Consider the following 141,783-nt stretch of genomic DNA (forward strand, 5'->3'; position numbering starts at 1 on the left):
CTTGCTGACTTCGACTTTGATATCCTCCCTATGCTAATTCCCTCAGAGATCCCACATTCCTGAATGCTACAGGGATGTTCCTTGTCTGTGTATCCAGCATATTGGGTGTTAACAGTTTAGATGCAAGATTGTAAAACATCAGAAGCAGGATTGGGGATTTAGCTTAGTGGTAGAATGCTTGCCTAGCAAGTGCAAGACCCGGGGTTCCATCTTCAGCTCAAAACAAAAGAAACAAACAAAAACATCAGAAGCAAACTTCTGCCCTCCAGGGGTTCTTCCATTGTGCTGTAAACCTGTATTTAAGACCTCCCTCTTTCAATAAAGGGCATTCAAGAAGAAGAAGAAGAAGAAGAAGAAGAAGAAGAAGAAGAAGAAGAAGAAGAAGAAGAAGAAGAAGAAGAAGAAGAAGAAGAAGAAGAAGAAGAAGAAGAATGCCTTGCTCAGCCTTGATACAATGGGGAGGGGCTAGGCTCTCCTTCAACTTGGTATGCCAGCCTTTGTTGACTACCATGGGAGGCCTTACCCACTCTGAGGAGTGGAGGGAGGTGAGGTGGGAGAAGGGGAGAGAGGGGGAACTGGGGTTGGTATGTAAAATGAAAAAAAATTATAAAACCAGGGGCTTGGGGATTTAGCTCAGTGGCAGAGCGCTTTCCTAGCAAGCGCAAGGACCTGGGTTCGATCCTCAGCTCAAAACAAAAAACAAATCCAGTTGTGTACTGATTATCCACCAACCCTAAGTTAGGGAAGGAAGACCCTTCAAAGACTCAAAAAACGTGAGCCCTGAGGAGAGACTTGATTTTCCAGCATTCTCTCTCTCTCTCTCTCTCTCTCTCTCTCTCTCTCTCTCTCTATTTCATTGGTTTTTCTTAGTGTGAAAGTCTGAGAAAAGTACAGATGGATGGGGCGGTAGCCTAGTAGGTAAGCTGGATTTCTCAAACTCACGTAAAGAGCCAGAAGTGATAAGAAATGAGGGAGACTCAGTTCATGCCGACTCATCCTTTTGCCGTCCCTGCCGTTGGTGATAGGGGTTCCCCTCTGCCTTCTTGGAAGAAAGCCAGGATCACAATGACACTTGGCGCTGCTTCTAATTAGGTGAAGAACGCCCAGGCTGTTGACTCTCATCTGCCTCTTGCTCAAAACTTCCACTGGACTAATTTGGCACACTTAGGAGTAGCATGTCCATGTCACTTATCTTTATCACTTCCATTTAAGTTGCGGGCATCAGGGCCAGGAGGATGGCTCAGTGGGTAAAAGCACTTCCTTCCCCCCCAAGTCCTTGCGTGTGCATGTGTGTGCGCACGTGCGCTCACACGCACAGACACACAGATAAAATAAAAATGAACTGTGGGCATTGGTATTTAGTAATTGTGTGAGAGGGTGTTCATGTGGGTAGGTGCATGTGTGTGTTCAGGTGTACATACACATATGTGTTCTCTATGTGGAGGCCAGGGATCAACCTCTGGTGATTTTTCTCAGGTGTCTTCCACCTTGGACACTGTGTGTGTGTGTGTGTGTGTGTGTGTGTGTGTGTGTATGCGTTTGATAAGTTATATGTGAGTGTGTTGTTCTGTGTGTGGGTACAGACAGGTGCAATCACAGAGCACATGTGAAATCAGAGGGCATCCTGCTGATATCAGTCCTCACTTTTCTGCCTCCGTTTAGACAGAGCCTCTTCACTATTTCATATAGCCTGCTACTTGGCCTGGGATTAATTAATTAATTTATTGGGTTTTTTTTTTAAAAACAGGGTTTCTCTGGGTAGCTTTGCACCTTTCCTGGAACTCATTCTGTAGACCAGGCTGGCCTCGAACTCACAGAGATCCACCTGGCTCTGCCTCCAGAGTGCTGGGATTAAAGGCAAGTGCCACCACGCCCCGGCCTTATTTATTTATATATTTATTTTAAATGTTGAATGCGGTTTATTGAAGGAGGAGGTCTTAAACACAGGCTTACAACATAATGGGAGAACCCCAGAGGGCAGAAGTTCACTTCTGATGTTTTACAATCTTGCAGCTAAGCTGTTAAAGCCCAATATGCAGGATATACAGACAAGGAACCTCCCTTAAGCATTCAAGAGGGTGGAAATCTCACAGGGAATTAGCATAGGGAGGATATCAAGGTCAGGGTCAGCAAGCAAGGCTGAACAGTTACCCAAAATGGGGGGGGGCAGGGCCCCACAGGTCCCCCTTTTACTTAAAAATGAGCTTCTGACTTAGGTTGCGTGGGACGTCAGCAGGTTACCTTCCCTGTCTGGAGATGCCTGCCCTAAAACTGTTACTTTTTTTTTTTTGTTTTCTTTTTTGTTTTTTGTTTTTCTGAGACAGGGTTTCTCTATGTAGCTTTGTGACTTTTCTGGAACTCGCTTTGTAGACCAGGCTGGCCTCAAACTCACAGAAATCCACCTGCCTCTGCAATTGAGTGCTGGGATTAAAGGGGTGCACCACCACTGTCCGGCTTGACCTGGGATTCCTGAACTCTTCTGTCTCAGACTTTCCTAATCAGTGTGCTCGAAGAGGCTTTTAAGTGGATTCTGGGATCCAAACTCAGGTTTCAGGTTTGCATGGCAAGTGGTTTGCACAGACTGAACCATCTACCCAGACTACCTCGTTCTGGCCTGGATCTTGCTGACTGGACTAGGCTCCTGTTCATCAAGCCCCTAGGGTGGTTGTGCCAATTTCCCTGGTGCTGAGAATACAAGCAGGCACCCCACCCTCTGCTCCTTTATGCTGGTTCTGAGAATCAAACTGAGGCCCTCTTGCTTGCTCGGTAAGCACTTTACCAATGGAGTCATCAGCTTAGCCCTGGGCATTGGTTTTATACAATCTTCTACACACACACACACACACACACACACACACACACACACACACAGAGTTTGATATTTATTCCTTCTGTGTGTTATATGCCAGCCCAGTCCAGAAGATTGGAATCTATTTTGGCTCAGCCAGCGGCAGGATTTTTTCTGCCTTTATTCTACCTATCCCCATGGAGACCAAGGCGGCAGCAAGGGGCAACGAGTATGAGACAGGAAGGCCCAGCACATCCCAGCCCACCCCTGTCAACTGGTTGCTGTGGTGCTTGTCAGGACCCCTTTCCTCCCAACCTTCTGTTTCTCCACCTGTACAACAGGAAAAGTGGCTCCTTCTGACCTCAGTTTATTCTGAGTTTTGACGTCCAGAGACAGTGGTCCAGGCTCAGCTCCCAAGACCCTTCAGCTGATGACGACATCCGTGATGATGACATCAGGCAGATGTGATGCTTAGGAGTTGTTTATAAAACAGATGGGGTAAAAGAGAAGACAACAGACTGGGGGGCTCCCGTCTGTCTCCCAGGCAGCTCACAGCAAAGCTCATCTTAAAGTCAGAGTCTTGTCTTTTGTCTGTTTTGTTTTTGTTTTTTGAGACAGGATTTCATATTTCAGGAACTCCTTCTGTAGACCAGGCTGGCCTTGAACTCACAGAGATCCACCTGCCTCTGCCTCCTGACTGCTGGGATTAAAGGCTTGTGTCTCTATGACCAGCTAAGTCAGTGTCTCTTTAAGGGCTGTTTATAACTTCTGGGCCTGCTTATCTGGAGCCGACTACCTAGCAGGCTGCTGCACCTGTGATATCATCCTTTCCGAAAGGCAGCCTGGCTCCCCATCTTTGTCTCACACTGGTTTTATGCCAAAAACCCACTTAGCTGGATGTGTTTTGTGTGTTACAAATGCTATTTACTTATTTAATGCTGTTGATGTTTTGTTTTTTGAGACAGAGCCTCTGGTAACACAGGCTAGCCTTGAACTTGCTATGTAGCTTAGGTGGCCCTGGTCTCCTGATCTTCCTGCCTCCTCCTGAGCTCAATCTCTGACTCCAACTCTAGTCCCACTTCAAACTACTTCAAGGACAGCTCTTGGGTCCGGAGTCAGTCAAGAAGATTCCTCAAGCATGGGCTGTGGTGGGCGGGGCAGCAATCTGCCTAACACACAGACTGGACATTCTGCTCACCACCTCAGCCCCACACCCTCGCCAGCCAGGTCATAGTCCCACCTCTCAAACTATTAGTTCTCAATATTCAGTTCAACATCTACGCCAGTATGTAATCTCACCACTTGGAAAGGGAAGGCACAGGGATCAGGAGTTCAAGGTCAGTTCAGCTACACAGCAAGTTTGAGGCCAGCCTGGGCTACATGAGATTCTGTCTCAAAAGAACAAAGAACACACACACACACACACACACACACACACACACACACACACACACACGGAAGACCCTGCCAGGTGGTAGCACCCACCTTTAATCCCATCACTTGGGAGGCAGAGGCAGGTAGATCTCTGTGAGTTCAGGACCAGCCTGGTCTACAGAGCTAATTTCAGGACAGCCTGGGCTACACAGAGAAGTCTTAACCTCTACCCCCAGGCACAGAAAAAGGCTCATGTTTTGGGGGATGACTGGTTGTGCCCTGGCCTAGCATGGGTGAGGTTCCGCCAAAGGGACAAAATTGAAATGGGGCATGGTGATTTGCACCCGTAATCCCAGCACTTGAGAGGCTGAGGTGGACTTGACTTTAGTTCAGCCTGGACTAGGAAGTGAGGCCTTGTTTCCAAACAACGATAAAAAAGTTGATTATCTCAGGTTATTTTATGTACTCTATTACCTCATTGAAAACCTGACTAGCACAGAACTCTACTGTATTTATTTATATCACAAATGCAGCATTGAAACTAGTGTCTCTACTACCAGACTGACCTTAACTCACAGAGACCAATTGGCCTCTACTTCCCAAGTGCTGGGATTAAAGGTATGATCTGCTTTGTCCCACTCAAATTGGCCAATTTAATTTTTTTTTTTTCAAGACAGGGTTTCTCTGTATAGCCTGGAACATACTCTGTAGACCAGGCTAGCCTGGAACTCATAGAGATCCTCCTGCTTCTGCCTCTGGCGTGCAAGGATTAAAGGCTTGTACCACCACAGCCCAGCTTAAATTGGCAAATTAAAAAAAAAAGATTGGGCCAGTCAGTGGTGGCACACGCCTTTAATCCCAGCACTCGGGAGGCAGAGGCAGGCGGATCTCTGTAAATTCGAGGCCAGCCTCGGCTACCAAGTGAGTTCCAGGAAAGGCACAAAGCTACACAGAGAAACCCTGTCTCGAAAAACAAACAACAACAACAAAAAACTTAAATAGATCTCAAAAAGCAGAAAGAAAACAGAAAAGGGCAACAAAGATGAGAGCATGGGAATCTGGAGGTCATGTGACCTACATGTGGCCTTTACAGATACTGAACCTCAGATACCAGTTGGCTAGAGACTGGGAGGCAGGTGCCAAGTTGTCTGATAAATAGCTGGTCAGAACGTGTTGATTTCTTTCAGGGTTGATATATTCAGAAGAGTTTGGGTGTTGAAACCTTGCATGGGACCTGGGAATATCCCAGTTAGAAGGAATGCCCAGGGTCTGCAGGACCAAGTCCAAGCAGCTGCTGGCTGCAGCTTGCTCCTGCTGGCAGAGGGCTTTCTGCTCTGCAGGGCTGTCTCTAGTTCTCTCCCACACTCTCCTGGGTCCCACATCGTCTATTCACCTGCTGTCTTGGCAAGGGCCCACGCCGCCACCTCCAGCTTTTTTAAAAGTCAGTTTGTAATTGTGTCTGTGCTGACATCCTCACTCCCCACCAGTCCAGGTTCATGTTGTTCTGTGAACCCCCACAGCACCCAGTGGCTGTCTCTCAAACTGCCAGTCCCCAGCTCTAATGCTTTGCTTGCAGATACGGCTCCCCTATCAGGCTTTTAGCTTCTCAGTCAGCAGACTGGTTCATTCTTTGGAAGAAATCAATACATGAAGATGATTTCGTCATCTCTGCACTCCATATCTGTTCATTTGCTCACTGAACACACATTGGGTGAAGACCACATGAAGTACTGGACACTGTCCTAGTCTGCATTCAGTGCATGCCTTGGACAGCATCATCCTTATAGTCATACATACATGTTCTGTCTATCTTTCTACACATAGACAATGTGCAGATACTAAATAGAACTAGACTGGGGGCAGTGGATAGATGGCTCATGGGTTAAGAGCAATCGCTCTTCTTGGAGAGGACCTGGGTTCACTTCCTAGCACCCACATGGTGTCTTACAGCCATTTGTAAATCCATTCCCAGGATCTGATGCCCTCTTCTGACTTCAACAAATGCAGAAACCACCACCACTACCCAAACCTTAAACAGCCAGACAGGAAAAAGTTTACGAAAAAATAATGGGTGTTGTGGCACATGCCTATCACCCCAGCCCTTGAGAGGCTAAGGAGCCCATGCTTTCTTAATACTTACAGAAATACTTCCAGTGCACATTCAAGCCTGTACTTCCAACAAGACTGGCAGTTTGAGCAGACATTGGGCTAGAGTCAGAACCCTGGCCAAAAAAATGGCTCCAGAAGGTGCTTTATGAACTTACTTTGCAAACTTCAGACTTCTAGGGAAGGCAAAGGGTTGTGGGATTGAAAAAAAATGAAACAAGGCAACCGTGTTGCCATGGGTGGAGGACAGGAAGTGGGGAAATCCCAGCAAAAGGTACAAAGTTACTCTTGTTAGGTAGGACAAAGAAGTTTAGACATCTAACCTACTAAATGAGGTGTTTAACAAATATCATAGTATGTATTAGAAGTTTTCTAAAAGATTAGAGTTAAGCTTCTTACCATACACAAAAACACTTGTAAGATGATGGATTGATTAGTAATAATGACCCCTTTATAAAATAATTGAATCATAGTGTACGCTTTAAATGGATACACTTTTTAAAAAAAAGAACACATACAGAATTTAAAAAGAGAAAGGAGATAGCTTCCTGTCTGTCCACGTCTGCTCCTTTGGAGCCCACTACTGTCAAGTATCAGCATGCAGCATCTTACCCCCATTGGCATCCATGTGGATTCCTTGGGGCCCTTTCCTAGCAAAGCAGCATGGGCTTGGGTAGGGGAGATTACAGTCAGACAGAAGAAAATGTCAGCTGCAGAACCAGGAGCACAGGCTGCACCACCTCTGCTGGGATTGGAGGATGTGATGATTCTACACAAAAGATTCCCCAGAGTCCATCACTTCTGTATTTATGTTGTACTTTTGGGAAAAGTACACTTGTTTCTATATTCAGCTACATCCATCTGTCATCTAAGAAGGAAAAAAATACATCTCCTAGACCTAAAGTAGAGTGATTTTCTATTCAACTGTATTATTTTATTAGGAACTTAACAAGAATTGACTTTGAGATATCTTTTTTCCCCCTGTGTCTAATAAACTTTTGAATTGATTAAAAAATAAAATAAGGGGTTGGTGATTCAGCTCAGCGTAGAGCACTTGCCTAGTAAGCACAAGACCCTGGGTTTGATCCTCAGCTTCCAAAATAAATAAATAAATAAAATAAATAAATAAATAAATAAATAAATAAATAAATAAATAAAATACAAGGGGGTTCCTGTATTCAAAAGTGATTGTGGGCTTCCCATGCCCTGGTCATTGGAACTTTCTCGTGTTTGGAAGGTCCATTCCTGTTCTTGCCAAACTTTGATGCTTTGGAATACATCTTCCTTCTCATAGTGGTCTCCTGACTGCTAACATCAGGTTCACTGAGTGCCTTCTATCAGCACTGGGCAGTGTCCTCAGAGACTGATGGTAGGGAGTAGAAGCAGGGCTCTGCCTTGAGGGTTTTATGCTGGCCTAGTTTTGTAAATATCCCATGAACCCCAGTCTCCTTCTCCTATGAAACAGCCTTTCCTGCCTCCTGCGGCTGCCGCAAAAGAGAGGCCTCCAGAAGCCTGTGTGCCCACTCAGAGTATCATGAAACAGCTTTTGATGATGCTTGGTAATGGCTCATGTGTGGGAGATTCCAGCATACAAAGTCTTGACACCAACACCTCAGAGGGCAATGTCCTGTCCCTGTGTCCATCTGCTAGTGCCTGGAATGACCACAATGACAAGAGCTTTTCCATTGAATTTATTGCTAACTTTTCTGCTACCTCTCCAACAACTGTGCAACAAACTTTATAGATTAAAAAAATGGGGGAAGGGGACAGTGGAGAAGGCTTTTAATCTCAGTATTCAGTATTTGGGAGGCAGATTTCTGTTCAAGTCCAGCCTGGTTGAGAGAGAGGGGCTTTGGATAGGAAATGCTCCTCAAAAAAGTTCATGTAGTGTATAGTATTGGTCTCCTTGCTCAGTGCTGTCATGACAGTTCTGGAGAAATCATTGGATCATGACAGTACTGACTTGATCAGTGCATTAATCTATTGGTGAATTCATAACTCGATGGGCTTGTGGAGAGCGGTGGAAACTGGGAGAATGGGTTTAGTTGCAGGGAACCAGTTTTTGGGAACATGCCCTTGAAGGCTATATGCTTATTGACAGATCCTTGCAGGGTAGCCCAAGTTGGCCTCAAACCTGTGATCCTTTTCCTTTAGCTTCTCAAACACTGGTATTACAAACATAGGATACACCACATAAATCATTATTTACTTAATTACGTCATTACTATTATTATCTTGACAGGGTCTTTGTAGCCTAGGTTGGCCTCGAACTAGCAGCGATTTTGCTGCCGAAGCCTTCAGAGTGCGGGAATTACAGATGTCTGCCACCATGCCTGCCTGGCACTTCCAAAAACATGGATTCGGACAGTCTCCGTGAGATAAGGGCTGCTGTCCTCCCGAGAGAGAAGAAAACAGATTCCAGCACAATAGGTATCCAGTTCATACTAGGGAAAGAGCAGACACACAGCCAGGCCTCCCCCGCACCTTCTTCTTCATCAGCCATTGCTTTGAGGTCGGCTCTTGTTTGCGGTCCTTGGATGGCTAGGATCCGGAGCATCCCAGCACACCTGTCTAGAGCGTGCGGCCCCGCCCCTTAAGGGCGGAGCCCGAGGGCTCACCAATCAGCATCGCCGGGGGGCGGGCCGCGGGCGCCCGGCGGAGCCCGCAGTTCCCCAGGCCAGAGCGCCCGCAGACGCGGAGACGCGGCGCGGGGACCGAGAGGAGCTCGGGCTCCACAGCCTCCCTCCCCTCCCCTCCCTTCGCTGTCTTCTCCTTCTCAGCCGGACCGGAACTATGTGATCCCGGAAGTTCCGGGGCCATTGCTGTGTGGGATAAACAGTAATGGCGGAGGCTGCGGCTCCCGGAACAACAGCCACAACATCAGGAGCAGGAGCGGCAGCGGCGGCGGTGGCAGCGGCCTCCCTCACCCCTATCCCCACAGTCGCTGCCCTGTCCCCGGGGGTGGGCGGAGGGGGCGGCGGCAGCGACGGCAGCGGCGGCGGCTGGACGAAACAGGTCACCTGCAGGTAGGACGTTGCGTGGCGCGGCGGAGGGCGGGGGCTGCGGGGCTGAGCAGGAGGCGGAGGCGGGCGTCGCGGGGTCCCTGCAGCGGCGGCCCGCAGAGCATCGCGACGTCAACCCCCGCCGAGGTCGTCGGCGGGATCGCTGCGGGTTGTGGGCTGCGAGCTCGGACAGCGGGGCAGTGCCGCCACCTCCCCTCACCCAGCGGCGCTCCGGTGCGTGCGGTGAGGACCGGCGTCCCCTCCCCGGCCTCCATCGCCACAGGTTCGGGGATGCGGCGCGAGCTCGCCGCTGCGAGTCGGGCTCCAACGACCCTCCGGGCGCCCTGAGACCCTCCGAGGGTCCCGGCGAGCTCAGCCGGCCCCGGGGCCTCCGCGCCCGGCCATCCGTTTGTAACGTCTTTTCTGCTCTCGGCGCCGCGCACCCCCGCCCCGCCGGGAGCAGCCGCTTTTGTATTCCTTTGTATGTAGTCGGTGGCTGGCGGTTCCGAGCTTTGTCTCCGAACCGAGCGTTCCGAGCCGGCGTTAGCCTCCTCCACCCTCGATTTTATGAACTGCCATTACTATTACTGTCCCTTTGAGCGGCGTTCCTCTTTGCGAGAAAGGAGATCCTAGGAGAGAGGTTTGGTTCTGGTTTGGTAAGCGAGACGGAATTATTCGAAAAATGAACTGATCGGGTGGCGGTTATACAGTACGCATGTAAAAAAAATTTTTCCAGCTATAAATGATGGAGGGTATTTGTTGTATTAGCGATTGGGACGAGGATGTTTTATTGAGACAGCCTTGCTGTGTAGCCCGGTTGACCTATATATAGTCCCGACTGCCTTAGAATTTTCGGCAATCCTTGTGCTTCAGCCTCTCCCTAGTGCGGGGATTGCAGGCGTGTGATGATACCACACCCGACTATATTGATTTAGCCATCAGGAGAGATTGCATGTAAGCTTTCCTATTAGGTTAAAAAAAAAATCCAAAGGGGGGAAAAAAACAAAAAACTCTTCACCCGACAAGGACAGTTTATACGCAAATGCAAAAGGCTATTCCTGCTGAAGAACTTGCTGTTGGTATTAACAACGAAACTGAAGAATTCCTATTCTTCGGTCTTAATTTGAGGCAAGTTTCAGCTTTACAGCCCCGGTTGTACTAGAAATGTAATGTCATCATGCAGGCCTTGAACTTCCGTCTTCCAGCCTCTGGCCTCCCAGTGCTGAGATAACAAGTTACCACCACCAGGGCTGATAGGAAAATTTAAATACCTTGATTTTTTTTTTTTCTTTCATCTGCCATCTTCATCTAGTATAGTTCTGAATACCCATTATCATCTTTATCATCCTGTCAAATACCTGCAATAGACCCAACTTTACATTCCTATGCAAAGTTTCAACATTTTCCTTTTTCTTATAATCATCAGTGTGTGTGTGTGTGTGTGATGTCTGTGGGAGGCTGTCCCCAAGGCCACAGAGCACCTGTGGAGGTCAGAGGGGACACAGAGTGTCTTTCATTTTCATGTGGGTTTCAGGAATCAAACTCAGCCATCACTTTTATCAACACGGGTGGCCCACCACCATCCTTCCTTAACCTTTTGAGGGGTGTGTGGGGTGTGTGGTGCAGAAGCTAATGTAGCTTAGAATGGCTTGGGACTCTGTGAACTTCGGCTTCTATCTCCAGGGTTGAGATTGATTGCAAGCTTGGTTCCCTGCTTCCCTTTTACTTTTATGTGTTTCCTCTTTTCTAGTTCCGCTCCAGACTGTCTCTTATATCTACATTTAGGGTCTTGTTAAAATTTAAATTTTTTAGTCTTTTTAAAATTAAAAAAAAAAAAAAAAAAAACAAAAAAACAGGGTGGTGGTGGCGGCGGCGCACGCCTTTAATCCCAGCACTGGGAGGCAGAGCCAGGCATATCTCTGAGTTCGAGGCCAGCCTGGACTACAAAGTGAGTTCTAGGGAAGGTGCAAAACTACACAGAGAAACCCTGTCTCAAAAAACAAACAAACAACAACAACAAAAAACACACACACACGAAAAACACAAAAAAATTTATTTTTTTGAGACAAGGGTTTCTCTGTGTAACTCTGGCTGTACTGGAATGTTCTAACTGCTTCTGTTTCCCTAGTGTTGAGATTAAAGGCCTGGGCCACCATGTCCAATTTAGGGTCTTTAAAAACAAAGTGAGTCTTGCTCAGCACATGGTGACCTTGAACTCCCTGTTGGGACAGGGATGACCTTGATTTTTGTTTTTGAGACAGGGCTTCTCTGTCTATCCCTGGCTGACCTGCAACTAGGCAGGCCTCATATTCAGATCTGCTTGACTCTACCTCTGGAGTGCTGGGATTAAGGGCATGTGCCACCAGCACCAGGCAATGACCTTGATTTTAAGTGCTGGATTACAAGCATGGGCCAAGCCCAGCTCCCTAAGACTCACTGAGTTAGTAGAGTTTTCTATGAGCTCCTGGAGCAGTTGTTTATGTCTAATGAGATAGTTTCTTTGGAGGTTGGAGAGATGGCTCAGAGAGTAAAGACCTTCCTGCTCAGGCATGAGGTTCTGCGTTTTGATCCTCACCACCCTCGTGAAAGCCCTGGCCGTGAACTCTGGGTTCAGTGAAAGACACTTGAAAAGGCTCTTCGCCAACTCAGTAATCCAAATCAGACTGGATGAAGAAAAAGCCCAAGTTTAAGGGGTAAAATGCTCCCGCATGATTCTCCTGCCCCCAGAGAGGGAAGAGACCCCCCCTCCCAAAAAAAAACCATGTGTCTTCTAGGGGGCAGTAGTACCCTGTGGGAGTGGTCTTGAACATCTCTGGGGGAGGAGCTGTGTTTGGCGGGCTTTGTGAGATGAGGCAGTTTGGAGAGAGAGAGAGAGGGAGGGAGATGGGGGAGGAGAGTTGAGGTAAAGCTTCCACAAGAACACCTATCTCAAAAACAATAAGGTTGAAAACATCTGGATTCTTCCCCTAGCCTTGCGCACAAACGACACAATTTTCTTGAAGTATCCTGGCTTTGGGAGGCTAAGACAGAAGAATAATGAATTCTAGACTAGCCTGGCAAATGGGACAATTTATACACGTGGGGAGGTTCAGTCTCAGAAAATAGTATAGATGAAGTTTTCATTTTTCCAAGATGGTTTCTCTGTATCTTTGGAATTACTTCTGTAGACCAGACTGGCCCCAGACTCACAGAGATCTGCCTGCCTGTGCTACCACTGCCCAACTGAGATAAACTTTTTTTTTTTTTTTTTTTGAGCTGAGGATCGAACCCAGGGCCTTGTGCTTGCTAGGCAAGTGCTCTACCACTGAGCTAAATCCCCAACCCTAAGATAAACTTTTTGAGAAAACAATGTGAAAAGCTTAAAAAGGATACAGGCTTAGGATCAGCAAGATGGCTTATCTTGGGTAGCAAGAACCCATAAAATGGAAGAAAAACTTGTCTTCCAACCTCTACACATGCACTGCGTCTCACCTGCAGTGAGACACACATACAATAAATTAAAAACAAAACAAGATACCAGCTTAAGGTTTTACAGGATGGCCCACGCCTGTAATAGTGTTTGGGAGGTGAAGGTAAAGCATCAGGAATTCAGGATCTCACTTATATAACTAAGAATTTTCTGCCTTTATTTAAAAAAAAAAAAAAAAAAAGTACACAGAGAGATGTCTAAGTGGTTAGAGCACTTCCTTGCTCCTCTTAAAGAGAGAATCCAGGTCTGCTTTTTAGCACCCACAGGGTGGCTAACAACTGATGATGGCTCAGTTCCAGAGGATCCGATGCCCTCTTCTGGCCCCTATGGGTACTGCTGGCATACGATGCAGATATAGCATGCAGGTAAAATACCCACACATATAAAATAAAAATGAATAAAATCTTAAATGTAGAAGTTGTTTACCTACAAACATTTCTGCATCCACTCTGATTTTTTTTGTTTGTTTGTTTTTGTTTTTTGAGACAGGGTTTCTCTGTGTAGCTTTGTGCCTTTCCTGGAACTCACTTGGTAGCCCAGGCTGGCCTTCCAATTAAAGTACACTTGAAGTTGCTAAAGGGAAAGGACCGATTAGAACATGCTTATCTTTCTGGGACTACCTTATTCAAACTTTCAGCAAATAAACTGAGTGTGCATTGTGAGTTCACTGCAGAGATGTACCTTACTGTAAATATTTCAGTGTGCTTGATAGCGACACCTGTTTTCTGAGAGAATGTGCAGCATGTGTGGGTGTCTGCATATGATGAGTACTAGTGCCCTTGATGGTATCAGGTTCCTCCTTGAACTGGAGTTTCTGAGGCTGTTGTAGACTGCCTCAGGTTAGTGCTGGGACCAAACTCTAACAGCCCTTTGTGCCATCTCTGCACCCCCAGGGAGGGTGTTTTCTATACCTAGGGTGTATTCCTCTTTAGAGTGACTTGCTTAGATAAGAATGTCAGTTTTGTTTTTTAAGATTTATTTATGTACTTCATGTATATGGGTGTTTTGTCTGCACGTACAGCTGCATGCCAGAAAAGGGCCTTGGATCCCATTGGACTTCAGTTATAGACAGATTGTGATCCACCATGTGAGTGCTAAGAATTGAACTTGGGGCCACTGGAAAAGCAGCTAGTGCTTTTAATTAATGGATGAGCCATTTCTCCAGCTGCTATTTTTTAATTTTTGAAAAGATTATTTTAATGTATGAGTGTTTCCTGAATGTATGTCTCTGTACCGTGTGTATGCCTGGTGACCACTGAGGCCAGCAGAGGGCTTAAGATCCACTGGGACTGGAGTTACAGATGGTTGTGAGCCACCATGGGAGCTGGCAGTCTAACCTGAGTCCTTTGCAAAAGCGGCCAGTGCTCTGAACTACTGAGCCAACTCTCTAGCCCAGTGATGTTCTCTTTGTTTTGTGACAGGGACCTTAACTGTAGCTCCGGCTGGCCTAGAACTCTTCCCTCTATTTAGTCCAGGCTTGCCTCTAGTTCACAGGTCCTCCTGCCTCCGACTCCCAGTCAGTGTTAGAATTTAAGGCGTAGACCTCCTTGCCCAGCTCAGGGTTCTTTTTTTCTTTCAAGAGAGGTTTTTTTCTCTGTGTAGTTTTACGCCTTTCCCAGAAACTCTGTAGTCCAGGCTGGCCTCAAACTCGCAGAGATCCACCTTCCTGTTTTTTGTTTTTTTGAGACAGGGTTTCTCTGTGTAGTTTTGGTGCCTGTCCTGGATCTCACTCTGCAGACCAGGCTGGTCTCGAACTCACAGAGATCACCTGCCTCTGCCTCTGAGTGCTGGGATTAAAGGCGTGCACCACCACTGCCGCAAGTTTTCTTTTCTTTTCTTTTTTTTTTTTTAAAACAGTCTCATGCAGCCTAGCTTTACTCTATACTCTATAGGTGCCCAAGGATGACTTTGAACTTTGGCCTCCACTTACCCTGGTATTGGAATTGCATGGCGTACACTAACCTGCCCAGTTTTAGGTTGTGTGGAAATCTTTCTAGGCCTTGAACCCAGAACTTGGAGCATGCTAGATAAACCCTCTGCTGGCTGGGATACATACATCCACAGACTTTGTGTGTGGGGGTGGGGGGGGGAGGTGTCAGAGGGCAATTTACAAGAGTCGTGTTCCCCATGTCCATCCCGGGTATCAGACTGATGCCATCAATCTTGGCACCATGTTATCTCTCTCTCTCTCTCTCTCTCTCTCTCTCTCTCTCTCTCTCACACACACACACACACACACACACACACACACACACACACCACCCCCCATTCTGGGTTTGAGAAAGCATCTCCTCATATACCCAGGCCATCCGTGAATGCCTGTGTCCATGTCCTGGGACTGTAGGCTTGTACCACCACACTGGCGAAAGTACTTCTTCCATCTTTGGTTTTGGGGGGAAGTTTGAGTTTTGGCTGATCTGAAACTCACTAATATAAACCAGGCTGGCCTCAAATTCACAGAGACACATCTAGCTGTCTCTGCTGGGGTTAAAGACATGCACCCTCACCTGGCTCTATAATTCTGGTTATGGTTAGTATTACAGAGGATGCTAGTGTCAGTCAGAAAAGGCATTTAATTACATTAGACTAAACACTCAGGTGAGTGAGACTCAGCAGTTTTCCTGCTTCAGCCTCATGGGATTACAAATATGAGCCAACACGTCTAGCCTTGTTTCTAACATCATTATAAATGCTTTTAATAAACAGTTTTTTTAAAAGGGGTTCTACAGAGTTCAGGCCCTTTAAAGCTTGCAGAAAATAGCACTGTAGTTGACTAATTACACCTGAGTTAGGTCAAGTTAGACTTGACAGTTGAAATGAAGCTAGTTATGTGCATAATTTCACTTCCTACTGAGTTCTCATTTGCTCGGTTTGTTTGTTTGTTTTTTGAGACAGGGTTTCTCGGTCCCTGGCTGTCCTGGAACTCTGAGATCTACCTACCTCTGACTCCCAAGTACTGGGATTAAAGACATATACCACCGTGCCTGGCCCTACTGAGTTCTTAGGCTTTATTATAGCCTGCAATTCTAGGGTGTAGGATCTTGGTAATTGAAACAGTTTCCAACAAGATGTGGATGCTTTTTCTGTAATCTGTAGACTCAGACACATTTGAATCCTAGGCAGTTTTCTTCGTTTTATTTTGTTGTGGGGCTCACAAGCCTTATACATATACACTGAGCTGCATTCAGCTCTTCTGTGTACCATATAACATTCAATTCATGGGATTTGGAAAGTATTGAACTGTATCAACTGCTGTTCTCTCCACACTCTCCGAAGAGCATAGCTGTGGCCACGGGTATAGCAGAGTCCTGTGAGGCCAACCACATTTATACCCAAGGAAGTCACTGTCTTCCTCTGGCATGCCAAAAAGTCACCCTCTTTGTCCTGCTCAGAGATCAAGGGAAGAGGAAAATGGACTGTGGCAGAAGCAGTGTACAGATGGAAGGTGGGCCCTACAAATAACCTTTCCACACCCCCACCTACAGTGCAGGACTAGGTAGGGCTGGTAGGCTCTTAGTTCAGATGTCTTGCAAATGCTCAGGTGATGGTGCTGCTGTTTGTTGGTATCTGGAAATTACTAATCATGCCTGCTTGTCATCCCTTAAAGTTGCTGGCCTAATTTTGCTTGTTTTCATGTTTTAAAGAATTCAAATTGTTTCCTTGACAAAGTCAAATAATAAACGGTAGCCCGACACTTTCTAGTCTATGTGGTTTCTTTATCTTTGATGTGCTTTGCAGATAATCATGGTTAGGAGCTGAAGTTAGTGGAAAATACGAAGCTAACCCTCTAGGACTGTAAACCGAGGACAGTGGTCAGAGTTGACCTTCAGTGGACAAGATAAATGTTTAAAATCTGCAAGTTGGGAGCTGGGGAGACAGATCAGTCAGTGATAGAGTGTATGTGTGTATGAGGCCCTAATTCATCCCCTACCCCCACCCCCAAAAAAAGGAATCCTGCATATAAGCATACATCTTTCTTTTGGGGCAGGCATCTTGATCCCTATGCTGTCTCCTGCAGACCCAAATGGGTCTTCCTGGCTACCCGGCCTAGACTGATTTATTTGCTTGTTTGATAGTTGTGAACATACAAGGAGAATGTGGTGGTAATGAATTCTTTGAGAGTTCTTTGTCTTTTAATCTAATCTCGTTTTTTGGTTCTTTGTCTTACAGATATTTTATGCATGGGGTTTGTAAAGAAGGAGATAACTGTCGATACTCTCATGACCTCTCTGACAGTCCATATGGTGTAGCGTGCAAGTATTTTCAAAGAGGGTACTGTGTTTATGGAGACCGCTGCAGGTAAGGATTTGTTTATAAATTGGTTTTTGTTCAAGGGTGGGCTGAGGAAAAATGACAATATATAATTCTAGTAGCTTTGTATATATAGTTCTAGTAGCATTATACATAGTACTCTAAAAATACTTATGCTTGGAAAAGAACTGTGGCCAGGGCCTATAAACCCCACTAGTGGAGACTGAAGTTGGAGGAAAGCAAGTTTGAGGCTGCCTTAGTGGTAATATACTTGCCTAGAATGTCACAGTTCTGGGGTCAGTCCCAGGTACTGTTGAAGAAGAGAAACGATAGTCCCTAGGAATGTTAATACAATGACAGAAATCAATCGAAGTGTGGTGAAAGTGAATTTGTTTATATGTGTTGGTCTGTGCCTATTAATCTCAAGACTTAGGAAGCTAACACACAAAGATTGTCATGGCCAGCTTGGACTCTATTGCAAAAAAACTCACAAACAAACCAAAAATGAAGCCCAAGCCAATGTCTTGTGAGTTTGAGGCCAGCCTGATCTTCATAGTAAGTTTCCAGGCCAACCAGGACTGGATAGCGTGACCCTGTCTCAAACAATGGGAGGAAAACAAGGCAAAGGTTGGTGTAAAGTTTGTACTGGGAGTTAGTTTTATTTAGTTGTCCTCTCCTAGTGTGAGGTATGAATGAGATGAGTCTTAGGCATTTAGAGTGGTGCATTAGTCCTTTCCTGTTAAGTTCTAGGGCTGAAACCCAGCACCTCACTCACACTCACCTGCTTGTCTGAAACTATCTAACAGCCTCTGCTCAGGAAACAACCTAAGCCTAGGGAGGAGTGCTCTAGGGAAAACGCTTCCCGGAACAAATACCTCTAAAATATTTGCACACCAACAGGGATTTGTTACTAAGCAATCTCTGCCGGTAGGCATGGTATTGCTGTCATAATCCTGGCATCTGATCTCTTAGCAGTAGTGGGTTGAATAAAGCAAATCTTCCCAGGTCAGAAGATGTCTACGTGTATTATTTATTGCCTGCTGTTAAATTAATAGCTCAAATGCAGCGGGTTAAGACAGCGAGCATTTATTGCCATCTCTGGAGGCCTCAATCAGAGTGGTTCTAGTTCAGAGAATTTTAGGGGATGGTAGGACTTTGGCCAGGGTGACAGTCATCTACTGGCTTGACAGATGGGGATTCACTTGTGATATGGCTCCTAACAGAGACGTTGGTCTCTTGCCAGTGGACCTTTCCTTAGGGCTGCTGTCATGTCCTTATAGCTTGGCAGACAGCTTTCTCCAGTGCTAGCGTCCGAGGGCTCAGCAAAAGTTACAGTGCCTTTATTTATGACCTAGTCTCAGGAGTCATAAACGGTCAACTTGCACAAATGTCTGGTCAAAAAAATAAGTCAAGCTACATTGAAGGGAAGAGGTATTGTGCTCTACTTTTGGAGGAGAGTCTTGGATATGCTTGAAATCCCCACACTAGGTAAGACTTGTAGCCATGGCCACATACGGACAGATGGATGGATGGATATAGATAGATAGATAGATAGATAGATAGATAGATAGATAGATAGATATAATATTAAGTAAGACTTGTAAGTATCACAGCTACATATAGATGGATGGATAGAGAGATAGAGTGATGGTATCTGTCTGTCCATGTAACACTGTAGTCAGTATCACAGACATAGATGTGTCCAGACAGACACACAAACATAGACACACACACACACACACACACACTCACTGATAGTTAGATATTAGGTTCAAATGCTTACCTTTGTTTGTAAGGATTGGGCAAAAAGTAAGTCCCTCCCCCATAACGAACCATAAGGGTCAGAAATGGATCCCTTGACATCTGAGCCCAATGGTCAGTTGTTTGTTGTTATGGTGCTAAAGGAGGAAGTGTTGTCAGGGTACCATCCTGGGATGAAAGGGCAGTTTCTGTAGATGTCGTAACAAGGCTTCTTGTCGGAAGCTAGTTCTAGTCGATTGAGAGGTATGGCCCATGGTGACTTGGGCAGGGAATGGGGTATTGAAGAGAGCAGAGAGCTGTGGAGAGTAGAGCATGGGACAGAATGAGGGACGGTATGGCTAAGGTGAAGTACTCTACTCACGTGGCGAGCAGAGGACTTTTTAGAAGAATAAACTCCTTCCATCACCTGGGTCCCAGGAATTGAACTCAGGTCATCATGGTTGGTAGCAGGCACCTTTATCCACTGAGCCATCTTGCCAGTCCACATTGAAGGTCTTTATATAGGAAGTTATATTGTATTGATGTAGAATATGAAAGAAAGCTTGATACTCAGTTTTCTCAGCATTATTTTATCACTTAGCACACCATACCAAAAGAATCAGCAATTTTGTGACACCCTATTATAAATTAGTGCCTGTAATAACAGTTTCTTGTCAGTGGCTCTTGATTCTAGTAGATGTAAAAATCTTCATAGGCTGGATTGGCAAACTTTCTCTACCATAGGATGGAGTGTACAGTTTTGGGTGACTCAAAGACATAGGCAAAACCAGCCATAGATAACACATAAACTAATGGATACAGCCGTGTTCCCAGTGCACCTTTATTTTGGGTGACTACAATTTTAATTTTATGCAACTTATATTTTGTTAAGTGATGTGTGTTGAGCTGGGCGAGTGGCACACACCTTCTTTAATCCTAGCACTCTAGAGGTAGAGGCAGGTGAATAGATTTCAAGTTTTGAGGCCAGCCTGGTCTACACAGTGAGTTCCAGGACAGCCAGAACTATATAATGAGTCACCAAAAACAAAACAAAGCCAAAATAAAATATTAAAACCACCAAGCATGGTGGCTCATGCCTTTGATTCCAGTACTCAGGAGGCAGAGCAAGACTCTGTGAGTTTGAGGCTAACCTGGTCTTCGACCCCCCCACCCCCAAAAAAAGTCAAAGCCATTCTTACTTGGATATGGGTAGAGGACTATATATAGTGTGTCAGTCCATGCTCTTTAAAGACCCCTCCCCGACATACACACACATTGCTGTATTCTTTATTATAGTTGAATTTTATTCTGTGTTCACAAGTATGCTTGTCTGAATGTCTTTGCACCGTTTTGTGCCTGGTTCCATGGAACCATCTTGCTGGCCTTGACCTTTCTTTTTTTTGCTTTTTTATTCTTCCTGGTATGTGTTCCGTTTTTACTTCAGAAGCATGTTCTATGTAGATCTATAAGGGAATAATTGTCTCACTAGGTAGATTTGATAATGTAGGTCTTATTTATTATTTTGGAGACAGTCTGGACTGTCTGACACAATTAGCCCTGTAGACCAGGTTGACCTTGAACTCAGATATGCCTGCCTTTGCCCTCCAAGTGCTGGGTTTACCACACTGGGCTCTAAATGCCTCATGTAGCCTCTGTGGACACTCACTCATGCATACTTGTTCAGAGACACACATACAAATAAGACTAAATCTTGGCAAGTTTTCAGGTGTTTCTCAGTCATGTTTGTGTTCACACTGACTTTGAAGAGTTCAGGGACTCTATGTAGCTGAACAGTGACTGCATACTTTTGTGTGTGTATCAGATATGAACACAGCAAGCCACTGAAACAGGAAGAAGTGACTGCTACAGATCTGAGTGCGAAACCGTCCCTTGCCGCTTCCTCAAGTCTCTCTTCGGGAGTTGGATCACTTGCTGAAATGAATCCAGGCGAAGCCGGGTCAAGAAACCCAAACTTTGCAACTGTAGGAGCAGGTTCAGAGGATTGGGTGAATGCCATTGAGTTTGTACCCGGGCAGCCCTACTGTGGCCGTAGTAAGTATTGTGAGGACCCTGTAAAATGCAGTCAAAGGACTAAATGACAGGCCACAGTGACTCAGTTTCAATTCTCCTGTTTCTAGTGTTTGAGTTTAACCGACTGTCAACACTTTAGAGTGGGTTATTTAAGGTTTACAGATGAAGTAAAAGAAATTTTTTGAACTCCAATAAAGTGAATTCATGTTTAAAAACTGAAGTGTCTCCGAATGCTGTCCCCCGCCTGCTCCTGGTGGTGCTGGGATCAAACCCTGGGCTTTGCACATGCTAGACAAATGCTTTACCATTAGACTAACAAACATTCAGCCCACTGGCAGTCCTTTGTCTGGTTTGGTTTTTTGACACAGGGTCTCTGATAGTTCAGATTCCTCAAGTAGTGAAGGATGACCTTGAACTCCTGATTCTCCTGGTTGGTTGTTCTACCCCACTAACCAATACTTACTAATATTACATTTCACTCAAGAAATTCACATGCAGAACTGGGCTTGGTGCCACACACTTGTCATACCAGCTTTGGAGAGGCTGAGGATTGCTGAGTTCAAGGCCAGCCTGGATATTCAGATCTTACCTGGGCGGATGGGGGTGGGGGGAGAAGCTGGAGAGTGGGGGTGCATGCCTGTAATTCCATCACTAGATATTTGGAGGTAGGCAGATAGCAAGTTCTAAGCCAGTCTGGACTGTAAAACCTTGTCTCAAAAAACCAAGGGGAAAAGAAAGTGACTATTTAGGAGCCTGACTTTAGGGTTCATTGAAGTGTTGTTTTGTTTTGTTTTGTTTTTGTTTTTCATTGTTCTCTGTTACCTTAGTTCATATTTGTGCCTTACGTATTTGGACCTTTACTACCATCTTAAACATTTTCAGCTGCCCCTTCCTGCACTGAAGTACCCCTGCAGGGCTCAGTGACCAAGGAAGAGTCAGAGAAGGAGCCAGCTGCGGTGGAGACAAAGAAGCAGCTTTGCCCCTATGCTGCAGTGGGAGAGTGTCGCTATGGGGAAAACTGTGTGTATCTCCACGGAGACTCCTGTGACATGTGTGGCCTGCAGGTCCTGCACCCAATGGATGCTGCCCAGAGGTCACAACACATAAAAGTAAGTGCTCAAAGAAGCCTTTACTGAGTATGAGGAACCAAAAGTGGTGATGTGTTTCTCCCAGGGTTTTGTAGTGTTTGTCAAAGAAGTCCAGCTTCTCACTGAGCATAGTGATGTACCCTTGTCCTCCCGTATTGTGGAGGCCAAGGGAGAGAGGGTCTGAAGAGTGACTTCAGCAATACATACACTTCCTGACGAGAGTTCTGTTTCCAGAAGCTCAGACTATGGGTTTTTAAAAGATGTGGTCTTTTGTTTGTTTTGTTTCTTCGTCCTTTTTTACTTAATTTTTTGGAGATGCATATTTCATTGCTTTTTAGTATATTCATAACATTCTCCGGTCATTCACAATTCTAAGGTCATTTTCATTCCCCAAAGAAACTTTATACCCACTTATAGTCTGCTCTACTTGAGCTCCTGGCAACAGTGGCTCTGCTTTGTTTCTCTGGGTGTTTTGCCAATTTTAGATGATCTATGTGAGTCACTCAGTATAGGTGACTGTCAGTCAGCCCGATTCCCAAGGTTTTCCCTGCTGGCGTGTGTGTCAGTGCTTCGTTTTGTGGTTGCATGCTGGTTGTATGGCCATTACACATTGGTAGGTTTACATGTAGGTACGTTTCCACAGAGGCCAGAGGTTAACATTGGTGTCTTCCTCTGTTCTCTACCTTAAATTTTGAGGCAAGGTCTCCTGCTCGGCCTGGAGTTCACCAATTGGGTCGCCTATCTATCCATCTCCATGTCTCAGTGCTGGAGTTGCAAATGCACATTGCTGTGCCTGGCTTTCACATGCATAGAGTCCAAACAAACCTAGGTGCCTATGCTTGTATGTACACTGAGCAGTTTGCTGATGGAGTAATCCTCCCAACTCCAATACTGTGTTTTTCTATTCATTACTTGATGGACATTTAGGTGGTTTCATCTTTCGGTATGAATAGTTCTTTTTTTTAAACTTTATTTTTTTATAGTAGGTGTGGCTGCTATGGTGCTATGAACATTTCTATTTTGTGAGCATGTGTCTTTATCTTAGATACTCTTTAAAAATTATTTTTACATTAATTTACTCATTGTGGGGAGGGTTACATGTCACAGCGCACATGTGTAGAGGTCAAAGGACAGCTTGGATGATGGTTCTCTTCTTCCACCATGTGGACCCAGGGGTTGAACTCACCTTGTCAAGCCTGGCAGTAGGTGCTCTACTAAGCCCTACATCAGGCTGGCCCTGTGTCAGTTATCCTTTGGGAGTGTAATCACTGGGTCAGCTAATAATTCTGCTTAGCACTTTTGAGTACCTGGCTGGCTTTGTGTAGTGCTGCCCTGTTTACATTGCCGGTGGCGATGCACAGAGATCTATCATTTTGTGTGTGTGTGTGTGTGTGTGTGTGTGTGTGTGTGTGTGTGTGTGTGTGTGTTCGTGTTCACCATATGCATGTAGTGCCAACAGAGGCCAGAAGGTGTCAGATCCCCTGGAACAAGACTATTGAGCTGCCTTGTGGTTTCTGAGAATTGAGCCAGGTCCTTTGAAGGAACACCTGGTACTCTTAAATGCCAAGCCTTCTCTCCCAGACATACACTCAACTTTCTTACTTCATGTGTGCTTGCGCAGGCCACAGCCCTTTGTAGAAAGAAGTCAGAGGACAGTTCTGAGATGCTTTATGTGTGGGTTGCTAGGCTTGTGTGGCCAGTGCCCTTTGATGATAGCATCATTCATACAGTCTCAGAGTGGGGATGGGTAAAGAAAATAGGTGCTAAGAACTCAGACTATTACTCAGCAGTTAAATAAACAGGGAACTTTGAAAACAGGTAAGTCAGTCAAGCTAGTCTCAGAGCCACAGCATTGGCAGACCACAGAATAATGGTTGCCCGCATAGAGTAACTGTTAAGAGTATGGGGTTGTGAAGGATAATGAGCACATTCTGATGACAATGAGTGGAGAGGTGGCTTAGCCTTCTTGAGAGTACCTGAGTTAATTCCTAGTACCCACATCTCGTGACTCACACATGGCCATCTATCTGTAACTGTATCTGTAATGGAGATCCAACTCCTGGCCTCATTGGCGTGTTCTCTCTCTCTCTCTCTCTCTCACACACACACACACACACCTTTCATATTAAATGATAATTGGTGTACTTCTCTGAAAGTACCAGAAATTATTTAATTGTATATAGTAAATGGGTGAGTTGTATGGTGTGTGAATTTTCTCAGTAAAATTGTTTTTAGTGTTTCCCTGTGTGTTTAATTTGAATTCTTTAGGGACAATGTCTTGGTATTGCCCTTGCTGACCTGGATGGAGCTCATTGCATAGACGAGGTTAGCTGTACCTTAGATTTGTGGGGTTCTTCCTGTTTTTGCCTCTTGAATGTTGGGGTTACAAGTATGCGCCACTGAGACCACCCTCCTTTAAAGGAATACGGAAGTAATGTCCCTGCATGATTGTCACCTAGTACATGTTCAGATTTGCTTTAGTACTGTTCATCTTTTTTGTTCTTGTCCTTTGCTTTTTGTTTCTGAGTCAGGGTCCCTCTACATAGCTTTGCATGTCCTGTAACTTGGAATGTAGACCAGGCTGTTCTCGAACTCATATCTGCCTGCCTCTGCCTCACGGGTGAAGGGACTAAAGGTGTGTGCCTCCACACCTGACTACCTTTTATTTTCCTTTGGGGACAAGGTCTCATGTAGCATGGGCTAGCCTATGGAACTCTTGCCTCTTCTGCCTCTGCCTCCATGCGTTCAGTATCTGGACAGACTTGAATGAAGGCTTTCTGTTTTCCATGCAGAAACTGAAACATCAATGACATTGGTAGGGTCTTTGATAGGGAGAACTATAGGTGTAGAGCTCTCCAGGTCTAGGGTAGAGGGGATTGGATAGCCTTTCCAGATCCCAGTGGCTGCCTGGATCTGTGCTTGTTGACAAAGCCTTCTTCCAGGTCAGACTGGAGACAATCTCTCGGTGGGCGACTTTGACCCTGGAGTCTCTCTGGACTGCAGCAGCTGACTGTCCTCTTGTCTCCCCCCCACCCCCAGTCTTGCATTGAGGCCCATGAGAAGGACATGGAGCTCTCGTTCGCTGTGCAGCGCAGCAAGGACATGGTATGTGGGATCTGCATGGAGGTGGTCTATGAGAAAGCCAACCCCAGCGAGCGCCGCTTTGGGATCCTGTCCAACTGCAACCACACCTACTGTCTCAAGTGTATCCGCAAATGGAGAAGTGCTAAGCAATTTGAGAGCAAGATCATAAAGTGAGACTCCTCCCCAATCTTCGCTTGTGCTTTCTATTTTCGGGAAGAAGTTAGTATCTTGTGCCAACTTCCAGCCAGAAGGACCACATTTAAATGCATGTATTTTATCATGAACCTGGGTGTTCTAATGGGGATTTCTCCTTTGTACTTCAGCTAGCTGCTAGGTTAGCATGTCTGTTTGTTTTATTTGAATGAGGAGACCCTGTGTATCAGTTAGTAGACTCTTCGTGCTTTTTGAGGAGATTGTGTTTAATGGATTAGACAGTTTAGGCTTCGTGAACAAACGTATCTAGCTCTGAATGTATGTTTCCTCACGTTTTACATTTTCCACTCTTATTCCATTCATTAAGCTAGCCAATAATAATCCACCATCCTTTAAAAACTGTTCTCATAACTGAACAAAAGCCACGCAATCCAAACAGAGCAAAGTTACAAGAAATAAATTTATTTAAATGAAAGGAGTCTGTGTGAAATGTCTTCTTTTGGTTTTGTTGGTTTTTTGTTTTTTGGTTTTTTTTTTTAACTCTCAAGTTTTGTTTTTGTTTTTTGAACTGGCTAGCCATTGAGTTGATTTATGAAGGAGTTTGTCTTCCCTCCAAAGAAAGAGTCAGTTGTGACTTTGGAACCCCTTTCTGAAAATGCTCCCGTGCTTGTCAGTTGATCTGAGTCTGAGGCGGCACACCAGGGTGTGTCCTTAGTGTGGGCCTGGAGAAGGGAATTCGCATTGCAGCCTGTTCATTGTTTCCCAGGTCCTGCCCTGAATGCCGGATCACATCTAACTTTGTCATTCCAAGTGAGTACTGGGTGGAGGAGAAAGAAGAGAAGCAGAAACTCATTCAGAAATACAAGGAGGCCATGAGGTATGAGCAGCCTGGCTCCCTGGATAGATAACTGAGTGCTGCGCCGTGTACTCCTGCCTCCTTCCTGCCCTCTCTTTACTTCCCAGGATGCCTTCTGCTGTCACCCAGCACTGCTCACCCAGTTTGTTCTTGCTTTGAGCTCTTAACCCAGTCCTTGGGTGTATGATGAGGGACCGATCCAAGGAAGCCTCTACTCTGGCTGGAGCCAGTGGAGGGATTGTAGCTCATTCTAGGTCTTAAGAGCTGCCTGATGAATTCTTGTGTATTGGGATTCCAAAAGGTTTCCACTCAGGGTTAGTGCTGGTCAACCATATACATTTAAGCAGAGATGTTTCTAGTCAGTGTTTAGAGCACATATTTCTAAGAACCTGTCTTTGGGGGGCTGTGCACAGACACCTTGGTTCTGCCCCTGTTTAAAGAAAAGTCAGTACAGGCCTGAAGTCCACTGTGAATAAGGGTTACGATATTTTCCTTTCCAGCAACAAGGCGTGCAGGTATTTTGATGAAGGACGTGGGAGCTGCCCATTTGGAGGGAACTGTTTTTACAAGCATGCGTACCCTGATGGCCGTAGAGAGGAGCCACAGAGACAGAAAGTGGGAACATCAAGCAGATACCGGGTAACTCTCACTGTTTCTTTAAAGGAGGGGAATCTCACACTGTCAGCGGAGCCCTGCACATCCTGGGGCAGGGGAGAATGACACTCAGGTCTGGGAGGGAGGCTAGAGGAAAGGAGTCCTGCCTCAGAGAAGCGGGAGGGTAGGAAAGGAAAGTGCTCAAAGCCCTAGCCCGAGATGTTGGCTGCAAGTCGCCAGAGGGGAGGCGTTGGTAAGGAGGCCTAAGGGAGAAGTCTGGTTCGCCACGCCCTCTGGGCCCTATGAGCAGCAGGATAGAAGACACTGCACGACAGCGCCACCCCTATCATGGCCTTGTTTCTTACAGGCCCAACGGAGGAGCCACTTCTGGGAGCTCATTGAGGAGAGAGAGAACAACCCCTTTGACGACGAAGAGGAGGTTGTCACCTTTGAGCTGGGCGAGATGTTGCTTATGCTTTTGGCTGCAGGTGGGGACGAGGAGCTGACGGACTCTGAGGACGAGTGGGACTTGTTCCATGATGAGCTGGAGGACTTTTATGACTTGGATCTATAGCAGCTTTGCGTGGCGTGCGAGCTGGTCTGCCGAGCCTCACACAGTGGCTGTCCCCGTGCTGGGCGGCAGTGCGTGTGGCTCTCCTAGGCAGGCCTCAAACTCCAGGTGCTGTCGTGATCACTACCCAGGGCCTGCTCCTACCCCTCACCTTCCCCTAAGAGTGTGTTGTTTTCTCTGTTTCAAAAGTTACAAAAATAAATCTTAAAGTTAGTTTTTTTGTAACATGAATTTAACTGTCAGACAGTTAGTGTAGGTTTGTTGCGCCATCTGTTTTCAGCCAGGTTGTGTTTGTGGACTTTGCACACTCGTTTTTGAGACCCCACGTTCAAAGGAAAAAGCACTGAGTGTGCTTTGGGGTCCAAGGATAAGGGGCAGTTGGGAAAAAAGGGACCTAAGTTGGCAAGTCGCTCTCTGCGCTCGATGTAGGGGGGCTGCTTGAGGTTTCTGTGAGATCTGCACCTTTGTGGTTCTATCTCTGACCCCACCCTGTAGTCCCCATCACATGTGCTTGTCCTGTGGTTTGGGCTCTTCTTTAATTGCACGCAAGGAATACTACTGAGTAAACAGAACCCGGTGCAAACGTGTTGAGGAACATCTAAGAACACATGAAGGATGCAGCGGCGTTCTGTCAATGCAGAGTTGGCGGTTAACCCCCAAGGATCGATGGACTTGGTGGGGAGCATGATCGAGCATGTGAGCAGCTTTCCATCTGCATAGGTGCAGTATTCTTAGCCTTAGTGGCAGACATCGATTAGTGGCTTCAGCCACGTGTGGCAGGTAGATGGTAAAGGGCCAAGCAGTGTGTCCGTAGTTGGTAACATAGCAGTGCTAGTAGCTCTGTCTGTCTGTCTGTCTGTCTCTGTATTCAAGAGAAATGGGATCAGCCATAGAGGTTGAAGGACCTGCTTGTCCCCTTATCAGTACAAGCTGGGTCTTGGACACACCATTGTATTGAGTGTTTTATGGTCTAGCCTTTTCAGTTGAGGCACTTTTTGGAAAAACCTTTGTCCTCGTTTGAGGGTTTGTTTTGTGGGTATCTGCCTCATTCCATCCCTGAGCTTTGGACGTAGACAGGTGGATTCCAAACTGAGGTGTTGACTCTACTAAAGGGATCGTTTGTAGTAGTAATAAACCCATCTCCCTAAGGAAAGGGGAGAGGGTGTGGCCACCCACAAGACAAGCAAAAGTTAAGTTGCTAGAGTTCATTGATGGGAATTTCACCTTTGCATTGTGTTGCGCTCTGTTTCCGGAAATAACTGAGATGCTCGGATTTGTCCCTCTGCCTTGCTTCCCGGAACACACCCATTCTTTCACTTAAGAAAAACAAGTCATCGTGGCCGAGGTCTCTGTATTTTGCAGCTGCCCTTTTGTAAGAAGCACTTTTCCCAAATAAAACCATTAAAAAAAAGAAAAGTTGGTTTTCTTGTTTGTCTACTGACCTGTTTTCGAAACCACAGACATGAGAGCTGTCACATCTTTTACTCTCAGTCTTGTAGATTGGCTAGGGAAAGTGGGTCTCTGTTTTTGGTTTTCTGAGACAGGGTTTCTCAGTAGTTTGTCCTGAAACCCGCTCTAGCCCAGGCTGGCCTTGAACTCACAGAGATCCGCCTGGCTCTGTCTCCTGAGTGCTGGGATTAAAGGCGCGTGCCACTACCTCCCGCCCGAAACTGGGTCTCTTTTTCAAGACGCCTCCCTCTGGAGAACCTGAAGGTAGCTGTGTGCTAGCTGCCATCACCCAGCTGTTCTGCTCTTGTGGGCTCTACAAGACTGTCCATACTGCCTTCGTCCCCAAAGTCACCGCCTCTTTCCTAGTACCATGTGCTTGCAGTTAAGCTGCCCCACCCCCTCGGCCTGGCTCTCTGGGCGGTTTGCCTGCGTGGGTATCTGTGCACTACATGTGCACTGCACACCAAGACTAGAAGAGCGTGTTGGATCTTTTGGAACTGGAGTTAACAGTTGGTCCTAGCCTCTGTTCTAGGCAACAGTGTGCTAGGACTTGCCCCCAGATCCTCTGGGAGGGCAGCTAGTAACTAACCGCTGAGCCGTCTCTCTAGCCTCACTGTGTCCCCTTGGCCGGCCTGGAACTCAGAGTTGCTTCTGCCTCCAGAGTGCCACCATGCCCAGCTACTTGTCATAACTTTTGTTTGTCTGTTTTGAGACATTGTCTTATGTATCCCAGGTGGGCTGTGAGCATCCAGTGATGTCAAGGATGGCTTTGAGCTCTGGTCCTCTTCCCTGTACCGCCCAAGTGCCATCCTGCACAGTTTATGTGGGGCTTTGACTGAACTTAGGACTGTGATGCTAGGCACAACTGGACATCCAATTAACTTCTGGGACAAGGCTTCCCTATGGAGCTGAGGCTAGCTGTAAACCAAATGCATGGCGATATTCCTTCCACTCCCCAGTTTCCCAACCAGATTTTCTTATTTTTAGATTTATTTATTGTATGTGTGTGCATGTTTGGCCTGTATGTCTGTACTGTTTACCCGTGGAGGTCAGAAGTGGGGGAGGGCATCGGGTGCCCTGGAAGTGGTATTACAGATGGTTGTCAGACACTGCCGTCTCTGGGACTTGAACCCAGGTTCTCTGCATGAAAATAACAGCCATAGAACACCTTGTATTATTTGTTTGAGAAAAGGTCTCACAGGAGCTCATGTAGGCTGGACTAGCCTTGAACAGAGTTCCACCTGCCTCTGTCTCCCAAGTACTGGGGTTAAAGGTGTATGCCACCATAGCTGGTTGGTTGTTAGTCAAAATACAGATGCTAGGAATCAAACTTGGATATGTTGGAAGAGCAGCCAGTGGTCTTAACCACTGAGTCATCTCTTCAGCTCCATTGTCAATGTCTCTAGCCCACCTTCACGTACCCCAAATCTTTTTTAAAGTTCAGGGCCTGGAGAGATGTCTTTGTGGTTAGGAGCTTGTTGTTGCCCTTGAAGAGGTCCCAAGCTTGGACCCAGCACCCATGTTGGGTAACTGCAGCTCTGGGGCATCCAGGACTCTATGGACATCTGCATTCACTTGTACATTAACCCACATAAGACACACATGCATAAGTAAAATCTTTTTTTTTTGAACTTTTATTTATTATATATACAGTGTACTCCCTGCAAATGTACTTGGATGCTAGAAGAGGGCACCAGATCTCATTACTGATGGTAGTGAGCCACCATGTGGTTGCTGGGAATTGAACTTAGGACCTCTGGAACGGCAGCCAGTGCTCTTAACCTCTGAGCCATCTCTCCAGCCCCTATAAAATATGTTTTATTCAAAAACATTAGAGGGGACACTGGCTGCTCTTCCAGAGGTCCTGAGTTCAATTCCAGCAACCACATGGTGGCTCACAACCATCTATAATGAGATCTGGTGCTCTCTTTTGACCTACAGGCATATATGAGTTTCTTTTGTGTAGCCCTAGCTGTCCTGGAACTCACTTTGTAGACCAAGCTGGCCTGCTTCTGCTTCCCAAGTGCTGGGATTAAAGGCATGTGCCACCACTGCCTGGCTAATAGATTTAAAAAAAAAAAAAAAAAAAAGAAGTCAAGTCCAGTCCCCAGTACCATAAAAGAAAATGCTTAGTGAAAAGGTGAGAAAACAGCCCGGCGGTGGTGGCACATGCCTTTAATCCCAGCATTCAGGAGGCACAGCCAGGCGGATCTCTGTGAGTTCGAGGCCAGCCTGGGCTACAGAATGAGCTCCAGAACAGGCACCAAAACCAGGTTTTGAGAAGAGAGAGAGAGAGAGAGAGAGAGAGAATACTATACCAGAGGTTTTGGGGTTGGGGAGAAGATTGGTTGTGACCGTTGGTGCTTTCCCAGCTTCTCATTCTTCCTGTGGCCTTAGACTAAGGAACTGTTTAAGTCCAGACAGCATGAATGTTGGGGATATCAGGTACACTGAGCCACAGGTTTGCATTTCTGCTGATTAAATACAATTAACCTTGGGTCAGGAGGCAGAGGTAGCAACTAGTGGACAGAAGGTAATCACAGAGCATCGGAGGGCATCTGGAAGACATAGAGGGATTTAGAGTGTCATGGCTTTTTTGTTTGTTTTGGAGAAGACACCAACAAGGAGAGGTTAGCTAGTTGCTCCTCAACCTCCCTGAACTAACAGGTTTTCACCCCAGCCTTTGAGTCTTGAGTCTTATTTAAAGGAGAACAATAGAGATTTAGTTAAAGCTACCTTTAGCGGCAGTGGCTGAGCCTGTGGGAGCAGAATTCCTGCCAGGCCAGCCAGGGCACAGAATGAAACCTTGTCTCAAAATAAAAGTGAAAACAGAGCCTGTAGCAAAAGATAAGAAACAGGATTGGAGAAATGGGTCAGCCATTAAGAGAACTTGTTCTTCCAGATAACCTGGGTTCAATTCCCATCATCTCCATGGTGGCTCTAGACCATCCCTAACTAGTTTCTGGAGATCTAACACTCTTATGACCTGGTGCCCCAGGCACACACAAGGTACACAGACATACAGCAGGCAAAACACTCATACACATGACAAGTTCTGGGTTCTGGACAGATGCTAAACAAACTTGGGTCAAAATCTGTGGTATCCAACCCGCTTTGAGAAGCCAGAATGTCTATTGGGCTTCAAATCTCTAGACCATCTAGGGTTTTATTGTTTTCCTTTGTCTCCTCCTTCACCTCCTCCCTCCCCTCCCCACGCCCCCTGACTGAGATAGTATCTCCCTTTGTAGCTCTGGCTGGACTGGAACTAACAGATCCACCTGCCTCTGCCTCCCAAGTGCTGGGATTGAAGGTGTGCCACCACACCTGGCTACAACCTGGCCTAGCTCAGCTGAAGTGTGGAGCTGTCTTCAGCTTTATGATTGGGTTTCCTGGACCGCAGATGGCTCACTCAGTACATCCTATATTGCAAACCACTAATAATGGGCATTTCTGGGATCAGAGGCAATTTCTCCTTTTATTTTTTATTTTCTATTTTATTTATTTATTTATTTATTTATTCATTCATTTATTTATTGGTTTTGCGAGACAGGGTAGCTTTGTGCCTTTCCTGGAACTCACTTGGTAGCCCAGGCTGGCCTCGAACTCACAGAGATCCACCTAGCTCTGCCTCCCGAGTGCTGGGATTAAAGGCGTGCGCCACCATGGCCCAGCTATTTCTCCTTTTAATAAAGTCTCCACAAGGGCTGGAGAGGTGGCTCATTGGTTGGGAGCACTGGCTGCTCTTCCAGAGGACCTGGGTTCAATTCCCAGCACCCACGTGATAGCTCACAACTGTCTGGAACACCAGTTCCAGGGGATCTAACACCCTTACAGACATACATGCAGGCAAAATAAAACATAGGAAAAGAAGGTTTAAAAAAATAAATCATTTATGAAAAACTCTACAAACTATGAATAAAGGGGAAAATTAGAGCCATGGGAGAGATCTGCTGGAGCCATTACTCCATATAAATGTTGGCTTTTTTTAAAAGACTATATTTGAAATTTTTATTACATCTTTGTGAGTATGTGTGTGGGGATGTATGAGTGTGCTTGGGCAAGGGAGTTTGTTCTTTCCTTCCACCAAGTAGATCCTGGGGACTGAACTGAGATCCTCAGTCGTGGTGGATGAGTTAGTTATCTCATCAGCTCAAATGTTGGCCCTTGAGACTCTTCATTGTCCAGCTCCATGGTGAAGGGCTAGATCAACATTCTCAGGTGTGAGGAACTGCATTTTCTTCACGATTACCCTTACAGACAGATCTTTGTTCACCAGTTCACACAGCCTAGCCTCACTGGCCCGTGGAGCCATGTCAGATGGTATTTTGACAGGCTACTCAGCATCAAAGCCAAGGTTTCTCAAGGCAGGCACTGATGCACACCTCTTACAGGTTCTGCTGGCCACCAGTATTAGCTAGCTGGAAACCCCACTTGCTACACCACAGCATGCATCCTCAGGGACAGTTTATGAACCATGAATAGTAGCAAGTATTCCCTCATGCATTTCACCTCCCTGGACAAATAAATAAAGAAACATTTTATATCTCTATTTTTCCTTTCTTTAAAAAACATTTATTATTTATTATGTATGCAGTGTTCTGCCTGCAGGCCAGAAGAGGGCACCAGATCCCATTATAGATGGTTGTGAGCCACCATGTAGTTGCTGGGAATTGAACTCAAGACCTTTGGAAGAGCAGCCAGGACTCTTAACCACTGAGCCATCTATTTTTCCAAAACATTCTTTGAGGATCTTAATTTTCATGTAACTTCCTGGTTGCCAGCTATACAATATTGGGGATGTGTGAAAAATGGCTGTAATTTCATTCTACCCAGCCTGTCCAGTGCTGAGTCTGTGAGGCCAAGTCCACTGGGGATGGTTTTACAGGGAAGCATTAGAAGCTTTGGGAAAGCCTGCCCTACTCTTGCGTGCAGGCAAGACTTTGGTGCAGATAATCCACAAAATCCCTCCGTTCTATACATCTGAGTCCCTTTCAAGTGTGTGCTTGAGAATTTCAACAGTAGCCCGGCTGGTTAATGAGATGTTGCCGGTATTGAGGTGGATCTTCTTACGTGTGTAACCTGTAAGGAGGACTGTTTCAATCCAGATCACTCCCCAAAGTGTATAATCCTAGAAACTGAGAATTTCAGAGTGCTGGTGGGATTGTAGAGCAAGGAAGAATTAGTGTGCACCAATTGGTGTGGACTTCCTCTCAACGTGCAAATTACTTTGTTTTATGTTTTTTTTTGGGGGGGGGATTGATTGATACAGGGTCTCTTATACCCCAGACGGTCCTTCTGACTTGCTGTGTAGCTGAGGATGATCCTGTACTTCTAATTGTCCTTCTGTTTCCCAATTGCTAGAATGATAGGTATGTACTACCACACTTGGTACTGGTGCTTGAAGCCCAGAGTTTGTGTGTATCAGGCAAGCACTTCATCAAGTAAGCTGTCTCCAGTCCCTGGGGATGCATTATGAGTGTATGTACATACCATTGTGTGTGTGTGTGTGTGTGTATATGCCATTGTTTGTATTTGTTGTATATATATATAAATGCATGTCATTGTGTGTGTGTGTACATGCCATTGTGTGCATGTGGGGGTCAGAGGACAGCTTGCAGGACTTGGTTCTCCATCTCCACTGTGTGAATCTTGTGGATCAAATTCAGGTTGTTGGCCTTGGCAAGCACCTCCAATACTCTGAGCCATCTCTCTGGTCTGTAATTATTTTAAATACATGCTTTAGTTTTCCTCAGATTGCTGAGCGGTCTGAAGTTCTTTGTGAGTTTGTGACTTCTCCTGTATTCCTGTGGGAAATGAGCCTTAAGGCGTGTTTCCCCAACTGAGCAGGCCATTTACCCCCAGCCTTAGGGCCACCTAAGGAGCACTTGGGCTTTTGATATTCAGTTATCTCTTCATTTTTAACCCCCAGAGATTGTCACTATTCTTGTGAATTTGCCTATGAAGTTACAGTTATTTATAAATACATATCCAAACTAGTCACAACGGAATATATCTGAAGTTCCTGCTACTCAGGATGATGAGGCAGGAGGATTCCTTAAATTCAGGGATTTTTGGGTTTTTTTTTTTTTTTTTTGAAACAGGGTCTCTCCATGTAGTTCTGGCTGGCCTGGAACTCACTATGTAGACCAGGCTGGCCTGGAACACAGAGAGATCTATCTGCCTCTGCCTCCCATGTGCTGGAATTAAAGATATGCTATGGCTAGACTTTAGTTTTTTTATTTTATTTTTATTATTTTCTGTGTGTATTTGATTTTTTTTCAAGACAGGGTTTCTCTTTGTAACCCTGGAACTCTATAGACCAGGCTGGCCTGGAACTCACAGATCTGCCTGCCTTCGCCTCCTAAGTGCTGGGACTAAGGACATACACCACCACACCCAGCCTAGATTTTAAATATTTTATATGTGTTTTTATGTGTATATGTTTGTGAGAGAGTATGCCACACGTGTGGGTGTCTATGGAGACCAGAAGAGGTATCAGATCTGGAGCTAGGGTGGTTATGAGCACCTAACATGGGTGTTGGGAAGTGAACTCAGGTCCTCTGGAAAAGCAACATTCTTAATCTCTGAGTCATCAGTCCAGCCCATAAAAAAGACTTTTTTTAGTTAGGCGTGATGGTGTACACCTGTAATTCTAGAACTTGGGAGATGGAAACAGGAGAATCAGTAGTTCAAGGTCCTTTTTGGCTACACAGTGACTCCAAGGCCAACCTAAGATACATGAGAGTGTCTCAAAAAAAGTGTTTATTTACTTATTTAATCATTTATTCATTCATTCATTTGGAATGTTGATACTTAAACCCAGGGCCTACTGTGTGCTAGGCAAGCGCTCTACCGCCAAGCCCTGTTCTCCCATCTAGCTCCCCTAGTTTGTTTTTTTTAATCTGGTGCTTTCAGACACAAATAGTTGACTTTTTACCCACTCTGCATAGCACCACAGCAAAAAGTGACCTGTCATTTAATGAACGAGTTACTTAGCATTGCTTTTCTTTGTAAGTTGGGAGAACAGTAGGTCTCTCAAGTCACAGTTCTGAAAACGAAAAGATGGGTGGTCCTCTGTAGTTCCTTCCCAGAATTCCCAGGAGAGTTGTTATAGCAGAAGAAATGGCTCAGACAGGTCCCGAAAGTGGGTTCTAAAAGCAGTGGGTGAAATATTGGTGTTCACAGACAGCCAAGTTAGCAGCCGGGAGAGAGGTCTCGTGGAAGACAGTGTGCTTTCTGCTGGGGAGATCCTCTAGTCTCCACTTGGAAGTAAGGACACCAAGCATCTCCTACACAGGGACATGCTACCTGACCGCATGTCACAGCAATTGCCTAGTGTCCCCCAGGTCGTGGTCTTGTCCAGGATGCTTGGCACTAACCATCCAGCCCTGACACCTGACCTTTAGCAGACTGTTCCGCTTGCCCATCTACATTGCTGTAATGAAATACTTTGTAACTTACAAGAAAAGTGGTTTATTTAGCTCACAGGTTAAAAGTGCTGGCCCTGGAGAGAGGCCTGTTTGCTGTATAACATCATGGTGCAAGGCATCACAATGCCAGACCTTTGTTGGAGAGGGAGATCACCTGGTGGGTCAGAAAGACAGAGTGAGGGAGAGGGACCAGATTTGCTCTGTTTGTTGGAACTCTTTCTAGAGAGAACTAACCTGAGGCTCATGGTCAAGGATGGAGCCTCAGGATGTTGACAGAAATCAAAAACTGGATCCTTTAGGGACATGCCCAGTGCAAGGAGGCTATGTCATGTGTGGCTTGAAGGAGATCTTGAGATGCTAAGCCCTCCCTTCCATCTTGTTTCCAGCCCCCACCACACAGCCTCCCTCCTGCTGGGATGAACTGTGCCCCACAGGCCCAAACACAGACTGAAATCTCTGAACCTGAGCCCAAATTAAGTTCTCGGGTGCTTTCAAAGCTGATGAGTACCCAGAATCTGAGGGAATGCCCGTAGTAACTTATGTTTTAGGAAGACGTTGTGAGTGGGCACAAAAGACAGCTCAGCGGGTAATGGCTGGACAACCTGAGCTCAATTTCTGGCACCCATGAGCAGGAGGGAACTGACTCCATGAATATACCTTAATACTTGTGTGTGCGTGTGTGCACACACACACACACACACAAATGTAAAACAATACATAAAAACGATTGTAATTTTCTCAAAGGAAGCTTGAGTGAGAAAGCATAGAATGCTTCCTGCTTAAGCAGGCAAGAGCTGGGAGAGACAGGCTCTCTCCATAGTTCTTGTCCTGTCATGGTGGACCCCTTCTGATGGCCTGAAGGACTGGCTTCCCCCACAGGATGGGAGTGCTTTGAAGAGTGCTCCCTCCATCTCCTGCAGGAGCGAGAAAGAGATCAGGGGAAGGGGAGCCAGGCCACAGCAGGGTGAGGGGCTGGAGAGGCCCTGTGTGCTTCAGCGAATGGCGGCTTTCCTTCTGCACTCAGTTGGTAAACTAGGGGCCTGTTGACTCCCCAGGGGTCTCACCCGACTTCTGTCAGTCACAGAGCTGAGTACGAGCTGCCCTCTGGGGCTCAGACTCCTGAAGCTAAGGGATCCCTATGTGCTGCCTGTGACTCTAATGGTACCCTTCCTTGTCTCCTTTACAGTTGAGTAGGTGTTCGGTATGGTTTGGTTTCCAGTATTGGGGATTGAACCCAGAGCCTTGAACATGTTAGGAAAAGCACTCTACCACTCCATATCCTCAGCCCTTCGTTTTGAGTTAGGGTCTTGATAAATTACCCAGGCTAGCCTTGAACTTGTTCTATAGTCAAGGTAGGCCTTGAAGTTTTTAAAGATTTAATTATGTGTGTGTGTGTGGTGGGGATACTGTGTACATGTGAGTGCAGGTTCCTGTGAGTGCAGAGGAGGGCATCAGATCCATTGGAGCTAGAGTTAAAGGCTGCTGTGAACTGCCCAGCACAGGTACCAGGAACCACTCAGATCCTTGCCTCGAGCAGTCCCTGCTAATTACTGAGCCATTGCTTCAGCCCTGGTCTCAAATTTTTGGTCCTCCTGCCTCAGTATCTTGAGTAAATGAGATAACAGGCCTGTACTACCTACCAATTCCTACTCTATCATATAATATAACATAACATAACATGACCTAGGCTGGCCTCATTCAGTAATGCAGCCAGGATGACCTTCAACTTGTGATGTCTGGTCTCTTATCTACTTCCCAGGAGCTGGGATTACAGTCTTACACCGCCATGCCTGGCCCTCCTCTATGTTTGTATCAATTTATTACTGTTTTTCATTTATTTATCATTTATGTTTGCAGTGCTGGGGATCAAAGCTAGGATATTATACATGCTCACCAGGTGCTCTACCCTCTGTAGTTCTGAAAGTGGGGGCTGCTCCACCACACGATGACAACGTCAGCTGTTCTTGGCCACATCTTATGGAAGGCGACAATACTGGTTTCAAATAATCTATAGAACAATTATTATTATTATTACTTTTATTTTTTTTTTGCTTTTTGAGACAGGGTTTCTCTATACAGTCCTGGCTGTCCTGGAACTTGCTGTGTAGACCAGGCTGGCCTTGAACTCATAGAGATCCACCTGTCTCTGCCTCCTGAGTGCTGAGATTAAAGGCGTGCACCACCACTGTCTGGAGACAATTTAATTTCAATGCAGCACTGACTGACTTCTGTTTTAGGAAGTTGAATGTTTTAGGAATTCATGGTCAGCATCTCTTATACACACACACCCCTGTGGTTAAACACATCCACAGGGGTGGAGCCAGTTCCATCTGCTTCCTGGTTCCTGACCATTTGGCAAGACGGCATTTCTGGCCTTGAGCCAACAGCCCTTGCTCCCCAGTATGAAGACTGGGCTGTGACTGTCAGGAAGCAGTCTGGCTTTTCATTATAGGCCTATCCCCACCCCGTTCTGGGCTGTTTCCAAATCTAGAATGTTCCAATATCCTCTCTGCATATTGCTGCTCTCTCCTTCCTTTCACGGCTGTCTGTACAACAGAGAAGCAAACTCCACTATAAAATAGTTGGGGTGCTGGGAGACAGAGACCAGGATGGGAAAAGTCCAACCTAACCATTTTCCCCCAGGGCCTGAGTCCTTATTTCACTAGGAGTCCTTGAGGACAGTGGCGTCCCCTTTCCTCAGAGTCTGTGCCAGGAGGAAGGCTCTGCCTACAATGCTACCTGGAGACGCTGGCCTCCCACACATGTTCAGCAAGTACAGCGGGTGCTCTCGCTGGGGCCCTGGGCCACAAATATTGGGCTGGAATCCTGGGAGAGACCTTGCTGGATGGTCTCCCCGTACAGGTGCAGGCTGTTGCGAGCAATTAACTCCTTTGCCATGAGCACGAAGACTTCATCTATGTTCCTGGACTCCTTGGCAGATGTCTCCAAGACAGCCAGGAGGCCATACTTTTCAGCCAGTGTGCAGGCATCTTCAAACAGGACATGCCGCCTCTGCCACAGGTCCGATTTGTTCCCTGCAGATGAAAGATGTGTAAATGTAACAGTAATATAACCTGTCTTTATCAAACAAACTCTCTCCTACCTCACCTGTCCCTTCTCCTCCCTGTCTTTGTACTTTGTTGTTTTTGTTTGGTTTTCAAGACTTTAGAGCCTGTCCTGGAACTCACTGTTTAGACCAGGCTGGCCTCAAACTCACAGAGATCTGCCTGCCTCTGCCTCCTGAGTGCTGGGATTAAAGGTGTGCGCCACCACCAGCTGGCCTGTCTTTGTACTTTTGGAATTTTTAAAAAATTACATTTATAGCCAGGTGGTGGTGGTGCATGCCTTTAATCCCAGCACTCAGGAGGTAGAGGCAGGATAATTTTTGAGTTCGAGGCCAGCCTGGTCTATAGAGTGAGTTCGAGGTTGGCCAGGGCTACGCAGAGAAACCTTGTCTCAAAAAACGGGGGAGGGGCAAGGGGGAAGACAAAAAGATTATTTATTGTGTTGGGAGTGTGGTGCACTCATATACCACAGCACATACGTGGGGGTCAGAGGACAACTTTCAAGAGTTATTTCTCTTGGGGACTGAACTCAAGTCTTAAGGTTTGGTTGCAAGTGCCTTTATCACTCAGCCATCTTGCCCACCCCCCCTGTGTTCTTTGAGACAGGTTCTCATGTAGCCCAGGCTAGCCTGAACCTGGTTACATAGTTCACAGCCCATAGGTGGTGGCCCAGGCCTTGCAATTGCTCTTACAGAACACCAAACTACCAGAAGCTGACGAATTCTGAATTCTGAAATAGTTGTCCCTCACTACCATGCCCAGTTCTTTGATTGACACCTTAAGAGAAATTCCATGTGCCTAAGAACCTTATAAGGCAGACATCAGCATAACCTACTACAAGAAGCTGCCTCACAAACCCTTCACTTTTTTTTTTCTTGAGATAAGATCTCAGTGAACTTTGACCTCACTGATTCAGATAGACTGGCTGGCCAATGAACTTGATGGATCTCCCTGTTTCTAGGTCCACGTGTGCACCTGACTTTGACCTGGGAGCTGAGGATCTGAACTCATGTCCTCATGCCTTTACAGCAAGCACACCATTGAACTACCTCCCCAGGCCCCTCCTGAACTCTCCAGTTACCTGCCTCATCATCCAGAGACCTGGGATCACATGACCAGTTTCCAGTGAACCTTTTAGTTGGTTTTTCATCTGAGTGGCTCGGAGACAGGGTTTCTCTGTGTAACAGCCCTGGCTGTCCTGGGGCACTGTGTATACCAGGATGGCCTTGAACTCACAGAGATCTGCCTGCCTCTGCCTCCCGAGTGCTGGGATTAAAGGCGTGCACCACCACCGCCCAGCCTGTAATCAGTCCAATATTTATTTAGTTTACTTTATGCTTTATTGTGCACATGGGATTGAGTTAGTTATCACCAGGAAAGTTTTCACCAAATTGTGCTGTGCTTAAGTATGCCTAAAACAAACTTCTGAAGTTTGAACCAACTCCAGCTACTTAGTCCTGTTGAACTCAACTGCCTTTTTGCTTCCCAAGGATCATGATTCCGCTGGCTGTGGTGGCTACACTCTTTTAGGATTTCATAGTCCACTACTGAGGAAAGCAAGCTGAGCATGGGCAGAGGCGGGTCAAGCATTGCTAACTGCTTGGAAAATGCCCTACCGATCAGCATGATGACCAAGTTAGCTGCTCCATATTTTTCGATCTCATGAATCCAGTGAGGGACAGACTCGAATGTGGACCGCCGCGTGAGGTCATAGGCGATGATCGCTGCATGGGCACTTCGGTAGTAGCTTTGGGTGATGGTACGGAAGCGCTCCTGGCCCGCAGTGTCCCACACCTGCATCTGAAGGATGGAAGATATGACAGGGGTTAGAGCAACATGGACATCCCTTCATCTAGGTCATCTCACGAATAGTTTTCTGGTAAGATGGCTTAGTGGGTAAAGGTGCTGCTGCAAAGCCTGATGACCTGAGTTCAATCCCTGGGACCCATATGATGGTGGGAAAGAGCCAACCCTGGCAGGTTGGCCTCCAGCTTTCACACACACACACACACACACACACACACACACACACACACACACACACACACGCAGACCTGCCCACACAGGCACACACAGCAAATATACTTTTTAAAAGAACAAAGCTGGGTAGTAGTGGTGGTGGCAGCAGCAGCAGGGCATGCCTTTAATCCCAGCACTCAGGAAGCAGAGGCAGGTGGATCTCTGTGAGTTTGAGGCCAGCCTGGTCTACAGAGCAAGTTCCAAGAACAAATAAATTCCCACGTCTTACTTCAATGTATTCAGATTCAGTAGGGTCAGGCAGGATCAAAATGTGCTTTCTGGTCTAGGAATCACTGTGTTCTTCCATTGATTGAAAGATTATTTATTCCTGGGTCTTTTCTTTTGACCTCAAACATTCCTTGACCTACGTTTTTGGGTTTATATTTCGAGTTTACCCATTGAGGGGAATCCTGGCAAAAGGGATAGTATAGGCTGAACTGTATTGATTTTAAAGGACCACTCAGACCATTCACATTCAGTAGCATCTTTATCACAATATTCTCTATTGTCCCAAGCATGGATCACATCAGTACCAACTTATACACCTCCCAATAGTGTCTACATTTTAAAAAACATTTTTAAGAGTCATTTTATGTGTTTTTACTTGTGTGTGTGTGTGTATATGCGTGCGTGCATGTGTGCGCGCACGCATGTACACGCATGCACCATGGTACACAAGTATGTGTAGATGTCTGCAGCATCAGTCAGCAGGGAAATGATCCAGGTAAGTGAGGTACAAATGAAACTCGGTTCAGCCTGACTTAGTTAGCCAGTGCTGGGCCAAACTTCCGGAGTCTGACACCAGGTGGTTTATTTTAGATGTTATTGAAGCACAGTACAAGTTGGGAAAAATGTTTTCTGATGACAGTGAACTCAGTCCTTTGTGTACAACAAAGCTTAAGACTTGTTTCCATGAGACTTTTTATGAAGTACAAATGGCTTCTTCGATAAAGATGGGCTCTGTTGACTTGCAAACAGTGCCCAAGATTTAGGGTCTAGGAAGAATGACCAAGGTAAACATAACGCCTGTGGGAGTCAGGATTGGCCTGGCCTAAGATAACCGAGAACTTGCCAGGCAGTGGTGGAGCACACCTTTAATCCCAGCACTCAGGAGGCAGAGACAGGCGAATTTCTGAATTGAAGGCCAGCCTGATCTACAGAGAGAGTTCCAGGACAGACAGCAAAAGCTACAAAGAGGAACACTGTCTCGTGGGGGAAAAAAGTCACTTAGGCTGTTTGTTTAATCAAGTACACGTGGCATCTCTCATAAAGGATGGCTTTAATGGACTTAGAAGCAATGCTCAAGATTTAGGGGGAAAGTCTGGGATAAACAAAATATAAATTCTGGGGGAATCTGGGTGAAGCCTGGTTCTACAGATAACAAAGGATCACCAGTTTGCAAATTACGTTTTTTCCCCAGGAGGAAGAGAGGTAACATCTCTTTGCCTGAAGAGATAAGCCTATGTGTCTGACTTTTCCTAGATTCTCCGGTGCTTATCTGTGTATGCGGGGACCTCTTGCCCTCTACATGTGTGTAGGGCAGGGCAGAGTCCTTCCTACTAAGGCCCAGGGAAGGAAATCAGGTGATCAGACTTGGTGGCAAGCTATCACGCTGGGTCAGACTTTGTTCTTACAAAATTTGTGAAGCAAGTTTTGTCTAGTCTACAGCCACTTTTTAGATTTGGTCATTGGTCTTTTGTCTGTCTGTTTTTGAGACAGGGTCTCACTATATAGCTCTGGCTAGCCTTGATCTCACAAAGATCCAATTGCTTCTGCCTCCTGTGTTCGAGGATTAAAAGCTTGTACTACCTTATTTAACTCTATTTTTGAGGGTTCATGTAGTAGCTCAGCCTGGCTTGGCACTCAATATGTGGCTTAGGTGGCCTCAGTCTGTTTTCTTTTTCTTTTTTTTTTTTTTTTTTTTTTCGAGACAGGGTTTCTCTGTAGCTTTGGAGCCTGTCCTGGACTAGTGCTGTAGACCAGGCTGGCCTCAAATTTACAGAGATCTGCCTGCCTCTGTCTCCCAAGTGCTGGGATTACAGGCGTGCGCCGCCGCCGCCGCCGCCGCCGCTGCCACTCTTGCCTTAATCTTATGCTGGGATTACAAATATGTACCATCACACAGTTGCTGGTGTTTTTCTTAGACATTTATCAAAATTCCTTTTGTATCAAAGAACCTAGTCTTTCTTCATATTGCAGATATTTCCAGTTTGTCATCCCTCTTTTGACTGTCATATTTTTGGTTTGTAGAAATTATGACCTTTAGGTAGATGTAGCAAATATCCTCTTTTATGGCGTCTGTGTTTATACCTTACTTAAAACGGGGGCTCTGGCTCAAACAATGGAGCTACCCCTAATACTCCTCTGACCTTCACTTTCTTGCCGTCTATCTCGAGGGAGCGCACCGTGAAGTCCACCCCAATGGTATTCTGCTGGGACTCGATGTAGACTCCAGATTTGAAATGCTGTACCACACACGTCTTCCCCACATTGGAATCTCCAATGAGGATGACCTTGAACAAGTAGTCTACATTCTCATCTGCTGCTCTGGCTGAGCTGGAGAACTGCATGGCTCTGGCTTCCTAGAACAGACCTAGGGAGGAAAGATGGCATTCAGTTTTTCTCTAGTGCGCACCTACCAGGCTCCTGCACTAGGTTAGTGAAGGATGCCAATGACTGTTGAGGCGTAGAGAGTTGCCCCATAAGCCCCCACCCCAGGTATATGTGGACACAGCTTCAGAAAAGCCCTCACACTGATTGGGCCATTCTTTGATGGGAACAGAGTGTAGTCAACTTTACCGAATTAGAGACCCAAGGAAATCCCATTCCTGAAGATGCGGTGCCCAAAGAGCAGGATGGTGAAGGTAATGCCTACCTGGCATTAGTAACTCCCTGGCCATCAGTCAGGTGGAAAACATGCCCCCAGCCCTAGAAGCCTGGCTACCCAGTCAACTCATGACAACTGACAAGATTTGACTAGGAAGCTAGCTTAAGGAAGAGTACACAAGTGTGCTGTGCCTGAAGAGGCCAGAGGTCTTGGGTGCCCTGAACTGGAGTGACAGGCAGTTGTGAGCTTGAAGTAGATGTTGGAAATTGAACTTAGGTGCTTGGAACCTTGGAACCATCTTGCCAGCACCCACATAGCCTTTTTATTTTGGGTAGCGCTCCATTTTTCTCAAACAGGAAATTAGAATTTTGAGGAGATTTTTAAAACTTTAGTTAGAAAGATATGGCAGGGCCAGGTGTGGTGGCATACAACTTTAATCCCAGCACTCAAGAAGCAGAGGTAGGTAGATCTCTATGAGTTCAAGGCTAGCCTGGTTTACATGGCAAGCTTTAGGATAGCTGCATAGTGAAACTTGGTGGATGGGTGGACAGAGGAGAGCTCTATGGGAAATTCTAGCATGGAAAAGAAAAATAGTTTAAAGTTTGTTTGTTTGTTTTTTGTTTTTTTGAGACAGGGTTTTTCTGTCCTGGAACTCACTCTGGAGACCAGGTTGGCCTCAAACTCACAGAGATCCGCCTGCCTCTGCCTCCAGAGTGCTGGTACTACTGCCTGGCAGCTTAAAGGTTTCTAATGTTGGTATTTGCCAAACTTAATGATTATCAGAATTAGCTGGAGGAGATAATTAAAAATATATATTCTTTTTTTTTTTTTTTTTTTCCAGAGCTGAGGATCGAACCGGGGGCCTTGTGCTTGCTAGGCAAGCACTCTACCACTGAGCTAAATCCCCAACCCCCCAAAATATATATTCTTAGAACCTGCCTAAGACCAATACATCCATCCATCTACATATCTATCTATATATAGTAATTTATATACATATATAGACATTTATATACATATATAGTAATTTATGGGGCTGAAGAGATGACTCAGTAGTAGTTAAGAGCATTGGCTGCTCTTTCAGAGGACCCAGGTTTGGTTCCTAGCACCCACATGATGCCTCACAACATCTGAAACTCCAGTTGCAGGGGTCCACTGCATGCATGCATAGACATATGCACTACATGCATGCAAAGCATAGACATATATGTAAACAAATCATCCATACACATAAGATAAAAAAAAACATTTTTATTTTATGAGTGTTTACATTAAAAAAAAAAAAAGCCAGGCATGGAGCCATGTGCTTGTAGCCCTATCTCTGGGGAGGTAGATACAAAGGATCCCTGGGGCTCACTGGTCAGCCAGCCTAGCGCACTCAGTGAACTCCAGGCAAATGATAGGTCCTGTTTCCAAAACCAAAGTGGATGGCGCTGAGGATGATGCATGAGGTTGACCTCAGGCTGCCACATGATATGTGCACACACGAACACACACAGATAAAATATTAAGCTGGACTGTGGTGGCGCACATCCGTAATCCCAGCACTTGGGAGGCAGAGGCAGGTGGATCTCTGTGAGTTCGAGGCCAGCCTGGGCTACAGAGCGAGTTCCAGGACAACCTCCAAAGACTACAGAGAAATCCTGTCTCGAACCCCCCCCACACACACAAAATAAATAAAATAAATAAATAAAATAAAATAAAACAACCGACGCACATGACTCCAGGTGAATCTGATGAGATTTGAGAACCATCAGTCACTAAATACATCAATCACCTGCACCTACAGTCCCACTTTCAGCAGCTCTGTTCGGTACTCACCTGTGCTTAAATATCTTCAATCTCAAGGAACTCGATTTCTCCTGAAAACAGCTGTGCTCTGGGGCAGCTCTACATTCCGGAGCTGAAGCCTGTCTCCCTGGGATTCCTATCTGCCATTCTCAGAGCTCCCCTTGCTCTGTAACAACATGTTGAATTCCTAGTCCACATGATAACTCAGCAGATATTTCAAGCAGCAAGCATATTCCAGAAAGGGCAGGTACTTAGGCATTTAAACCATCACTCACACATTTTGTTAGGTCTCCTTACCAAATATCTCATGAGACCAAAATCCCCAAAATACTTCAGTGATTGAATATGAGGTTCAGTAAATTGTTCCTGTCACAAGACACCCTCACTTCTTATTGATTTATTCTTTAGTTTTTTGATGCCAAAGAAAAGCCCATGCCAAGCAGGGTGGTAGTGGCACATGCCTTTAATCCCAGCACTGGGAGGCAGAGCCAGGCGAATTTCTGTGAGTTCAAGGCCAGTCTGGTGTACAGAGCGAGTTCCAGGACAGGCACCAAAACTACAAGAAAAAAATAAAAGCCCACATCTATAGTGACAGACAAATATACAAATGCTCCCGTCTATTTGGCAGACAAATAAAAATGCACACAAATATCTAGTCTATACTTTGGTAGAAGCCAAAGGCTCAGAAGGCCAGTGACGATCTGGGCCCTCTGGGTGCCCCTGAGATCACATATGGAGAGATGATCCCGCAGAGATACCATCAGACCAGTTTTTCACTCCTCCGCGTCTTTTCAACTAAAGAAGGCCATTCTACTTCCGGCATCTGACCACTGTAACTTGAGCTGAAACCTTGTTTCCAAGTCTCCATTCTCTTCTTTCCCATCAAAGTGCCTGGGCTTTCACAAAAGCCCCCCTTTAAGTTAAAATGCAAGCCCTGCAAGGAGAAAGCGGCAGAGTCCCCCAGACAACACCATTCCACATCCCCGCAGCCTCCACCTCCTGGGTTCACCTGTTGCTTACCTGTCCCCTGCCTCACCTTGCTGGCAAGCGAGCAGGTAGTGTTTGCTTTTGCTCCTGGTTTCCTTCGCAGCTCTCGGTGCCCTTCTTCCTCCTGCCTTGCTGCAAGGTGGGAACTGTAGTTCCGGCCCCTGGCGTCAGGTTTGGTGGCCCGAGAAAGCGAAAGGGAAAGAAGGGCAATCCCTCCCACCTGCAAGGAGCCCGAAGCCCTAGGTGAGGTGCTGGCTAGAACCCGGTCTAGCGCACACAGCTGGCTTACGTGCCAGAATTGGTCAGACCAGGAGAAAGCCCAGAGAGGAACTAACTGCCTTTCGCTCAACGGACACCTGTTAAGCTGTCCTGTTCCGTTTTTCGCTCTGCATCCTTCATCCTACATCCTGCCTGATACCGCTTGCTTGTGTTGATACGCTTGGTTGGGTGTTAACTGAGATGACATCGGATGACATCTGGGTCTTGAGTGACTTGTTTTGAGAAGTCACTGAAAGAAAGGAGGTAGCTTTAAAAAAAAAAAAAAAAAAAAAAAAAGCTCAGGGTTGGGGATTTAGCTCAGTGGTAGAGCGCTTGCCTAGCAAGCACAAGGCCCTGGGTTCAATCCTCAGCTTTAAAAAAAAAATTAAACCAAGTGTCCATAAAATATCTCAGTGGGTAAAGGTGCCTGCTGCCAAGCTTGAAGTTCAATCTCCAGGACCCAACTAGTGGCAAGTTGTTCTCTGACTACACATACATGCACAAACACATGCACACAGGCAAAATAAATAAATGTAAAAAAAAAACCCCAAACCCCAAACCCCAAAAAACTCCAAACCAGACAAATGAAAAGCCCCTGAATTAAAAGAATGTAGAGCAGTTGGGGATTTATATTCATGATAGAATAATCTAGAAAAATACTAGTAAGTATTTTTGTTTTGTTTTGTTCTCAGCACCAAAACAAAATAAAGATGCCTTACTGCATACGTGTGTGTATGTGTGTGTGTGTGTGTGTGTGTGTGTGTGTGTGTGTGTAGTCTCAAAAGGTCTACCACACAGCAGAGACTAATTTTTAAGAGTGAGAAAACTTAGAATTGATTAGTCCTCAATGCTGTCAGTAGGAGCAAAGATCTGAGATGATTTTTTTCCCCTATTTCCACCAAAGAGCCCATCAGTCTAGACTGCATCAATTAAGCACTTCTCAGAGCCTATCCTAAGAACTAGATCTTCAAGCAGGAGAGATGGTTCAGTGGATAAAAACTTGCTGCTCTTCCCGATGACTTGAGTTCAGTCCCTAGCATTCACGTCACAGAGCCCTGACACAGGAGACCATTGTCCCCTGTTTAAGAGCACTGTGTCTCTGATGCCTTCAAATAACCTTTAAGTTCTGACTCATCTTACCCCAAATTGCTCCCACACAAGGACTTTCAGGAATATCTCTTTGAAACAAGGTCACTTAAAGCTGGGACACTGTCAAGGCTGCCGCTGCCTGTGGTTTTGAGATCACTCTAACATGTGTAACTTGGAAACTGCATATAGGTCAAGATCTGCCACAAATGTGTGGGCTGGGGCAGGAAATACGGCCCTGCAAAGTCGCTGTCATTGAGAAGAGCTGCAAATGTTTCTTTCTTGCCTTTGGTAGTAGTGCTTATTGTTAAAAACAAAGTCAGTTGACTCAGACCCAGCCCACATTGCACACTGGGAGAGCACCTGGAGGTGGGAATCAAGTGTTAAAATAACCTGCTGGATGCCTTTCTACCTCATTTTGATTTTTTGTTTTTTATTTTTTATTTTTTTGGTTTTTCAAGACAGGGTTTCTCTGTGTAGCTTTGTGCCTTTCCTGGAACTCACTTTGGAGACCAGGCTGGCCTCGAACTCAGAGATCCACCTGGCTCTGCCTTCCTAGTGCTGGGATTAAAGGAGTATGCCACCACCGCCCATTGATTTTTTCAATTAATTATTTTAAATTTTTTATTTATGTGAATGAGTGTGTGTGTGTGTGTGTGTGTGTGTGTGTGTGTGTGTACCTGAGGAGACCAGAAAAAGGCATAGGATCCCTCAGAACTAGAGTTAAGGCAGGTTGTGAGTTGCCTGATATATGGGTGCTGGGAACTGAACTTGGGTCCTATAGAAGAACAGCAATTGCTCTTAACCACTGGACCCCAGCAGCTCATCTCCCCTTCCACTTTATTTATTATTTATTTATTTGTTTGGAGCTGAGGACCGAACCCAGGGCCTTGCACTTGCTAGGCAAGCTAAGGCTGTCTGCTTTAGCTCCTTGCTTCTACCTCTCCTCTGCTGGGGGATCTTGTTACTGTGTTGAAAGTATAAGGAAGTGCTCTTCTTATTACCTAGTTTTGGACACCCTGCAAAAGGAGATTTGGTGGTGGTTCTATTTTTTCTTTTTCTTCCTTCCTTTCTTCTTCTTCTTCTTCTTCTTCTTCTTCTTCTTCTTCTTCTTCTTTTGACAGAGTTTCTTTGTGTAGCCTTGTAGCCTTGGAACTCACTCTGTAGCCCAGGCTGGCCTTGAACTCACAGAGATCCGCCTGCTTCTGCCTCCCGAGTGCTGGAATTAAAGGCATGTGCCACCACCGCCTGGCCGGCTTTCTATTTTTATTTATGTGTTTATCTATGCGTAAATGTATGCCATGTGTGTGCAGTGCTCATGGAAGCCAGTTGAGGGCGTCGGGTCATCTGGAGCTGGAGTGGTTGTGAGCCACCATGTGGGTGCTGGGAACCAAACCTGAGTCTCCTGGAAGAGCAGCCAGTGCTCTTAACTGCTGAGCCATCTCTCTAGACTCATTTTTAAAATGGACTGATTTATTTATTTAACCATCTCTCCAGCCCTACTGCTGGGAATCTTAATATGAATGGTTTATTTTGGTGGGGTGTTGACAGGGTGTAAGTGAATACTGACAGGTAAATGTTCCTACCCTAAATGGACAGCTGCATTTAATTAAACAAAAATCTAAAGCAGAATAAAACCTCTTTTGGAAAAATGGTTAGCCTACCAGTTCTTCTCAAATTAGATCGCTCACTCCTTGCCCTTTTCAGCTGACATTTCTGGCCATCCTCCCAGCCCATCCTCAGGAGTCCAGTTAAACTCAACCTGCAGACTCCGCAGCTCGCAGGTGAAGCGGCACTGGCGGACTACAGTTCCCGGCATGCCCCTGTATGCTCGGTCACGTGAACGTCCGGAAGCTCTGGCCACATCGCGCTGGGTGAGGTGGCGGCGGGGGCGGCGGGCAGCGGAGTCTAGCGGAGCGGGTACTTCGGCGGGTCTCAGGTGCGAGCCTGTGTGCATCTGGGTGCCGAGGGCCCTGGCCCGGCTGGGTGCGCGGGGACTCTCGGGTGCGGGAGGCGCGGGCAGCTGGTGGGTGTGGCGGCGCGGGCACGGCTAGCCGCTGCACCCCACGGGACCCCACCGGAGCTCCCGAAGCCGCCGCTGTGCCGCCCTGAGGCTGTGTGCACCGCAGGGGGAGGAGGACACCCGACAGGGAAAGTGGCCAGCCCAGCCGAGGGGGACTTGTACCCCTCGGACCACCGGTCCCTTGGCCTTGGATCATGAGACACTGAACTGAAGAAAAATGAAATCCAAGAGGAGGGCCACGTTTTAGATAGGGTGGGAGGCTTTTGGGTAGGATGCACCGAGGTCAGAGAGGAAGAACGGACTTCGTGGAGAAACTAGGGCTTTTGTTTTCTAGTAACTACTAGCACTCAGTTGAGGAATTCGGCTCTGTTACTTATTCGGCATTCTTTGGCTCTTCTTATTTGCAGAATGTGGCCTGTCCTTAGTTTTGATAGGGACAATGGAGATGTGTCCACTTAGTTTTAATGTTTCCTGAAATATGTTAGGCGATGCCGTGCTAACTTACTGAAATGTTTAGAGGAAGCAGAGTTGCCAGGGCGAGCAAAACCAGACTCGTAATTGCTAGCCTCTTTAACCATTGCTTGGTATCTTCACACACGTTTCTGTGTTTACAGAATCATCGCCGATGAAAAGAGCGCCTTCACTTCTTTGAGGTTAGGTTATTTCTCCGCCATTTGCCAGATGTTTCCTGTATGACAGACTCGGCCCTGAAAACCTAGTAAATCGTTCCATTTAAACCTTAAGTGAGGAAATTGAACCTCAAAGAAGTAAACTAAATGGACTTTTGTGTCAGAGCAATGTGTGGTCGCTCTCTGCTTTCAGGGGCAAGATCAGTGTTCATTATCTAAGGTTCTGGATGGGTGCCTGTTCATCAGTGAGGATGGCATGTCATTGCAGTGACCATTGGCATGGTTAGTGCTTTGTCTGGAGGAGGCAGGAGAAAGTAGTCGTCTTTGATATGTGTCCAAAAATAGAAAATATGTGATCGTAGGAACCTTGGTATAAAAGGATGTGGTTTTAGGGACCATGAAACAGATAGCCAGGGCCTTAAACATATGTGATAATGAGTCAGTTTTAAGAAAAAAGGATTACTAGATTTGGGGTGTGTTTTGACAGATGTCATGTAGTCCAGGTCACCTCCATCTCCCTGTGTAACTGAAGATGACCTTGAACTTCTGATTTTCCTATCTGAAGTGCTAGGGTTGTTAGTGTGTACTACCATGTCAGATTGGTGTGTGCTGGTCAAGCAATCAACCACTGAACTAGACCCTGCTTTTAAGTCGGGTTCTCAAATCAGTGTGCACTCTGCCTGTTTTTGAGACAAGGTCTAGCTCTGTAATCCAGCCTGGCCTCAAATTTGGGACCTTTCTGCTGGGATTATAGGAGTATACACCTGGGTAGGCTTGAGTTTTGAAAAGAGAAGGGATGTACTGGTAAATAGCTTCTAGTTAGATGAGAAGTCAGAAAGATACTTTGTAAGTGCTGAGTGTTGGCATATACAGTGCTGTGAAATCGCCAAACTCAACGATCCATCTAGGGTTTTTCAACCTACCAGTACTTTGAGTGCATATAATCATTTTACTTGGCACTTGTAAAAACTAAATCCTTGAAGAGTCACATGATTGCCAGTTCTGTATGTTTGAGGGTGTAAAGGGAATCATATTTGTTCATAAGTTGGACTTTTCTCATCCTCAACTACATACCAGTGAGTTTAAGCTGTGGTAATTCTTTTTTTTTTTTTTTTTTAATTTATTTATTTATTACACATACAGTGTTCTGTCTACATGTCAGAAGAGGGCACCAGATCTCATTATAGATGGTTGTGAGCCACCATGTGGTTGCTGGGGATTGAACTCAGGACCTCTGGAAGAACAGCCAGTGCTCTTAACCTCTGAGCCATCTCTCCAGCCCAAGCTGTGATAATTCTAATTATGCTTTATGCAGCCTGGGATGTTTTCTCTTAACTTTCCACCTACACAATATAATATGGAGTCTAGTTAGGTCTGGATTTGAATGTTTATTTTGTTCCTCAAGAGAGATTTCTTTCTGATAACTGTTTCTCATCTTAAAACTACCTGGAGAGCTATGATTATATATGCAAAGACCCTATCAGGGTTCTGGTGTCTTATAGGCATTCAGCTAATGAAATCATTGACACTGGGCAAGTGTGGCGTAAGCCTTTAATTCGGGAGGCAGAGGCAGGCAGAGGCAGGCAGAGGCAGGCAGATCTCAGTGAGCTCAAGGCCAGCCTGGTCTCTGTCTACAGAGAGAGTTCCAGGACAGCCAGTACTACACAGAAAAACCCTGGGGGGGGGGGGAAGAATTGACAAAGTATTCAGAGTATTTTCTTTTTTAAATTGGTCTAAGTGCTCTGGGAGGTCCTGGGGATACAGCTGTGGACTTAGGACAGAGAAAGACACTGTTCCCCCCACCCCAGATAGGGTTTCTCTGCGCCTTTCCTGGAAGTCACTCTGTAGACCAGGCTGGCCTCGAACTCACAGAGATCTGCCTGCCTCTGCTTCCCGAGTGCTGGGATTAAAGGCGTGTGCCACCACCACCACCACCACCACCGCACTTTTTTTTTTTTTTAATGGAGTTTGTAGATGAACAATAAACTTGTAAATCATTAAAGAAGCAGAAATAGGAATTGAAACTTTTTATTTATTTATTGGTACGGGGACTTGAACTCGGGGCCTTTCATATGCTAGGCAAGTGTTCTGCCACTGAGTCATATCTAGCTCTATTTTATTATTGTTTGGAGCTAGGATCCGAGTGAGGCCCAGGCTGTCATCTGTTACTGCACTGTGTACTCCAGACCGTCCTTGAAATTACAACTTCCATTTTGGCTTTGCATAGCTGGGGCTGACGATGTTTTGTCTTATCTCCATGCCCAGTGTGTCTAAAGTTTTGGAGTGAAGTCTGTTATGATGCTGACCTTGAACCCCTGGGTGCTCAAACAATCTTACTTCCACCTCCCTCATAGCTGGGGCAGTGTGCTGTAGTATTCTGTTTGTTCTGTTTGTGGGAACTTTTTTTTTTTTTTTTGTCCTCTAAAGATAGGGTCTCACTGTGAAGCCCTGACAGGCCTAGAACTTGCGTTGTAGACTAGGCTGACCTCAGACACACAGAGATCTGCTCACCTCTGCATCCTGAGTGCTGGGATTAAGTGTGTTGACCACCACACCTGGCCCCAAGTATTTTTGATGAGTGGTCAGAGTAGCCTCTGGGGAGGTGACATCTGAGTAATGAGCCAAAAAGAGGGAGGAGCAAGCTATGGTAAAGGTTCAGGGATTGGAGATGGGGATAAATTTAGGGATGGGGTGGCGGGGGAGGGGAGGACGCCAGAGGACAAAGAGTAGATTGTGGCCTGGCAGAGAACTGGAAGCCATTCAGCCTCCCAGTGGGGGACTGGTAAAATAGAGATTTGTTCCATAATGGGAACTGCACATGCTTAGAAGCAGCAGGTGGGTAGGTGCTGAGAAAATAGATTGCTTCTACTAAGGTACTGAATTGTGTGTGTATGTGCTTGGAAGTAAGTTTGTCTAAAGGGGCTCTGCTTGGGGTGAATGCAGAGATACAGAATCTGCAGGAACAGGAGAGGAACTGATCAGGCAGGGTGTTTGGAGACAGGGGTGGGGGTGAGAGTTTTACTATTAATATCTACCCTTTTATATCTTTCGATGTTCTGCCCTGTGGTTTGGATTCGAGGTATCTTCCCGCAAAGCATTTGTTGACGTTGTGATCACCAGGTGGCGGTGCTGTAGAGTGTGATTGCATGGGTAGGATGCTAACTTCATCAACAGGCTAAGCTACTGATGGATTCGTACTGAATAGGCTGTTGGGAGGTCAGTCTTGGTGGAAGTAGATCATGGGGGCCTGCCTTGAAGGGTTTGTCTTGACTTTGCCTGCTGCTTGTTACGCCCTTCGCTTCCTTAGCTGCTGTGAGGTGAGCATTTCCCCTTTCGCCTTGATGTTCTGCCTTGCCATAGGCCCAGAGTCGGTTGAACCGAGTATGGAGTGAGGCCTCTGAAGCCGTGAGCCAATGTAAATCCTTCTCTTGAGTCTTTTGCATCAGGTATTTGTCTCAGTGATAGGCAAGCTAACATGTCTGCCTTGCTCATTTATTACGAATTGGAAAGTAAAATAAAACAACTTTCAACCATTCCAGCTCAGTCATCTATGCAGTCAGACCCTACCAGCCCCAGCTGTTCCCTGCCCCTTAATCATGCTTGTTTCTTACAGGGAACTAAGGCTGGGAAGGTTCTGCAAAGACTTTGTTGTTGTTTTTATCTGTCTTTTGGAAAGCCATCAAAAGGTCGTGAACAGAAGTTGATTCATCCACTTTTTTTTTTTTAAATGGGGCTAAAGATGAACCTGGGGCCTTGTATATCTTATCCTTGCCTTGCAACGTAATGATAACCTACATTATTCGTAGCAACCTAATGGTAGCCCTTGACTTATGAGTTTTGGGTTGACCTCATAGCTAAGGCTGACCTCAGCCTCCTAAGTGCTGTTTACACATGTGTGTGCCACCCTGCCTGGTGGTGGGATTGATGTTATAAAATGCAGTGTGTGAAGAATCGTTTGGGGGTGCTGTGAATGTAGAGGGAGCAAAATCCTGTTAGAATAGGCAGGTGGTAGATGAAGGGAGGTTGTCTTAGGTGGTGGTAGGGGATTAATTGGGATATCTATTGGAGGTAAAAAGGACTGCATTTAGTAAGGGCTGGGTATGGAAGCTCAAGAGAAAGGGGAAAATGAAGAATTAATCCTGTTTACCTTGTCCACAGGAGGGATGGTGGTATTTCTGAAGTGGGGAATCCCGGGGGAGGAATAGATCTAGAGGAAATGGATCCCATTTTAGATCTGTGGAGAGATACCATGTAGTCAGTTGGGACCCTGAAGTGTCAGGGTTAGTGGCATAACGGAGAAGCATTGGTCTAAAGCCACAGGACAGGGTGACAGAGCAGAGAAAGATCCTGGAAGTTTAGAAAGGGAAGAGAGAAAGCGCTGTCTCAGAGGTTGAGAAGGCGGGGTTGTTAGGGAAGTGTGGGAGGCTTGCCAGACAGTGTTGCTTGCCCCTTTGAGGTTTGTGGTTTGAATCTGAAGTCAGCCGGCTTGTGTGATTTTTCTCTGACAGAGCTCAGCTGTGAGGATACAGGGAAGGAAGTGGGCCAGGCCTGGGAGAAGAAAAGACTCACTGGGGAGATGGCCTGTAATCTGGTAAGGAAGTGTGGGTAAAGGGGAGGAACCTGGTTTAAGTGAAATGAGTGTTGGAGCTTGAAGTATCAAAGGCAAGCACTCTGGAAGGCAAGGGTGTTTCCCATGCATCATGGGAGCCGATGACAGGCCGAGTTCACCCTTGGAGTGAAGTTTCTTGGGGACACAGGAGAAGGATAAGTGAAGAAGGTGTTCAGTTAGGACTGCAGGGGTGTTTAAGGGGGTGCTATCCTCTTCCAGTTGGCTGCTTGAATGCCCGAACTCAAAGGGGAAGGAAGGGCCTGTGAACAGGAGCTGCCCGGTGTGAAGGCCAGTGCTGGCAACCAGAGAGTTCTGAAGGGAAGTGGTGGTAAAGCTGCTCTGGGGATATGGTGGGCATGGACCCCTTGTATTTTCGAAGCAGATAGCCTGTGAGAGGAATGTTTGCTTCTTGAGAGGCATAGAGCCAGCCAGGCGCCTATAAGGACATGGGACTAGTTACCGCTCTCTGGGGTTTCAGAAAGCCTGATGGGAGGGGGCTGGGCATTGGGGAAAGACCATGTTGGGGGTGGTTGGTACTGTTGTTATGGTCTCTCGTCTACCAGCCCCCCGTTTTCATTGTGCTCTGACCTTTGATCAAAGTGTTACTAATACAGAACATTTTTGTTTAAAAAAAAGTACTGATTTACTTATTGAGATAGGGTCTGCTGTGTAATAGCCCAGGCTGGCTCAGTGGCAGTCCATCTGCCCCAGTCTCCCAAGCACTGGTATTATATATAGTACTGCTTCACCATGCCCAGCACAAGATGCCTTTAAAGGCTTACTGTATTTGGGTTGGAACAAACTTAACTATCTCTATAGAAGTGAAATGGTGGGTTCTACTTGTAATCCCAGCACCAGGGGAAATCAGCTGAAACAGGTGGATTGCTTCAAGTTCCAGGCCAGCCTGGGTTACAGAGTGAGACTATATTTAAAGAAAAATACAGTCGAATTTTAGAAGTAACAATGTCACAATTTAGGGAAATGCTTTATCCCAAAGCAGCATAGCATAGAGTGACATTATCTCCAGATGTGTGGCAAGGTAAAACCATCTTGTATCAGCATTCCTAGTGCACTTGTGTTCTTTTTTGCAGAGTACACACACACACACATACACACACACACACACACACACACACACACACACACACACACACACACACGCACAATCTAGAAAACGACTTGTGTGGAGCTACTCTCCTCCTGCCTTGGATGGCTTTCAAGGCTTGACTCAGGTAGCAGCCATCTTGGTCTCAGGTGCCTTTCCCTGCTGAGCCATCTTTGCTCTCACCTTTATAAACTAACTTTGCATGCTGTGTATGCATGATGTGCATGTGTCTGCTTAGGCATGCCACAGCGTGCATATGGAGGTCAGGACTGCTTTGTGAGGTTGCTTCTCTTCTCTTTTATGAGGGTTCCAGGGATGGAATTCAGGTTACAGGCTTGTACAGTCAGTGCTCCTGTCTGCTGAGACATCTTGCTCACCCCCAAAGTACGATGTAATTTTATATAGTATCTTTTTAAAAAAAAAATACTGATTTTAATGGCCTTCTAGGGTAGGAGAAAAGCCTCCTTACAAAAATCACAATGCTTAGTGATTGTGAACTCACTTTAAAATGCATTGGTTTTTGGATCTGATTGATACCTGTGTTGAGTTTTGTTTTTATGCAGTGCAGAGGATTGAACCCAAGGCCTTTGTATGCCAGGAAAGAACTCTTCCACTGTGCTATAGTCTCCATTCCTGAGATCTTTTCTTTTTATTAGTTATGTAGCCCTGGCTGGCTTGGAGCCCTCTGTGTAAAGCAGGCTGGACTTGAACTCACAGAGATCTACCCACCCCTGCTTCCTGAGTGTTGGGATAAAAGGTATGGCCTACTAGCTTGAGCTACTAGCCCCTGCACAAGACCTTATTATTGTATTTTTATTTATTTATATTTTGTGTGCATTGGTGTTTTGCCTTCATGTATGTCTGAGTGAAGGTGTCGGGTCCCCTGGAACTGGAATTACAGACAACTGTGAGCCGCCATGTGGTGTTGGGAATTGAACCTGGGTCCTTTGGAAGAACAGTCAGTGCTTTTAATGTCTGAGTCATCTCTCTAGCCCAAGAGAGGTCTAGCCAAGACCTTGTTTTTAAATTTTGTTTTGTTTTGTTTTGTTTTGTTTTTCGAGACAGGGTTTCTCTGTAGCTTTTAGAGCCTGTCCTGGACTAGCTCTGTAGCCTAGGCTGACCTCGAACTCACAGAGATCCACCTGCCTCTGCCTCCCGAGGTGCTGGGATTACAGGCGTGGGCCACCACCGCCCAGCTTTTTTTTTTTTTTTTTTTTTTTTTAAAGACGGGTTTCTTTGTGTAGCCCTGGCTGTCCTGAACTCACTCTGTAGATATCTTGCCTGCCTCTGTCTCTCGAGTGCTGGGATTAAAGGCATGGGACACTACAGCTGGCAACATTTTACTTTATTTATTTTAAGGTACCAGTGTAGAAGATTTAGGGATATTGACCAAAGATTGTAAAATTTCCTTCAGCTAGAAGGACTAAGGTCAAGATCTCTATTGTGTAACGTGGTAATTGTGGTAATAACAATGTATCTTGTAGTGTTTCCCTGTGTAACGTGGTAATTGTGGTAATAACAATGTGTCTTGTAGTGTTTACCTTCACAGAAGATGATACCTGGTGGGGCGGTGCCTTTGTTAATTCCCTTGATGGATCATTCCACAAAGTATACATATTCCAAAACATGCTGTATATGACAAGTGTATACTGTATTTTGTGAATTAAAAAATATAAGAAAAGCTAGGGCTGGCTCCTGGGTAATAGCGGTTCCTTTGTAAGTCTGATGACCTGAGTTAGCTCTTTGTAACCCTTGGTGGAAGGAGAGAATTGACTTCCAAGGACCTCCACATAGCTTAGCATGCCTGCTCAAATTCTCACTCTCACACACAATAACAAGGAAATACACACATAAATAGTAAGGAAAGCTAGTTCTTAGCACTGTCAACTATTACGTGATAGTTATGTGTCCATTGAGAAGATACTAAACGACAAGCTACTGTGATTTCAAAAACAGAAATTTGGCTTTAATAAGTGGGGTGTGATAGTACCTACCTATAATCCTAGTACTTGGGAGGCTAAGGCAAGAAGATTGCTGCAGTTTGGAGACCAGCCTGGACTACATAGTGATTTTGAGTCTAGCCTCGGCTACATAGTGAGATGTGTTCTTATACTTTTTTTAAGTTTTGTTTTTATGTGTGTGAGTGTTTTGCCTACATGTATGTTTACCTAATACCTGCAAAGGTCAGAAGAGGGCATCAGATTCCCTGGAACTGGAGTTACGGAGTGTTATAAGCCACCATGTGGATGCTAATGCTCTTGACTGCTGAGCCATCTCTCTAGCCCCTAGGATGTGTCTTTAGGGGGGAAAAAAGTAAACTGGACATGATGGTGTATGCCTTTAATTTACAGCACTTGGGAGGCAGAGGTAGGTGTATCTCTTATGAGTTCAAGGCCAACCTGGTCTACATACTGAATTCCAAGCCAGCCTAGGCTACATAGCAAGACACCCCACCCCCCCCCCTCTTTTTTTTTGGAGACAGTTTCTCTGTGTAATATTCCTGGTTGTCTTGGATCTCACTTTGTAGACCAGGCTGGCTTCAAACTCACAGAGATACACCTGACTCTGCCTCCCGAGTGCTGGGACTAAAGGCATGCGCCGCCACCCACCCCCCTTTTTTTTTTTTAAATCATAGCGCATAGGAGGCCCTGGGTTTGATTTCCAGTACTCAGAACTGGTCATGGTAGTGCACCCCTGTAATCCTAGCATTTTTGAGTGGCGGAAGCAAGAAGATCAAGTTATCCTTGACTACACAGAGAGTCCAAGGCCAGCTTAGGTAGGAGATCTAGACCCTGCCTGGTTAGAAAGAGAAGGAAAAGGAGGGAAATACGTCAGTTAAAATAAAGAAATAAATTGGGCTTTATTAGTTGTACCAGAACTGGCTAGACTTGAAACACACTACCATGTCCAGTGTGTGTTCATGGTGCTGGACATGATGAAAGCAGCATGCACTGATTTCCAGACCTGGCAGAGACCCCTGTGTTCAAGGGCCCCTAGCTCACATCTGCGTGGAAGCCGTCTCTGGGCTATGGAGGATATATGCTCACAGTGTTCTTTTTAATTATTGTAATTACATAGGACCAAATGGTATAATAGTATTCATTTTAAATGGCAGTCTGCCAACAGCAGGTGACTGTTTAAATCTATTTTCCCCGTGTACTTATTAAGACTTTTTGCTTTCACCTCTATGGCTTAGGATAAGGTGGTTTATTTAGAAACTAAATCCACGTGGTCTCAGATATCTCAGTAGATACATACATACATATATCCAAGTGGCCCTGAATTATACAACTGTTCCTGCTAAAGCAGTAGTAACCTCAATTTGTTTATTTTAATGCAGTCGTTCATTTATTTTTAATCACACTTAGTAGTGGGAGTGGGGGATGGTGCACATGTGTGGAGGTCAGAGGACAACTTGAGGGAGGGAGTTGGTTCTCTACGCCCTGTGTGGGTCCTGGGGGTCCATCTCAGGTCTTCAGGCCTGGTGACAAGTGCCCTGACTGACTGAGCCATCTTGTTGGCTCTAGATTTTCTTATATTGTGTTTTTGCATTTTATACTTATGCTCTTACATTGTTTTGAGGTGGAATATGTTCAGGTAAAATAGCTGTTTTCTTTGCTTCTTTTTTTCTCTCAGGCACCCCCAGGCTGGCCTAGGACTCACTGTATACCAAGGGTGACCTTGGATTTCTGATCCCCCAGTCTCCACCTCCCCAGTGCTGGTATTACAAGCATGTCTGGTTGCTGTGGTGCTGGGGATCAAACTCAGGGCTTCCCGTATGTCAGGCGAACAATCTGCCCAGACCAAGAACTGTAATTTTAGTAGGAACACAGGAGAGCTTTTGTTTTATAACTTCTGGAATTATAAACAGTTTATTTTGTCAGAATTTTTGGTCTTACTGTGCTCATAAATTTGTTACCATTTTTCAGAAGGGTTTTTGTTTTTGTTTTTGTTTTTGTTTTTGTTTTTGTTTTTCTGAGACAGGGTTTCTCTGTGTAGATTTGGTACCTGTCCTGGAACTCACTCTGTAGCCCAGGCTGGCCTCAAACTCACAGAGATCCCCCTGGCTCTGCCTCCCCAGTGCTGGGGTTAAAGGCGTGCACCACCACCGCGCGGCCTCAGAAGGAATGACTTTAAAGTGAAGTTAGCTATGTCCTACTTATTTGGAGCTAAAACAGTTTTCTTTTGTGGGGCTGGGGTTGTTCAGTGACTTGCTTTGGATACTGGGCTAGTCTTAACTTTGACTCTGCCTCAGTCTTCTGAGTACTGAGATTACAGATGTATGCCACTGTCCCCAGTTAAACTAAAAATATGTATTAATATATTAAAATAGTTTTTACTTTATTTGTATGTGTTTTCCTGCGTGTGTATATGTATGTGTGTGTGTGTATATATAATATGTGTGTGTGTGTGTGTGTGTGTGTGTGTGTGTGTGTGTATTGAGATTTATTTATTTATTATGTATACAATATTCTTCCTGCATGTTGCCTGCAGGTCAGAAGAAGGCACCAGATCTCATTATCAATGGTTGCGAGCCACCATGTGGTTGCTGGGAATTGAACTCAGGACCTCTGGAAGAACAGCCAGTGCTTTTAACTGCTGAGCTATCTCACTAGCCCTTTGTGTATATATTTTACCACATGTGTGCCTGGTGTCTGAGGAGGCCAGAGAAGGTGTCAGATTTCCTGGAGCTGGATTGAACCTCCATGTGGGTGCTGGGGATTGAACCTGTGTCCTCTGGAAGAGCAGCCAGTGCTTTTAACCACTAAACCACCTCTATAGTTTTTTTTTAGGTTTGTTTTTATCATTTTAAAGTATGTATAGGTATGTGTGTCTGCATGTGGGTATGTGTACATGAGCGCAGGTTCCCATGGAAGCCAGAGGCAGCAGGTCCCTTAGAGCTGGGAGTTACAGACATTGGGAACTAACCTCGGGTGCTCAGGAAGAGCTCCTAACACTGAGCCAACTCCTCAGCCCTGTACTTGAACTTTTGTTTGTTTGTTTCTTTTTTTTGTTTTTGTTTGTTTGTTTGTTTGTTTGTTTTTCAAGACAGGGTTTCTCTGTGTAGCTTTATGCTTTTCCTGGAGCTCACTCTGTAGCCCAGGCTGGCCTCGAACTCACAGAGATCCACCTGCCTCTGCCTCCCGAGTGCTGGGGAACTTTTGTTTCTTAACTCTAACAGGTCATTTCTTCCGAGTCGTCCGTTTACTTTCTTTGCTCTTTCTGTAAAAAACGAGTGCTCTTCTCCGTTTGCATGGCTGTTCCCTCTACTGGGTATATTCGTTTGTTGAGGGTCCTTCTCCTACTCCAGGACTAGCCAGTAACTACAAAAGATAGTTTTCAATACAGTTTTCTGCTACCGAGTAGTTTATGAGATGAAGTTGTGATTGTTTGTTGGCTCGTCATAAACCTACTAATTCAGATTTTACGAAGTTATTTTGGATAGTTTGGATTATCATTCTCTCTGACTGTCTGTCTCTCTGTGTGTTTGAGACAGGTCTTCTGTAGCCCAGGTTGGCCTCAAACTTACTTTGTTTGACCTTGAGCTAGCTCTTGATTCTTCTGCCTCAGCTTCCCAAGTGCTGGCATAGGAGTCCTGTACCATTAGGTTTGCTTTCTTGTTTAAAAATGTCAAGAATGTGTCTTTGTCTTTCCAGAAAGAAGAAGTGATGTAACTCAACCACTCTGAAGACTTTGAGGTCAGGGTGAAGAGGGAGCAGGAGGAGCATGGCCTGGCCACGATTTCTGCAGAGGGGGGCTCTGCTCCCCAGCTTCAGCCATCACCATGTTGCTGTGTTCCTGCTCACTTTCTTCAGGTAATGGCTTCCTGACTCTCTGGTCTTCTGCCCTTGAGAGTGGTACTACCTCAGAGAGTATGCTGGTTGACACCGGCTTCCAGCGAAATAGATACCTTCCATTCACGCTGCATTTATTTTGTTTTGTTTTGGTGCATGGTGTGGAACTCAGGAGGGCTGCAAGCTTGCCGAGCGAGCATGGCCTGTGTCACTGAGCTGTGACTGGCTCTCAGTTGTGCTTTTTTCCCCCCTAAATATTTAATGACACCCTCATAAGGCAAGTGTTTTGAGAAAGAGTCTCATGGTGTGGCTCTAGCTGTACTAGAACTCTCTCTGGAGACCAGGCCGGCCTCGAACTCACAGAGATCCGCCTGCCTCTGCCTCCCAAGTGTCGGGACTAAAGGTGCGCACCACGTCACCCAGCCACAGTTAGACCTTTTTAAAAATTTTATGTGTATGAGTGTCTTGTCTGCATGTCTGCCACTGCAGTGCCCGTGGAGGCTGGAAGAGGTCATTGGGTCTCTTGGAACTGCAGTAACTTGTGGTTGTAAACCATCATGTGGTTGCTTGGAACTGAACCAGGCTCCTCTGCAAGAGCAGCAGGTGTTCTTATCCACTGAGCCATCTTCCAGCTCACATAATTCAATTTTAAAATTTAATTTTTGTGGAGATGGGGATGAACGTATAGCATTAGAGCGTTTTATTTGTGCTTAGCATGTACTTAACCACTGAGCAGCTCCTGTGATTTTGTGACTTAATTTTTAAAAAAATTTTATTTTGTGGCTTTGAGGGTAGAATTCAGTCCTTGCACATAATTCTAGGCTTAGCACCCGAGCTTCATCTCCTCCTTCATTTTTATTGAGACAAAGCATATATATTTGTTATTTCAAGGCTAGCCTGAGATGTATGCGCGCGCGCGCGCGCGCACACACACACACACACACACACACACACACACACACATCTCCTACTACTTCTGTCCTTGTGTTATAGATGTGCATTCTGATATCCCCATTGTACTTTGTTGATGATTTTAGGATAGTAGTTCTCATTTGACAGTCTGTGACATTTTGGCTGGCCTGATGGAGGGTTACCGTTTTCATTTAGTGTCAGAGACCAGGGGTGCTGCTAATGTCCTAACTCGCCCCAAGAACTCGTTGACAGAAAATGTTGTAGCGGTTGAGAAACCCCAGTCTGATATCAGGTGCTCGCTGTTGAAACGGGAGCTTGTAACAAAGATGTGCATTCAGGAGTGCGCGCTAGAACAGCAGAGATGAGAAGGATGTTGTCAGGAATCTGGGTAACTCCCATGAGACTGAGGCTTACTAGTAGCCTCTAGCTAGTCAGCATGATTGGAGGAATTGTCTGTGTTTGTGATTCTAGAGCTCGAAATGACCTCTGTAGTAAGAGCATAAGCCAGGATATTTAGGGTGGGAGTTTTTATATGTAACCCTCTTAGTCACCTGTTTTGCTGTTTTCTCAGATCCATTATAAATTTTGTTAATTAGTTTATTTTTTGTGGGGCACCCTTGGCCATGCTGTGAGAGTAGAGGTCAGAGGACAATGTCATGGAGCCTGTCCTCTCCTTTACCATGTGTGCCCTGGGGATCGAATTTAGGTTATTAGGCTTGGAAACAGGGCCCTTTAGCCACTGAGCCATCCCACCACTCTGTTAATCTTCATTGATGGCACTATACATGTTGATTCCCCCCTCCAAGAATAAACTAGGAAAGAGGTTCTGTAGTCTTCTAAGAGTTGACAGCCTGGCTTAGGGCTCCCCATTTGTGTGAGATGGGGGTGGCAGGGAGTGACTCATGCTTTCCATTACTGGCACTGGGCCCTAAGGTAGGTGTATCACATCCAGTTCCAAGATAAGTTATGCACAAACAGTGAAATCATAAGGAAGACGAGTGTTTTTCTCTCTCTTTCAAGACAGGGTTTCTCTGTGTAGCCCTGGCTGTTCTCAAACTTTCTCTGTAGAGCGGGCTGGTCTTGAACTCAAAGATCTGACTGCCTTTGCCTTCTCAGAGCTGGGATTAAAGGTGTGCATTAGCTCCACTTGGTTAGTAAAGCCTGTGTTTTTAAAAATTGATTTATTTTTATTTTATGTGCATTGGTGTTTTGCCTACATGTCTGTCTGTGTGAGGGTGTTTTATCTCCTCGGAGGTGGCGTTACAGATAGCTGTGAGCTGCCATGTGGGTGCTGGGAATTGAACCGGGGTCCTCTGAAAGAACAGCAATGCCCTTAACCACTGAACCATCTCTCCAGCCCCAGCAGAGTCTGCCTTAATTAGCAGCTTTTACCTTTTACAAAGCAGCAAATAGTTTTCCTGTTTGTAAAGCTTCCAAACTTGAATCAAATGAATGTACATGTTTGGTTTTGAGTGCTGTTTTCTTTGCTTCTCATGTAGTTCTGTTCTCTCTGTGTTTTGCAGCTATTCTTTGCTCCATGCATCAAGAAAAACATTCAGCAACGTCAAAGTCAGCATTTCTAAGCAGTGGACCCCAAGTGCTTTTAACACATCCTTTGACCTGCCTGCAGAGGTACGCAGAGGATGGGGATGGAGCTAAGAAGGACTTCCTCCATGTCCGCCCTTCGCAGTTCTTAAGTTCTTTTCACGTCATCTAGTCAGGACTTTGAAACAACTTACTATGTCCTAGGGTACGAACTCCAGACTGTTGTAAGTTCAGAACCTTCAGATTCAGCCTAGGTACCTAACCCATCACCTTGTATCTCACTGTTGTGAAATCACACAGTTCTGGTTTCATTGCGATTTCACAAGTGCTGTGTGCGTTTCTCTCTTGATTGATTGATTCATTTTTCATTTTTAGTTTTTATCTGATCTTGCACTTTTTCCTTTCCCTCCCTCCCTCTCTTCTCTCTCCCTCCCTCCCTCCTCTTCCTCCTTTTTCCTTCTTTTTTGTTTTGAGGTGGGGTCTCTCTATGTACTTAGTCTTGGCTGGCCTGGAACTCTCACAGAGATCCGCCTGCCTCTGCATCCCCAGTCCTGGGAGTAAAGGTGTGTTTTTAAAGTAACTCTCTTAAAAAAAAAAAAAAGTTTTGTGTGTGCGCGTGTATGTGCTGTGCACAAATGCACATAGGTGTACGAACATACCCAGAGGCCAGAAGAGAGCATGGGATTCTCAGGAGCCGGGGCATGCGAGCTGCCCCATGTAGGTGTTGAGAAGTGAAATCTAGTCCTCTGGAAGAGCAGTAAATACTCTTAGCCGATGAGCCATCTCTCCAGCCCCTCTCCACCCATTTTCTGCCCCAAATTTGCCCTTTCCTTTGGGATGAGGTAAAATACCTCTCTTCCTTCCCTTTCTCTTCTCTTCTTCCTTCCTTCCTTCCTTCCTTCCTTCCTTCCTTCCTTCCTTCCTTCCTTCCTTCCTTTCTTTCTTATAAAGAATGGATTTTCTTTCTTTCTTTGTGTGTTTTGAGTGTTTGTTCAGATAAAATAGCTCTTTTCCTTTCCTTTCCTTTCCTTTTCTTTCCTCTCTCTCTCTCTCCCTCTCTCTCTCTCTCTTTCTTTCTTTCTTTCTCTCTCTCTTTCTTTCTTAGAATGGATTTTCTTTCTTTCTTTGTGTGTTTTGAGTGTTTGTTCAGGGGTCGGTTCTTCCCACCATGTGGGTCCTGGAGATTGAAGTCCTTACCGGCTCATTTCTTTTTAAGCAAAACAGCTTTGGCTCCTCCAGCTGTGGTTTAGTGACACTTGAGCTCCCAGTGTGGGAACCAGGTGCAGTCTGTCCTGCATCCTGAAAGCTGGGATTTGTATTTTGGGATTGTGGGTTGGTGGGGGCAGGGGGGCTGCTAGACCACCCCGGGTCTGATAGGTTAGTGGAGCACTTAGAACACTCAGCATGTGTGATTTATTGTGGGAAGAGGACAGGAAGTGAAATTAGCAAACGGAAAGGTGCCCAGCGTGACGCCTGCAGGAAACCAGGTTCCCTCCCAGAGCCTGTGACAGCATTTGTGAATTGCTGTCTTCCTGGGAAGCCCCTTGGAGATTCCTACCCAGGGTTTTTATTGGGGTTGGATACACAGGATCTCAGGAAAGCAGGGTTCAGGGTTGCTGGGTGCAGAGAGTGAGTGCTTGCTGGGAAATGGCAGGAGCCCTCCCCAGTCTGGTTAGGGCTGTCCAATGCTTAGGCATCTGCCTTGTGAGCAGGCTTTACTAAGAAGAGCCACCTTAGGCCCAGGTTGACTCTTTTTGGTGGTAACCATTCACATTATTAGCTCTTATGTAATGATACTGACTCTTGCTTGCTTGCTGGTTAATCCATCCATCCATCCTGGGGATCAAATCCAGGATCTCATCTGTGCTAGGCAGGTGCTCCACTCCTGGGCTCCACCCCAGCCCTGTAGGTATTTCTTTTACTCTAATTGACAGCACAGTAGGTGTTACTATCCTTTTTCTGCAGAACTGTTGATTTTGCAGTTTGGATTGATTGATTGGCTCTACAGAAATCAGGTTCTGGCATGCCTGTAGAGCTTTGTGTTTCTTTACAGACCCATTCTGTTGATACCCACACTCTGACCCAAGGCAGAAACTGGGAAATTAGTTTAAATCCAGCTTTTTTCCTGAGTTACACCACCAGTCCTCAGGATTTTACCTTCTGTTAAAGATACAATATTTTGGAGCTGGAGAGATGGTTCAGTGGTTAAGAGCACTGACTGGTCTTCCAGATGACCTGAGTTCAATTCCCAGCAACCACATGGTGGCTCACAATTATCCGTAACTCCAGTTCCAGGGGAGCTGACACCCATGGCCAAACACCAATGTACATTAAAAAAAAACAAAAAGAACAGTATTGTGGGGCTGGAAAGATGCTCAACAGTTAAGAACACCTGTCCTTGCCGAGGCCCCTGGTTTCTCACCACCCGGGTCAGGCAGCTCACAACCACTGGTAACTGCATTTTCAGGAGCTCGGATGTTTCTGGCCTCCGTGGGTACCTACACTTACATGGACACACGTGCGTGCTTCCATCCCACAGTGGGGTAGAAATAAAAATACATCTTTAACTTTGTGTATATACTATGGGCATGTGCACGCCACAGCACATATGTAGAGAAATCAGAGGACAGTTTCTGAAGACCACTTTCTCCTTCCACCATTGGGTCTTCGAGATTGAACTCAGGTGGTCTGGATCATGCCTGTGAGCTACCTTGATGACTCTAAAAATAAATCTTAAAAAATAATACTGCCGGGTTGGGGATTTAGCTCAGTGGTAGAGTGCTTGCCTAGCAAGCGCAAGGCCCTGGGTTCGATCCTCAGCTTAAAAAAAAAAAAAGGAAAAAAAGGAAAAACAAAATACTGCCAATAGTAAAGTTTCTCTTTAATAGTCTAAAGTAAGCAACCTAACCTCTGCCATGGCTCTCGAGCAGAGCTGCGTCCTGCCCAAAACTCTCCTGTGTTCATTTGCTGTCAAGTCTTCCTGTAGCTCCAGGTAACAGCTGATCTGGGAAGTTGTTTTTGTTCAATTTTTTGTATTAATTAAAAAAAAAATTTATGTGTGTGAGTGCTGTGCTTGCGTGTGTATGCTTGTGTTCCTGATTTCAATGGAGGCCAGGAGAGGGCATCAGGTCCTCTGGAGTGGATTTATGGATGGTTGTGAGCCACCATGTGGTTGCTGGGAACGGAATCTGGATCCTCTGAATTGTTTCTTTTTTTTTTTTTTTCCCCAGAGCTGAGGACCGAACCCAGGGCCTTGCGCTTGCCTAGCGCTCTACCACTGAGCTAAATCCCCAACCCCCAGGGAGTTATTTTTAAAGTATATAAAACATGGCTTTCCTGGGTGGAGGTGCATACAGTTTCTAATTCCTGAATATTTAGTACAGTCAGAACTTACTTCTTCTAAATGCCTGCATTTGTACGCGACACCTAATCTCCTTTCTGAGCTAGCTGCCTTGGTCACCAGCATCTCAGCGTTTTGACTTAAGAGAAGGGTCTACTAAGGAGCCTCCTCAGTGCACCGGAAGTAGTAGCAGGTCCTTGTCAGGGCTGATCCTTTGAAAGCATGCAGCTTTTCACGCGGGGACTCTGATTGGGATGCTCCCCTTTTCTTGTTGTGCACATGACGGCCTGTGTTTCTTTACTAGACGTCACTCCCTGCTCTTCAATACCAGGGCTGTGTGGGATGGTGGTGGATGCAGATGGTTGGGAAGTGGTTGAGAAGTGTTGGTACTAAAAGGTCACAGCAGAGTGACTGGTTCTGTGTTTCTGCAGATCTGGAGCAGCAACCATTTGTTCCCCAGCACAGAGGAAGCTACTCTTTTCCTTGGAACACTAGATACTGTTTTTTTGTTCTCCTATGCTGTGGTAAGTTTTAAAATTAATGGAGTTTTTTTGTTTGTTTTTGTTTTTAAATAACTACTTAAATTTTTGTTTTGTTTTATTCTTCAAGATAGCCCAGGCTGGCCTCGAACTCACAGAGATCTACCCGCCTCTGCCTCGTGAGTTCTGGGATTAAAGGCGTGCGCCGCCGCCACCACCACTTGGCTGAATATTTTTTTATTGTGGCGCTGAGAATCAAACCCAGGCTTGTGCCTAGACACACGCTGTCCCGTGACTGACCTCCCCACTCCCACAAAGATCCCCTTGCCTCTTCCTCCTGAGTCCTGGGTTAAAGACATGCTGTACCACACTTGGTAGATAGATTTTTTTTTTTTTTTTAATTATGTGTATGGGCATTTTGCCTACATGTGTATCTGTATGCCACATGTTATGGGCATTTTGCCTACATGTGTATCTGTATGCCACATGTTATGGGCATTTTGCCTACATGTGTATCTGTATGCCACATGTGTGCTTGGTGTCTGTAGAGGTGAAACAGGGCATCAGATCCCCTGAAACCAGACAGTTTTGATCCACCATGTGAATTCTGTGAGCCAAATTCTGGAAAAGCAACCAGTACTACTAACCACTGAGCCATCTTTGTAGCCCCAAATGGTTCTTTTGTCGAACTGCCTTTCCTTCCGCAGCTTCCAGGCCTTGTGCTTTCTGGAGTAATACAGCAGCAATTGGCTCCCTTAGCGGAAAGAGAATTGAGGGTTTTCCATTGTCCTCTTACTCACAAATTGCATAGGCTTTTGTGGCGTGTGTCGACCACTGAATCTGATGCTTGTCTGCCAAGCCTCCGGTGTGGAGGGACAGACAGACACTTGTGACGTTGGTCACCTGAGGGCTCTGTGGTGTTTTTGGTTTTTTTTTCCCCAAGACAGGGTTTCTCTGTGTAGTTTTGGTGCCTTTTCTGGAACTCACTCTGTAGACCAGGCTGGCCTCGATCTCACAGAGATCCGCCTGCCTCTGCCTCCCGAGTGCTGGGATTAAAGGCGTGCGCCACCACCACCCAGCGGGTTCTGTGTTATTAAGGCACTCAGTTTATTGGAAATAGTTGGTTCTACGTCCGTTTAAGTTTGAAGTCAAGACAATTACTCATTTTAGACGTTTGTGGCAGAAACCTAAGGTGTGTTGCCCTCAGGGTCTGGACTGATCTCAGGATTTGCTTCCTGCTGGGCTCTGGCAGGACAGTGGAAGGTCGGCCACTTGTGCCTCTCATTGGTCATCGCCCCCTCAGCCTTCCCATCCTGCTTTGTGATCTCCTGAAACCTGAAGAGGCACAGGCAGTTGGGGTGCATCGTAACCTCTGCCTGTGCCTTGCAAGGTTCCAGCCAGAGTGCGCTCGTGTGGGAATATCTCTTAACCCCAAGTGCACATGGCTCAGAGAATCCTGCAGGAAGGCTCAGAACCACTGCTTAATCCAGCTCATCTAGAAAATGGAACCTAGCCGGGGGCTCGCTTGGGCCTTGCTGCAGAATGTTTGCAGTACAGTGTTATAGACAGTTCACGCAGACCCGTGAATAAGGTTTGGTTTTTCCAGTCCCTCTCTTTAGTTTGCCTCACCTGTCACGTGTGCTTCCAGGTTAGACTGTCCTATTTAGATCCTTCAGATGAAACACTGTCTTTCTAGGGCCTCTTCATCAGTGGCATCATTGGGGACCGGCTGAATTTACGATGGGTTCTGTCTTTCGGCATGTGTTCTTCTGCATTCGTGGTAAGTTGGAAGATTTTTATGGTTATAGTGGTTATTACTGGGCTGTCCAGATGGCTTAGGGGTTCAAGGAGCTTGCTGTGCAAACCTGATGACCCAACGTCAGTCCCCTGACCCCACAGTGGATGGAGAGACATGCCCAAAAGCTGTCCTCTGACCTCCGGGAGTGCACTCTGGCATGCGAGTACCCCACTCACACTTGCATATCATACACACACTAATGGTGACTAAAGTGTAAAGACCAGCAGTGTCTGCTACTTTGATCAGATGTTCTAGAATCTTAGTTAGTTAGCCCTTTTATCTCCACCTAGAGTAGAGTAATGAAACTGGTCTTATGTGGTCTTCCTGTGTGTCTTTCACTGGGGCAGTTTATGGTTTTTCGAGACAGGGTTTCTCTGTGTAGCTTTGCGCCTTTCCTGGAACTCTCTTTGTAGACCAGTCTGGCCTCCAACTCACAGAGATCCGCCTGGCTCTGCCTCCCGAGTGCTGGGATTAAAGGTGTGCGCTACCACTGCCCGGCGTGAGGCGGATCTTTGTGAAGTAAGAATCTTGTCGTCCTTCCTTGATTCACATAGTCTGCATAAACAGCACAGTGTTGGCTCTCTTAAGCCAGGTCTCAGGCTGCCTGCCAATCATGCTAGCTTGCCTGCCTTGGCTGCAGACAGACTAACACATTCTGATTGTCTGACCCGGCCTCGGTTTTCTATCGAGCGCTTTAATTCTCATTCTCTGGCCTCAAATGGCCCTCATGTGGCCAGGTGACACCCTTGGCTCTGCACCTCTTTCTGGCAGGGCTCACTCATGGCCTCTTCTGGGCTCTGGCTCACATTTTACTCCCTTTGTCTGTGCTAGGCTTCAGTCTTGCTTTCCAGAGTAAGCCCAAGACCCTAGCCTGGGACAGCCTCAGCTTGCCGCCTCTTTCTCCTGTTTTCTGACTCAGATTCTCCAGTGTTTCCCCTTCCTCATTTGCAAAGGGGATGTGCAGAAACATTCTCCCATGGGTGCGGTAAGGGTCATGCGTGTCTGTCTGTATGAGGGCCGTTTGGAATGGCACCTGACATGTGAGATGCTGTGCGCGGCAGCATCCGAGTCAGCCATTGTTACCGCTTACTGCCGGTGAGGGTTCTTACTGATTGAATCAACTCCTAGATTTTAGTCAGATTCTGATTATTTCAGTTTTTCAATGTCTGCCATTTCTTAAAGTTTTAGAAATCAAAGCACTTTATTTATAAGCCAGTGAACTGCACTTATATACATAATTTTTTAATACTTAAAAACATTCAGATGTATATATAAATCCTGTAGGTATGTAGTCTTGTTTCTACAAACAAGCATGGTTGAGTGACTGCCTCTCTCTGTTCCTGCAGCTACTGGGCAGCCATTGACCATTTTTCTTTCCTTGTAGTTTTGCTTATTCTAGAATTTACAACTGAGATCTGACAGTATTCTACTTACCCATGCCAAGTCCTCTCAAAATAGACTTAGACTGCAAATAAACTGTCCCTTTGAGAAAATGCCTGGAAAAAACAGGCACATGATAGAAGCTGTTGAATAATTCAGCAGATGATAGATAGGATTCACTTAAGTGAGTGAACTTAGTAGCTGCCATAGCAACATCTGGCTTACATGGGACAGTCCTGGTGCTCAGTGCCTGGTTCTGTCCTGACCCAACATGCACATGTGGGTTCGTGTAGTGCTTCAGCCCTCTGGAGATTGCATTCCCAGAGGGGATGAGGGAGCAGATGGAAAATGAGCCTCTGTTTCTGGAGTGGAGGATTCGAGTTGAAGGGGAGCGGGGTATGTGTGTGTGTGTGTGTGTGTGTGTGTGTGTGTGTGTGCGTGCACACGCACGCACGCTCCTGCAGGTGTGCACATACAGAAGGCAGTGGAGGACATTGTGGGTTTTGATGTTTTGATTTCTCACTCTCCACCTTATTTTCTTAAGGCAGGGTCTTTCACTGAACCCAGAGCTTGACTGGCATCCATTGAGCCCCAGTAATTTTTCTGTTTGCATCCCACATAGCACTGGGGTTACAAGGGTGCATAAGACTACACTCAAGTTTTAAAAGGGATGTGAACTTGGGTCCTCATGCTTTCATAGCAAGCATACTTACCCATTGAGCCATTTGCCCACCCCACAAATGTATTTTTTGTGTATCCTGCAAAGCAGTTGGATGTATTGGAAGTGTCCATGTGATGCCACATGTCCCTTTTCTTTCCTTCTCTTGAAGGTGTTTGTCTTTGGCACCCTCACCGAATGGCTGCACTTCTACAGCAAGTGGTTCTACTGCGGCCTGTGGGTTGTGAACGGTCTGCTGCAGTCCACTGGCTGGCCCTGCGTGGTCGCTGTGATGGGCAACTGGTTTGGGAAAGCTGGGTATGCCACCCCTTCCTCCGCTTGCACTGATGTTGGGTCACTGAGTCTGTCAAACTCTTTGGGCTTGACGCTTTAGAGCATGCCTCACCTCCTCTCTGTTTTAGACAGAGCCATGGCAGAGTGTGTTGTGGACTTCAGTGATGGCACATTGCTAAGGCCATACTTCCCAGTTCATTCTTCTTACGCCTCTCTCCTTTAGAAACTGTAATAGTCCCACCCGAATGCCATCCATTATGCGTGCTCCTTTGAGTTTAGCTTCCTTTGCCGTATTTTGAGACTCTATGGTTTCCTTATCATTGCATTAACAATAAGGAAACTCAGCCATCAAGGTTGGGGACATTGCCCAGTAGTAGAGCACTTGTGTAGCATGTAGAAGATGCTGCTACTACAGAAGGAATAGGTATCCATGTGACGTGTCTAAGGTCACTAGAAATGGGCTCTAATTCAGATGTTGCCATGATTTGGGGCTTACAGCACCTCCCTACCCCTCAACCTTCATGTTAGAGTATGTTGGACTTGGCATGTGTGGTGTGGGCTGCAGGAGGAAGGAAGGTACCTGCTGATGAATCCTCCACGCCATCCCTGAAGAAAGCATGCTGAGTGCACAGGATGAAAAGTCGAAGGATCCAGGCTTTCTTTGTGGTTTAGCATTGTTGTTTTGGTTTTGGTTTTTCAAGACAAAGTTTCTTTGTGTAGTTTTTGGTGCCTGTCTTGGGTCTCCCTCTGTAGACCAGGCTGGCCTTGAACTCACAGAGATCTGCCTGGCTCTGCCTCCCAAGTTCCATGATTACAGGCGTGCACTACCATGCCTGGCAAGAAGGGGCCACAGCGTGTGATGCTATTGAGAGAAGGAGCTAACGTGGTTTGCAGGGGCCTTGGGCTCTGTGACGGACACTAACAACTTGTAGCCCAGCATGGAAGTCTTTCAAGAACGTAATGCAAGAAGGGAAAAGATGAGTACTGAGCGAGAGTGGATGTGTGCCTCGGCAGCCCAGCTGCCAGTGGTCCATCGTGGGTGTGGAGAGCCTCTGAAGGGACCTTCCATCTCTAGTTATACAGCCAACTAAAGTCCATGCTGATGGGAGGAAGCCTTTGGGGTGGGTAGGGTCTTCCTCTAGAGCCCAGGCTGGTCTTGAACTTGTAATCCTCTTGCTCTGGCCTCACAAGGGCCTGGCAGACTGCTGTTAAGCAGCTTCAGCAGAGACAAGTCGGGCCAGTACCGCTTTAGACTCTGACTTCTTGGGAGCCTTAACAGTAATCCACGGAGTTGCTGAGATTGGGAGTGCTGGAAAAAAAAAAAAATCACAGTTCTCATAGACCAGATTCTTCTCAGTCATAAACCTAGGTCCTGGCTTGCTTACTTGCCTGCTCCATGACCCCCTTGATGGGTTTTAGTGTTTTTTGTTTGTTTGTTTTTTCAAGACAGGGTTTCTCTGTGTAGCTTTGCGCCTTTCCTGGAACTCGCTTTGGAGACCAGGCTGGCCTCGAACTCACAGAGATCTGCCTAGCTCCTGCCCCCCGAGTGCTGTGTGCCACCACCGCCCAGCTGGGTTTTAGTATTTTTATAGTATTGGAGCTTTTCATCTTTTTGTGTGTTTGTTTTTCTTGAGACAGGGTCCTGCCATGTAGCATGGGTGCCTTGACCTTGCTACAATCCGACCCTAGCCTTCCAAGTGCAGGCATCAGAGGCGTAAGCCACTATACCTGGCTTCTCTTCTTAATTCTTTTTTTTTCTTCAGTCCCCCCCCCCCCCCCCCCCCCCCCCCAGACAGGGTTTCTCTGTAGTTTTGGAGGCTGTCCTGGAACTCACGTTGTAAACCAGGCTGTCCTCGAACTCACAGAGATCCACCTGCCTCTGCCTCCTGAGTGCTGGGATTACAGGCGTGCGCCACCACCGCCCGACCTTTTCTTCAGTTCTTAAGACTTCACTATTGCTATGCAAGTGCTGTGGCTCTGCATTCAGTGTCTAACCCCTAAATGAAAATTTAATATCATTAATTCTTAGAAGAATCTGGTTTTATCATTTATCATTTTATCTATCAAACTTTAAATAGGATGTTGATTCTTTGTAGTGCACATCTTTTCTGTTTTGGCCATTTTTCATTTTGTCTGCACATAGAATCCCTGACTGATGCATTGTCTTGGTTTTTCCATTGTTCTTCTTAGCCGAGGAGTTGTTTTTGGTCTCTGGAGTGCCTGTGCTTCAGTGGGCAATATTTTGGGAGCGTGCCTGGCTTCATCTGTTCTGCAGTATGGTTATGAGGTGGGTGTTTCTTTCACGGTTTATATGTGTACACTTGCCCTTGCTATTTAACCCAGGGTGACTGTGAACCCCTTATCCTCTTCCCTCCGCCCGAGTGCCATGATTACAGGTGTGCACAACCATGCCTGGCAAGAAGGGGCCACAGTATGTGATGCTATTGATAGAAGGAGCTAACTTGATTTGCAGGGGCCTTGGGCTCTGTGATGGACACTAACGCTCAAATTGTAGCCCAGCATGGAAGTCTTTCAAGAATGTAATATAAGCCAGGTGGTGGTGGCGCACGCCTTTAATCCCAGCACTTGGGAGGCAGAGCCAGGCAGATCTCTGTGAGTTCGAGGCCAGCCTGGTTCTCCAGAGTGAGATCCAGGACAGAAACCAAAACTACACAGAGAATCCCTGTCTTGAAAAAAACCAAAAAACACAAAACCCCAAAAAACCCACAACAACAACAACAAACCCCCAAAACCAAACTATACAGAGAATCCCTGTCTATTTTTTTGGGGTTTTTTTTTTTTTTTTGTATGTGAAGCTGAGGATCAAACCCAGGGCCTTGCGCTTGCTAGGCAAGCGCTCTACCACTGAGCTAAATCCCCAGCCTGAGAATCCCTGTCTTGGGGGAAAAAATGTTATACAAGAAGGGAAAAGATGATAAAATTATGAGTACTGAATGAGAGTGGGTGTGTGCCTTGGCAGCTCAGCTGCCAGTGGTCCATCATGGGTGTGGAGAGCCGTCTCCAGGTACACAGCCGACTAAAGTCCATGCAGATGGGAGAAAGCCTTTGGGAGTGGGGCATGGTCACTCTGCTGAGTATTTGGCAGACTCTGAATAGGGTGGTGTAGTGGATCCCCAGCAGGCTCAAATTGAAGTAAGCTGTTCACACAGAAAGAGGAATAAAGACAGATCATGTTCTTTCTGACCTCTGAGCCTTTGGGAGTATCATCACAAAATGATACCAATTATTTGCATTGTTTTAACTACTTTGAATTCCTGAGGAATCAAATGGCCAAGAAGCCCTAGGCATCCATCCCAAATATCCTTAGTAGTCTAAATGATGCCAGAAGTGAAACTTTCCCAGAAAATGGTCCCTAAAGCCAACAGAACAAGAAGCTGGGCGCACACTGGCTCTGTTATAGTGCTGGGTGTGTGGAGAGCTGAGCAGTCTTTGTTCAACTTTTTTTTTTTTTTAAAGCTTTATTTATTTATTATGTATACAACATTCTGCCTGAATGTATGACTGCAGGCCAGAAGGGGGAGCCAGATTTCATTACAGATGGTTGTGAGCCACCATGTGGGTGCTGGGAATTGAACTCAGGGCCCCTGGAAGAACAGCCAGTGTTCTTAACCTCTGAGCCATCTCTCCAGCCTTTGTTCGACCTTCTAATGTTCCTATGTGGGAATGAAGAATAAGTATGCAGATTGTCCGAAAGTTATGGAAGGCACAGTTGGGTTTTTTTTTAACCAGTAAATTATTTTTATCGAAAAATAAGTAAGTAAATAAGGGAACGACAGAAAGACCATACTGTGTGTTTACTAGTTGGGTAAAATAAGGTTGGTAAGCTATTGTGATCTTGAGGTTGTGAAGCAATGGCCATGACTGTTGATGGCAATGTCTGTCAGGTTACGGCGGCTCTGACCAGGCTGGTCCACCTCTGGGAAGTGTCGGCACCGGTGAATGTGCTCACACATGTACATCAAATGTTGTCTGCAGTTATCACAACACCATGTATCAGAGCCAAAGCTTGACGTTAACTGTCAGCCGACAGGGTGGTATTTAAACTCTGATGCACCTGTTAGAGGATGCCGTCTATGCAGTTGTGACTTTGGGATCAGAACCTCTAACTAAAGAGATGAAGACACTGGGAAAATCTCACAGACAGCAGGCAGGCCAAGTAGTGTGCCTCGAGAAGCCATTGGAGAAAGGAAGAGTGATAATGGTTGCATTAGCTTGTATGTTTCCTAACGGTCCCTGGAGAACAAAAGCCACAGGGCCGGGCGGTGGTGGTGCATGCCTTTAATCCCAGCCCTCGGGAGGCAGAGCCAGGCGGATCTCTGTGAGTTCGAGGCCAGCCTGGGCTACCAAGTTAGTATCCAGGGGACCCACATGGTCCTCTGTGAGCCTCACCATGTCCTTAGGAAAATGCATTGGGGAGTCACATGTAGGAACACTTGGCATGGTGCTAAGTCCTCCCCGTCCCCTGCCGTTCCTGTCCGACCCCCGCTCGTGTGTCTAATGAACAGCTGTGATGACACCTCTGGGTAAGAACCACTCAGCCGTCTCTCTTCTCCTCCAGTATGCCTTTCTGGTGACGGCGTCTGTGCAGTTTGCTGGTGGGATTGTCATCTTCTTTGGACTCCTGGTGTCACCAGAAGAAATCGGTGAGAAGAAGCCATCTCTTCCGTTCAAAATACCTTACTGTTAGGAGCTGAGGGAAGTCCAAGAACAGGAAGTGGAACTCTCAGGGCATTAAAGGGACAGTTTGGCCCTGTGCATCCTGTCCAGTTCCTGCAGGTGTTTGAGGGGAGTGAGGTTCACATGAGTGCAGGAAGAGCCGAACGTTTGTAGACGGTTTATGTAACTGAGACACCGGCTAAGAGTGTAACATCTTGAGACTGAGCCGGGCGGTGGTGGCGCACGCCTTTAATCCCAGCACTGGGAGGCAGAGGCAGGTGGATCTCTGAATTCGAGGCCAGCCTGGGCTACAGAGTGAGATCCAGGAAAGGCACAAAGCTACACAGAAACCCTGTCTCGAAAAACCAAAACAGACAAACAAACATCTTGAGACTGGATTCTTTTCCTTTAGAAAGTGTTTGGGTTTGATGTTTTCTTGTGGTTAAATGTGGAGTGTGTACAAGTGAAGCCACAGGAGCAGAAGGGTGTGCAGCTTTACTTGTCCTTGGTCTCTGGACCTTAGCTGAGTCTTCTACACAAGGAAAATAAAAACAGCATCACTCTGTAAGTGATGCATGTGAAGCCTGATGCAGGGCAGGGCGTACAGACGCAGGGCTGGGCATACAGGTGGGACTGTGGAATTGGTCACTGTTAGTGCTGTCCTAGGTCTCCCAAGTATTGAGGCAGAAGGAAGCTCGGAGGAAGATTCACACAGGCCCCTCATTAGTGGTGCTGAAGATGAAGATGGATGTGAGCCCAGTTATTCCATCCAAGAGGACGGGGCTGCCACCCAAGTGACGGCAATAAGTTTTCACCAGGCTTGCTGCCTCCCTGGAGTCCTACTGGTAAGGACTCGCTCGCCTGTCTCCTTCCACCCCGGCCAGGGAAGCCGCCTTCATTACCAGTGTGTTTTGAGACTGTGGAGCACCCCGCAGCTTCCCTGATGGCCATGATGACTAATACTTGTAGCTCTGGGAGAACTGAGAAATCTTAGTTCAACCCCTTGACTCTGTACACACAGAAGCTGCGGATGGGCGTGGCCAGATGTGACCCATGAACCTGCTGGCCCTGATCTAGCATGCAACTCCAGAGACAAAAATGACAAGTTTTTAAATATGTGTTTTGAGTCTGTTGAATTTGCGTGGACCAATTTACGTGGGTTTGAACGGTTCACTATCTGCCTCATTTGTGACTTCTGGTCATCTCAGGGAGTAGGGAGTCACCCTGTCCAGGACAGGCACTCAGTATTTCTTGGTAACGCATCCCAGTGTCTCCACAACCTTTGATGTCAGGTAAACCTCCGTCTGAGCCATACCCCTTCTGGGGCAGTCTGTCTGTTTTGATGTTTTGGGTGCCCTACCACTGGAGTGGAAGTTAAGAGGCCTAGTTTGTGTTTCCAGCTTGCCCCACTAACTTTCTGTGAGACCTGAGTAAGTCACCCAACCCATCCTTGTGACTCAGTTCCCCTTCCTGTGGGATGGAGATGACACGCATCTTGCCTGGGTCTAGAACACTGGCTCTTTGTGTAGTTGACAAAGCACCTGTTCTTGTCCCCTTGTTTTCATGATGCTTATGCATTTCCCCCGCCCCCACTTTTGAGTCAGGCTGTAGGCCATCCTGTGTTGTTCCTCTCTGCTCCCTTCTGCCTGTGTCTCTCTGCTAAAAAGCCTAACCCACCCAACAGGTAGTCAAGCGACAGTCCGTGTAAGTGTAACCCTGTAATGCTTGAATCGAGACAGTGACTAGTGTTAGGGAAGCTCCAGTGCTTGTGGCCCTGTTCTTAGGAAGAGCCTGTCTGAATTTCAGTTCTTAAAGTGTTTTGCTGGTAGCTGCTTTGGTGGAGACAGAACTTGGGTTTGTTGTGACCAAACAAGAGACTCGTTTGCTGGTTCCTTTGTACTTCCTAAGCCATTGTTCTCCAGCAGGGGCAGGGTGGAAAGGAAGTCTGTTAACCCGCGCCTTTGTCTTTGCAGCTGCGGGCAGGCAGAGAGCTCCGCTGGGCAGAGAGCTCTGCTGGCGGAGATCTGGCTCTCTACGGGGTGGCTGACGCCCTGCCAGGGAAGCTCTTCTTCAACAAGTGGCACCTGGGGAATAGCTGGTGCTCGGGGGGCAGGGGTGCACTGGCCAGACACCCTTTGAAGTCAGCCCTCTGCCTCCGCCTTCCCTTTGATGCTAATAGTCAGGGTTTCCTGGTAATAATGTGTTGGATACAGGAGTCTCAGCCATCACCCACTTAAGGCAGCTCTCTTTCAAAAGAGAGCCAGGAGGCCAGTTGTGACCACACGACCACATCCCTTCCTTTTTGGCCCACCAGAGACGCTCTCCTTGGTGGGATGTAGGGCTTTTTGGAAGCTCTAATATGAAAGTGGTCCTCAGGTGGATGTCTTTCTGTGACTGAGTCGCATTGCTCTCCGTAGTTTGCAGCATTAGCTTGGTAGGAAGAGCACCCCGGAAGTCTGGCTGCTTACAGTATGAGCTGAGACGTTTGGAGGCTGATTTGTCCGTAGCTGATGCGGGTTGGCAGCACAGATACCATGGGCCTTTTGTCTGAATAAAGAAATGTGGGTACAGTGCACACTGCGTTGTGGGTTCCAAACACCGGCTTGCTTTTGCCGGAGAAAGGATGGGAGAGAAACTGGGGATAGTTAAGAAAAAGCTGTACATGATTTTTTTTTTTTTAATTTTAAGGCCTGTTTTAGAAAGCAGTGGGAGTAAAGAGAAGAGGGCTTCCGGGTCAAGTCAGGGAGGTCATCGGGCTGTGCTGTTTGCTGCTTGGTGATAGCTGTGTTTTTCCTGCAGTACTCACTGGCCTATGCCTGCCTGAAGCTGGTGAATTACTCCTTCTTCTTCTGGCTGCCCTTTTATCTGAGTAACAACTTCGGGTGGAAGGAAGCCGAAGCTGACCAGTTGTCCATTTGGTATGATGTCGGAGGCATTGTAGGTACGCACGTGTGCGTCTCCTTCCATAGTCGGGAAACCTTGCTTCATTTGAAGTTTTACTGCTCGCCGTGTTTCCCAACCCATCCTACCAGTAAACCCTCAAACTTGTGGGAGAACAAAAGTCCATATCGAGGAGGCCAGCCCAAGACGGCTGTGATTCATAGGCTGTCTTGTCCTAGTCCTGGGTTGATGGATCAGTCCTTTTGTCTTGGGAACACTCGGGAATCTCTTTAAATGCAGCCCCTTTGTATGCTTCCAGGGGTGGCTTGGCTTTGAAGCTGATTCTGTGAGAGATTCAAGATGGAGTGGGAATGTGTTCATTTTGGCTTCCTCCCACTGTCTCTGGCTGAGGAAGCAAACACAGCGTCTTCCTGGGTAGATTGTCAGATATGAGAGGAAGGAAGAAGAGCAGGAATTTTCCTTTCCTGTGTGTGTATGTGTGTGTGTGTGTGTTTGCAAATGCCCTGCTGTATACAGCGATTTAGTTGATTTTTCCAGGCTAGCGATTGAACCCTGGACTTTGTACGTGCTAGCAAATATGTATAATCCTAGTTCTATGACAGATTTTACCAGTGGCTTTGTGGTATAGACAGAAATACAAACAAGGAAATAATAAACTTTAAACTAAGATCAACAGATTACACACTATGGCCCCACCTTAACGTCTCTGTTTCTGTGGTATTTACACACAGATACAGTGAGCACATGAACTGCACAGTAGGTCCTCAGGTGGTACATGGGCATTATATCTGAACTTAGCTATTGGTAGTCTTAGGTCCAGAGACAAAGGTGATGTAGACACCTTCCTAAATTAAAGGTACCTTGGTGCAGAACGAAAAAAGTTGGTTTGGAGATGCAGCTCAGGGGCTCTGTCAGTAGCTCGTGAGGCGTCTTCCTAAACTTGGTGGTGCTGAGGCCGAGCCTCCCAAGCTCACACTAGGCAGCCTGAGCTGCTTTCCGGTTTATGATCTTCCTGCTCCAGCCTCCAGGGTGCTGGGACTACAGGTTCACTTAGTTAATTCATCATCTGCTTTAAATTACAATGAAGACAATCCAGGATCACTTCACTCTTTATTTGGTAGGGAATAGTAAACATGGGTAGTAATGGTTTTGATGGTTTTCTTTTCTCTTACTTTGATTGATTTGAGGTGTCCTGTCCATGGGCCGTCACCGTGCCAGAGCCAGCTGTCTTTGGGCCCTGAGGAGCTTGCCTCAGATAGCTTGGCCCAGGCATGGCTGCATCCCACTGACGTACATGCTCTTTGTGCCTCAAGGTGGGACTCTGCAAGGCTTCATCTCCGACGTGCTGCAGAAGAGAGCTCCCGTGCTGGCCCTCAGCCTCTTCCTGGCGGTTGGGTCCCTTGTTGGGTATAGTCGTGAGTATTCCTTTGCAGTTGCCTTGATTCCTGATCTCTTGAAGGTAGACCCTTGCCCAGAGTCAGTGGTCAGCCATGGAGAGAGCTGAGACTAGCTCTGAGTGCCTGGGAACTGCCATCACGTGGTTCTATTTGTGTGGAGAGGAAACTGGCATCTCTCCTGCTTTGTGGGTCTGTTTGAAAGCTTGCTTGGGAGTGTAGTGCTTTGTTTGGGGGCGGCTCCAGAGGGACAGCATGAGAGCTGATAAAACCATAAAAGGGGGCAAGGTTCCAAAAGCGGGAAGATGGTAATTAGTAGGCCTTGGGGTGTGTGTGTGTGTGTGTGTGTGTGTGTGTGTGTGTGTGTGTGTGTGTGTTCTAAAGACGGTAGAGTCTTTCTCTGGCTTTTAGACATCTCATTAGCTTGAGCTGCAGCCAGAGGCAGATAGGACAAAAGCTTAAGAGGCAGGCGGTGAGGGTTGTCTGTCTTTGTTGTCTCTGGAGGGATTGTGAGGTGTCAGAGATGCAGCCGCTGTGCACTGTTGACGGAGGCACGGGCCACTGCTCTTCAGTCACCGTGCTGTGTGTCTCTTCTCGCAGGCTCTCCGAACAATAAGTCCATCAATGCGCTTCTGATGACCATCACAGGTACGGTAGGCCCTTGTGTTCACTGTGCTGTTCCTCCGGGTGTTCGGGGAAGGCTGTCTCCCGCAGATCCACTGACACTGAAACCTCTGCTCCGTAGAACTCAAGTGATAGAGAGGTGGATGCCTCTTTGGCCAGCTTCCCCCTCCGGGACAGAAGCTGTCCCTGTGGACAGATGTCCGAAACATCTGGATTCAGAAAGTGACTTAGGAAGGTGTCACATTGGAATTCCATCCACCAGCTTATGGAAGTCCAGGACAGTTAGCTTTTTCTCTTGTGCCAAACTGGGTCAGTATTTTCCTGAGCACTAGATAAAGTAGTTGGGCACAATTAAGGAACATGTTATTTTAAAAAATTATTTTTTTTAATTCAGCAAGATGTGTGACTCTGATTCCAGTAAGAAGACCAAGTTTACAAAGCCAAGCCACACCCAGCCATGGGTTGACCTTATGAAGCAGTGGCAGGCGGCATCCCTGACCTTTGAAACAGCGCTGTCTTGCCAGCATGGTTATTGACTTGAGTGGCTTGAGCATTAAGCAGACTATGTGTCCTGTTGTGTTGTTCTTAACCTTAGGTGCCATATATTCACTGGAGTGTCATACCATTCAGGAAGGATTTTAGGAAAGTAGATACCAGTTAGTTTGAAAATGCTGTCCTTTATTTTCTGTTTCTCCCCAACATGTTAAAAGACATTGGGATGATGTTTTGTCTTACCTGGCTAGAGTTAGGGATCATATATATATTTTTTTTCTGAGACAGGGTTTCTCTGTGTAGCTTTGCGCCTTTCCTGGAACTCACTTTGTAGGCCAGGCTGGCCTTGAACTCATAGAGATCCGCCTGCCTCTGCCTCCCGAGTGCTGGGATTAAAGGCATGTGTCACCACTGCCCGGCTTGGGATCATATTTTTACATGAACCTGTTCTCTTTATGGCTTCAGGGTTTTTTATTGGCGGACCATCCAATATGATTAGCTCGGCTATTTCTGCAGACTTGGGCCGCCAAGAGCTGATCCAAGGGAGCAGTGAGGCTCTGGCGACTGTCACAGGAATTGTCGATGGAACTGGGAGTATTGGTGCTGCTGTGGGCCAGGTGAGAAGAGCATGTGCTTGCTGGCTCCCACGGTAGGTGGCGCTCTTGTGCTGCAGACCAGTGTACAGAAAGCCCTGAGACCTAACATGGAAGGCACCTCACATGGCCATAGTGTGTAGCTACCTCTGTGTACAGGCTGTTTCTCCATGCCTAGACATCTGTGACTGGTCCCAGAGGGTGACTGTATGTATCCTGCCGCAGAGTCGTCTGGGAAGCAGAACTCTGGAAGTCTGCAGATAGGCTGAGATGGAACCTGTTGAGCTGTAAATTCCCGTGTGGATGCTAGAGAGTGTCTAGGCTGATTGTTCTACTGTGGTAGTCAGAATGACTTAAAGTTTGCTGGTTTGCCTGACTAGCGGGGTGAATCACTGATAGCTAATGCTTGTGGTCAGTGGGGGAGCAAGCAGTGAGGAAGAGTAGACTGTAGATGTAATGGATGTTCATCAGTGTCTGCTCGCTGCAGTAATGCAGGCTCCGTGAGGGCAGCATCCTGGTTCGGTTCTCCCTCTAGCCTTACGCTGCTTCCGGCACACAGGAGACATGCTGGTTCCAAAGTGCTGCACAATATTTAGGATATTTGACCATTAGGATGTGTCACTAAGGGACAGAAACATAAAAAAAAATTAATAAGGGTAGGAGAATTCCTTCTGCGTGCTCTGAGGTGGAAACCAGACAGGGGGACTGTCACCCATCCAGAAGGCTTCATGTCTGAGGGGGTGGCGAACAAGCATTTTATTTTATACACTTAGGTATTTTCGTGTGTGAGTCTATGTGTAGAAGGCAGGGCAACCTGCCAGAATCTGTTCTCTCCACTCTGTGGGTCCTGGGGCTGGAACTCAGGCCGTCGGGCTCAGACAAGGGCCTTCACCCCCGGAGCCACCTCTCTGGCCCCATCGCATTGGGTGTTTTAGATTGCTCCTCACTAGTGCTCTCTAAGTTAATCAGGTAGGTAATTGTAATTAACATTGCAGTAATTTTACTTGAAATTTTCTTTTTTCCTTTTTGAGGACAGTTTCTCACATAGCCCAGTCTGACCTTGAGCTTGCTGTGTAGAATAGCATGACCTTGAGTTCCCGACCCACCTCCCGAGGACTGGGATAATAACTGTGCTACCATGCCTGACTACTTGGTTTAGTCCTGTATGTCTCCCATGTCAGTGTTCCGATCCTAATGGTAAGCTCGGGTCACTGTTGGACTGACCTCCACAGTCAGACAAGTAGGTCAGCAATAAATCGTTCTTAACTGCTCTTCCCTTCTCTTGGGGATTTGTGTTTGTTTGTTTTATTTTTCCAGATGGTCCTGGCTGTCCTGGAACTCAGAGATCTGTAGACCAGGCTGGCCTCAAACTCAAAGATCTGCCTTCCTCTGCCTCCTGAGTGCTGATATTAAAGGTGTGCGCCAGCACCACCCGGCCTCTTGAGGATTTTTGGATGGTTTGCCATTGCCTCAAACCCTGAAGGCTAAGACTCCGTCAGCCTCGCCCTCAGCCATTCCCTGGGCTGCTCCAGGTGCTAGTGTTGCCTCTGCCTTCCCAGGACTTTTCAAGGATTTGTTGTTTTTCCTCCTGGTTGCCATAGCATTTGGTACATGCCTCCAGGAAACACCTATTGCACATGATTGCCAATTTACCAATCTGGATCTCTGTCCTCTGTACCAAACTCTGCATTCCTTGAAAACCAGATTGTTCCAAACTGAGTATGATGGTGTGCACCTGCAATCCCAGCCCCCAGAAGCAGCAGAACTGCTTTGAGTTTAAGGTCGACCTTGGCTGTGTAACAACAACCAGGCTGTCCAGGGCCAAAATGGATCAAAGATCTAACTTGAGGAGCTAAAATTCTGAAATTCTTCAAAGAAAACAGGGACAAATTTGGATGAAAAATACATAAAAATGGCTGATATAACACACAGGAAGAGTCTCAATAGCCTTAGTAGGGGATACAAATCAGAACCACACTGAGATCTGACCCTCGTTCCTAGTGAGGATGACTATAATTAAAAAGCAGGAAATAGAGGCTGGAGAGACGGCTCAGTGGATAAGAACACTGGCTGCTGTCCCCGAGGACCCAGGTTCAGTTCCCAGCACCCACATGATGCTTTGCAACTGACTGTGACTCTAGGTCCAGAGGATCCAGCACCCTTTTCTGGCTTCCACAGGACCAGGCACTCACATGTTTCACATCTGTGTGTCCAGGCAAAATCAGAGCCTTCCATTGCTGGTATAAGCAGAAACAAAATGGTGGAGCTTTTGTGGAAAATGTGGGTATTCTCCCCCCAAAAAATTAAATATGCAAAAAATGTGGGTACTCCCCTCGCAAAGTTAAGTATGCAATTATTATATGATGCAGCATGGTACTTCTGCATTATTTCCCCATCTCTCCAGCTGAAAAGAAGGACTAATATTTGTATTCTGGTGTACATTACAATATTATTCATAGTATAAAAGGTGGAAATAGGCATCCAACAATGGATGGATTAAAAAAAATGTGCTATATACATTCCGTGGAATTCTGTTCATCCATGAAAAGGAATGAAATGCTGATGCATGCTTACTGTATGTTTGAACCTTGAAAATTTGCTAAATGAATGCCAAATTAAAAAAATATATTTACATGAAATATCTACAATAGGCAAATTTACAGCTTTAGAAAGTAAATTAGAAGTTATTAAGTCAGGTATGGTAGTACATGCATGTCATCTCAGCACTTGAAAGACTGGGAGTAGAGGATTGCCACAAATTCAAGGCTGTCCTAGACTAAGGATTAAGTTTGACCGGCCTAGGCTAGAGAGTGAGACCCTGGCTTTGGGGAGAAGAAAAAAACAAAATAGAACTTGCCAGTGGCTAGGGTTGTGGGTGCTGTGATTCACAGAGCTTTTGTTATAGATTAAAAACAGCCGGGCGGTGGTGGCACACGCCTGTAATCCCAGCACTCGGGAGGCAGAGGCAGGCGGATCTCTGTGAGTTCGAGGCCAGCCTGGTCTAAAAAGCTAGTCCAGGACAGGCACCAAAGCTACAGAGAAACCCTGTCTTAGGAAAAAAAAAATTCATTTTGGGGTTGGGGATTTAGCTCAGTGGTAGAGCGCTTGCCTAGCAAGTGCAAGGCCCTGGGTCCGATCCTCAGCTTAAAAAAAAAAAAAAAAAAACAATGTGGGAATAAATAGCTGTTGCAGTTGTATATCATTGTGACTGTAATTGATGCTACCAATCTGTGTGTTTAAAAATGGTTACAATTAGGGAGTGGAGAGATGGCCCAGGGGTGAAGAACACCCACTGTGTAATCAGGAGGACCAGTTGGGATCCTAGCCCTTAGGTAACAAGCTGGGAATCCTAGGCTTGCCTGTAACCCCAACTCTGAGAGCCATAGACGGGAGGATTGCTGGGACTTGGTGGCTTCCAGCCTAGCTGAGAAAAATCTGACCCCTTTGTCCAGGAAAACCTCAAAAGAATAGGCAGTGTGATGGAGGGGGACACCTGATACCATCTTCCAGCTTTTACTCTTGGGCATAAGCTCATATACTTGTGCATACATGGACACACATATACTTTAAAAAATGTAAAATGGGGGCTGGAGAGATGGCTCAGAGGTTAAGAGCACTGCTTGCTCTTCCAGAGGTCCTGAGTTCAATTCCCAGCAACCACGTGGTGGCTCACAACCATCTGTAATGAGATCTGGTGCCCTTTTCTGGGATGCAGGGATATGTGCAGACAGAACACTGTGTACATAATAAATAAATAAATAAATAAATCTTTTAAAAAAAAGTGTAAAATGGGTAATTTTATGTTAGATATTCCTGTAATTGGGGGAGGGAGAAAAAGCTGGGTTAAGTGCTTTTAGCTTCTTTTCAATAATTGAAAATAAAGGGAAAAGCCAGGGGGTTGGACATTTAGCTCAGTGGTAAAGCACTTGCCTAGCAAGCATAAAGCCCTGGGTTTGGTCCTCAGCTCTGGAAAAGGAAAAAAAAAAAAAGAGAGAGAAAGAGAGAAAAGCCAGGCATGATGGTGTGCGCCTTTAATCTCAGCACTTGGGAGGCAGAGGCAGGTGGATCTCTTTGAGTTTGAGGCCAGCCTGGCTCATAAAGTGAGGACAGCCACCCTACACAGAGAAACCCTTTCTCAAAAAACCAAAGCAAACAACAGAAAGTGAAGGGAAGGAGTTATATTGTGGAATGTTGGTAACATAGTAACCCCGTGAACAGATAGTATGGTTGAGAAAGAAGCAGGGCATTTGAGGTCGCTCATCCACATATCAACTGCCAGCTGCTCAAGCCTACACAGCAAGACTGTGCCTCAGAAACACTGGGAAAGGGAAACAGGAAGAAAAGTGAGCAGCCTGGGGAGCTAGCTTGTTTTTGAAAGCATCAGCGCTAGGACCTTCCACCAGGAGATGAGGAGGGCGCAGGAGGCACCGAGGATACTGTTCTTCCTCCAAAGAGCAAACCTGCAGCATACAGCTCCTTCTGCAGTTCTGTACAGAATGAGCTGGTTATGTGTATGAGTGTTTTGCCTTCATGAATGTGTGTGTGTGTGTGTTGTGTGGTATCTGGTGCCTTCAGAGGCCTGAAGAGGGTGTGGATCCCCCTGAGTGACAGGTGGCTATGATTAAGAGTAGCCAGTGCTGCTAACCACGGGCCGTTTGACTCTGCAAGCTCCTGACCCCGTTTTCTTGAGGCAGTCTCACATAGCCCAGGCTGTTCTCAAGGTGGCTATGTGGTAGAGGATGAACTTGAACTTTTGATCCACCTTTCAAGGGCACTACCATGTTCAGTTATGTGTTGTTGGGGGTCGAACCCAGGGCGTTGTGAATGTTAGCTAAACACTATCAAATAGAGCCATGCCCCCAGCCCTCATCTTGCTAATTTATAAAGAATTATGTCACAATTTCCTTTTCTTCTTTTTAGTATCTGGTGTCTTTGATCCAGGACAACCTAGGATGGATGTGGGTTTTCTACTTCTTCATTCTCATGGTAAGCCTGTGCTTTTTTTCTTTAACCATTTTTTTCCTGTTTAATTTAGAACATTTGATTTCATCACTACTTGAAACCAACAAAATTGCTGATTGCTTTTAAAGACTGTAGGGTGAAAAGTAACTTTTGATTAGGCTGAGAAGACTTGTTTCTTTTCTCAAGGAGCCAAAGGGCGCCCTGAGTTTGCCTGTCCCGACCTGAGACTAATGAGTGTTGCCGTTTACAATTGCAGAGAAGCGAAGAGGCTTACTCATCCCTCGCCAGCCATTAATCAGTGTGCTCCTCTGGGCTGCCGCCTGGCTGCTAAACAGGGCTGGAGAATTCTGCAGCAAGGCAACAGTGTTACAGAGAAGGGAGCTCTAATTAGCCCCGGCGCAGGGGCAGGTGTTGAGCTCCAAAGTCTTGGCTGAGATGTTGGGCTTTATGAGAGACAGCCAGAGAGGCCCTGATTCTAAGACGCTGCAAGGCGTGACATATTCTGTTGTATTGTTGATGGGACAATGCTCATGTCAGGTCAGCTTGAGTTCGTCTGCGGATGGCTTAGCCTTGAAACCAGGCATCCTAATTGGCCACCATCACCTGACTCTAAGCAGCTGTCCTCTGGCCTGTCCCAAGGAGGAATGGGATAGGTCAACACGAGCGAGTCCCTGGGCTCTCTTCTCCAGCTTCTAATGACTCAGATTTGGGATGCAGAGGCAGGAGGATTATGAGTTGAGGGCCAGCCTGGAAGACTTTGTCTTTAAAGAAAGAGTACATTTGCTTCCAGGATCCATTTGTGGGCTAGAGCTGCAGCGTGCTGAAGGCCCAGAGTTCAGTCCCCAGACCCGCAAAACAAACAAAAAAGAGATGGCTCAGTAAAAGTCCAAGCTGCACAAGCCCTTTAACCAAGTTCGATACCCAGAGTCTCCCTAAAGAGCCAGATGTGGTTGCACATCTGGGATCCCGAGAAGAAAGGCAGAAACAGGAAAATCATTCAGCGGCTTGCAGGCCAGCCAAGCTGCAGCAGTAACAGTTAGCAGAAATGTGAGCGCTACCTCAGCATGGTGGAAGGCGAGAGCCAACTCCTCCAGGATGGCCTCCATCTCCACACATGTGCTGTGGCTCTCCCCCACCAAGTAAATACATTAAAAAATGAATAAAAAGCCTTGTAAAGACCTGCTAACTAGAAGGAAGTACCTGTTGATGTGAGACTACCAAAACTATTGAAGTGAAAACCCAGATCTGCTGTAAGGAACCCCACTTTTGCCAGGTGTGGTGGCGCACACCTGTAATCCCAGCACTCAGGAGGCAGAGGCAGGGGAAGCTCTGATTTCGAGGCCAGCCTGGTCTACAGGGGGAGTTCCAGGACAGCCATGGCTGTTATATAGAGAACCCTGTCTGAAAAAAACAAACAAAAAAATAAAAAGTAAAAAATGTAAAACAAGAAAGGAGAAGCCCGACTTTCATCAGAGGCTCTAGTAACTTGTTTTGCCCGTGGTAGTGGCACACTTCCGTTATTTACTTATTATTAGTTCGTTCCTTCGTTTATTTATTTATTTATGACAGCTAATTCACATTGTGTGTTTGTGGTCTTAACTAATTTTCAAAAGTTGTTTTCTAATCCGCTGAAGACAGGCAGTTTTCTTCCTGTGATGTCAGAATTGTTTGCTCAAATCCATCGCTAATGTTCAAATCATGATGCTCTACCAAAAGTAAGTTGTTGCTTCATTTTAAAAACTTTTTTCTCTCCACAGACAAGTTGTACAATTCTGTTTATCTCACCATTAATAGTGAGGGAAGTGTTCTCTCTTGTGCGAAGGAGACAAGCTCACATACTGAGTGAGTGATTGGTGCCCACGAGAGAACCAGCTGGGACACTCATGGGGGCCTGTAGGCCTTCAGTTCAGGCGTGTGCAGTCCTCACAGCACCGACGGGAACCTCAGCTTGTCAGGCGTCCTGCAACACTGCCCCCGACACTGTCGAATCATTTTTGGACACTACAGCAGTTACTGATGATTTTTTATTATATTTGTGAATGTACTGAAAGGAACCTGCCAACCTCTTCGTCGGGCTTGTCAGCTCCTCCGTTAACCTTACATGTTTTGGTCCTGGGCCCTGGTTCGTTAGCCTTAATTCAGGGCTAAGTGAACAGGAGGCAGAGTCATGCAAGCTGGTTTGATGAGAAGACTGCCTGCCGGGTGATATTCCGGAAGCAAGTGTGCAGAGAGGGCATCACCATAAAGACGTGGAGTCAGAGCTCAGGCCAGATGAAGCTGTGGCCCCACCTTGGACAGAAGGCACCTTTACCGAGGCTAGAAGGTGATTGCACTGTGCCTGTGGCTGGGTCACTCTGTGGCTTCTGGAAGTCCTGGTCCTCTCTAGAATGGCTGTCAGCTTGTTCTCCAACTTCACTGACATTTGACTGACTCCTCGAAGTAGTCTTCTGTTCATGAACTGTAAGCTATCTCGAACATTCCAGTGTGGAGCTTTCAAACTCAAATTTACAGTCTGGGGACGTTAAGACCCTCCGAGAAGCCTTATTCTTGGAAATCGGTCTCTGTCGCAGCCGGGTTCCTGGAGTTACCTCTGAAGAAGTGTGGAATGTATGTATTGAATCATGTTAGTGGATTGTGAGGGCCTGAGGCCTGTCCTTTTTAGAAGGTGCTAGAGTGTATGTCTTCCAGACTGGATTCTATATGAATCACTACTTTAAGGCCATTCTGTACATACATTTTAATTATGTAAACAAACTAGGAGGGAAATGTGCAGTTTTGAGGGACACCTAATTCACACTGGGTTAGGGAATATTCTCCCACCTCTTGGATTATGTTACACTCCAAAGTATGTGTTGACAGACTTAATCTCGAACACTTCTGATCACTTTACTATTGAGTCACTGACGTAAAGGGAAAACACAAACATAGGAAGGGAGGGGAGAAAACCAGCTTTTGTAATAAATGTCCGGCTGTTTGGTTAGTTAATCTCTGCCCAAGCTCTGTGTTGCCTCTCATTTTTCCTTTCTGTGGTCCTGGGCTGGAGCATGCCTTGCACATGCTCAGTGTGTCTCTGCAGGCTGCACTGTGCTCCCAGCCCAGCTCTGCACTCAAGTAAGGCGGTGGCAGCAGATGCCTTTAGCTGTCCAGCGTTACTTGTCACTGGCCAGCAGACACTTAGCCCACAGCCTTGCCAGGGGGAGCTGCTGCCCTGCCTTAGGTACTGGGAGACTCATTGCCATGAGGTGCTGGGAAAACCTGCCCTCCGCCTCTGCAGCAGACTGCTCGGTTTGGTGCCTGCAGATGAACGATGTTATTATTACTGACCCTCCCCTTCAGCAGGGTTGCATCTTCATGTTCTCATCCGAGCCGGTGCCTTCTTTTCCAGCTTGTTTCCTATGCCCGAACACCCCCTTGACTTCCCTGTGCTTCTCCAAGCTCTTTCTGAAATGAAGTTATAAACACTCAGAACTGGATGAAATGATGTTTTACTCCCTTGATCTACTTCTGCCAACCTGTGAAGGAAGTAACTTTAACAAATGCTTAGGAGTTCACCTTACTTTGTTTCTCTGGAAGAAAAGGTCAGGGGCTAGGGAGCTGGCTAAGTGCTTGCTAAGAAAGCATGAACAGCTGTTTGGATTCCCAGCACCCACACATGAAGAACATAGCAATACATATCGACACCTGCCTGTAATCCCAGCCTCGGGAGGTGGAGACAGATCGGGCTCAATTAGTGAGCTCGGGTTCAGGGAGAGAACCTTGTCTCAGAAGAGTGTGAAGGCTGGAGAGATGGCTTAGCGGATTAGAGGATGCTGGCGGCCCTTCCAGAGGATCCAGGTTCAGTTCCCAGAACCCACATGACAGCTCACAACCATCTGTCTAACTCTAGGCTCAAGAGATGTGTCATCATCTTCTGGCCTTCACAGGCACTGCATGCCCACGTTGCACTTATATACGTGTAGGCAAAATACACATACATATAAATAACAAAGCTTAAGAGAGGCGGGAGAGGTTGATAGAGGAAGACAATGTTGACCCCTGGCCTCCATGCGTGTGCACCCACACACCTATGCTCACATACTAACACACTTCAAAAGTGGGAGAAAAGGCCACGGTGAAAGCTGGTTTGGAAATGGATCTTCTGTCAGTTAAAAAATAATTTGAAAAAAAATTAGTAAGAGGCTTTTACACAGTAAAAGAATTATTGGATGGGAAACATTTTGCCCTTCAAGTGTGTCACGTTCTGGAATTTAAAAATAGTGCTTACATATTCCTTAAGTAAGAACTTAGGAAAAGAAAGAAAATCCCTTCCTGACAGCTAGGTTGAAGGACGAGAGTGTGGCAATCTGTTTCCATGGTGCCGCGCTGGTACCCAGGGCCTCTGTGCCGGCTATGCGGGAGCCCTTCTACTGAACTGCACCTCTCACCCAGGGCCCTTCCTGGTTACCCCGTGGTCTTGGGATGAACTGTGATCCTTCCTCCTCTGCCTCCCGAGTGCTGGGATGACACACAGGAACCACCACGCCTGGCTAGAGGCCTTGGCTTGTGCGGACTAGTTTTTCTGACTAACTTCCTGTTTTCCTTTCCTGTTGCCTTCCTGGCTCTACCACCAACTTCCTTCTTAGCTGGATAACTAGGCAGGATGCTTGCCATTCTGCTGTACTCATCAGTGACATCATCAGGGACACCTCCTCTTACCACCCACGGGAACAGCATGTGGGCTCACTGAGTTTGGGATCCCTCCTGCCTTAATTCCTTCTGTTTTTACAAACCTTCCCTTGTATTTGACTCTGGTAACCGCTTTATCTTTTCCCAGGACTTTTTTGTTTTTGTTGTTTGTTTTTCAAGACAGGGTTTCTCTGTGTAGCTTTGGAGCCTGTCCTGGAACTCACTCTGTAGCCCAGGCTGGCCTCGAACTCACAGAGATGGTCCTGGCTCTGCCTCCCGAGTGCTGGGATTAAAGGTGTACACCGCCGCCGCCCAGTAACTTTTTTTTTTTTAGTCCCTTTCTTATCTTTGACTTCTAGAGCATTTTAATTTCTTTTTAATTTTTGGGTTTGTATGTGTATATATTTGTTCATATATTTGGTGACTGTGGCTTCTAGGCTCATGTGTGTATATGCATCTGTGTTTGTGTGTGTGTGTGTGTGTGTGTGTGTGTGTGTGTGTGTGTGTGTGTGTGTGTGTATGGGTATGTAGAGGCCAGAGGCTGGCATTGTTTTCCTTGATCACACTCCCATCCTATTTATTTAAATTGATTTTTATTTTATGAATATGGATGTTTTGCCTGCATGTGTGTGCATCATATATTTGTAGTGCCCTTGGGAGCCAGACTAGCCCAGAAGTCTGGAAGTGGAGCTGCAGACATTGTGAGCTGCCATGTGGGTTCTAGGAATTGAACGGGAGCAGCCGGTGTGTCTTACTAAGCCGTCTTTCCAGCCCCACCCATCTTACACTGGCTCTTCAGCCCCTTTTTCTGTCTCCACATAGGCCAATCTGGTAACTGCTTGCATTAATTGGATTGTTTGGTTTGGGTTTTTCAAGATAGGATCTCTCTGTGTAGCTATGGCTGTCCTGGAATTTCTTTAGACCAAGCTGGCCTTGAACAGAGAGCCACCTGCCTCTGTCTCCCAAGTGCTGAGATTCAAGGCAAGCACCATCTCTGCCTGGCACATTGTTTTTAGTGTGTAGGGCATAAATCTGTATGAGAATATGAAAAACATCTATTCTCTTTTTAGAGAATTCATTTTTTAAAATATATAAAGATAGGTATGAGTGTTCTGTCTGCATGTATCTCTGTAAGCCAGAAGAGGGCACCAGATCTCATTACAGATGGTTGTGAGCCACCATGTGGTTGCTGGGAATTGAACTCAGGTCCTCTGGAAGAGCAGCCAGTGCTCTTAACTACTGAGCCATCTCTCCAGCCCAAAATGCATGTAAAAACAAAACAAATCAAAAAACTATAAAAAGCACACACGCGCACACACACACACACACACACACACAGTTTTTTTGCAGCATCTTCTTGCAGGCTCATCCTTAGAACCTGGCACACTTTAAAGCCCGGTGAGAAGACTGGGCCTCTTGAAGTCTCACCCTGCTCACCGGGTCTCCTGAGAGCCTCCTATAGAGTTGCTGTGCACACTCATACCTTGTCCTAACCTGTTCTTCCCTCACATACCTCTCTCACTCTCGGTGTCCTCAGTCTTCGCTTTCCTTCAAGCTCATCCAGCACCATTTAGTCCAAGAACCCTGGGCGAGCCTCCCCCACCTTTGCTGATTCCATGGCAACCCAGCTTACTTGCATATTTGCTGTCATGGCCCTAGGCATATTGTGTCTCTTTTCCTCCAAGGCAAGACCCTGGTGTGCTTGGTGCTAGATAATGTTGCTCAGGTTGGAAAAGTTGGAAGGGAAGTAAGAACGGAGGGCGGGCAGAGCAGGCCACCGCGGCTCCTGGACCTTGCAGACTGGCCCACACTGCTCACAATAGCTCTCCGGCAGAAGCCGCTGCATCGGCAGGTTGCGTGGCTTTACGCTGCCGTCATCCTCAGATTGCTCAGAGCTGGAGACAGGTTTGGCTGCAGTGGTGCTCAGGCAACCTCTTTGGTACCTGTTATTCTCTGGGCTGCCTCTTCTCCCCAGCCTTTGAGGCTCCCTCCCACTCACCCCTCTCCTCTCCTCTGCCTCCTGGTTATTCCTGCTGGAGCCTTCCAAAGCCCTTATCTCAGGCACAATCTGCCTGGCCTGCTGGCTTTACTGCCTGATTGTATCCTCTGGTTGCTTCTTGTCATATCCTCAATTCAACAGGGAGTGTGAGCAACATGTCCAAGGGCATGGCAGGCGTCTAGCTGGTTCTCTGACTTCCTGATTCACCTTTCCACACTGCCTCTTTGGAACTTTTAGATACTATCTTAGTTATCTCCCACCCCGCCCCCTTTGCCCTCTATTGCCTGAAGCATTTCTGGTGAGATTGCTTGTTTTAGCATGTATCTCAAATCAGATTAAATGTGAAATACTAGCGTTAGTGTAGAATAAATGTGACAAAGCTCTTAGCTGGGAATAGATGTACTAATTATACGTAGCATTTATTTTTATGTTACTATTGGCATTTTAGAAGCAAGAACCTCTACAGAGGTAGTTCCAGGGAATCCAGTGTTCTCTTCTGTCCTCCATGGGCACCAGGCACACACCTGGGGCACAGACATATCTGTAAGTGGTATTGATTGGTTTATGTCAATTTGACACAAACCTAAACATCTGGGAAGAGGGAATCTTTTTTTTTTTTTTGGTTTTTCGAGACAGGGTTTCCCTGTGTAGTTTTGCGCCTTTCCTGGAACTCACTTGGTAGCCTAGGCTGGCCTCGAACTCACAGAAATCCACCTGGCTCTGCCTTCCGAGTGCTGGGATTAAAGGTGTGCGCCACCACCACCTGGCCTGGAGGATGGGATCTTAATTGAGATAATATAATATATATTATATTGCCCATATTATATATACAGACAATCTGATGGAGGCAGATATATATGGGCAGGTGGTCCTAGATTATAGAAGAAAGTAGCCTGAGCTGGCCAGTAAGCTGCTGTCTTCCAGCGTCTGCTTATTCCTGCCCTGACTTCCCTTTATGATGGACATGTAGGTTATTAAATAAACGCTTTCAGTCATGGCATTTTTCATGACCATAGAAACCTTGAGACACAGACAAAACACTCATATGCATAAAGAGAGGTTTTTAAAATCGCTGTCCCATTTTACCCTGGAGTCTGCACCGAAGGCTTTGTGGCTCAGAGGCTTGCAGGTGAGGACCCTGAGAAGAGGCCTGTGCTGTCTAGGGTTGCAGCGAGATAGGAGAGAACCAGACACAGTGTCTTCCGTCTTCATGTCCTCCTCTCCAGCTGACTCTTGTCCTAGGCTCCCTTCCAAAGGGTGCTTGTGGGGTGCACTCATCTTTCCCCAGGCCACGGTCTCAAGCAGAGGCAGCAATTGTGAGGCTTTGTGAAAACCCCCTCAGCCCCTCCACCGTTGGGGTTCAGTCACTGGGGGTGTATGGCTTTGCTGGGTCTTAGCTCCACTCTGCAGTAGTTTTCTGCTCTTAGTTTGGGGTGTGTGTGTGTGTGTGTGTGTGTGTACAAGTGTACTTAACCTGTTCGTGGGGTCCAGAGTTTGATGTCCAGTGTCTTCCTCTGCTTTTCTCCACCTTATTATGTAAAATCTTTTGTGCATGGGTATTTTGCCTACAAGTATTGTCTGTTGTACCATGTGTGTGCCTGGTGTGCAAGGAGGCCAGAAGAGTGTGTTAGAGCCCCTGGACCGGGAGTTACAGGCAGTTGTGAGCCACCATGTTGGTGCTGGGAACTGAACCTGGTCCCCTGCAAGAGCAGACGGCTTTTAATTGCAGGACCATCTCTCCAGCCCCATCACCTTATGTTTTAAGACAAGATCTCTCACTGAACTAGAACTTACCATTCTGGGTAGACCAGCAAGCCCCTGAGATCTACCAGTCTCTATCTCCATCCCCGGTGCTGGGGTCATAGACACATGCCTGTGGCACTGGGTTTTTGTATGAATTCTAGTATCTAAACTGGGGTCCTCATGTTTGCTCAGGAAGCACTAGACCTGCCCTGCTGAGCCCTCTCCCCAGCCCCTTTGCTACTGCTGCTACTTCTTCCTCCTCCTCCTCCTCTCCCTCCTCCCCACCCTCTCTCATTTTTTTTTGGGGGGGGTGGTTTTTCGAGACAAGGTTTCTCTGTGTAGCTTTGCGCCTTTCCTGGAACTTGCTTTGGAGACCAGGCTGGCCTCGAACTCACAGAGATCTACCTGCCACTGCCTCCCGAGTGCTGGGATTAAAGGCGTGTGCCACCACTACCCCTTTGCTGCTTTAAGAAGTACCTCTTCACTACCTTTCTAGATTTTTCTGTTTGCGGAGAACGCTGGCCTCCAATAAACTCTTACACTCCTCTGTGCTGCTGGGCAGGATAGTCAGTGAAGGTGGGATTACTTCCTGTGCATGGCTTGCCCAGGTCTGACTCTCCTCTGCCTCCTGCTCAGTTACCTCTCTCTCTATGAATGTTTCATTAACTTGGGATGAAGTTCTTGCTTCTCAGATATCTTTAGTCGGCCCTCAACTGCTTGTCTTTACCCCTGTTTAAAGGAGATGACCTTGAGGCCAGTGAGATGGCTCAGTGGGTAGAGTCAGACACTTGCCACCAAGCCTGATGGGCTGTTTGATCCCCAGGACTTACTGGTGGAAAGAGAGAGCTGACCTCTGCACACATTCACAAAGAAAGAAATTAATAATACAATTTTTTAAATGAAAGAACCTTCCCCCAACCTTTGTGCCCTTTCAGACAAAGAGTAGCAAGATCATTTGAAACTGTTTAATAATCCCTTTTGTCTGTGTGGCCCAAGAAAGTTTTCGTCTCAAACCATCAGCGTTGGAGAGCTGCTGGTAAAGGGCCGCCTGCTTTGAGAGCAATACTGTGGGTTTAATGGGATAATTGTACTTAGGGAAAATCTTTCACCCAAGACTTCAAAGGCCTTTGTTTGATGTAGTAACTATTTGTCCTGAGCCCCAGAGAGCAGCATCAGAAGGCCATAATCCTAGGTGTGTGTGTGTGGGGGGGGGGGTGTCTTCCTGAGCTCAGTATGTACAGTCTGAAGAACCTAACAGTCTTGCAGTTGACTCCACCAGAGAGCAGCCACTGTGAGACAGGTGGAGGTCTAAAGAAAGGGCTGGGCCAGGTGGTGGTGGCGCACCGGGAGGCAGAGCCAGGCGGATCTGTGAGTTCAAGGCCAGCCTGGTCTCCAAAGTGAGTTCCAGGAAAGGCGCAAAGCTACACAGAGAAACCCTGTCTCGGGGAGAAAAATAAAATTATATATATATATATATATGGGGCTGGGAGGGAAAGGTACCCTGCAAAGTGCGTGGCCCAGGACCTTCCCAGCAGTCCACCAAGTGACCATAGCTAGTACTGCTTGGGTTCAGGTGAGACCATTCTGTGGCCGCCCTTGGAGGGCTGCCTGTGCTGCCTTGTGTTTAGTAGATCTTCGAGAAGCAAGCCTGTGTCATGACTGGGAAGGAAGATCCCTTTGAGTTAAAACAGGACTAGAGCTCAATCTCTCTCGTCAAGTAGAGGCCATTGAAAGAACCTCTGGACAAAGGGTGCAGGCTGAGAACAGGCTGGCAGGAATGGCCTTAGGAATGCCAGGCTCCCCCGCTCCCCCATGGAGACGGGAACTCACCAGCTGACTGTATGTTGGAGGACTGTGGTCGTTCTGATTGTTAAGGAAGCTCCTGTGTCATAGCTTATGTCTCACCTCTTTCCTCCCAAATGCACAGCTCTTCCCCTGCTGAAGCTCTTTCCCTGATGCAGACCTGCTCTGCCTCGGGACTCCGCAGGGGACACACCACTGCACTCGGAACTGGGAGACACCACTGCACACGGAACGTGTTCTGTATAGGGAGACACCACTGCACACGGAACGCGTTCTGTACGGGGAGACACCACTGCACTCGGAACACGTTCTGTACGGGGAGACACCACTGCACACGGAACGTGTTCTGTACGGGGAGACACCACTGCACTCGGAACACGTTCTGTACGGGGAGACACCACTGCACACGGAACGTGTTCTGTACGGGGAGACACCACTGCACTCGGAACACGTTCTGTACGGGGAGACACCACTGCACTCGGAACACGTTCTGTACGGGGAGACACCACTGCACACGGAACGTGTTCTGTATGGGGAGACACCACTGCACACGGAATGTGTTCTGTACGGGGAGACACCACTGCACACGGAACACGTTCTGTATAGGGAGACACCACTGCACACGGAACGTGTTCTGTATGGGGAGACACCACTGCACACGGAACACGTTCTGTATAGGGAGACACCACTGCACTCGGAACTGGGAGACACCACTGCACACGGAATGTGTTCTGTACGGGGAGACACCACTGCACTCGGAACACGTTCTGTACGGGGAGACACCACTGCACACGGAACGTGTTCTGTACGGGGAGACACCACTGCACACGGAACGTGTTCTGTACGGGGAGACACCACTGCACACGGAATGTGTTCTGTACGGGGAGACACCACTGCACACGGAACGTGTTCTGTATAGGGAGACACCACTGCACACGGAATGTGTTCTGTACGGGGACACACCACTGCACACGGAACGTGTTCTGTACGGGGAGACACCACTGCACACGGAATGTGTTCTGTACGGGGAGACACCACTGCACACAGAATGTGTTCTGTACGGGGAGACACCACTGCACACGGAATGTGTTCTGTACGGGGAGACACCACTGCACACGGAATGTGTTCTGTACGGGGAGACACCACTGCACACAGAATGTGTTCTGTACGGGGAGACACCACTGCACACGGAACGTGTTCTGTATAGGGAGACACCACTGCACACGGAACGCGTTCTGTATGGCATTGTTACTTTGGGTCAGTTTGAAGCATCCCGGCTCCTGCTCTTCTGTTCTGCTGGGAAGGCATCTCCTCGGAGATCACCACCTCGGGTCTTCTGTCTAGGAGTAGAAGCCTGCTCAGACCTTAGGCGTATTCCTCTCCCTTCAGCCTTTAAGTCGCCACACATCCGGGATTGAGGTGGGTGGTACGAACCCCTGGACCACCCTCCCTCCCACCGCCACTGCAAGCCTCCTGCCATGCTTAGTGTGCTGATTCTAAATGGGGGTCGCTTCCTTGGGCTTCAGTGTTTCTGGCTAACTATTCCTTCTGTCCACAACCGGGAGTCCAGTTTAGAATTCGGGACTTCGGGGCTAAAGGGAGCTTCGTCTACATTCTCCTTGGGGTCAGTCCTTCACGTTTAAGCTTTCTGTTTTATTTTATTGAGACAGGCTCTCACCATGTAATTTTGGCTGGCCTGGAACTCACTCCATAGACCAGGCTTTGAACTCACAGAGATCCTTCTGCTTCTGCCTCTCAAGTGCTGGGATTAAAAGTGTGTGCCACACCATTCCCAGGGCCTTTGTCTTTAAAAAAAAAAAAAAAGCATGTAATTAATTTAGTGCGTGTTTGTGTGCATGCGCATGAACAGGGTATGCACTTACTGTAGTGTTCGTGTGGAAGTCAGAACAGTTTTTAGGAATCCCTTCTTTCCTTCCATCCTGTTGAAGTAGAATTTCTCTTGTTTCCGATGCACTGGGTACCCCAGGCTGGCTGGGCTTAGATATGCACATGCCCCCCATGGTGGGTTACAGGGTTGTCAGGTTTCCTCACAAAGCCGGTTCCCTGGCTCCTTTTTGTGTGTGTGTGTGATTTTGGTACAAGTTCTCAGGGTATAGCCCAGGCTGCCTACAAGCTCACAATCCTGGTGCCTGAGCTTCCTGAGGGCTGAGATCACAGACGTGAATGGCTAAGTCTGTGCTCTTAACCACTGAGCCGTCTCTCCAGCCCTGTATTTTCTCTTCTTAAATGGAAGGCTCAAAACTCTTTCCCTGGCTACTGCTCTGTGACCAACTTATTGGGAATTGCCCTCTCCCAAGAAGAGGTCCATCCCCCGGGAACCCATTCTGCTGTTAAATGGCTTTAACTGTAAGAAAGTTCATTGTCCTGTTGAGTGAAAATGGCCTAATTTTTTCCTGTTCTTTACCCGCTTCTCTGTGTGAAGTGTTGTATTTGCTTGTTTTTGACAGTGTTTCTTACATCGCCCAAGCTGGGCTTGAACTCTGAATTCTCTTCCTCTCAAGTATCAAGGCTGCAGGCAGAGATGCTGTGTATTTTCTCCTCCTCCTCCTCTTCTTCTTCTTCTTCTTCTTCTTCTTCTTCTCCTTCTCCTTCTCCTTCTCCTTCTTCTTCTTCTTCTTCTTCTTCTTCTTCTTCTTAAGATTTATTAATTATGTATACAGTGTTCTGCCCGCAGGCCAGAAGAGGGCACCAGATCTCATTACAGATGGTTGTGAGCCACCATGTGGTTGCTGGGAATTGAACTCAGGACCTCTGAAGAGCAGTCAGTGCTCTTAACCTCTGAGCCATCTCTCCAGTCCCAAGCAGCACCTTTTATGTGTAGCTTCAATTTGTTATGAGATTTCCAGTTCTTATATCGCCTGCAGGGCTGGGACAAGTGCAGTTGGCTAGAAACCTGCAGACCACTAGGATGTCTGACTTTGGAGTAGCTGGTCTCCTCAGAGCGACCCCCACACTCCCAGTCACTGTGGTCCTTGTTTCATAAACTGCTGGAAGCGTTTTGGAGTATCCTTTAATGTCAGGGTAAATCTAGATTTGCCCCAGCACTGGGGGCCTCAGGCTTAGTAGGCAGTTGCTCTGCTATTGAGCTCTGCTTGCCCTTGTCTAGTTATTCAGCAAGCGATTGTCTTATCTCTGCCCTTCATAGTGCTGAAACACTCACATTTGCTAGTTTCTCCTTAATTCTCAGTGGCTACACAATCTGCCATTCCCCAGCCTTGAGGATCATTGTTGGTATATTTCATTTTAGGTAATCAATCTTCAAGTATTCTGATTCCTTTGCCAGGGGAGAGGGGAGGCAGAAAGATCTAGGTCCTCCCAGGCTGGCCTTGAACTCACTGTTCCCCAGGCTGTTCTGGAACTCTTGAGATCTCCTGCTCCAGCCTCTGCACCCAGGGCATCATCTTCCATTTTGATTCTGTCTGGAGGAGTGGCAGCACCTTTGGTGGATCTCTGCTCCTAGCCTTGCTGTGCTCCACCCTGCACCATGGTCAGCTCTCAGAGTGACCACATGCTCAGCACTTTAGAGCTGATACCTTCTCAGACACAGAAAGTGAGCCGCTGTCCTGGCGAGACAGTCATGAGGTCACCAGGAAACATTGACACCCAAGAACTCCATCCCACTGCTGGATCAGGTGTGAGGATACTGAACACCCCGATTTCTATATGAAGAGAGTCACATGCCAGACATGGTGGTACATACCTATAATCCCAGCACTCAGGAGGCTGATGCAGGAGGATTCCCATGAATTTGAAGCCAGCCTGAGCATATAAAACTGTGTCTTCCTGTCTCAATGTGTGTGTGTGTGTGTGTGTGTGTGTGTGTGTGTGTGTGTGTGTGTAGGGGGGTTTATATAGGACATGACTTTCTGTACCTGGCTTCCTTCTCTTAGAATATTTTCAAGATTTATTTATGTTGCACCAACGTGATGATGCACACCTGTAATTCAGCATGTGGGAAAGGGGAAAAGGAGGACATGGAGATCAAGGTCATTCCCAGCTCCATACAAGTTTGAGGATTAGCCTGGGCTAATGAGACCCTGTCTCAAAACAAAACAAAACAAAAAAGATTTATCTATGTTGAAAGTATCAGTACTGCATTTTTATTTTACAAGAACTATTTTGTAGCATATGCTACATTTATCAAGCCATCATTTGATGGAAATTTGACTTGGGTTAATTTTATGTAATTCATCTACTATAAACTCTGTAGTAGCAACTTTTTTCTTTTTTTATATATTTATTAAATTTTTTTTTCCATTTTACATACCAACTCCAGTTCCCCCTCCCTCCCCTTCTCCTGCCTCCTCACCTCCCTCCCACTCTACCCTCATCCACTCCTCAGAGTGGGTAAGGCCTCCCATGGTAGTCAACAAAGTCTGGCACACCAAGTTGAAGAAGAACCTAGCCCCTCCCCATTGTATCAAGGCTGAGCAAGGTATCCCACCACAGGGAATGGGCTCTAAAAAGCCAGTTCATGCACCTGGGATAAGTCCTGGTCCCACTGCCAGGGACCCCACAAACAGATCAAGCCACACAACTGTCACCCACATTCAGCGGGCCTAGTTCAGTCCCATGCAGGTTCCTGAGCTGTCAGTCCAGAGTCAGTGAGCTCCAACTAGCACCGGTCAGCTGTCTCTGTGGGTTTCCCCATCATGATCTTGATCCCCTCTTCTCCTTTTTTTTTTTTGGAATTCGGAATGCGGCTTATTGAAGGAGGGAAGAGATCTTAAACACCGGCTTACAGCACAATGGGAGAACCCCGGAGGGCAGAAGTTGGCTTCTGATTTTTTTTTTTTTTCCGGAGCTGAGGGTCGAACCCAGGGCCTTGCCCTTGCTAGGCCAGCACTCTACCACTGAGCTAAATCCCTAACGCCGCTTCTAATGTTTTACAATCTTGCATCTAAGCTGTTAACGCCCAATATTCTGGATACACAGACAAGGAGCTTCCCTTTAGTTCATTCACAAGGTTGCATAACTATCACTATTTAATTTTCTGTTTGTTTCTTTCGAGACAGGGTATCTCTGTGTAGCTTTGGACTACTATCTAATTTTACATTTTATTGCCTGAAAAGAGAACCTCATCGCTCAGTGGTCACACTCCATCCTCCTCCTCTGCTCCTGATGTTGGACATTCTGTATCTGTGGGTTTGCCTGTCTGACATGTCGTATAAGCGGAGCTCTACAGCACATGGTCTTTTGGGACCTGCCTCCCTAACTTACATTATTTCAGGATTACTGTGTTCTGCATTTGGTATCTGTTTATCACAGATGACCAGCTGTATTCATTTTTAATTTTCTACATTCTTTTTTGTTGTTTAATTTTTATATTCTTGATGTCTGCTATATATGGCCTCACTGACTAGAAGTTGACCTTCCCAGAGCTGGTCACGTCTTAGAGAGCAGAGGGCTAGTCCAAGAATACCTTGCGTGTGTCCAGAGCTTACATTTGTAACTCACACTCAGTTGACCCAGACCGAACACACCAATTCAAAGGTCATACTCATTCAGACTTGACAGCAAACATCAGCCATATCTCAGAGGTCATGTTATTAGCATGGGGTAAAGCAGGGGACTCTCCTTCTCAGTGACTAATGCTACACAATCTATAGCTATACATACATATTATATGCGTATGTTTATATACACCTGAGTTGTGGGTTACATATCTGTAGTCAATCTACTCTGGGTTGAAAATATCTGCATCTATAGGGACCAGTAAGGTGGCTCAGAGGTAAAAGCATTTGCTGATAACCTAAGTTTGATCCCAAGGGCACGAATAAGTAGAAGGGGATTCAACTGTGACTTTTCCTCTGATCCTGGTATAAACACATACCCACACACATAAATAAATATAAAAAAGGTTGTATCTGTGCTGAAATAGTACCTTTTTAAAGTTTATTTATTTATTATGTATACAGGGTTCTGTCTGCATGTATGTCTGCAGGCCAGAAGAGGGCAGCAGATCTCATTGCAGATGGTTGCGAGCCACCATGTGGGTGCTGGGAATTGAACTCAGGACCTCTGGAAGAGCAGTTGGTGCTCTTAACCTCTGAGCCATCTCTCCAGCCCTAGTTTTTGTTTGTTTGTTTGTTTGTTTGTTTTTGTTTGTTTGTTTGTTTGTTTGTTTGTTTTTGTGGAGCTGAGGATCAAACCCAGGGTCTTGCACTTGCTAGGCAAGCACTCTACCACTGAGCTAAATCCCCAACCCCTCTGTTTTTAATCAATAGAGTTTAACAACTATCAAAACACTTACATTGTACAGGGTATGAGTAATGTAGTAATGATTTAAAATGCATGAGAAGAGGGGCTGGAGAGATGGCTCAGTGATTATGAGGCTTGCTGCTCTTCCGGTGGACCTGAGTTCAGATCCTAACACACCCCTCAGGCAGCTTACAACCACCTGTAACTCCAGCTCCAGATAATTTGATGCCCTCTGCTGGCCACTGAGGATACCTGCACTCAATTGCATGTATTCACACACAGACATACACACAAAATTCAAAATCTTAAAAAAATTTTTTTAGATTTACTTTTATTTCGTGTGTATGGGTGTTTTACCTTCATGTATGTCTGTGCACCACGTCTGTGCCTGGTGCTTAGAACTGGAGTTACAGAACTCCAGGTTTGAATTTCCAGGTAGGTGCTGAAAATTGAACCGTGTTCTTCTCAAGAGCAACTGTGCTCTTAGCCCCTGAGCCATCTCTCTAGCTCCCAAATCAAATATTTTATTTTTTTTAAGTACTTTTTTTTTTTTTTTTTTTTTTTTTGCCAGAACTGAGGACCGAACCCAGGGCCTTGTGCTTGCTAGGCAAGCACTCTACCTCTGAGCTAAATCCTCAACCCCCCAATCAAATATTTTAAAAGAAGCTTTAAGTATAATAAATGAGCCAGGTGGTGGTGGCACATAACTTTAATTCCAGCACTCAGGAGCCAGAGGCAGGTGGATTTCTAAGTTTGAGGCCAGCCTGGTCTATGGAACGAGTTCCAGGACAGCCAGGGCTACACAGAAAAACTGTGTCTTGAAAAACAAAAACAAAAAGAACATACTAAATTGCAAGAGGCTTCATAGGCGGAAGTCAACAGGCCTCCATCCTCACACTTCCTTGTGTTGTATACTTTTAGGGACAGGTAGGTGCAGTGTGGTCTGTGACCTGTTAGCAAGCATTTTCTATGAGGAAGCAAGATTACAGAGGTCAGGAGACGCCTGCAGAGAGACCCACAAACCACCCTAAAGACACACTGAGTCAGTGGGACAGGATCACCCAGCTGGCTGGCAGTCAGGCAGGAGCTGTGCCTTGGAGAGCAAGCATGTTTCCACAGGGAAAAAAGGTGGGTAAGCCACAAACAACCATCCCGGATTTTTGTTTGTTTTGTTTTTCTACAAAAATGTGGGGAGTTAGGCCTGGGTAGGCATGTGGGATATGCACAGGAAGTACCTTAAGTGACCCAGCAGATGTAGAGAATCACCTGAAAACCACGGCATAGTGACAGTGACCATCAGATTGGATCAGAGCTTCGAAAGTACAGACTGGCAGCTTTATACAGCAACATAGAGGATGGCTTCAAAAGGGAAGAAAACATGGGCCAGGGCAAGGTACAGAACCAGGCCTGGAGTTTAGATGGGAGTAATAAATCCCAGGATGGGGACTGGAGAGATGGCTCAGAGGTTAAGAACACTGGCTGTTCTTCCAGAGGTCCTGAGTTCAATTCCCAGCGACCACATGGTGGCTCACAACCATCTATAGTGGTATCTGATGTTGCAGGCATTCATGCAGATAGAGCACTCATACCAAAAAATAAAATAAAATGAAGACCAGGATGAGGGCAATAGTAACAGGATAATAAAGAAAATGAGGGAGGAAGGGGGGTGGTCCCGGGGTAGAGATACACTTCAGAACACTTGCTGCTCTTCTGAAGGACCTGGCATCCTCTACCTCCAGCTCCAGAGTCTGACACCTTCCTCTAGCCTCCTCACATCCCTGTGTTGACTTAGGGAAAGGCTGTCTTCCCTAGTGTTCACAAGGGACAGCCACAAGAGCATACACCCTGTAGGCTCAACTCCCTTAACAAAATGGTAGAGTAATGCTAGGTATGGTGGCACAGGCCAGTCACCCCAGCACTTGGGAAACCAAGGCAGGAAGACTGTACATCTTGGAACAGAAAGAGGCCTTGTCTAAAAAAAAAAGAAAAAAAGTATTTGTATACAATCTACATATATCCTTCCATTTATTTATTTAGTTAGTTAGTTTTGTTTTTGTTTCTCGAGACAGAGTTTCTTTGTGTAGCCCTGGCTGTCTTGGATCTCACTCTGTAGACTAGGCTGGCCTCGAACTCAGAGATCCACCTGCCTCTGCCTCCCAAGTGCTGGGATTAAAGGCGTGCACTACCACCACCTGGCGAAGGTTCTTATTTAAATTCCAGTAACTGAGTTGAGATGGTCTCTGGCACTTGGCCCCCTATAGTTCCTGTAGCTTAAAGTTTCTTTGGGTTACATGGAGCTAGAGAGGCTGAGAAGGTGCCCAGGTGCTGTATTCTGGAGAGCTGTTCATGGGGGCCCACTCTGATTCAGTTTCCTTAGAGAATCTAGAACGTAAATACTTCTTCAGCCCTTAGTAAAGTAAGTGGCCAGGTGATTCATCTGGAAAATTCTACCAGGTCTGCCCTGCCCTGCCCTGGATTGGCTTCTCAACAAACTGCCTCAGTTCAATCCAGAAGGGGTTGGCTCTTAGTGACAACTTCCTGGTCTCTAGGAGACAGAGGCAGAAAAGTTAGATGTTTTTGTCTATGGGCTCACCCTGTTCACATCCCTCCTTCTTAACAACACTCGCCTTCTGGAGCCACACTGGGAAGGAGACAAACAGCCAGGGATGCCAGGGTGCTGACAAGGGCATCCGTGTCCTTGGCAGATCTCAGAATAGCATTGGCAGCTCGTGGTGACTCATCATCGCCTGCGGGCCTGCTCACCCGTGCTCCTGATCCTGTGTGAATGAGGGCGCCTGCCACATCCTCCTGTGCCTGGGGCTTCCTGCCTTAAACAGGCACTGGGTGTCTCAGCAGAGGAGAGGTCTGCAATGCAAAAGACAGACCAGGTACCTGCTGAGGGTCTAGGCCAGAGTCAGGCCTGTTTGGAAGGAGACCTGTTCCCCTCAGCATTGGAAAGGGGGACTCTACCTCTGGCCCGCCCAGCCCCATAGAACTATGGACACAACGCTCCTGTGAGGATCTCTACATGTTCTTCATGGGCACATTCTGCCCTTCTTAAAACATTTGGTTAATTGCCCCACCCCCCCCCCCACAACACTTTATAAAACTATTTTTTTCTCTTCCCTTGTGTAGCAATAATTCTATTTATTCACCAAACCACAGCTGTTGGGTTTTGCTTCTGGGGCTAATTTCTCAGCCTTTCATGGGTAGCCTTTGTGTATCACTGGCTGTGGCTAGAGAGGGGTGTGTCATCATTGCAGCCCTGAGGCCCCTGTGTGGATCCAGGCCACGGGGTTTTTCTCTCTTTGGTCAGCACAAAGGCCACCCAAGGTGTTGTAGATTTGTTGTTGTTCTTTTGAGACAGGTTAGGGTTAGATTTAATCTCTAACTGCCGAGACTGGCTTTGAATGTAAATCCTCCTGCTTTTACCACTCAAGTACTGAGATGACTGTGGATGTCACCACACCCAGCTCCATGTCATACTTAGAAATGGTGACCTGAGACAGGTCACAGGCCTCGGGGGCTGTAAAGCTAATGCCTTCCTCCGATCAGCACCCAGCCCCTGCTGTGTGTCCCACTTTGCCTGTGGAAACAAGTCATCTCCTTCTTCTGTGACTTTCACAACATGGATTTTTGTCTGGGATCCACTTGAGCTAAAACTGGAGTGTCCTCCTTCCTCCCTCACAGAGGGAGCTCTCTGCCTCCCCCCTCTGCCTGTGACTGTCCTTACCGGTCTCCCAGCCCTGTTTCAGGATATTTTATAGAAATGCAGATTTGGTGACTTGTCTTGAAAGACACAGCACTGTCTGGGGGAGGATGTTCATCTGTAGCTCCTGAAGGTCCCCACGTCCTTGTTGCTACAGGACACACATGCTCTGTAGAGAAATCAGTTTTAGTGGCAAGAAACCAAATATACTTATCTCCAGAAAGAGAACACAGGGCTGGGGGTGTCGCCTACTTGATAGAAGCCTGCCTAGCATGCACAGAGCCATGGTGTTCTTCCCAGCACCGAATCCACCAGGCATGAGGGAGAAAGCCTTTATCCCAGCACCCAGCAAGTGGGGCAGAACGATCAGAAATCCAAGGTTGTCCTTGGCTGCATAAGAACTTCAAGGACATCTTGGGTGACATGAGACCCTGTCAAAAGTCATAATAATAATAATAATAATAATAATAATAATAATAATAATAATAAGCCAAACTTTGTGGTGGCACAAGACTTTAATCCCAGCACTTGGGAGACAGGAGACAGTGGCAGGCAGATCTTGGGGAGTTCACAAGGGCACCTTGGTCTACATAGCCAATTCTGGGTCAGCAAGAACTGCATGGTTGAGGCCCTGTCTCAGAAAGGAAGAAAATGAGACCCAGTAGAGCTGGGTGTCCTGCAGATTCTGTCCCCAGTGAGGAGATCCAGAGAAGGCTGGCTGGATGGCAACGATGCTGTGTTCTGCACCGAAGTCAAAATTCTCAATGCATCCCTGTCTCTAGATGGTAGCTGATTCCAAACCCACCCCATAGATAGATGACCTACTTACTAGAAGCGTGTACACGGCGTTGTGAAGCCCAGGCATCCTTATCTAGACTTCACGATAGTGGGATAACTTGGGAACTGAAACGTGAAGTGTTTTGAAGTAGTGTTCGTCTCCTCAGAGCAGTCTTAGAAAACGGTGGCATGGAGGTGAGCCGTGAGGAGAGCAAGCACACTGAAGCATTGTTGTGTGTGCGTGTGTACCTTCCATGGTGCACATGTGGTGTAGAAGTCAGAGGACAGTTTGTGGGAGTAGCTCTCTCCTTCCACCATGTATGTTAAGATCAAGTTTTTTCACCTCACAATCCCGCGAGTGAACTGGGGTCACCAGGCTTGGCAGCAAGTGTCGTAACTGGCTGAGCTGTCTCACTGGCCCACTTAGCAAACCCCTAACCCTGTCGCCGGCCATTTCAAAGACAGGTCTGCTGTTAAAAGGAATGCAGTCTACATTTTAGAAATTCTGAGTCTCAGTCTCTGTCTTAGGGTTTCAATTGCTTTTCAGAGACACCATGACCACAGCAACTCTTATAAAGGAAAGCATTTACTTGGGGTGAGTTACATTTCAGAGGTTCTGTCCATTATCATCATGGTGGGACATGGTGGTGTGCAGGCAGACATGATGCTGGAGGAGGAGCTGAGAGTCCTACATCTTGATCTGCAGGCAACAGGAAGTGAACTTGATCTTAGGAGACCTCACAGCCCACTCCCACAGTGACACACCTCCTCCAAGTCCACATCTACTTCATCAAGGCCACACCTCCTAAGAGCACCACTCCCGACAGCCCCCCATAAGGGGACCAATTACCTGCGAACTACCACAGTCTCTCTGTCTCCTGCCCGTGTCATAGTGGTTCTTATCCAGGAGAACATTTCCCATCTCTTCACTTTCTCCCACCCTGTCTGGTGTGCTCTCCGACCCCTTGCTGGTCTCTGTATCGCCTTGGCTGCCTCTCCCATCTACTGTTGGGTCACTTCCCTCTTTGTCTCCTGCCTTTAGTCTTCCCACGCCCCCGTGAATTCGCTCTGCCCCTCCAACCTCTCCTAACCTAGGAAAACAGACCTAAAGAAAAATCATATAGCCTTCTCTCCTCATCCTCACAGCCTTGGCTCATTCTCACCTCTGTCTCCTTGAAGCCATCGGCTCCAGAAGAGCTAAGTCCCTGGCCCCGAGCCTTACTGGCAGGACATCATCTGGAAGCGGGGAGTCACCCACGGGTCAATGGGACTTCGGATGTAGCCTGGCCTCCACGGTGGCTCCTCGGGAGCCCTGGCAGGTGCCTCTTCTCTTCTTCCATTTAGACACCTGGCTAGTCATTCTCGAACCTGCTGTTCTGCCCGGATATAACTTGGCAGTCACACTCCCCTGGGTCTGTACCTACCCTCTTACTGTATCGCTCTCAGGAGTCTGTCACTGTCCACAAAAGGGCTTCATGATCAGAAGCCCACTCGGCCCTTCCCCCATGCCCTTGCATGAGCCACATCTCTGGAGTGTCCTCAGTTTCCCCATCTGTGAACCCCGAGCTCAAGTTCCTTCACAATTTCGTTAGTGCTCCCCAACCAGGAGTGGTCTTCTTGGTTTTTGAGGCACATGCATTATTTTTGGAGTCTCTGTTTCTGCTGCCCATTCTTCCTCAGTATTTGGTATCCACGAGGAGAACGTATTTGTCATTGTTTTAGAGACAGGGTCTCAAGTAGCTCAGGCTGGTCTTGGACTTGCTGTGTAGCTAAGGATGACCTTGCTCCTCCTAACTCTTCCTCCCGGATGTTGGATTACAGATGTACACCATCATGTCTGACTTGGAACATGCTTTCATTTTATCCACCATCCAGCCCTGCTCCATTATGCAGTGGTGAATGCTGCTACTGTGTGTCCTGTCATTTAAAAGTCTTAGTGTGGATGAGGTTCGCATACATTGCTCTGGGCTGAAGTTCCTACATAGAGCAAACCCTTGCAAGTTTGCAGAGACATTCTGTGGGGTTTTGTTGTTTTGGTAACCAAATATATAACACAAAATTTGCCATTTTAACCAAGCACACAGTGGGACTGGTTGCATTAACAGCATCTACCACCTCAACATTATTTCTAGAATTTTTTTTAATGGCTGTTGTAACTCAGTCCACCACAGACATGCATGGCTTGAAGTCAGAGCAGCTGCCGACATGCTATGGAAGGAGGGTAGGGCTCAGAGACCTCCCCTCCCCTCCCTGAGGACACTCAACCATTGACAGTTGATGAGTGGGCATGGAGGAAGGAGACTCTCCAGTGAGACAGCCATCCAAACATCACCCATACTCCTGCAGGCAACCCTAATAACACTCACTTATCCACCATGGTGGACTTAGGTAGAATCATTTCTTTGTAGGTTCTCTAGGCAAAATTGTAGTGGGTGGCTGTTCTTGCCATGCCCCAAAGCACCGCCCCTAGTGAGGTAGCAGGTGGCTGTTACACCTGCCTATGGCTTTGAGGTACATGCCCCTGGGGTGTGGCCGCTGGGGGTCCTTTAAGACCTTGGATGCATATACATTTTCTCTCTTTGCTACCTCGTGGTTTTGGATGCTGGTATGGACCAGGGCAGAACTCGCCAGAGAACTGTGTTGGACCATGCCTTATCCTTCCAGGATCTTGTGACAAATTCCTCTATTCTGTCTTATGAGTTAACCCCTGAAATAAATTCCTTTGCTCATTAAGCAGGTTCCATGGATTGCTTGCGATTTTATCCCAATATTTGGTGCCCAACGTGGGGCAAACTCCAAAGGCCCAAGTGGCCTCTGCCCTCAGTCTCCATGGCTACTGTGGCACACTTCCCACACTTCCCTGTCTGCTCCCCTCTGCTTCCCACCACCCGTACTGTAAAGCAGTAACTTCTGCCCTGATAACTGTATTATTTTTATTATTTAGGTTAGCATTCAGAGTAATGGGCTTCATCATGGCAAATGCATACATACAGGTCATTATTCTGTTCTCATGTGTTCCCTCCCTGTCCAGGGGGGTTCCCTTTCTTCCCCAGTTAGCCCTACCTTCCACTTTCCTCTTCTGTGTTTTCTGTTACCCTCTCTATTTCCCAGCTCTCTTGAGAATTCTTCTTTTCCTCTAGTGATCCCTCTTTGGTAACTTCTCTATGAACTTGCCCCTTCAACGTATTTAATATTAATCCAGTCCTATAATATTTAATACTTTTGTATTGGCTTATTTCACTTAACACAGTGTTTCCAAGGTTCACATCATGGCCCATATCAGTGCTGTATTTCTTTTCTTTTTCTTTTTCTTTTTTTAAATGATGGGAACAAAAATATACCTAAAAGCAAAGCTTCTGGAAAAAACCATTTGTTCTTCCCTGTCTTGTATCGTTCCTCAAACTTGACCTTGGCCTCCTGCCTGGCCTTGCGTTTCAGGGCTGGGTCTCTAAAGACATCCTTGTTGACAACTGTTTTGTCCATGGGGTGTCCACAGAGTACCTTGTGGACATGAGGTGTTTGTAGTTATAAACTTTCACAAAGGACTTGATCTTTGACCTCTTGGAGATTTTCTTCTTGCCCATGGCAGCTGTCACTTTTTGGGGATAGGGGTCAATCCCAGCCACCAGGGCATGGCTGTAAGGGCAGTCTGAGGTGCCATCATCAATGTTCTTCACGATGACAGCTTTTCGTCCGGAGTAGCGTCCAGCCAGGACCAGCACCACTTTCCCAGATTTCATGAACTTGCCCATTTCGACAGCAAGGAGCCAGTATCCAGCAGAAAGGAAAGAAGGGTACTTCCACTAACCTTTCACCCTGTGGAGCGGTAACTTCACTTCCGGTCCTTTTGTTTGTTTGCTTTTTGTTTTTTGAGACATGGTTTCTCTGTGTAGCTTTGCGCCTTTCCTGGATCTCCCTTTGTAGACCAGGCTGGCCTCAAACTCACAGAGATCCGCCTGGCTCTGCCTCCCAAGTGTTGGGATTAAAGGTGTGTGCCACCACCGCCCAGCCCTGTATTTATTTTTAATGGGTGAATGCTGTTCGGTTGTATTCTTGGAAAATATTTACTTACTTTTATTTTGTGTGTATGGGTATTTTGCCTGGATGTGTGTCTGTGCACCATGTGTGTGCATTACCCATGGAGGCCAGAAGAGGGCATCATATCCTGTGGAACTGGACTTACAGACAGTTGAGAGGTTAGGTTAGGGAGTCAAGCCTGATCCTCTGGAAGAGCAGCCAGTGCTCTTAGGCGCAGATCCATCTCTCCAGCCCTGTTCTACCACATTTTGTTTATCCATCCACTTGTTGACGGGCCCTGCTGTCTCTTCACCTTTGGTTATGTGAATAAGGCTATAGTGGACAATGACACAAATATAAATCTTGTGGAATCCCTGCTTCCTCTTCTCTTGAAACATATCCAGAATGGACTTGCTTGGTTCTCACGGTGCAATGGTTAGCTTTGTTTTTAGGAACCCTGTGTAGAATTGAACTAACTTTGATAAAAATCAGAACATATACACAAAACTCAGACCCCCCCCCCCTTTAAAAAAAAAAAAAGAATTAGAAATCTGGTGTGCCTGGGTCCACCCTTCTTTAGGAATATAATTGTGGGCACCAGTAGAGCCTGCTCTCTTTAGGTGGGTCTGGTCTTCTACTCAGCCAGTAGAAGACGTTGGTGTCCAGATGATGGCCAGCAGGTAAAGGTGCTTGCCACCCACCCTGACAGCCTGACCTGCGTGGTGGATAGAGAAACCCAATTCCTACCGTTGTCCTCTGCCCTCCACACACGTGACATGACCCACCGCACAGACTGCTGGCCTTCCTGCCTGGGCCATAACCAGCCTTTGCTGCTCCTTTTCCTTCAGGAGGTCTTAGGTGTCTTCTGTTGCTTCCTCCAGACTGTATTTACACTCTGTTGTTATTTCTTACACCTTTCCCCTTCCTCATCTGGGCTGGAGTTATTTAAGGACCAGGCCCCTGCCTTTTTCTTCGTGGAGTTACCCAGGACCAACACATACATGCTACTTTGTTAGGTTTGAATAGAGTAGCTGAGGTTTAGGCAGCACTAACTGGTACAGTTAGGACTGACTGTATTAACTAATCGTGAGGCTGCAGTGTGACCATGGTAAACAAAAGAAAAATGAAGAGGAAAATGAGTTACAGATCCCAGGAACCCAGGGAAGGCCTAAGCACTTCCTCTTTTGAAGTATTTACTCATGGTTGTTCATCGAAGTTAGCCTCTGCCCGCCCTCTTTGTGTTGATTTCTCAAGGCAGGGTTTCTCTGTGTAGACCAGGCTGTCCTGGAACTCAGAGATCTGCCTGCCTCTGCCTCCCAAGTGCTGGGACCAAAGGTGTGTGCCACCGCCGCCCAGCTTTTCTTTCTTTGCCTCCCTCTTTGCCTCCCTCCCTCCCTTCTTCTCCCTCCATCTCCCACTTTCTTCCTTTCACGCAGATCGAACCTAAGGCTCCTGTATGTCTGTCACGGTACCTTTCCTCTGCCTGTCTGTTTCTGACTCCATTTCTCTTCTTGTGAGGACCTTGGTCAGCCAGTGTGGTGGTTTACCCTTGCAATCCCAACACTTAGCTAAGAAGCTGAGATGGGGGAATTTCTGGGACTGTGAGGCTAGCCTGGGCTATATAGTAAGTTCCAGGCTAGTCAAAGCTAAGGAGTGAGAACCAAAAAACCTCCAACATAATAATGTGTGAGGCTGTAGCTCAGCTGGTAGAGCGCTTGCCTAGAAGGAGGAGTTCAAGGTCGTCCCCCATTACGTAGTCAGCCAGCCTGGGATACTGGAGACCCTGTCCTAAAACAGGTCAGGGTCTACCTCAATTAAGTATGACTTCATTTGAATTTGATTACATCTTCAAAGACCCTTTTCCAAATATGGTCACATTTATAAGTACCCATGGAAGGAAGGCATGATTCAACCCAGCAGGGACACAGGCCGAGCAAGCAACCCTGTAAGGCAGGGTCTGGCCAGCTCTCCTTAGATGTCCTGTAGATAGGCTAAGGGCTTTTTATTTATTTATTTTTGTTATTATTAATTTTTTTTTCATTTATTTTACATCCCGACTGTAATTTCCCTCCCTCCTCTCCTCCCATCCCTCCCCCACACCTCCCCTCTTCCCAGTCCCCATCCACTCCTCCTCTGTTTCTGTTCAGAAAGGGGCAGCCCTCCCATCGGCTATGGGTTTTGAAGCCTGACTGCACCACACCACTCTCCGCCATCTTTTCCAACTGAGATAGAAGTCTGAGCCCATTCCTAGTTGGCAGCCTTAACTGACAGGTAACTCATCTAGACCCGGCTAGCCACCAGGAAGTTCTTGGGCGTGATTCTATTGAGTATTCACTTCCAGATACGCTTCAAGAAAAGGTTAATTTCTCACTCTTTGCCAAGACATGCACATTACTCTGAGCATTTATCATTCATGCCAACTGCTAAGGTTATTTTAGAGACGTCATTTAAGTTGACCCAGAAATAACTCCTCCTTTGAAATGTCCTCCAGAATGCTAGCCTCTGGGACTTTGATTCAGCATTACATTATGCAGTTCCTCGTCAGTCTTCTTGTAAAGATATATTTTAATTATGTATATATATATATATATATGTCTGTGTCTCTATATGGGTCTGTGCATGTATGTACAGGTACCTGAGGAGGCTCAAGGGGTCACATCTCTCTGGAGCTAGAGTTACAGGTGGTCGTGAGGTACCTGACATGGGTGTTGGAAACTGAACTCAGGTTCTTGGCAAGAGAAGTATGTGCTCTTAATCTTGGAGCTGTCTGCCAGCCCCTTCTCTTTTGTTTTAACTCTGGCTTTTTGTCAAAAATCACCTTCTATGTCAAATGATTTCATATATATGGATATATATATATATGGATATAGATATATATGGTTATATATGTATATATATGGATATATATATTGCTTCCCACACAGAATGTTATTATGTATATGTATATCATTCTATTAAGCCAGCTGTCTGATAACTGTAGCATATTTTCAGATAATCACTTTTAGACATTTGTGGAGAAAGTGCAGCCTTCTTACACGGTGATGGTGTGGCCGGCTCATCTACCGCCACCTACTTTTCAGAAGATGCAGGAGGCGTCAGAAGGCGAGGGCAGGGCTTCATTTGGTTGATTGTGCCTGCTCTACAGTCTCTGCTGTCTTCTTCCTCCTCCTCCTCTTCCTCTTCTTTTCTTTCTAGCAGTTGAAGAAAAGACTTTTATCAGGGGTGAGGAAACAGGCAGACGGCAGGCCCACAGAGAAGGCCTACAAAGTCGTTCTATAGTCATCTTCAGCCTGTGTTTCTGCCCGCTGACGGGAGGGATTTTCAATATGCTCTATTAACGGAAGGGTGGGGAAGACATGTTAGTAGGCAGCCGCAGAGGTTCTTCAGAGGACAGGGAGAGGCTGGTATGATCCCAGTGGGGACAGAGGAAGTGGGTAGGAGCGGCTGGTCCAGGGAACCTGGATCTGAACCTCTGTGGGCTGTGAACACGAAATGAAAAGGTGATTCTGGGGAGGACCAGGACCAAAGCAGTGGCCACAGCAGGCTGACGGTGGCGGCTGGAGAACTTCCTCGGAGCCACCCGCATGCTAACAACTTTGCATGCGTGCAGCACCGCCAGCCGCCCTGCGTTCCTGCCCTGGGTGGCACAGCACTTGGCCTTGTCTCGTCTGTCTTTCTTATCCAGATTTACATCTGGGTGAGTGTGGATAGTGCATGCCTATAATCCCAGCACTTGGAAAATGGAGGCAAGAGGGTTAGTGGTTCAGAGGCAGCTTCAACGACATGAGACCCTGACTCAAAAACAAATAAAATAAAAACAACAACAATTAAACACACAGAAAACGGAACCCTCGATTTACCACAAGCCTTAGTTTTACACTAAAGTGACTCACAGAATTGCTTTACAAGTAGTTCTGTGTCCTGTGGCGTGGTTAAAGTATAAAGCTGCAGCGATGGGGAGCTGGGTGGGAGAACCCCTTTTTATTAAAGATAGACATAAGAGGAGCAGAAAGACTCCAGTCCACTGGGAGTCCCCTTGCCAGGGCCGTACAAGCAGCAATAGAATTCACTGTACTCCTGGACAAGATGGCTTGAGGTCTTCAGAGCTTTTCCGAGTGGGTTGAAAGGGATCACAGGCCCCTGGTCTCCAGCCAGAGCTGCTCCTGACTCACAATAAAGCTAGGCTGATTTTTAGGAGGATATCTATTTAAAAAAAAAAAAAAAAAAAAAAAAGGTTTTCTATGGCGAGTGCTCTGTTTCCTTTGTTCGTTTGGATCAGTTTGATCTTCTCAGCATGTCAAAGTTGTTTTTAGCTGCAGCCACGATTGATTTATGTCTTCTCTCAGTAGTCTGTGTTCCCAGTGGAGGTGGGGGGACGTCCACCTTCAGGATTGCTTCAGCTGGTAAGCTCCTGGGAAAACAGGCGCTCAGTAGCTGTCACCATCTCTCCCAGGGTTTGTTTCTAACCTCTTGGATGTTTTCTTGTCTTTCTCCTACTGGAATTGTTCATTTTTCCATCTTTCTTTTAAAAATCTGTTCACTTTATGGAATTAATAACTTGTTTTGTAGCTCATTTTCTCCAAGGATAGAGTACAGAAAGGTATTTACAAATTGTTTTTAAAAGATTCTGGGTAGGGTTGGGGATGTGGCTAAGTTCATAGCGTGTTTACCTGATATGGACAAAGCCCTGGGTTCGAATCCCGGAAGCGAATAAACCAGGTGTGGGGGCAAACATTGCAGTGCCTGTGCTTACAAGGTTGAGACACAAGGATCAAAAGTTCAGGGGTATCCTTGGCTACCTATCCAGTCCAAGGCCCACCTGGGATACTTAAGACTCTTGCCTCAAGAGAACAAAACTCACAAAAATCTCTGAGTAGACTAGCTGCTAGGTGAAGGAAGAGCACAGTAATGGTTTCCAGAAGATCACTGGTTCCCAGACTCCCCTAGGCCAAGCAATACAAAGGCAAAGGTGTCTTCCTGGTGACAGATGGGTTTCTCAACCTGTGGGTCACCACCCCTTTGGCAAACCTCTTATCTATCTCCGAAAATATTTACTTTACGATTCATAAGAGTAGCAAAATTGGGGTTGGGGGTTTAGCTCAGTGGTAGAGTGCTTGCCTAGCAAGCACAAGGCCCTGGGTTCGGTCCTCAGCTCTGGGGGAAAAAAAAAGTAGCAAAATTACAGTTATGAAGTAGCAATGGAAATAACCTTCTGGTTGGAGGTCACCACAACATGAGGAACTGTATTACAAGGTTGCAGCATTAGGGAGGGTGAGAACCGCTGCTGTAGACTCTGATGCTCGCAGCCCAGCTCCCTCCCTCTGGGGCAGTTCCTAGACCTCCGGAAACCCATTGTATTAGTGGCTTTTCTCGTTGTGGTGACCAAATCCCTGATAGAAGGAAGGGAGGAGGTGTCTGGGGGGCTTGCAGTTTGAGGGGATACATTTCACCTGGAGGAGGAGGCATGGCATCAGGAACTTGGGGCTCCCCCATTTGGAAACAGAGGGTAGGCAGAAAGTGGAGCTAGTCTGTAAATTGTCAAGACCTCCTCCCTGTGACCCACTCCCTGAACTGAGGTTCCACATCCTAAAGGTTCCACACTTTTCAAAACAGCCACACCAGCTGGAGCCAAGCATTAACACATGAACCTGTAGGGAAACATTTCACCATTTCATGTTCAAACCTCAGCTGCCAACTGACACACCCATGCCACTTGGAGTGTGAGTGAACTGTGCCTCCGTGGTCTGAAGATCAACTTCTTCCCAGCATCCTGAAGATGGAGTGGGGTCTTGGGAGGGAGGCATGCAGTCACTGGTCTCTTGTCCACAGCTGCTGCAGCCTGCTTGGCTGGCTACCAGGTGCTCTTGTGTCCTGCAGGGTAGTGTAGAAATGAGCGATAACAGAAATGCCATCCTAGTCCATGTCACAGTAGCTCTCAGGGGACTTCATGTACCACTTGGACAGTCATACCTCAGGAACAGGTGTCCCTAGATTAGAGTGCACGGTGCCAGGGAACATCTGGAGAGTTAGAAACAACACTTAAGATGTCAACAGCCAGGAGTGGATCTGAATGTGTGTTAGAAAACATAACAAGCACAGAAAACTGGAGACATAAACTTTTCTGCAAAAGTCATCACACGTTGCTTAGTGACAGGGCTGAGTTCTGAGAAACCTGTCCGTGGGCGATTTCATCATTGCGTGGACATCACAGATTGCATGTACACTAACCACGATGCGGAGGATGTCACCAGGCAACAGGATCTCAGGGGACCATTGTCCTCTTTCAGTCCACAGTTGACTAAGGCAGCTTCTCCCAGCACCTGACTGTAATTCAGTCTAAGCCAGGCATATTGTCACAGCGATTTAGAGGGGAATATGGGAGGCAGCCTGTGTTTCCCAGGAATCCATACACGCCTCAGGGAGCCCTGAGGCAGAGGCTCTGAGCACCCTGGACTCCATCTTTTCAGCCTTCTTCCTCCTGCCTCCTTTCCTTGTTCCTCTCCCCCGGGAGAAGCTGGAGCACATGACAACGGGGTCACAGAGTTAATGGTCACAAAAGAGAAGCTGAAGTCCCGAGACTGGGATGCTTTCCTTTTCCTACTTGGTGCGTGGAGCCTGAACAAGAACTGGTGGATGCCGAAGGAGAGGCCCAACAGGCTGGGAAGCCGCTTACTACAGCATTTCAAAGATTCCCCACAAGGAACGTGTTGATTCCAAGAAGAAGGTGTCTTTACTTGTTTCTTGCTACTATAACAGAATACCTCAGACTGAATAAATATCTGTCTCTCTATATCTGTTTCTCATAGTTCTGGAGGCTAGGAAGTCCAAAGTCATGGTACTGGCTTCTGAATTAATGGTGGCTGGGTAACTGTGTCATAACATATGAAGTCATGGCATAGCAAGAGCACAAGAGTACTCAAATTCAGGCCTCTTTTCTTCTTTCTATTCTTCCTCCCCCAAATCCTTATATATTAGTGTATTTTATATACTACATATACACATATACACATACTCAAAAAAGTGATAAGTTCAGTAAACAGATAAATATTGGATGAATCATATTAAGTTGTTGTTAAATATATCCATTTGTTTGAAAGATTTGTTTTTTGTTTTGTTTGTGTGTGTGTGTGTGTGTGTGTGTGTGTGTGTGTGTGTGCGTGTGCCTCATATGTTCATACATGTGGAGGCCAGAAGAGGGCATCTGATCCACTGGAGCTGGAGTTATAGGTGGTTCTGAGGCTCCCAACACGGATGAAGGGAACCGAACTTGGGTCCTCTGCAAGAGCAGCGAGTGCCTCTAAGTCATCTCCCAACCCCTGACTCTTCTAGTCTCCCTGCATTTGATCCCTAGAATCCACGTGGGGGAAGGAGAGGCCTGAGCGGCTAGCTGTCCTCTGACCTCTGCACCCCACTTCTCTTGTGTGTCTATGTGTGCATGCATGTCCACATGTGTGTCCAGTGTATGTTCACATGTGTGCAGTGTGTGTCCACATGTGTGTGCAGTACATGTCTACATGTGTGTATGTCCACATGTGTGCAGTGTATGTCCACATGTGTGTGCTGTGCAGGTCCACGTGTGTGTGCAGCGCATAGGCTGATGGAGGCACGCATGTTCGTCCCCTGTGGGTCTCCACCTTTTTAAACTTTAATCTAGGGTTACTCACTGAGCCTGCAGCTTGTATGCCTACTTTTCCCAGCCCTGGGGTTACAGGGTTTGCCTGACTTCATGGGTGCTGGGGACTTGAACTCAGGTCCCCTTACTTTCTGGTTTATCCACTGAGCCATCTCCTCACCCTTCCTATCCTCTTCTTATAAAGACATCAGTCTCATCATAGGGCCCCACCATTAAGACTTCATCTAGGAAAAAAAAAAGTAGGGGTTGGGGATTTAGCTCAGAGGAAGAGCGCTTGCCTAGCAAGCACAAGGCCCTGGGTTTGGTCCTCAGCTCTGGGGGAAAAAAAGACTTCATCTAGTCAGTTACCTCCCAAGGCCCATGATCAGATGTGGTGGTACAGGCTCTATTCTCAGCATCTGGGAGGTAGAGGCAGGAGGATGGCACTCAAGGTCATCCTTTGCTAAGTAGTGAGTTTGAGGACAGCCTGGGCTTCTAGAGACTGTATCTCAAAACAAACAAACCTCAGAAATGAGAAAGTGAAAGAAAGGAGCCTGCAGACCTGAGACAAGAAGTCAAAACCCCAAACACTAGTTACAGATCTAACAAATCAAAATAAATCACCGCCAAGAACAAACCAGCATCACAGAGGAGAAACCATAGACACAGAGGAAAGAGGTGAAGAAATTACATGGATCAACGTCCAAGACATTCTAACCCAAGGATAATCGATATTCCTCAACAAAAGGAGCTTGATACAGACCAGACACAGAATGGGCAGATACTCTGACTGAATAAAGCTAATGTGGACATCTGGAAGATACAGACTACTCTAGGAAGAACGCGGTTCAGCGAGATTGGCATCAGCACATCTCGTTTAAGGCTCTGGACTAGAGAGAGGGCTCAGCAGTTAAGAGCACTTGCTGCTCTTGCAGAGGACCCAGGGTCAGTCGCCAGCACCCACATCAAGTGACTCACTGTTAACTCCAGTTCCAGGGGCAACTGATGCCCTCTTCTGTTCTCTTTGGACTGCATACACATGGTGCACATAAACTCATGCAGGCACACACACACACATACACATACATAATAGAGAAACTATTTTAAAATATGTTTAAGGGAAAAAGAATTTAAAAAGAATTGTTGCTGGGCACAGTGGTGGTGATCAATCAAAGAGGAACAGGGGGAAATCGTGTCTTGTCATTCAGTTATGGGCCTCCAACCCAGAGTCTTACGTGTGCTAGGCAAGTACTGTACCCGTGAACTACATCCCCAGCCCCCCCACCAAAGTTTTGATGACATGATCTAGACAAGCAGTGATTCAGAATAACTGTAGATTGGAGGAGCCCTGGAGCAGGGGTTCTCAACCTGTGGGTCAAGACCCCTTCGGGGATTGAACGACCCTTTCAGAGGGGTCGCCTAAGACCATCGGAAAACACAGACATTTATATTACAATTCATAACAGTAGTAAAGTTACAGTTCTGAAGTAGCAATGTAAACAACTTCTGGTTGGGGTCACCACAGCATGAGGAGCTGTATTAAAGGGTCCCAGCTTTAGGAAGGTTGAGAACCACTGTTCTAGAGGAACACGTTGGGTATTGAATTCCCTGTGCGGACAGCTAGGACTAAAGGAGGTAACTGAGCCAAGATCAGGGGGAGGGGTGGGAAGAGGCAGGCAGCTGACAGTGTCATCACTGAGGTCTCACGGCTGGAGCAGTGCATCCAGCTACCTTCCCACCCTACCGTGGCAAGCACCTCTGTCTTATAGAATGGAGTAGCCAATTCCCGGTATGTCTGTATATCTTACTACCTGTGTCTTCGTCCAGGATGGAGTTATTCACTAGTTTGACCCATGTTTACTATGAAACAGTAGGTATATTATAATCTATGAAATAATAGATTTAGGAGTTGGGGATTTAGCTCAGTGGTAGAGCGCTTGCCTAGCAAGCGCAAGGCCCTGGGTTCGATCCTCAGCTCCACATTAAAAAAAAAATAGATTTATTATGTCTATTTTTTTTCCATTCAAAATTATGGTTTTCTTATACAGATTTGGTGTTTGGGGGTTACCTCAGCCCATGTGGGCTGCTGTAATAAAAACACCACAGACTGGGTGGCTATCACAGCAAACCCTGGAGGGTGGTGACCCAAGGTCACAAACAGGTGAGACATGCTTCTGGGCTCATGCCGGAAGTGATATGAGCCTGCTTAAGATTGAAGGGGGAATGAGCTTGCTTGCTCTCAGTTTGTTTACTTACTGTGTGTATATACACTCGCATAAGAGGTCAACTTGTGTGAGTCTGTTCTTAGGGTCCTGGGAATTAGACTCAGGTTGTCATGTCTGTGGCAGGTGCCCTCACCCAGGGAACCACCTTGCTGGCCCAGGAGCATTTTTTAAAGAGGGCATTAATCCCACTCACAAAGGCCCCACCATTCTAGCCTAGTCCACGCACAAAGGCCCCACTTCTAACACATTCCCACAGAGGGATGAGATTTCCACAGATTCAGAGTACAGGGAGGGCCTGTGCTTTCAGAGGTCTGCAAAGAGGAGTTGAAATGCCCATTTCATAGTCAGCACTGCTGAAACCCAGGCTACTCAGGCTTGAGGATGGAAGGAAGCAAGGTTCTGGAGCCGGCCATGAACTCAGGGGCAGCGGCCTCTGCATCTCTCACAGCTTCTAAGGAGCAGGCAGGCCAGCATCCCTGATGGATTCTGGTTTTAAGGGCTGATTACCAGCCGGTCACTTTACTGTGTGGATAAACGGGTACTCAATACCTAGTGGTCAGAAAATCACCGTTGTCCATGCTGCAGACAGGGAGATGTCACAGACTCACCCGGAAGCCTGGGCTGAGTTAGAGACTGCTCTGGAGTTAATAAGCCAGTAGGCTAGCATCCCTGCCTATAATCTAGGCACCTACCAGGGACTGGCAGCATAGCACAGTGTGAGACGCTCCCCTAGCATACACAAGGCCTTGGGGTTGATCTCCACACAACACAATTAAAGTTAGCTATTTCTTTCTTTCTTTCTTTCTTTCTTTCTTTCTTTCTTTTTTTTTTTTTTGGAGCTGAGGATCAAACCCAGGGCCTTGGGCTTGCTAGGCAAGCGCTCTACCACTGAGCTAAATCCCCAACCCATGCTATTTCTTTATTTATTTTCAGGCAAATTCTATGTAGACCAGAAACTCACAGAAATCCATCCGCCTCTGCCTGCAGAGTGCTGGGATTAAAAGTGTGCACCCCACACCTGGCAACAAAGTTTAAAAAAGAAAAGAATCGGGGCTGGAGAGAGAGCACCATGGTTAAGAGCACTTGCTTTTGCAGAGGATCTGGGTTCAGTCTCCAGCACTCACATTACATCTCACAACTGTAACTCCTGCCCAGTGGATCTGATTCTTCTGACCCACGCAGGCTCCTGAATGCATGTGGTGCACACACATACAAAGTTAAATAAATATTTAAAAAGTAAGAAGAAAGGGAAGGAGAAGGAAATCAGGTCCCACAGAACATATAAACATACATACCACACACATGGGGGTCGGGGAGAGAAAAATAAAAAAGCTGGGCATGGTGGCACACACCTTTCATCCCAGCACTCAGGAGGCAGAGGCAGGTAGATCTCTGAGTTTGAGGCCAGCCTGGTCTACAGAGTGAGTTTTAGGACGACCAGGGCTACACAGAGAAACCTTGTCTCAAAACAAACAACTGAAATAATAATAGTAATAATAAGGGGCAGGAGATGTACTCAGTTGGTAGAGTTTGCCTAGCCTGCATGAAGCCCTGGGTTTAATCCCCCACAACCACATATGGGAGTTGGGGTGGCAGAGTCTTCTAATCCCAGCACTTGAGAGAAAAAGGCAGAAGAATCAGAAGTTTAAGAGTTTAAGGTTTTCCTCCACTACACTGGGCTACATGAGACCCTGTTTCCAAAGGAGAAGAAGAAGTGGGTGGGGGGTAGAGAGAAAGGGAAGGGGAGAGAGAGAGAGAGAGAAAGAGAGAGAGAGAGAGAGAGAGAGAGAGAGAGAGAGAGAGAGAGGGGAGAGAAAGTTTGGGGGGAATGAATTGAGTTACCAACCCCCTCCCCACCCTCTACATAACCCCTTGTGGCCAGAAGGAACTAGTTTTTAAATCTCCCTCAGCATGGGTTACCTGGGTGCCTGCCTAGTCCTCGAATAAACAGACTCACATTTCCCACATTCTCTTGTGACTGGTTTCAAAATCTGTGTCCCTCACCAAGAACCCAAGTTTTTTGTTGAGCCAAGGGTCCAAGCTGGCCTCAAACTCAAAGCAATCCTCCTGCCTCAACCCCATGAGTGACAGGATTGTGGGCATGAGCCACCACACCTGGGAAATATTTAGACCTTCCTAGCTAAAAGTTGTAAGTCTGTCAGAAAGTCCTCAGTCCTTCAGGAATGAATGAAGTGCCAGAATTCCCATGGATGCCTGTGAAGCTGGAGAATCCCTAGTCCAGTCTGTTCATGGTCAGCAGTGCTGTGGAGCTGCTAGTCAGTCTCCTTCCTTCTCCCCCCCTCCCCCCCTCTTCTTTCCCTTTCTCTTTTCTCTGTTTCTCCTTCCTTCCCTCTCCTTCCTTCCCTCGTCCCTTCCTTCCCTCCCTTTTCTATACTGGGGATCAAACACAGGCCCTGTGTCATCCATGGACCCACTAGGAGGTAATAACATGGAGTATTGTATATGCTTATTTTAGGGGGAGATGGCTCCGGGCACAGTGTGATCCCTCAGATTACATAACATTGTGCTTATTGATCCCAAGAACCAAGTGGCTGGCACTAATAGTCTGCATTGAGTAGCAACCAGAGTCCTTGGTCTTAGAAAGCCAAGACAGTAACAGAAAGCTGCAGAACCCCAGAACCACTTCTGCATCTGCTCCCTGCAGGTGAGATCACAGCAAGAGCCATTGAAGGCATGGCCTGCATAGAGTCCAGTTTCAATATCACCTCAGTCTCGATCCCATTGTGTTTAGCTGGCTTGCTTTCTAAATGCTGTAGCTAAAAATGTCCAAAAGGAGAAGAAATCAGAAACCTAAGCGCTGTGGCTGTTGTGACCCTGCGCGCAGGTCTGGTTCTCATAATCCAGTAGATGAAAACATGGCAGCATGTCTGACAATTCAGAGAGCCAAGTGTCTCTCCCAGAAAAATGGCTCTGCTGAGTGACCCCGGTTCACCCAGATGGACCCTGGCGCTCATCTGTCACCTGAGAAAGGAAGGAGGCTGAGTCTTTCTGCCTTCCTAGGTCTCGGCCATTCATTCGCACACAATAATATTCGGTTACACATTCCCTCAGTGCCCTGGCAACAACTGAAGCCAAAGACTCTCATTACAGACTGGCTGGTGGTGATGAGGGAGCCGCTTTCATGCCTTACAAACAGCAGGTCTTGTTAGGTTATGAACGTCAATAGAGTTTAGCTCATGTTTTACTTCAGTACTGGGGAGCTCTAGGCTAAGCAAGCGCTTCCCAACCCCATTTGGTTTTTATTTATTTATTTATTTATTTATTTATTTATTTATTTATTTATAGTTTTTCGAGACAGGGTTTCTCTGTATAGCTTTGCACCTTTCCTGGAGCTCACTCTGTAGACCAGGCTGGCCTCAAACTCACCGAGATCCGCCTGGCTCTGCCTCCCCAGTGCTGGGATTAAAGGCATGTGCCACCACCACCCGGCTTGATTATTTATTTATTTATGATTTTTGGAGACAGGCTTCTCTGTGTAGCCTTCCTTTACTGTCCTGGGACTTGCTATGTAGACCAGGCTGGCCCCAAACTCAGAGATCCACCTGCCTCTGCTTCCCAAATGCTGGGATTAAAGCTACCACTGCCTGGCTTATTTTTATTTATTTATTTGTCTATCTATCTATCTATCTATCTATCTATTCGGGGTTTTTTTGTTTTGTTTTGTTTGGTTTGGTTTTTTGAGACAGGGTTTCTCTGTGTAGCTTTGTGCCTTTTCTGGAGCTCACGTGGTAGCCCAGGTTGGCCTGGAACTCACAGAGATCCGCCTGGCTCTGCCTCCCGAGTGCTGGGATTAAAGGCGTGCACCACCACCGCCCGGCCTTATTTGTTTTTTTGAGACAGGATTTCTCTGTGTAGCTTTGCACCTTTCCTGGATCTCGCTTTGTAGACCAGGCTGGCCTCAAACTCACAGAGATCCGCCTGGCTCTGCCTCCCGAGTGCTGGGATTAAAGGCGTGCACCACCACTGCCCAGCTTATTTTTATTTTTTAATTAAAAATTGTTTTATTTATGTGCCAGGGTTGGGGATTTAGCTCAGTGGTAGAGCACTTGCCTAGCAAGTGCAAGGCCCTGGGTTCGGTTCTCAGCTCTGGCAAAATAAATAAACAAACAAACAAACAAATAAATAAAAATAGTATTTATGTGCCAGCAAGATGGGCTCAGTGGGTAAAAGCACTTGCTGTGGAGCCTACATAAAGTTGGGAAGAGAACCACCTCCACAAAGTTGTCCTTTGATCTCCATATGCACTCTGTGACACATATACCCATCCCCACAGTAATACATCAAAATTAATTCATTAATTAATTTTTTTGGGGGGGAGGAGGACAAGGTTCACTCTGCAGCACTATGTAGACCAGTGTAGGCTATACCTTTAATCCCAGCACTTGGAGGGCAGAGGCAGGCGGATCTCTGAGTTTGCAGCCAGCCAAGTCATGCTGAGTTCTAGGTCCTGAAAAAAAACATTACTGTGTGTATGTGACCATGCCCTTGCTCCATGAGGGGTCAAGGAGGACCACCCCCTTCACCCCCTTCACAATCCCTGAGTGCCAGCCATGCCCAGAGAAGTGGAGAAAGGAACATGAGTCTGGCATAGTGATGCACACCTGTGATCCTAGCACCTAGTTAATGGAGGCAGGAGGATCGGTATTTGAAGCCTGACCTGAGCCATGAAGCCATATCCTGTCTCCAAAACAAAAGCAAAGGAGGAGGTGGCAGGCTGGGTGGCACGTGACCGCAACCCCAACATCTGGGAGGCAGGAGGCAGGAAGATCAAGAGTATAAAGTCACTCTCAGTTACACAGCAAGTTTTTGACCTGCCTGGACTACATAAGACTCTGTCCCAGAAAAGGGACTTGGAAGGATTTGGATACCCAGGGGAAAGTCCCATGTGGTTGTGATAGCAGAGGCCAAGACTGGGGGATGCTTCTTGAAGCCAAAGCCATTGATAGCTAGCCAATCTTCGAGAGCTCATTGGCAGATGGACAGCTTCTCCCTCACAGCCCACAGAAGCCAGCCTTGGAGATACCCGGACTTCAGGCCTCCGGAACTGAGAAAATAAACATGTGTAGTTTTAAGCCACCCAGTTTGTGCTATCTCGGCACGGCTTGTCCTGGCCATCTAATATGGCCGCCTCAGGTTCTACTAATGTAGTTCATTGTCCTATGTCCCAGGACATGGGAGTTGACTTTAATATCATTTTTAAACAGTAAATGTAGCCAGCACGCCTGTAATCCCAGCACTCGGGAGGCAGAGGCAGGCAGATCTCTATGAGTTTGAGGCCAGCCTGGTCTACAAAGCAAGTTCCAGGAAAGGCGCAAAGTTACTGTGGACCAGACAGCATCTGGTCCCGTGCAATGGCCATGGAAGATGGGACACACTTCCTCCGCAGGCCCACAGGGAAGGTTCTGGACTAGGGAGTCCAAGTAAAGCTGTCCATAGATTGAGACTTGCAAGCATTCCTTAGAAAGTTCCCTGAGAGCCCTGCTAACCTGCATTGTGGAGACCTGGGAAGCGCTGGCCTCTGTGTGAGAAGAAGCCTGGAGGAGACCTGTGTGGTTTGATGGGGGAATGCTTTGGTAATGTTTTAGTTATACTTAAAAAAAAAAAAAATCCCCCACCCCTAGTTAGACTTTTCATTCACGAGACAAAACACCTGAGAGCTTGAGGAAGAATTTGTTCTGTTTCATGGTTTCAGGCCACAGTCCCGGGCCCAATGGTGAGGGAGAACATCGTGGCAGATAAGAAGCAGAGAAAGGCCCAGAGACCTGGTCAAAGGCACCCTTCCAGTGACCTACTTCTTACAGCTAGGCCCTACCTCCTAAAGTGTCCACTACCTCCCAAAACAGTGCCACCACCTGGGATGAGCATCCAACAGATGAAATGTCCAGGACATTTCATATTCAGACCCAAACAGTTGTGAGTGACTGGGAGCTTCCAGGAAGAAGGCTGCCCAGAGCAGGTCTCTGAAGGAAGTGGTGAACCACAGAGTCAGCAGTGGAATCAAAACAAGTTATACCCATCATGATGTCATGGGGCTCCATCTTCCCCTGCCTCCCTCAAACCCCTCGTGGTACATGAACACTGACCCTGGGCTGCTGCCTCCTCTCAGTCAGAAATGTCAGGGCAATGTGGAATTTCCACATTATTTATCTAGTTTTAGATTGGTTTATTTTGTTTTATGTGCATAAGTGTTTTGCTCCTATGTCGGTCTGGGTATTGTGTGCATCCTAGAACTGGAGTTGTGGACAATTGTGAGCCCCCATGTGAGTTCGGGGAGTCAAATAACCTGTATGTATCCTCTGCCAGAGTAAGTGCTCTTAACTACTGAGCCATCCTTCCAGCCAACAACATATATATTTCCCCCTCTGCTTAGTTCTTTGCTTTGTAGTTAGAGGTATTAACAGTTATTCCCAAAACTTCTCAACTGTAGATTTTACTTGCACTAAAAAAATAAAAGTAAGCTGGGTACGGCAGTGTATGCCTATATAGTCTCAGCACTTGGAGGTAGAGGCAGGAGGACCAGGAATTCAAGTCCAGACCAGTCAGGACTACGTGAGACACTGTGTCAACAGGTAAGTAACCCAGGTCTGGTGGCTCAGACCTATAATTTCAGCCACTCAATAGACTGAGGCAGAAGGATCACAGTTCAAAGCCTGTCTTGGAAGACTTAGGAATACCTTGTCTCAAAAAAATGTGGAGGCCAGAGAGCTGACTCAGTTGGTAAGGTGCTTGCTGAAGAGCTGACTGGGTTGGCAAGGTGCTTGCTGTGCACGCATGAGAAACTGAGTTTGACCTCTCCGCAGCACCACCGTGGCAAGGTGTGCTGGTAAAACCAGATGCTGGGGAGGTAAGGACAGGAGGATCCCTGGTACTGCGTGGCCAGCCAGCTTACCCAGATCAGTGAGCTGGTCCCAAGGAGAGACCCTGTCTCAAAAGACAAGGTGGTTTCAACCATTCATGCTCTTGCAGTCCCTCCTCTTTCTCGACCGTTGGACACCTGGAGCTCCACCGGGGGCCTGGCTGAGGATCTCTTTATCCACTTCCATCAGTTATTGGATGAGAGTTCCAAGACGACTGTTAGGGTGTTTAGTCATCTGATCACCAGACTAGGTCAGATCAGGTTTTCTCTCGACCATTGCCAGTCTACAGAGGATATATCATTGTGGATTTCTGGGGACCTCTGGAGCACTCTGCCTATTCCTGTTCTCATGTGGTCTTCATTTATCATGGTCTATTATTCCTCATTCTCCCTTTCTGTTCTTGATCCAGCACAAGGACAAATAGCCAATCGAAAGAAAGCACATGAATTATGAACCAAAGGCTGTGGAGCCCCCAGCTGGATCAGACCCTCTGGATAAGTGAGACAATTGAATAGCTTGAACTGTTTGGGAGGCACACAGGCAGTGGGACCTGGACCTGTCCTTAGTGCATGAGCTGGCTGTTTGGAACCTTGGGCTTACACAGGGACACATGCTCAGCCTGGAAGGAGGGGACAGGACCTGCCTGTACTGAATCCACCAAGTTTAAATGAATCCCCAGGGGAATCTTGGCCCTGGAGGACATGGGAATGGTGGGGGGACCTGGGGGGGAGAGTGGGGGGGTGGGAGGGGGGAAGACAGGAGAACTATGGCTGATGTATAAAATTAAAACACATTTAAAAAAAAGACAAGGTGGTAACAACTTCCTGAGGAACAGCACCCAGGGTGACCTCATGCTTGACAAGCATAATCATGTGTGTCCATACTTGCACCTATACACATAAAAACATGCAAACACACGCACACAAAGAATAAGAATAAAAATAAAATCTTGAGAGAGAGAGAGAGAGAGAGAGAGAGAGAGAGAGAGAGAGAGAGAGAGAGAGAGAGAGAAAGAGAGAGATGAGCTCTGGAAAATGGGTGGAGATGCAGAAAGTCTCTCTCTCCCCAAGCTGTATTAAGTTCTGTTTAATGGAGAGCCCGGGAAAAGGATGTAACTCCTTTAAAGGGTGGGCCGCCCTGCAGCTGAAGCCGAGCTGTAAAACTGGGACGTAGAGAGGTTAGTAAAGAGCGAGGTCCTGTGACCGTCTGACTATCTGCTGGGAGGGCGTTTGGAATGGCCTCAATGCTAGCTGCTGAGGAAACCAGTGTTCGGAAAAATAACATCATGGGACTTTTTATATGGCCCACTGGTACTGTGATGCAATGTGAGCTTTTGAGCATTTTCCCAACTTTCTGTTCTTACTGCAGGAAAAGGGGGGAATTGGAGGAGGGCTCAGAGGCCGGTGTTAATTACCAGTGCTTCTCTCAGATAAATTATAAACAGACAGTTAAAGAACTCTTCAGCTACAGCCAGGAAACAAAGCAGTCTTTAAATGCTTCACATGTCAAGATGCCCTCATTTCCAGAGCACCACAGCTGTGTATAACCCTAAAGATAATTTTTTTTTTCTCTCCAAGGAATGATTAAGTAGAGTTGGTTGGCTGTTTTGTTTTGTAATATTACTCCGTAACTCTCATTCCTGGGCTGGTGGCAGATATCAATAATCAATCAAGGCAGTTTAATTTCCCCATACCCACCCCCCATGTCTAGATGATACCACAGACTCTTCAACAGTGTGTGCCCGATGTCTCCTGAAGCTGGATCAGCATCGGCATGTGAGCCAAGTCGGCATCTGGAACAGTGTGGTTGCTGGAGTCAGCTCAGCTCAGTCACTTAAGCTTTTAGACCAATGCCCTTATCTGTGAAAGGCAGATAATAACAGCACATATCTCATAGCACTGTTATAAGATGAAATCAGTTACTATACCCTCAGTGCTTAGAAAATATGTGCTTTTTTTTTTCTAAAATCGTTAGCTGGGTATGATGCTGTATACCAGTAATGAGGAAGCTGAAGCGGGATAATCAAGTTTGAGGAAAGCCTGGGCTACATGGTGAAGGCCAAGACAGTGTCTCACTACTGTCTCCAAAAGTGAAAGACCTTTACTGCTTAACCCTGCAAGAACAGTGGACTGAGATGTAGTCACGATCAGGGCTGAGGCTGAGTAGCTCAGTTGGTACAGTGCTTGCGGAGCATGTTCCCGGTTTGATCTTCAGCACTGAATGCATAAACTGGGCATGGTGGTACTGGCCTGTAATCTCAGCTCTCCGGAGGCGGAGGGCAGGAAGATCAGAAGTTCAAGGTCAAGCCAGCCAAGATGGCACACACCTTTGATCCCAGCATTTAGAAGGCAGTTGGGCCTCTGTGAGTTCAAGGCCAGCCTGGTCTAGTATTGAGTTCAGGGCCAGCCAGAGTTATATAGTGAGATCCTGCCTCAAAAAATAAATAAATAAACAAACAAACAAATAAATAAATAAATAAATAAATAAAGGGTCCCAAGAGATGGCTCTGCTCTTCCAGAGGTCCTGAGTTCAATCCCAGCACCCACATGGTGGCTCACAACCATCCGTAATGAGATCTGATTCCCTCTTCTGGCCTGCAGGCAAACACATTGGCAGAACACTGTATACATAAAAAATACATTAATCTTTAAATAAACAAATAAAAAATGAAGAAAGATGATGAAGGATATAATATAAAAATATTTCTGGATCTGAAAGCAGGTGCCCCTGAAAGTCCTTTAGCGTACTTGATACAATGAATAAAAAGACACAGACACATTATCTAACATTCCTAGATCACAGGGACAAAGCAGAAGCAGAAGCCAACCATGGCAGGACCGCAGAGGCATACAAAGAAACACTGGACTGTCAGCCTTCTTTGATCCCATCTGCCTTCTTGGGTCTGTGATGCCACTGTGGGGACTCAGCTGTCACTGTCCTCGCCGTCCCCAGATGCACCCAGCTGGCTCAGGGAGGAGGCCCGGGTGTCTAGGGTGCAAGGTTGGCTGCCTTCCTACTCTCAAGGGCACCCGCGGGGCATCCAGACCTGCTCTGAGCCCCCGTTGGCTTCCGCCTTCACCTTCTTTGGCACAACCAAGCCAGCCAGCTGTGCCCTGCTGCCCACTGGCGCTGCCTTCCTCTTGGCCTTGGGTACGTCGTCCAGGAGGGCTGTGGGGTTGGGTCTTGCTGCTGCCTGTGGTCGGGAAGGGGAGCTTTGTCTTCTGAGCTGGAATCCTCCAGAAGCCTGTGGCGGTGGCGAGCCTCCTCCAGCAAGACCACAGTCTTCCTCCACCTGCTGCTCCTGCGACAGGCCGCGCTGCAACAACTGAGCCTCGAAGTCCACGTGCGCCTGCCGCCGCCGGTTCAGCTCCTTCAGCCACGAATACCAGCATCAGCTCCTGCAGGTTTTCCAGCACTTCCATCTCCAGCTTCGAGTCCTTCGTGCGGTTCTCTAGGACCTTTCACGGGGTTGTTGCGCTCCTCATCCTCGCCCCTCGGCCCCCTCCCCTGCACACGCTTCTCTTCCTCCTCCAGGAGCTTCTCGGCCTGGAAGCTGTGTGTGGCCCCCGTGCTCCATGGTGTAGTCCATGTCTTGAAGGTGATCTCAGCCAAGCAGCGCGTGCACTTGATATAGAAGTCAAAGATAGGTAGGCCCAGACAGGCCTCGTTCTGGGCCATTTCTTGGCGGGCACTGAACTTCTTCCCCTTGTAGATAAATTCTCCACATGTCTGACACTTCATGTAGAAGGGGCCATCAGCCGAACCACGTACTGCTGGTCTTTGGGTAGCTTGAGTGTCGGGATCTTTGACGGGTCGAAGTCAGGTGAGTATTATTTGTTTAGAACTTTCTGTTCCGACATCTTTGCTTCCTCTTCGCTTCCTGTCCGTGGCACAAGCGAAGAAGCAGTTTGCTTTGGTCTATGGGACCAGCCGTTCTCTTGATGTCACTTCCTCGGAGGCCTTACTGGCTGTAGCTTACAGGCTTCAGTGTCTTTGGCTGCAATCTCTGTCGATCATGGCTGCGCGTGTAGGTGAGGCCATAAATAAAAGTTCTGGGAGTATCTGGATCTCCTGTATGCGTGTACACCACCCTGGAAAGCGCAGAGAAAGCTAACTGGAGTCAATAAGGTTTTTGAAAAGTTTCAATGTGGGAAAGCCAGCCTGCAGCAAAACAAAACAAAACAAACAAACAAACAAACAAACAAACAAAAAACTGCTTTGCACTTTAAACGGATGCCACAACCCTGCGGGGACTGGACAAGACACTGGGGGATCAATTGCCCCACGTGGCTATGTCAGGGTGGGTCAGTCTTTCCAAATTCCTACCCCACAGGAAAGTCTGTCAGATATTCTGGGTTTAGCAGCAGAAGACAAGTACTGCCTTTGGGACGTGTGTCCCCCACTGAAACATGGAGAATCTGTGACTGCCTAGGTAGCTGGGAAGCTGTCTCGCTTCTGCTTATTTATATCCCTCTTCGATCTGATGGCATTTGATGACTAGGGTACTAATAGCTTTGCCAGTTTAATGGCTCTCCTCCGACCTCCCTCCCCCCTCCCCAAGGCTACAACCAGCCATGAGTTCATTAGTACAGACAGGTGTGCCTCATTCACAGGCTTCGAAGTAGCACTGACTACAGACAGTTTTCAGGGGTCCTTAAATTTCTGTGGACTTTTAACCCAAAGCCATAGCCTTTTGCTATGACACCAAGATGTAAATCTGTTCCAGTTGTTTTACAGACCCCTGCAGGTTCCTGCACAGGCCCGCTCCTCTGCTCGTGCCAGGCCAACCCAAAAGGGGTTGAAGCGCAATCCTAATTAGTTTTAACAGTTAAAGCCCAGAGTCAGATATTATGGTGAAAGCTGAAAGGTCAGAGAAGCAGAGCAGCAGCCACCTGAGACTTCTTACCTCTATGAAATCTCAGACCAAATAGGGTATCCTGTCTCTACGAATCCTCAGATTGAATGGGCACCTGAGATCCTTTCTCCACCTGCCTTATGTTCTTGTCTCCACTTCCCGGGTGCTGGGATTAAAGGTGAGAGCCACCACAGTCCAGCTCTGTTTCTCTTTTAGACAGATTCAGCCTCGTGTAGTCTAGGGTGGTCTTGAATTTCTGATTTTCTGCTTCCTCCTCCCAAGTGCTGGGATTAAAGGTGCGTATCACAATTGTCTGGCTTCTATGGTTAACTAGTGGATAGCTCTGCCCTCTGACCTCCAGGCAAGCTTTATTTGTCAGGACACAAACAAAATATAAACCGGAGGTCCTCTACCTGAACCAGCCAGCCCCTGCACCAGCTCCAAGGATGCTAACTGGGCAAGTACTGACAGGTTGATTACACCCACATGCTCACTTGTGAAAAGCCCTGTTACTTCCTAATTCTTGATATTTTTACAGGATGGATTTCCTGTATCTGGGGAAACAGCAGATGTGATGGGTCAGGTACTCCTGGACACATCATCCCCTGGTTTGGTGTGACATCCCTCAAGCTCCTGGAACATCAGTACTGGTACCACCTCTCCAGACTCAAGTACATATCTACTCTTTTGTCTGGCTTATTCACCCCTGCTTCTTCTGTACAATCAAGGCACATCTCCATTTCATTCTTTTTCCCTCAGCTAGCCCCGTTTATAGGGCAAGTGTTAATAAGCTGTTTGTTTTTTTTTTTCTCCTAGCAACCTGCCATCTCTGCCTCCTCAAGAAACAGGTGCCTGAGGTCTCCAGAATGGCAGTTAACCAAATACTTCTTCACTCACACCTCCCACTGAGCATGACCCCACCAACTCCCAACTTCCCCTCCCCATGTCATCCTATGCCCCAGGAAGTAGCCAGACTTGAACTGGCACCCCTATACCCAAGGAGTCTTGGGATGATTAGGTGGAAGCCCCACCTCTCTCTTTCCCTAGACTCCGCCCCTAAGAAATCCGGCCAAGAGTCAGGATCACGCCCACAGGCTACTTAAGACCTGGTTGCCATACCTGCTGAGTGCTCTCTCCCCTGCCTTCCGAGAGTCACCCAGGAGTGCTTTGTTCTGCTCATTAAACCTGGACTTAATAATTCGGCCTGATCTGACTTATTACATCGCAAGATTACTCACTACTGGGGGATTGAAACTTTTCAATCCAGTCTAGGTATCAATCAGTGTGAAGATAGAGCAAAGATTTTTTTTAATATAGTAACTTGAAAAATATCCTTCTTTTGGACTAGAGAGATGGCTCGGTGATGAAGAAGTTGCTTTTGCAGAGGGCCTGAGTTTCAGTTCCCAGCACCAACATGGGGGCTCACAGGCATCTGTAACCCCGGTTTCAAGGGATCCCACAGGCACGGACATGGTGCACATATTTGCACACAGGCCAGACATTCAGACACATAAAGCACAATCAATCTAAAATGAATCTTAGAAAATGTTAAGAGATAATTTTCAGGCTTGGAGATGGTTCAGCAGATGGTGGCCCTAGCTGCCAAAGCTGTGACCTGATTTCCATCGCTGGGACTTCCACGGTGGAAGGAGAGAAGTGACTCCAGCAAGCTGTCCTCTGACCTCTCCAGCACGCATGCCCACACACATACATTCACATGTGTGCACAAAACAAGTAATAACAATAAAAAACAGTTTTAAAGTAGATAATCCTTAAAAATGGTAACATTAAAGGTGATATTAAAGAGGCACAGATTTGTGTGGAATAAGGGAATTTGAAAGCAAATTTGTAAATAAGTTTTCTTGGAGGGGAGATGCAGAGAAGAGTATGGATTGATAATTTACATGTCTATAAGATTGATTAAGTTAGGTCTGGAGGCACAGGCCTGGAATCCTAGCATTTGGGAGTGAAGACAGGATAATTATGAGTCCAAAATCATCCTCGGCTATATAGTGAGTTCAAGGCTGTCTGGGCAATATAAGACCCTATAAGAATTATTATTTTGCTTTATTATCACTATCTACAATTTAGGATTCTTATGTGGTTTAAAGGCAAGGAAAGCTACAGACCTGGCCCTCATGGACTCAGACTCAGGTAACTCAGAAAGCGTGCTATAAATAACTCACACATTTTCACTAAGGAATAAAATGTTCCAAGTTCACTCCCAAGTCATTTTTATTAGGACCTCAAAGGGAGGGAGCAAATAAAATAGAAGAAAAAGAGTGTAGAGTATCCAGCAGGAGAGAATGGAGAAGCCTGGACCACAGTGGTGAGACAGACAAAAGCTGTACCATCCCAGAGCCTGGAAAAAGGAGGCTTTCTGAGGAGGAGTCCCAAGGGGAAATGTGGAACTCGAATCCTTGAGCATCTGGAAAACATCACTGAAAGGCCTTGGGCAGAAAAATTAAAGCTTCTAGAAATTGCTAACGATAAGGTATAGAAAACAAGAAGAATTTCGAAACAAGACCATCAGTGGGATTGGAGAGATGGCTCAGTGGTAAAGAGCACTGGCTGCTCTTCCTGAGGATCAGGGTTCGATTCCCAGTACCCACATGGCAGCTCACAACCATTCACAACCCCAGTTCCAGAGGATCTGATGCTCTCTCTGCCTCCAACTCCCAAAAGCATACACATGGTATACAGATATACATGCATCCAAAACATCCATATGCATAAAAAGGGGGGAGGCCATTGTTGACTTTAGAAACATTGAAAGTTCACATTAGAATAAGGCTATGTGAGCTGGGTCATGAGTTCAAGATCAGCCTAGGCTGCATAATGAGCCCGGGTCTAAAAATAGAAAAAAACCTTGAGACTCCTCCAGTTGGTCCAGTCTTACATAATACTATTTTTCCTCCAAAGAATGTGACAAAGCTGTGTTGGGATGATGCTGGGGGAGGGGGGAGCTGATGGATATCAAAAGATAAACTTACAGCAGATTTAAAGATCTTACTTGACCCTTATCCATGACTTTCGAGTGAGGCAACGCCCCATTCCCCCAGGAGAATGAGTGTTCTGATAAGCCAAGCCAAAGAAACGGAGTTTACAGGCAGAGCAGAGCAGATTGTTGCTTTTCTTGTAAAGATTAAAGCAGAGGGATTCCCTTACCCAAGCTGAGATTGGCTTGTTGAGGGGTTGGACTCTTGCTTCCCACTCTCCTGACTTCTGAGCTAGTCACATAAACAACCTCCAGTGACATGCAGCTTCAGCATGGGAGACTCCATTTTGGTTTGGCCAATTGGTCCTTGTGCAGGGGGTTCAATCCAAATTGGCTAATTTCCTTTCAACTGGATGTTACACAGTCACCTATCCATGTTGATAAATAATATTCAAAAATAATAAAGCCAACCATGCTGGGACATACCTGTAATCCTAGCACTCAAGAGGCAGAGGCAGGAGGATCATGGCTAGCTGAAGGCTTGGTTTACACAGTGAGTTCTAGGTCATCATGGGCTGTATGGCCAGACTCTGTTTCAAACAACCATAATTGGATAAATAAAAATAAATAAACAAGATAAATCAAAACAGGCTAATAGAAGCATAGTATTGAGAAAATAGGAACATAGTTATTGCTGGCTGCCCCAGGGAATCGGTCCTGGTAGTAAATTCGGGGAAGACTTATTTTTCATTAAGTTTATTTATAAGCTGGGCATAGAGTATGCCTAATGTCCCCATACTCAATGAAGCTTCCTTCTGTCTTTCCTCCTCTTCCTCTTCTTCCCCCTCCCTTTTGATTTCTGAGGCAGTCTTTATATGTAGCTCTGGTTGACCATATTCCTTGAGCCATAGGTACAAGGATTGGGTTGAAGACATAGTCATTGGGGCTGGTCCCCCACAGTCTTTCTCTGCATTTTAGTCAGTCGGGGGTTTTTGTAATGGTCTCCATCTGCTGCAAAAAGGACGTTCTTTGCAAAAGAGTGAGACTTATACTTGTTTGTGGGTATTAGGATAAGTATTTAGAATGCAGCTAGAAATAATACTGGTTTAGGAAAGTGGTGGGAGTAGGTTTGGGCCCATAGCCTCTTTAGCTACGAGTTAGGGAAACAGCACTAGGCATGAATTCCCTCTTGCCGAGTGGGCCTGAAGTCCAATTAGGCAGCTGTTGGTTACTGCCGAGACAGAAGTGCCACTATTGTGCGCTTGGAGCTATCTTGCTGGGAAGGTCATTGTGGTTCATAGGCTTCACAGGCGGGTAGGACTGGTGACCACTTTTCTCCCCTGGAAGCTTTCACAGCACCTTCCAATACTCTGAGAGCTAGTCTTCAGTAAAGAGGCTCCCAGGTCAGTTCTAACTCGATTCCTCCAAGTCTCTACATGGATTTTTAAAATGTAGTTCTAGCTATGAATGGATAGATACCTTGATAGATGGATTTAAAGGCTAGAACAGACCCAAATATATGCAGGAATTTAGTTTATAATTTGTGGCAGACACTTGGAATCTTGCTGTTCAGTTAAAAGCCTTGGGCTTCTGGCTAGACCTGGCCTGTTTACCACAGCCTAACCTAAAACAAGATGCAGACTCAACAGTATTAAAATGTGAAAATTGAAACCAGAAAAGTATTAGTAAAATGTGGGGGTTTAAAAAACAAAACAAAACAAAAAACAACTTTCCTCCCAAATGCAACATGGAGGCTTACGTTTCCAAATCTTGAATGGGGGTGGGGGACCGACACATTCAGACCACAGTAAACCCCACATGAATATTAAGTTTGATACTTAAGGGGATCCTGGAGGAGCCACATTTAAAAGTAGTCACCCTTCCTGATGAAGTTGGATTGGGGTCCAGCTGCATAAACTAGACTCCCTGCCCTCAAACACAAACGGCTCAGGTTCTTTCTCAGAAGCAATGTAGATTTGGCTTCATATGTTATCAGGGATTCCCACCTGACTTCTCTGCTAGCCCAGTCTCACAGAAACGTCCTTCACAGTCCATGGCGGTTGCCAGAGCCTCCGCTGTCACGTCTCTGATTAAAGAAGGGAACGGGAGAGGACAAAAGGGGTGCCGGCTTCCTTCACTGTGATTTCCTGCAAGTCCCTCTGTTTCTGCTTGTAGGCACTAGTCTCGAAGCCACACCAACTGCAAGGGAAGTTGGGAAATGGAGTCTTACAGCTGGGAGCATGGCCATCTTGAGTAAAATTAGAGGTCTGGGTGATGAAAATGTTCTGAGCACAGTGGTGATGTTTGCACACAACCTTGTGAAAGGACTAAATACAAAAGAGCGCCTTTTTTTTTTTTTTTTTCTCCTGAGACAGGGTTTCTCTGTGTAGCTTTGCGCCTTTCCTGGAACTCACTTGGTAGCCCAGGCTGGCCTTGAACTCACAGAGATCCACCTGGCTCTGCCTCCCCGAGTGCAGGATTAAAGGCGTGCACCATGACCACCTGGCTTAAAGAGTGCTTTTAATTGGTTAAGGTGAATCTTATCAGTCAAAAACATTACAGTGCAGGATGTGAGGGTGCACATCTTAAATCCCAGTATTCGGAAGCAGGTGGATCTCTGTGAGTTCGAGGCCAGCCTGGTCTGCTTAGTGAATTCTAGGCTAGCCAAGGCTACCTAGTGAGACCCTGCTTCAAAAACACAAACAAAACCTAAAAAACCAACAAAACAAACATTATAGTGGGTGTAGGATATAGCTCAAATGGTAGAGTGCTTGCCTGGTATTTACAAAGCCCTGGTTGCTATCTCCAGCATCACATATACTTGGTGTAATGACACATGTCTGTAATCCTTGCACTCAGAAGGTAGAGGCAGGAGAATCATTAGAAGTTCAAAGTTATCCCTGGCTACATAACAAATAAAGGTCAGCCTGGGATAAATTAGATGCAGATTCAAACAACAGCAACAGAGTTAGAGGTCTGTTCAAAAGAAGGAATGGAAGTGAGTACCAGAGTAGGCACCCTGTAGGCGTATTGGACCTGATTCTTTGGCTTTTTTTTGGGGGGGGGGCTGTTTGTTTCTTTGTTTTGTGACAGGGTCACAAGTTGTCTAGGGTAGACTTAATTCATTATGTAGACAATGGTGACCTTGAACTCCTGATCTTCCTGCCTGAATCTCCTGGAATTAGAGGTGTGACCACTATGCCCAACTGCCATGCTTCCTTTAAAAAAAGTTTTATATTATATGTATTATTCATTTATGGTGAAGCAGGGAGTTGGTGTAGGCATTGTTAATCCCACCAGAGAATAAAGACCACTACCACAATTTTGAGCCAAATTTGAAGCTTTAATTAAATACTGACTGGGAGGATGGGCTCTGGCCAGGACCATCCTGAGGTTCCCAAGGAATGGCCATGAGTCACATTTTTTTTTCTGCAGAGGGTTAAAAAGGCAAACCTATAAGGCCATTGTATGTCCCACCAGGTCCAATCAGGGGCAAGCACACATTCTGATTTAGTTCTTGTCTGCATACCCCCACCTACAGCCAATCTGGTTCAAGCATATATTCTGATGTATTTCCTACCCAGGTACCTCCCACACATGCTCCAGCACATCCAGTGCAGAAGTGTCAAACAGACTTGCTTGTTATCTCCCATAAACAACAGCCTCCAGCATTTCAGGAAGTAGCAGTCCTGGAGCAAGGGGCTTAGATGTTAGAGGCATTTTTTTTTTTTTTCATGGATCTCTTAGGCACAGTATTAAAACTTAAAGCATAACTTTGGCTCTCACAGCATGTGGCATAGGACACATGGAGATCAAAGGACAACTTCCAGACATTGGTTCTTCCACCCTGTGGGTCCTGGGGCCCGAACCCAGGTTGTCAGGCTTGGCAGCAAGCATCCTTACTCAGTGGACCCTCTTGCTGGTCCCATGCTTACTTCTTGACCACTTCATTGTGTTAGGTCTCTGGGCTTCGTGTCATGTGGACGAGGGAATGCGGTGTCTCATCTGGGCAGCCTACCTTGTCATCTGGTCCTGGTCGTCCAGTAGCTATCCTGGCTGCTCCCCACTCTCCATTTGCACTACTAGGGACTGAACCCACATGCCAATCAAC

General features: G+C 46.7%; 3 protein-coding genes and 2 pseudogenes across 11 annotated transcripts; 2 read left to right on the top strand and 3 right to left on the bottom strand.

The window, feature by feature from the left end:
- The first annotated feature begins 8,910 nt into the window (after positions 1-8,910).
- On the top strand, positions 8,911-28,512 carry Mkrn1 (makorin ring finger protein 1). Of its 7 annotated transcripts, none has more exons than XM_036181637.1 (9): positions 8,911-9,294; positions 16,910-17,038; positions 20,553-20,782; positions 21,644-21,870; positions 24,118-24,174; positions 24,889-25,103; positions 25,853-25,963; positions 26,443-26,581; positions 26,904-28,512. In XM_036181637.1, the coding sequence occupies exons 1-9, from the start codon at positions 9,110-9,112 to the stop codon at positions 27,108-27,110; spliced, it is 1,500 nt and encodes a 499-aa protein (XP_036037530.1). In that variant the 5' UTR covers positions 8,911-9,109; the 3' UTR covers positions 27,111-28,512. The 7 variants fall into 7 exon arrangements, with proteins under 7 accessions (XP_036037530.1, XP_036037531.1, XP_036037536.1 ...); XM_036181643.1 differs by lacking the exon at positions 8,911-9,294 and adding an exon at positions 9,323-9,553; XM_036181640.1 differs by lacking the exon at positions 8,911-9,294 and adding an exon at positions 9,323-9,513.
- A 10,221-nt stretch (positions 28,513-38,733) lies between these two features.
- On the bottom strand, positions 38,734-46,866 carry Rab19 (RAB19, member RAS oncogene family). Its single transcript, XM_036180270.1, has 4 exons — positions 46,709-46,866; positions 43,440-43,652; positions 40,668-40,851; positions 38,734-39,021 (listed from the first exon to the last, which is right to left on the bottom strand). The coding sequence occupies exons 2-4, from the start codon at positions 43,638-43,640 to the stop codon at positions 38,753-38,755; spliced, it is 654 nt and encodes a 217-aa protein (XP_036036163.1). The 5' UTR covers positions 43,641-43,652; positions 46,709-46,866; the 3' UTR covers positions 38,734-38,752.
- Positions 46,867-49,868: 3,002 nt separating this feature from the next.
- Slc37a3 (solute carrier family 37 member 3) lies at positions 49,869-91,225 on the top strand. Of its 3 annotated transcripts, XM_036182143.1 has the most exons (16): positions 49,904-49,958; positions 55,180-55,262; positions 62,043-62,201; positions 64,616-64,724; positions 68,409-68,501; positions 70,153-70,236; positions 72,465-72,610; positions 74,777-74,873; positions 77,166-77,250; positions 77,930-78,108; positions 80,063-80,204; positions 81,478-81,579; positions 82,159-82,206; positions 83,140-83,291; positions 88,188-88,253; positions 89,987-91,225. In XM_036182143.1, the coding sequence occupies exons 3-16, from the start codon at positions 62,113-62,115 to the stop codon at positions 90,077-90,079; spliced, it is 1,485 nt and encodes a 494-aa protein (XP_036038036.1). In that variant the 5' UTR covers positions 49,904-49,958; positions 55,180-55,262; positions 62,043-62,112; the 3' UTR covers positions 90,080-91,225. The 3 variants fall into 3 exon arrangements, with proteins under 3 accessions (XP_036038034.1, XP_036038036.1, XP_036038037.1); XM_036182141.1 differs by lacking the exon at positions 55,180-55,262 and having other exon boundaries at positions 49,869-49,958; XM_036182144.1 differs by lacking the exons at positions 49,904-49,958; positions 55,180-55,262 and adding an exon at positions 53,469-53,506.
- A 16,049-nt stretch (positions 91,226-107,274) lies between these two features.
- Positions 107,275-112,910, bottom strand: LOC118580007 (annotated as a pseudogene).
- A 19,892-nt stretch (positions 112,911-132,802) lies between these two features.
- LOC118579363 lies at positions 132,803-133,739 on the bottom strand (annotated as a pseudogene).
- Positions 133,740-141,783: the final 8,044 nt, after the last annotated feature.

The sequence above is a fragment of the Onychomys torridus genome, chromosome 3 (genome assembly GCF_903995425.1).
Source record: "Onychomys torridus chromosome 3, mOncTor1.1, whole genome shotgun sequence".
NCBI classification, from domain to species: Eukaryota; Metazoa; Chordata; class Mammalia; order Rodentia; family Cricetidae; genus Onychomys; species Onychomys torridus.

What these genes read in the sequence shown, in the direction of transcription:
- Mkrn1 (XM_036181637.1), top strand. Translation starts at nt 9,110, where the DNA reads ATGGCGGAGGCTGCGGCTCCCGGAACAACAGCCACAACATCAGGAGCA. An exon ending in ACGAAACAGGTCACCTGCAG is followed by an intron (nt 9,295 to 16,909) that starts GTAGGACGTTGC and finishes TTTGTCTTACAG; the next exon opens with ATATTTTATGCATGGGGTTT. An exon ending in TTTGAGAGCAAGATCATAAA is followed by an intron (nt 25,104 to 25,852) that starts GTGAGACTCCTC and finishes ATTGTTTCCCAG; the next exon opens with GTCCTGCCCTGAATGCCGGA.
- Rab19 (XM_036180270.1), bottom strand. Translation starts at nt 43,640, where the DNA reads ATGCAGTTCTCCAGCTCAGCCAGAGCAGCAGATGAGAATGTAGACTAC. An exon ending in TAGACGGCAAGAAAGTGAAG is followed by an intron (nt 40,852 to 43,439) that starts GTCAGAGGAGTA and finishes TCCATCCTTCAG; the next exon opens with ATGCAGGTGTGGGACACTGC. An exon ending in CTTGGTCATCATGCTGATCG is followed by an intron (nt 39,022 to 40,667) that starts GTAGGGCATTTT and finishes TTTCATCTGCAG; the next exon opens with GGAACAAATCGGACCTGTGG.
- Slc37a3 (XM_036182141.1), top strand. Translation starts at nt 62,113, where the DNA reads ATGGCCTGGCCACGATTTCTGCAGAGGGGGGCTCTGCTCCCCAGCTTC. An exon ending in TTCCTGCTCACTTTCTTCAG is followed by an intron (nt 62,202 to 64,615) that starts GTAATGGCTTCC and finishes TGTGTTTTGCAG; the next exon opens with CTATTCTTTGCTCCATGCAT. An exon ending in TTTTGTTCTCCTATGCTGTG is followed by an intron (nt 68,502 to 70,152) that starts GTAAGTTTTAAA and finishes CTGTCTTTCTAG; the next exon opens with GGCCTCTTCATCAGTGGCAT.